The sequence below is a fragment of the Hyperolius riggenbachi genome, chromosome 7, assembly GCF_040937935.1.
Source record: "Hyperolius riggenbachi isolate aHypRig1 chromosome 7, aHypRig1.pri, whole genome shotgun sequence".
NCBI lineage: Eukaryota > Metazoa > Chordata > Amphibia > Anura > Hyperoliidae > Hyperolius > Hyperolius riggenbachi.
The window spans coordinates 32,547,220-32,691,398 of NC_090652.1; the positions used below are offsets into that span (position 1 = coordinate 32,547,220).

Sequence of the window (144,179 nt, forward strand, 5' to 3'; positions counted from 1 at the left end):
ATGTGTGCATCAACCAAGTGAACCTGACAAATCTGGCTTTGCAAATTTGGCCTATTGGCTAATCACGAGACATTGCTCATGCAAATAAGCATTTGCTTTCGCATGCCTAAATATGCAGGGTCAAAACCAAAAACCGCAAAACAATCGCCCTGCGGGAATTAGTTCATGCTATACAGCACTATCCAGGGGCGCCACGAGGAGGCTTCCCATTGACCCTGCATATTTAGGCATGCGAAAGCAAATGCTTATTTGCATGAGCAATGTCTCGTGATTAGCCAATAGGCCAAATTTGCAAAGCCAGATTTGTCAGGTTCACTTGGTTGATGCACACATGCTTTTTCTCTGATTATAGTTAGCATTGCATTTCTTTCTTCTGAGGGCAGGTAGTGAGTGGCTTGTTTTAGGAGGTGAGAGCCCTGGAGCAGGCTATTTGCGCCTGTCCGCCCCTTATGTGTCGCGCCCAGGTTATGCGCATATAGCAGAACGCAATGGACGTTGAGGTAAGTGCCTGTTTTTAATCCTGGGAGGTGTGTGCGGGCGGCTCTTCCCGGCACTGGCCACGCTGGGGAGATCGCCTGCACCCCCTGGCCTCCACCTCCGGGGTGCCGCTGTGTGGGTTCCAGGCGGTGAGAGTGCCTGGGACCCCCGCGGCCCCCCGGTTGTATGGGGGCAATGGGAAGCCTCCTCGTGGCGCCCCTGGATAGTGCTGTATAGCATGAACTAATTCCCGCAGGGCGATTGTTTTGCGGTGTTTGGTTTTGACCCTGCATATTTAGGCATGCGAAAGCAAATGCTTATTTGCATGAGCAATGTCTCGTGATTAGCCAATAGGCCAAATTTGCAAAGCCAGATTTGTCAGGTTCACTTGGTTGATGCACACATGCTTTTTCTCTGATTATAGTTAGCATTGCATTTCTTTCTTCTGAGGGCAGGTAGTGAGTGGCTTGTTTTAGGAGGTGAGAGCCCTGGAGCAGGCTATTTGCGCCTGTCCGCCCCTTATGTGTCGCGCCCAGGTTATGCGCATATAGCAGAACGCAATGGACGTTGAGGTAAGTGCCTGTTTTTAATCCTGGGAGGTGTGTGCGGGCGGCTCTTCCCGGCACTGGCCACGCTGGGGAGATCGCCTGCACCCCCTGGCCTCCACCTCCGGGGTGCCGCTGTGTGGGTTCCAGGCGGTGAGAGTGCCTGGGACCCCCGCGGCCCCCCGGTTGTATGGGGGCAATGGGAAGCCTCCTCGTGGCGCCCCTGGATAGTGCTGTATAGCATGAACTAATTCCCGCAGGGCGATTGTTTTGCGGTGTTTGGTTTTGACCCTGCATATTTAGGCATGCGAAAGCAAATGCTTATTTGCATGAGCAATGTCTCGTGATTAGCCAATAGGCCAAATTTGCAAAGCCAGATTTGTCAGGTTCACTTGGTTGATGCACACATGCTTTTTTTCTGATTATAGTTAGCATTGCATTTCTTTCTTCTGAGGGCAGGTAGTGAGTGGCTTGGTTTAGGAGGTGAGAGCCCTGGAGCAGGCTATTTGCGCCTGTCCGCCCCTTATGTGTCGCGCCCAGGTTATGCGCATATAGCAGAACGCAATGGACGTTGAGGTAAGTGCCTGTTTTTAATCCTGGGAGGTGTGTGCGGGCGGCTCTTCCCGGCACTGGCCACGCTGGGGAGATCGCCTGCACCCCCTGGCCTCCACCTCCGGGGTGCCGCTGTGTGGGTTCCAGGCGGTGAGAGTGCCTGGGACCCCCGCGGCCCCCCGGTTGTATGGGGGCAATGGGAAGCCTCCTCGTGGCACCCCTGGATAGTGCTGTATAGCATGAACTAATTCCCGCAGGGCGATTGTTTTGCGGTGTTTGGTTTTGACCCTGCATATTTAGGCATGCGAAAGCAAATGCTTATTTGCATGAGCAATGTCTCGTGATTAGCCAATAGGCCAAATTTGCAAAGCCAGATTTGTCAGGTTCACTTGGTTGATGCACACATGCTTTTTCTCTGATTATAGTACACATGGTGATACTGCTTACAGGCTTCAATTCAAGACCTCAGAGAGATCATGTGCCCCCCTGGATGATGCTGGTGTAACACACACAACAAAGGACAGCAATTTGAAGTCTGGAAGATTCCAGGGCAAGGGTGGGAAGGATGAAAAGCTAGGTGGCCATGCAACCCTTCCTGCTAACCTAAAGCTTACTTGTGGCTTACAACACATTGGCTTAAGACTTTACCGAATCCAATGCTCCAATATGGGGAAGCTTCTCTGTTTGCTGTGTTTTTTTTTTTTTTTTTAAGTATGGTGTCACAGTTCACTCATCTCTTCAACTACAAGAAAAGCCCAGGAGTAGTCTTAGCTACCGTAATATCTATGTTACAGCAGAGCCCTTATTACACTTTCTCTTACAGGGCTTTGGAAACCGTTTTGCTCATGCGATAAAGCGAGGTGCAAAAATAAAATCATGCCTAGCAGAGGTTGGTTTCGATCCATCAACCTCTGGGTTATGGGCCCAGCACACTTCTGCTGCGCCGCTCTGCAGTCTGCTTGCACTTGCATACAATCTTCAAGTTTAAGAAGGGTACATTAGATACAATAGTTACACTACAATCTGTGTTACAGCAAGGCCCTAATGACACTTTTTTTTAAGGGGCTATGGCTGCCGATTGGTCCATGTGGTAAAGCAAGGTGTAAAAAACAAAGTACACCTAGCAGAGGATGGTTTCAATCCATCAACTTTTGGGTTATGGGCCCAGCACGCTTCCGCTGCAAAACTCTGCTGCCACACAGTGAATGCTTCGATGTAGGAAAAAGTGGCGTTAAACTTCTTGGAGCAGACTTACTTCCTCCCTCCAAAAGACACACATATATCCCCATAAAATCATTTAGCAGCAACTGCATACACAGTCTCTGTGGTGCAATCAGTTAGCATATTCAGCTGATAACTGAAAGGTTGGTGGTTCAAACCCACCCAAAAGGCATTGCCTTTTGTGTTCAACGGTTGTCCGAAGAGAACCCCAGATAGCCATTTAGCAGAAACTGTGTGCACAGTCTCTGTGGCACAATTGGTTAGCACATTTGGCTGTTAACTGAAAGGTTGGTGGTTCAAGACCACCCAGGGACGGCCTCTTCTTTTTGTGTTCAACAGTTGTCAGAAGAGAACCCCAGATAGCAATTTAGCAGAAACTGTGTGCACAGTCTCTGTGGTGCAATTGGTTAGTGCATTTGGCTGTTAACCGAAAGGTTGGTGGTCCATGCCCACCTAGGGATGACCATGCCTTTTGTGTTCAATAGTTGTCCGAAGAGAACCCCAGATAGCCATTTAGCAGCAGCTGTGTGCACAGTCTCTGTGGCGCAATTGGTTAGTGCATTTGGCTGTTAACTGAAAGGTTGGTGGTTCAAACATACCCAGGGATGGCTTTGTGTTTTGTGAAGGGAACTAATGTACCCTTCTTAAACTGGAAGATTGTATACAAATGCAAGCAGACTGCAGAGTGGTGCAGCAGAAGTGTGCTGGGACCATAACACAGAGGTTGATGGATCAAAACCAACCTCTGCTAAGCATGATTTCATTTTTGCACCTCGCTTTATCGCATGGGCAAAACGGTTTCCATAGCCCTGTAAGAGAAAGTGTAATAAGGGCCCTGCCGTAACATAGATATTACGGTAGCTAAGACTACTCCTGGGCCTTTCTTGTAGTTGGAGAGATGAGTGAAATGGCTGGCTTCAGTCTGTAATGTTGGTGGTATAGTGGTGAGCATAGCTGCCTTCCAAGCAGTTGACCCGGGTTCGATTCCTGGCTAATGTATGTGAGTGTGCTTTTGACATCCTACAAATCCCTGGAAGACAAGATCCTTCTCCGGAGGAAGAAGGAAGATGATGATACATGCCTCTTTTACCCTAAGAACCCTTTTTAAAGTTATTTAACCTCCCTAGCGTTCTGGACGACCTAGGCTCGTCCAGAGACGCCGGAGGTGACCGCTCAGGCCCCGCTGGGCCGATTTGAATATTTTTTTTTAAAAACACGCAGCAAGCACTTTGCTTGCTGCGTGCCTTACCCGATCGCCGCCGCCCGCCGCCAATCCGCCGCTACCCGCCGCGATGCAGGGCCCCCCCAGGCGAGACCCCGTGCGCTGCCTGGCCAATCAGTGCCAGGCAGCGCTGAGGGGTGGATCGGGTCTCCCTGTGACGTCACGACGTCGCCGATGACGTCACGATGTGCGTCGCCATGGCGACGGGGGAAGCCCTCCAGGAAATCCCGTTCAGAATGGGATTTCTGGACGGGCCATTGCGCCGGCGGCGATCGGAAGGGTGGGAGGAACGCCTCAGGGAGGGGGGAATCATGTAGCTAGCGCTAAGCTAGCTACATGAAGAAGAAAAAAAATATGTGCAAAAAACGTTCCCGCGGCCGCCAGGCAGGTTAAAGGGCACTTCCGGTTTTCTATCCAGATATCCGAATGCGACCGGATATCCGCGGATAATGCGTCCGGATATCCGCGATCACGTGGATATCTATGCGTTCGGATTCGGATATCCAATCTAGATCCGGATATCTAGGTATCCGGATAAATTCAGATTTCAAAAAGTACTATCCGAGCACCCCTATTAATACCAGTGAACAGTGAGCACAGTACAAGGTAACTGAAGGGTATTACTGGGTAATGAGATGATTAATACCAGTGAGCTGTGAGCACAGTACAACGTAAGTAAAGGGTATCACTGGGTACTAAGATGAATAATACCAGTGAGCAGTGAGCACAGTACACAATGTCACTCACGAAACTTACTGAATGACCAGCACTGGCAGTGGGGGTGTGACCGTCTGTAAGTAGTAGCTGAAGTGTACGACTGGCTAGCTGAATACAAGTGAGCATTCTGAACCTGCCTGCCCGCTAGAGTTGGGCCAAACCTCCGATTTTCGGTTCGCGAACCGGGTTCGCGAACTTTCGCGAAAGGTTCGGTTCGCGTTAAAGTTCGCGAACCGCAATAGACTTCAATGGGGATGCGAACTTTGAAAAAAAAAATAATTATGCTGGCCACAAAAGTGATGGAAAAGATGTTTCAAGGGGTCTAACACCTGGAGGGGGGCATGGCGGAGTGGGATACATGCCAAAAGTCCCCGGGAAAATTCTGGATTTGATGCAAAGCAGCGTTTTAAGGGCAGAAATCACATTGAATGCTAAATGACAGGCCTAAAGTGCTTTCAAACATCTTGCATGTGTATACATCAATCAGGTAGTGTAATTAAGGTACTGCTTCACACTGACACACCAAACTCATCGTGTAACGCACCGCAAACAGCTGTTTGTGTAGTGACGGCCGTGCTTTACTGGTGCGCACCATGGCGAGAGTGCAGGTTTTGGTGGCTTTACAGCCCATATGGTCACCTGGCTGATGTAGCTGAATGACAGAACAGTGACTGTCCAGCTGATCAAATTTGGTCTGACCACAATGAGGCAACGACCTTATTATCGTGGGTGTGCCCCCCGAGACACTCATCTAGGCGCCGGTCATTGCTCCATTGTGATACGCAAGCCCCTTCACCACGGCAAGGTAATGATCACGAAGGGGAATGGGCGCATGTACATGCCTTTTCTTTTGTTGTTGCAGCTGCCCGCAGTGCAGCCAGAAAAATTAGGCAGTCATGTACACGCACCCGAAAAATTATTACAGCGGCCGCTGCTAGCAGCGGCCTAAAAAATTCAGCAATCCGCCTGGAGTCCCGGACCCTGTTGGTGGTGGCGGAGAAGGTAGTCAAGCGGCCTGCAGGCAGACATGCTGTGTGGAGGGACTGGGAGCGACTTAGTCTTCTTGGGGCAGGCCAGGCAGCCAGTCACACGGCGTGCAGGCAGAGATGCTGTATGTGCGGGGACTGACTTAGTCTTGGGGCGGGCAGCAGCCCTCCGGGATCCATGCCTCATTCATTTTGATAAAGGTGAGGTACTTAACACTTTTGTGACTTAGGCGACTTCTCTTCTCTGTGACAATGCCTCCAGCTGCGCTGAAGGTCCTTTCTGAGAGGACGCTTGCGGCAGGGCAGGAGAGAAGTTGGATGGCAAATTGGGACAGCTCTGGCCACAGGTCAAGCCTGCGCACCCAGTAGTTCAAGGGTTCCTCATCGCTGTTCACAGCAGTGTCTACATCCACACTTAAGGCCAGGTAGTCGGCTACCTGCCGTTCCAGGCGTTGGTGGAGGGTGGATCCGGAAGGGCTACGGCGAGGCGTTGGACTAAAGAACTTCCGCATGTCCGACATCACCATGAGATCGCTGGAGCGTCCTGTCTTTGACTGCGTGGACACGGGAGGAGGATTAATGGCAGTGGTACCTTGCTGGCGTTGTGCCGTCACATCACCCTTAAAGGCATTGTAAAGCATAGTTGACAGCTGGTTCTGCATGTGCTGCATCCTTTCCACCTTCCGGTGAGTTGGTAACAGGTCCGCCACTTTGTGCCTGTACCGAGGGTCTAGTAGTGTGGCCACCCAGTACAGCTCATTCCCCTTGAGGTTTTTTATACGGGGGTCCCTCAACAGGCAGGACAGCATAAAAGACGACATCTGCACAAAGTCGGATCCAGTACCCTCCATCTCCTCTTGCTCTTCCTCAGTGACGTCAGGTAAGTCAACCTCCTCCCCCCAGCCGCGAACAATACCACGGGAAGGTTGAGCAGCACAAGCCCCTTGCGATGCCTGCTGAGGTTGTTCTCCTGCCGCTGTCCCCTCCTCCTCCTCCCCCAAAGAAACACCTTGCTCATCATCCTCTGAGTCTGATTCGTCTTCTGCACACGACTTCTCTTCTTCCTCCTCCTCCCCCCTCTGTGCTGCCGCAGGTGTTGAGGAAACAGCTGGGTCTGATGAAAATTGGTCCCATGCCTGTTCCTGCCGTAACGGTTCCTGGTCACGCTCATTCACAGCTTCATCCGCCACTCTACGCACAGCACGCTCCAAGAAGTAAGCGTAGGGAATTAAGTCGCTGATGGTGCCCTCACTGCGGCTCACCAGGTTGGTCACCTCCTCAAACGGCCGCATGAGCCTGCATGCATTCTCCATCAGTGTCCAGTTGTCGGGCCAGAACATCCCCATCTTCCCAGACTGTTTCATTCTACTGTAGTTGTAGAGGTAGTGGGTCACGGCTTTCTTCTGTTCTAGCAGGCGGGAGAACATGAGCAGGGTCGAGTTCCAGCGAGTCGGGCTATCGCAAATGAGGCGTCTCACCGGCATGTTGTTTTTGCGCTGAATTTCCGCAAAGCGTGCCATGGCTGTGTAAGACCGCCTCAAATGCCCACAGAACTTCCTGGCCTGCTTCAGGACATTCGCTAAGCCAGGGTACTTTGCCACAAATCTTTGAACCACTAGATTCATGACATGTGCCATGCAGGGTATGTGTGTCAGCTTCCCCATATGCAAAGCGGCAAGCAGATTGCTGCCGTTGTCGCACACCACGTTGCCTATCTCCAGGTGGTGCGGGGTCAGCCACTCATCCACCTGTTTCTTAAGAGCAGCCAGGAGAGCTGCTCCAGTGTGACTCTCCGCTTTGAGACAAGCCATGTCTAAGATGGCGTGACACCGTCGTACCTGGCATGCAGCATAGGCCCTGCGGAGCTGGGGCTGTGTAGCTGGAGAGGAGAACTGCCACTCAGCCAAGGAGGAGGAGGACAGCGAAGAGCATGTAGCAGGAGGAGAGGAGGTGGCAGGAGGCCTGCCTGCAAGCCGTGGAGGTGTCACAATTTGGTCCGCTGCGCCCTGCTTGCCATCGTTCACCACCAGGTTCACCCAATGGGCTGTGTAGGTAATGTAGCGGCCCTGCCTGTGCTTGGCAGACCAGGCATCCGTGGTCAGGTGTACCCTTGACCCAACGCTCTTCGCAAGAGATGACACCACTTGCCTCTCAACTTCACGGTGCAGTTGGGGTATGGCCTTTCTCGAAAAATAAGTGCGGCCTGGCATCTTCCACTGCGGTGTTCCGATGGCCACAAATTTACGGAAGGCCTCAGAGTCCACCAGCCGGTATGGTAACAGCTGCCGAGCTAACAGTTCCGCCACGCCAGCTGTCAGACGCCGGGCAAGGGGGTGACTGGCTGAAATTGGCTTCTTCCGCTCAAACATTTCCTTCACGGACACCTGACTGCTGCTGTGGGCAGAGGAGCAGGAACCGCTCAAGGGCAGAGGCGGAGTGGAGGAGGGTGCCTGTGAAGGTGGAAGGGAGAAAGCGGCAGAAGCAGATAATGCACCTGATGGAGGAGGAAGAGGAGAAGGAGGGTGGCTTTGCTTTTGTGTGCTGCTGCTGCTTTTGCTCAGGTGGCCATCCCATTGCTGTTTGTGCCTTTTCTCCAGGTGCCTTCGTAAGGCACTTGTCCCTACGTGAGTGTTGGCCTTTCCACGGCTCAATTTTTGTTGGCAGAGCGAACAGATGGCTTTGGTCCGATCTGAGGCACACACATTAAAAAATTTCCACACCGCTGAGCCACCCTGGGATGTGGGCACTATGGGGACCTCAGCAGCTGATGCTGAAGGGCAAGTTGGCTGGCTGTACATAGGTGGCAATACATGGTGCCGGACACTGCCACCAGCTGTTTCTGACGAAGAGCTGCCCCAGCTTCTTTCAGCAACTTCTCTCCTCCTCCTACTCTCTGACTCCCCCTCTGAACTGTCCCCCTCTTCATCTCCTCTATTGGGTACATACAGAGGATCCCTATCATCGTCATCATCGTAATCATCCTGCCCAGCTTCACTTGCCTCAGACAAATCCAAACATGCACCAACATCAGTAGGTCCTTCATCCTCCTTACACGTTACATCCATAATGTTGCCGCGTAACTCAGACATATGAGCTGGTGAAAATTCATCTGGCTGTAACAACAATGGCTGTGCATCAGTGATTTCACCACTAAATAATTCTTGCGAAGTGTCAAATGCAGCGGAAGTGGTGCTAGTAGTAGCACTGGTGGCTGAGCAAGATGAGGTGTTCTGTGTCGCTAAATACTCAACCACGTCCTGACAATCTTGGGAGGTCATGGGACGTGCCTTCTTCCGAGCACTGTACTGTGGGCCAGGTCCACACGAAATTACATTTACACGACCTCGCGCAGACCTGCCGGGTGGCCTTCCTCTGGCTCTGCCACTACCTCTTCCTCTACCTGTTTTGTCCATATCGGGTATGCACGGAGTGGTATATCACACTGCGTGCACTCACATAGGTAGGTGGGTTCACTTAACTGCACAGGTATGCGCACTGATGCGGTGGGTTCACTGAACAGAACAGGTATACAGTGGGGGGTTCACAGAACAGGTATGCAGTGGCGGGTCCACTGAACAGAACAGGTATGCAGTGGCGGGTTCACTAAACAGAACAGGTATACAGTGGCGGTTCACTAAACAGAACAGGTATGCAGTGGCGGGTCCACTGAACAGAACAGGTATGCAGTGGCGGGTTCACTTAACTGCACAGGTATGCGCACTGATGCGGTGGGTTCACTGAACAGAACAGGTATACAGTGGCGGGTTCACAGAACAGGTATGCAGTGGCGGGTCCACTGAACAGAACAGGTATGCAGTGGCGGGTTCACTAAACAGAACAGGTATACAGTGGCGGTTCACTAAACAGAACAGGTATGCAGTGGCGGGTCCACTGAACAGAACAGGTATGCAGTGGCGGGTTCACTTAACTGCACAGGTATGCGCACTGATGCGGTGGGTTCACTGAACAGAACAGGTATGCAGTGGCGGGTTCACTAAACAGAACAGGTATACAGTGGCGGTTCACTAAACAGAACAGGTATGCAGTGGCGGGTCCACTGAACAGAACAGGTATGCAGTGGCGGGTTCACTTAACTGCACAGGTATGCGCACTGATGCGGTGGGTTCACTGAACAGAACAGGTATGCAGTGGCGGGTCCACTGAACAGAACAGGTATGCAGTGGCGGGTTCACTAAACAGAACAGGTATACAGTGGCGGTTCACTGAACAGAACAGGTATGCAGTGGCGGGTCCACTGAACAGAACAGGTATGCAGTGGCGGGTTCACTTAACTGCACAGGTATGCGCACTGATGCGGTGGGTTCACTGAACAGAACAGGTATGCAGTGGCGGGTTCACTAAACAGAACAGGTATGCAGTGGCGGGTCCACTGAACAGAACAGGTATGCAGTGGCGGGTTCACTTAACTGCACAGGTATGCGCACTGATGCGGTGGGTCTACTGAACAGAACAGGTATGCAGTGGCGGGTTCACTTAACTGCACAGGTATACAGTGGCGGTTCACTAAACAGAACAGGTATGCAGTGGCGGGTCCACTGAACAGAACAGGTATGCAGTGGTGGGTTCACAGCACAGGTATGCAGTGGTGGGTTCACAGCACAGGTATGCAGTGGTGGGTTCACAGCACAGGTATGCAGTGGTGGGTTCAATGAACAGGTATACAGTGGCGGGTCCACTGAACAGAACAGGTATGCAGTGGTGGGTTCACTAAACAGAACAGGTATGCAGTGGCGGGTCCACTGAACAGAACAGGTATGCAGTGGCGGGTTCAGTAAACAGAACAGGTATGCAGTGGCGGGTCCACTGAACAGAACAGGTATGCAGTGGCGGGTTCACTTAACTGCACAGGTATGCGCACTGATGCGGTGGGTCCACTGAACAGAACAGGTATGCAGTGGCGGGTTCACTTAACTGCACAGTTATACAGTGGCGGTTCACTAAACAGAACAGGTATGCAGTGGCGGGTCCACTGAACAGAACAGGTATGCAGTGGTGGGTTCACAGCACAGGTATGCAGTGGTGGGTTCACAGCACAGGTATGCAGTGGTGGGTTCACAGCACAGGTATGCAGTGGTGGGTTCAATGAACAGGTATACAGTGGCGGGTCCACTGAACAGAACAGGTATGCAGTGGTGGGTTCACTAAACAGAACAGGTATGCAGTGGCGGGTCCACTGAACAGAACAGGTATGCAGTGGCGGGTTCACTAAACAGAACAGGTATGCAGTGGCGGGTCCACTGAACAGAACAGGTATGCAGTGGCGGGTTCACTAAACAGAACAGGTATACAGTGGCGGTTCACTAAACAGAACAGGTATGCAGTGGCGGGTCCACTGAACAGAACAGGTATGCAGTGGCGGGTTCACTTAACTGCACAGGTATGCGCACTGATGCGGTGGGTTCACTGAACAGAACAGGTATGCAGTGGCAGGTCCACTGAACAGAACAGGTATGCAGTGGCGGGTTCACTAAACAGAACAGGTATACAGTGGCGGTTCACTGAACAGAACAGGTATGCAGTGGCGGGTTCACTTAACTGCACAGGTATGCGCACTGATGCGGTGGGTTCACTGAACAGAACAGGTATGCAGTGGCGGGTTCACTAAACAGAACAGGTATGCAGTGGTGGGTCCACTGAACAGAACAGGTATGCAGTGGCGGGTTCACTTAACTGCACAGGTATGCGCACTGATGCGGTGGGTCCACTGAACAGAACAGGTATGCAGTGGCGGGTTCACTAAACAGAACAGGTATACAGTGGCGGTTCACTAAACAGAACAGGTATGCAGTGGCGGGTCCACTGAACAGAACAGGTATGCAGTGGTGGGTTCACAGCACAGGTATGCAGTGGTGGGTTCACAGCACAGGTATGCAGTGGTGGGTTCACAGCACAGGTATGCAGTGGTGGGTTCAATGAACAGGTATACAGTGGCGGGTCCACTGAACAGAACAGGTATGCAGTGGTGGGTTCACAGCACAGGTATGCAGTGGTGGGTTCACAGCACAGGTATGCAGTGGTGGGTTCACAGAACAGGTATGCAGCCAGACAGGAACAAGCTAAGCCTAACTAATCTTTCCCCGAGAGACAGTCTGCAGCAGCTCGCCCTACTCTGACTAATGCAGGCACACGAGTGGCCGTAATGGCCGCCGCTGCCTGCCTTATATAAGGGGGGGTGGGGCTCCAGGGGCTAGTGTAGCCTAATTGGCTACACTGGGCCTGCTGACTGTGATGTAGAGGGTCAAAGTTGACCCTCCATGTGCATTATGGGGCGAACCGAACTTCCGCAAAGGTTCGCCTGCGGGACGCGAACGCGAACCACTGAAGTTCGCATGGAACCGTTCGCAGGCGAACCGTTCGGCCCAACTCTACTGCCCGCACTAAACACACTAATCAGTAATCACCACTCTGACTACTGTAGCAATGACTCACTGGCTAGCTAACTGAATACAAGTGTAGTATAAGAGCACTGTTAGCAGTAAAAACGCTAGGTTTTTCACACAAAAAAGCACTTGCTGAAGCAACAATGGCCTGGAGATAATCCTATCAGTACCAGAGTCTAACAAGGACGGAGCTTTTCATGATGGCTGCCGCTTTATATACAGGAGGGGAGGGCATAGCCTCCCCTCCTATGATTGGTTGCTAGGGCCTGGCTGGGGACCTCTGATTGGCCAGGAAAGTCACTTCTGCCCATTTCTACGCATTTCCGCTAACCAGGGCTTCTGCGCCGGTGAATGAGTTCGAATGTACACATTCGCAGTCTGTTGAAGCGGATTTTAGTGATTGAAAATTGATCCACAGCGACGAATACCCATGGCGGATAGCGTAAAAATGGTCGTGAAATCACGGCAAGTCGTGATCACGCCCTCTCGGTGAGCACCACTGCGGGTCAGATATCCGAGCTCAAAATTTTCAGATCCGAATCGGATATCCGACCTCAGTATCCGGCGGATTTGGATATCCAGATAGAAAACTGGAAGTGGCCTTTAAATTGCTTCTAAATCGTTTTTTAGGGTAAATGAGACATGTAGCATCATTATTTTTTAAAGAGGAAAACTAATTGATGTGGGGACTTAAAATCCCCCCCCCCCCCCCAAAAAAAAAAAAATTGCTGTCAAAGACTAGGTTCCGGGAAGCGGTCGTACTGCCGCAGTTGGGGCCAGTGCTGCTCGGATACCCCTTTTCAAAATCCGGATCCGACTTGGATCCGGATACCAGATATCCGATCCGAATCGGATATCCGACCCTAGTATCCGGAATATCTGGGCAAATTCGGATATTCGGATAGAAAAACCGGAAGTGGCCTTTAAATTGCTTCAAAAATGTTTTTTTTAGGGTATATGAGGCATGTAGCATCATTATTTTGTAAAGGGGTACACTAATTGATGATGTGGGGACTTAAAATCCCCCTCCCCAAAAAATGGCTGTAAATTAACATTAGGCCTAGATTCCAGACAGCGGTCATGCAGCCCACTTATAGTGTCCAAAGTCCAACCGCACAACTGGGACATGACAGTTTTCAGCCAAGACACCTCCAAAAAATTATGCAGCAATTGTGTTTTGGGTTAAATATAGGTGGTATCAGTGGCCTGTGGCACCCTGGCCTGGCGGTGGGAGCTGCACAGGCAGCAGGAGTAGGGCAATGCAGCAGCAGCAGGTGCAACGTGTGGCAGGAGCATGTCGGACATGGCACATTGCAATTGGCACTTAGCATGTGTCACGTGGCACTTGGCACGTGTCACTTGTCAAGTGTCACGTGGCAAGTGCCTAAGGCTAATAGCTGGCCAGCAGGCAGCAGCTGGCCTGGTCTGTGCACAACACACAGACACATGGCAGCTGCCTGCAGCACACACTCTGACTGTCACACAAATGACATCAAGCTAATTAATGATTTAACAATAGTGTAGTGATAGTGAAGGGGTTAATCACTGAACAGCTTTCGGTTTATCACTGCTAGGCAAGCAGCACTGGAGCACACACTCTGACTGTCATACAATGACATTAATCAAGCTAATAAACGATTTAACAATAGTGTAGTGATAGTAGTAAAGGGGTTAATCACTGAACAGCTTTAGGTTTATAACTGTGTACAGCGCTTGCTATGCCACCAGCACTGGAGCATGTCTCTCAGTGAGCATTCAGCAAGCTAAGACGATATGTCTCATCATGGCAGCCCTCCTGTAACAAATGTTGGAGAGGCAGCCGCGGTGAACAGCGCGACCACCGCAGCTGCCTCCAGCTCCCTGTTTAGCGATGTTACCGTGCCTCAGGCATCTAGCACGCCAAGGAAGGGTCTGTCAGTTGCACATAGGGTTGCTTTGTCGCATGCGCGCGCACACAGACAGGACCTTTATGCGGGGAGGAGGCGCGCCAGCTGACCGGCCGGTCAGCTGACGTCAGAGGAGATGCTCGCCGCTCCTCATTGGCTGATAGGAGGAGGCATGCCAGAAGGGTCTCCTCTGATACTTAAGCCTAGCTGAATCACTGGCAACTTGTCTGCTGTTGCAAATACTCTGTGTTAGCGCTCAGACCCTTAGATAGTTCCGGTGTGCTTTGATCCGGGAGGAAACCGGGGATTTCACACAAGATAGGAATTGTTTGATAGCCTTAAAGATTTACATTACTGAGTTATTATTTGTGCATTGACTCTGGCTCATTCTGACTACTCTTCTGCTCAGTGATTCTGTACTTCTGCCCATCTTATCTTGCTGCCGACTCTGCTTGCTTATACCTTCCTGTCTCTGCCTCCTGATTTTGTACTGCATCTGTCTGTCTGTTGCCGAACCTGATCTGTCTGACCACTCTACTCTCACCAGAGGGCTTAACTCTGGTGAGGGGCACTGTACTGTTAGTACCTACCAGCTCCTCTGGTGAGGTATTGCCAAAACTCAGTATTACTGTTGCACCAGCCCTTGACTCTGGTGTGGGGCAATTTACTGTTAGTGCCCACCAGCTCCTCTGGTGAGGTATTGCTTAATAACTCACTGAGAAACAAGCATGACTGATATAATTTATGGATCTCCTAATGAAACTATAATAGAAAATACATGCAGCTCACAATAAAACAAAAGTTTTGTGTGCAACACTAGACTACAATAATACAATACACGAAGTTGCACAGCATTACTTTAGGGTAAATTTCCATACATTATTTAGCATTGTGTGTGACATGCAGCCCTGCCTTGCCTGTCAGGGCTCTGCATTATGTCTCACACACACAGTAAGCAGAGGAATTCTGTGTCATCTGCTCCTGGCTACAGAGGTCATATACCCCGGAGCAGACAACGCAATCTCACAGAAATTACACTAATTTATACCTGTCTGGCTGGTTGAGAATTAAGGAACACAGCTGTGAGCAGAACGCAGCTCTCTCTCCTGTTATGCTACTGCAATTGCAGACAGAGTTTGTAGGGAGCGAGCTCTGTCGGCTGGCTGCCTCCTGATTGGAGGGCGGAAGAGAAAGGGGGAAAAGAAGCGCCAGTGTAACGATAGGTGTCAGCAACCAGAGAGAGAATCTGATTCTTGGCGATCTGCAGTATCCCCAAGAATACAGATATACCTGATTATTGGGGATCTGCAGAATCGCCAATAATCAAATATGTCTAACCTCTAGACACCTGAGTGTGTAAGTGTTTTGGTGCAACAGTAACCTTTGGACCACCGGGGTAGCAGGTGGTACAATAAGTAGAGAAGACCCTACTGCAGTCAAGGACACCTGGAGAGGGAGTCCCTGACTGATAAGGAGCAGTGTCCCCTCTGTAGAGCAGGGGACCCCTGCGGAAAGGCTGGACACCCTGCGGGGGGTGACAGCCAGAAGGTCAGACAGGCCGGGTCGGCAACAGAGTATCAGATATGCAAAGTACCAAATCAGAGATCAGAAGAATAGTCAGGAAAGCTACGGGTCATAACAGATATCAGAACAAGGCCTAGTCTGAGGTGTGAGGTCCGTGATCTCAACACCCCGGAACAGGGGCGTAACTAAGCCCCACCGGGCCCCCCTGCAAAATTTCAGAGCGGGCCCCCCCCCTGGGGCCCGCTCGTGGCCGGTTTTTGGGGGCTGGAGGGGTGGCAGCATGAGGGGAAAGCCTTGCCCACAGTCGGCGGGGAGAGGGGTAGTTCCCCCCTCTCCCTCACCTCGGGGCTCTCCCCTCTGCACTCCCCTCCAGCTAGTTAACGTGTGTGGGCAGCGGGCAGCAGCGGCGTTAGGATACATACCCTCTTCCTTGCGTTCCATCGCCGACTTCTCGCTCTAGCGGCTGACGTCACTTCCGGAAGCGGAAGTGACGTCAGCCGCTAGAGCGAGAAGGCGGCGATGGAACGCAAGGAAGAAGGTATGTATCCTGACGCCACTGCTGCCCGCTGCCCACACACGTTAACTAGCTGGAGGGGAGCGCAGAGGGGAGAGCCCCGAGGTGAGGGAGAGGGGGGAACTACCCCTCTCCCCGCCGACTGTGGGCAAGGCTTTTCCCTCATGCTGCCACCCCTCCAGCCCCCAAAAAACGGCCCTGAGTGGGCCCCAGCGGGGGGGCCGGGCCCCCCCGCGGGCGCAGCCGCTGCAGGGCCTATTGTTACGCCCCTGCCCCGGAACTATGCTAGAGAATAACACAGATGATATACAGTATTACTAGTCTGGGGTGTGAGGGCCGTGATCTCAACACCCTGGGACTATGCTAGAGAATAACACAGATGATATACAGTATTCCTAGTCTGGGGTGTGAGGGCCGTGATCTCAACACCCTGGAACTATGCTAGAGAATAACACAGATGATATACAGTATTCCTAGTCTGGGGTGTGAGGGCCGTGATCTCAACACCCTGGAACTATGCTAGAGAATAACACAGATAATATACAGTATTCCTAGTCTGGGGTGTGAGGGTCGTGATCTCAACACCCTGGAACTATGCTAGAGAATAACACAGATGATATACAGTAACTGGCTAAGTGTGGATTCCCAGGTCCTCCTGGTTCCACCACACTGAAGGATCTGACTAAGGTCTGAGTGCTAACACATAGGCATTCGCAACGCCAGACAACCAGCAACTGAACAGCAGGAGATATATATAGTAAAGCGCTCCACAGCGCCGCCCAGCTCCCATCAACCAATCACTGACTGAGCAGGAATCAGCTGACCGCTCTGATCAGCTGATCTTCCTCCTATTGGTATAAAGAGCTTGTCTTGCAGCGCGGCGTAGCTCTCCATCTGTGTGCACTACTAGGTCCAAACAGCCCAGACACATGTTGCTGCGGGGAAACCTCCGCACTGGACGCGGAATCCGCCGCCTTACCGTCAGAACACGCGGCGGCCCCCACGCCATTCCTCCCATGTGCACCACCAGTTCCAGACAACCCAGACGCATGCTGACGCGGACAAACCGCCGCATCAGACGCGGAATCAGCCGCTTTACTGTCAGAACATGCGGCGGCTTTTCCGTTATTCATAACAGCCCGATTGGTGGGCGGGAGAGAAGTGGAAGAAGAAGCTCCTGATTGGAGAGCAGGAGAGAAAGGGGGAAAAGAAGCTCCTGATTGGAGAGCAGGAGAGAAAGGGGGGAAAGAAGCTCCTGATTGGTGGGCGGGAGGTAAAGGGGAAAAAAAACACTTCTGCTTCTAACAGTGCAGCCGCAGGTGCAGGGGACCTGGCTACCTATAGCTGTCTGCATAGGAAATAGCGGCAGTGCCAAAGAGTTGTTATTTTAACAGACGCCTGTCCCAAAAGGATGGGCAGTACGGACAGGGAAAATTTCATGTCTTTATTACGGACTGCCCGTCCTTGGACAGACGGACGGTTGGCAACACCGCGGACTTCCCCCCAACAATTACTGTCACCAAGTCAGACTCTTCCACAAAGCTCATTGCGTCCAGAATGTGTTTTGTAGGGCTGGTGGTGGTGGCCTGCTCATCATCCACCATCAGCTGCATCACAGGCGCAGCGTCTTTCTCCTCCAATTTGCACCTCTAACCCTGCTTGAAAATGGCTGCTACACGCAGCTGCGTCTCTGCAGCGTGACTCCCCCTAACAGCTGGACGGCCAGTAGGTAGCGGCGAAATGGAGACTGATGCGGCAGAACTTCTGACGGAGGCCGCGATGCTGCTCCCTCTCCTCTTGGCCTTGCTGCCCCTCCCCCGGCTGCCAGTGCCAGACATAGTACAAGTTATATGTGATGTCACAGATGATGTGTGGGGTACTTGTACTTTATTAATATGGCGGGCTTGGTCTGTGAATCAGTACAGAGTGACAGACAGCAGAGTAGTACAAGACACACTGACACTGCTCACTGCTCAGCACAGCAGCACTGCAATAATCTGTAGTAGCTAACACAGTACTACTCTGACTCTAACAACTATAGCACTGCAGCCAGTAACTACACAATATAACACAGTAATCCTACCTACCTATACTGTAACTACTAGCTAGCTAAGGCTAATAGCAGGCCAGCCAGCAGCAAGAGGCCTGGACTGTGCACAGCACACACAGACACAGGACCTAACTAGCAGCTGCTGCAGCCCAAAGTCTGACTGACTGACACTAAGGCCCAGTGCACACCAAAACCGCTAGCAGATCCGCAATACGCTAGCGGTTTTGGGAGCTGATTTCAGAGCGATTCTAAGTATGTTTAGAGAGGTTTTTTAAACATACCTAGCAGATTTGGGTGCGTTTTTGTGTAGCAGATTACACATATTGTTACAGTAAAAGCTGTTACTGAACAGCTTCTGTAACAAAAATGCCTGGAAAACCGCTCTGAAGTAGCGTTTTTCAGAGCGGTTTGCGTTTTTCCTATACTTTACATTGAGGACGAAACGCTTCCGAAATCCGCAAACGCGCAGCAGGAGGCGCGTTTGCGGCTTGGCAAAAACCTCAAACCGCCAGTGTGCACCATCCCATTGCAATACATTCGCCAAGCGTTTTTCCAGGCGGATGCGGCCGTCGGATCGCTCCAAAAAACGCTCGGTGTGCACTGGGCCTAACAAATTACACAGACTAGCTAATTACAACACAATATAACAGTAGGGTAGTGAAGGTGTTTATGTGTAAAAACACTGGGTTTCACAGTGTGATAGGCCTAGTGCACACCAAAAACCGCTAGCAGATGCGCAAAATGCTAGCAGATTTTGAAACGCTTTTTCTTCTTTTTCTGTAGCGTTTCAGCTAGCGTTTTGCGGTTTTGTGAAACGTTTTTGGTGTAGTAGATTTAATATATTGTTACAGTAAAGCTGTTACTGAACAGCTACTGTAACAAAAAACGCCTGGCAAACCGCTCTGAAGTGCCGTTTTTCAGAGCGGTTTGCGGTTTTCCTATACTTAACATTGAGGCAGAAACGCATCCGCAATCCAAAATCTGCAGCAGCCCGGGAGTATGCGTTTCTGCAAAACACCTCCCGCTCTGGTGTGCACCAGCCCATTGAAATACATTACCCTAGCGGATCCGCACCCGCAAGCAGATTTCAAACTGCAGCGGAAACGCTCCGGTGTGCACTAGGCCTCAATGCACTTGTTTAGCCAAGTACACTAGAGATGTCTTAGTGGCAGTCACAAAGCAAGGACGAGATTCTCATCATGGCCCCCCTCCTTATTTACAGGAGGGACTGGCCAAGGTTCCCCTCTGTGATTGGTTGCTTGGGCTTAGGCTGGAAGCCCTCTGATTGGCTCAATGACGTCATGGACGTCATCTCCATGGTTACAGTACCGCATATATCCGGGTATGCAACCAAATATCCGCGGTTTGCTATACGGATTTGGGCCTAGGTATCTGGAATCAGAATCCGGTCGAATAGCTGAAAAATGTTCGGCTATCCGGGTTACCCGGATATCCGAAACCCTTATGAGCAGCACTGATTGTTAGGCAACTGGCATTGTTTCTAAGAGAATAAAGATGACAGCCTCAATATTCCTCTTACTTCAGGTTCCATTTAAAGTGTATCTGAGAACAAGAGAAAAAAATAATACTCACCTGGGGCTTCCTCCAGCCCCCTTCAGGCCGTGGGCTCCCTCACCATCTCCCCAGGCCACTCCGTTCGTCTGCTAGCTGTGCACAGGCAACCATAGCGCTCCCGTTGCCTGGAGTGTTCTGAGCTTCTGCAGGGCCTATGCTAGCGGATGTGTTGAAAGGCTCAGGGAGACGGCATGGGACCCTGAGGCTGCTTTCACAGCGGGACGTTACAGGCGCACGTTAGAGCAGCCTGTAACGCACCCCAACGCACAGCAATGAAAAATCAATGGGCTGTTCACAGTGCCCACGTTGCATTACATTGTAACGCAGCACATCTACATAACGTACTGCATGCAGTACTTTACACGCGGCTAAGCCGCGTTAGACGGTTTGCACATCCTCAGTAGGTTTTTTTTTTTTCATTTTATGGGCGGAGAGGAGGCGGGGAGGGGCCGCTACGTAGCCAGGCACATGGCTACTTATTATTCACTGCTCTTGCAGTGTTTACATCCTGGAGCGGCCGCGGATTGGCTGGCGGGACCACGTGATGCGGAGAGCTCCGCTCACGTGGTCTCCGCAGTGCCTCCGACAGAGCAGGCGCACCAAGAGCTGCTTGTAACGCGGCTCTTGGTAGCGTCCTGCTCCAACACCACCAGGTGTTGCGTTAGGGGCACGTTATGTGCCCTATAACATCCCCTAAACGCAACGTCCTGGTGTGTAAGTAGCCTCAAGGTGAGTATCAATTCTTTAGCTATCTTGGTCTCAGGTTTCATTTAGGGATCTTTCACACAGGGACGTTGCGTTAGAGGCGACAGTATGGTCCCATAACGTCCGCCTAACGCAACACATGGTGGGGCTAAATTTGGACGTTACCAAGAGACGCATTATGCGTCTCTTGGTGCGCCGTTTTCGTTCGATAGTAATAGAACGAAAATGGCGCATCTGTCAAAAGACTGTGGAGACCATGTGATCGGAACACTTCGCATCACGTGGTCCCGCCAGCCAATAAGCGGCTGCTCCAGGAAGTAAACACTGCAGTGCAGTGAATATTAATTAGCCATGTGGCTAAACACAATAGCAGACTCTCCCCTCCTCCTCTCCTGCATGGAAAAAAACTAAAAAAAAACCTAACATTACTGAGTATGTGCAAACAGTCTAACGCGGCTAAAACCGCGTATAACGCACATCATGCTGCACTTTCATTGAACGTGCAGCGTTACACTGTAACGCAACATGTGCACTGTGAACAGCCCATTGATTTGTCATTACTGTGAGTTGGGGTGCGTTACAGGCTGCTCTAACGTGCGCCTGTAACGTCCCACTGTGAAAGCAAACCTGTTGCACAAAGTACCTAATAAATATACTATAGGAATATTGTTAAAGTGGCCCACGTAAATACATTTTTGTTTTTGACCAGAGAAATCATATCGATTTGTGGGCTTGAACGAATAATTCAAAAAATCTAACCATTGTACCGTACAGATATGATGAATTTTTCCAAACATGTCAAGAAAAGGTTTGAAAAAATATATTACATTCTCGCATTTTTGTATTTGAATTTTTTTCAACACATCCCCCTGCCAAAAAAAATGTAAAACATATATAATTTTCCAACCAGTCAATCATGTTTATTGAAAAATATGTGAAAATCAACCGTTTTGGTTGAATTGTGTATGGCTGCCTTTAGATTTCTTGAAAGCTCGCAGAAGTTCAAACTTTTTATACATGTTGCAGATGTTGTTGCATTTTTATGCATTGCTGGTGTTGTTTCATTGTTACACATTGCAGGTGTTGTTTCATTGTTGCAGGTGTTGTTGCATTGTACGTTGCACTTGTTGTTGCATGGTTAAATATTGCAGGTGTTGCATTGTTACATATTGCAGGTGTTCTTGCATTGCTACACGTTGCAGGTGTTGTTGCATTGTTACACTTTGCAGATGTTGTTGCATTTTTACACTTTGCAGGTGTTGTTACATTGCTATACATTGCAGGTGTTGTTGCATTGTTACATATTGCAGGTGTTGTTACATTGCTATACATTGCAGGTGTTGTTGCATTTTTACACATTGTTGATGTTGTTACAATGTTACAATTTGTGTTGTCCCCTTTATGTTCTTAGTTAACCTGTCACAGTTGAGAGGTCACATTGCAGGTGTTGTTACATTGCTATACATTGCAGGTGTTGTTGCATTTTTACACATTGTTGATGTTGTTACAATGTTACAATTTGTGTTGTCCCCTTTATGTTCTCAGTTAACCTGTCACAGTTGAGAGGTCACATTGCAGGTGTTGTTACATTGCTATACATTGCAGGTGTTGTTGCATTGTTACACTTTGCAGGTGTTGTTGCATTGCTATTCATTGCAGGTGTTGTTGCATTGTTATGCTACGTACACACTTGCGATAACGATCGTTCGCTAGGAACGATAATTGAAAGACGAACGATAATGCAACGATGGGATGCAACGATCATCATACACATTTTAATGATCGTTCTCGCAGAAAAGAACGATCAGAAGGAAATGTTGCGTAGATATTTATATAAAATAAAAAAAAAACACTAACATGGAGTTACAATAGATACAAATATATGATTGTTAACTTGAAAACAAAGTTTAATTGAAATGAGCAGTGTAACAATCTTTACGGCCGCGCTACAAAGGAAGTACGGAAGCTGGGCAGAATTCAACGCAAGCGCATTGGCCCTTGTAACGATCGTTCTCGGCCGATGTCTGTACACACTATAGTTTTGTAACGATTGTCGGTAGATATGATCCGTCAGGTTGGATATTTCCATCTTCCCGATGTCGTTCTTTTGTCGTTCGTGTTAATGATTGTTGGGTAAAGTTTTTTCCCCGATTGTCGGTGGAACGATCGTTAATTAGCTGTTTCAAACGACCATAGTCGCCAGTGTGTACGCAGCATTACACTTTGCAGGTGTTGTTACATTGCTATACATTGCAGGTGTTGTTGCATTGTTACACTTTGCAGGTGTTGTTACATTGCTATACATTGCAGGTGTTGTTGCATTGTTACATATTGCAGGTGTTGTTACATTGCTATACATTGCAGGTGTTGTTGCATTGTTACACTTTGCAGGTGTTGTTACATTGCTATACATTGCTGGTGTTGTTGCATTGTTACACTTTGCAGGTGTTGTTACATTGCTATACATTGCAGGTGTTGTTGCATTGTTACACTTTGCAGGTGTTGTTACATTGCTATACATTGCAGGTGTTGTTGCATTGTTACACTTTGCAAGTATTGTTACATTGCTATACATTGCTGGTGTTGTTACATTGCTATACATTGCTGGTGTTGTTGCAATGTTACATGTTGCAGGTGTTGTTACATTGCTATACATTGCAGGTGTTGTTGCATTGTTACACATTGCAGGTGTTGCTGCATTGTTACACATTGTTGATGTTGTTGCATTGTTACAGGTTGTGTTGTCCCCTTTATGTTCTCAGTTAACCTGTCACAGTTGAGAGGTCACATACCTGTTCACACTGTCACCGTCTGGAGGATTCCCATGCCGTGCTTTCCTGGGAGTTACACAGCTGCCATTGGTCGCTGGACCCTCCCACCTTGCTTGTCTTGTCTGTCACATTGACCCTCAGGTACAGGACAGAGCAGACCAGCTCTCAGCATGTGGATACTTGGACGGTTCCTATCTCTCAGGTCTCCTCTTCTCCCTTCCTCATCATGGACTTCAACATTGGCCTGTAGGAAAGGGTCCTCTCACAGAGCGTCAGCTTCTGGGGCTAGTCCAGGGCTGACGTTCTCGGATGGAAGGGTCTTCAGACTGAAGAGTCGCTGGGAGGTGATGAGGGGGCTTCTGATCTTTCAGATGTGCTCCATCCCCAGCCTGGTGAGGAACTCTGACAAGGTAAGAAGGACTATACACAGGAGCCACTGGCAGAGCAACAACAGCCTTCAGTTGTTGGAGCTGTTATACCATTAGAATATCTGTATCTGACATTATATTTAACCTCTTGAGGACCTCAGTGTTAAACCCCCCTAATGACGGAGCAGTGCTTTTCAGCGCTGCTAGATTTGGGCGCAGCCGGCGCCTCCATAGACTTCAATAGGAATCACTCCTATTGCAGCGCTCAGTGAGTAACGTCGGAGCCGTCAGAAGATGGAGCCGAGGTTGCTTAAAAAACACAATAATTCGGCCTCCAGCAATCGCTGGAAGCTGAATTATTTCATTCCCCCACTATCCATGGCGGTCTGGAGAGGGAATAGTAATTAAAACGTCCCGGACTTGTGCAGAAGCAGGATCAGTCGTATAACAGCTGTATCCTGCGCCCAAGTCTACCGGCGCCGATTTCAAATGTACTCCCTAATGACCAGGCCATTTTATGTTAAATGGGCCACTTTAAGGCCAAGCTGCAGGACTGCACAACTCAGCACACAAGTGATTCCCCCCCTTTTCTCCCCACCAACAGAGCTCTCTATTGGTGGGGTCTGATCGCCCCCCAGATGTTTGTTTGTTTGTGTTTATATGTGTGTGTTTTTAATAAAAAGGTGTGTTTTTGTTTATGCTGCTGTAACCCCCCTCCCTCCCTCCCCCCCACCATCCGATCCCCATGATCAGCTGTCATAGGCTTCAGCCTATGACAGCCGATTACCTCTGTGGCTCAGGAGGGGACAGCCGTATTACACCACTGTCCCCAGTACAGCGCTGCTGCTGATCGCAGAGCTGTACCAGTACTTAGACGGCGATCACGCCGTCTAAGTCTCCCGAGCGGCAATAGCCGCACGCTGATTGAAGGCGGAGCTCAGCTCCGCCCCCCAAGCAGGAGATGCGCGCGCACCCTGCGCGCGATCTCCTGCAAAACAGAGCCCCAGGACTTTACGCCGATAGGCGTTAGGCGGTCCTGGGGCTGCCGCCGCGTCCATGGCCGTCGGCGCGACACGTTAGGAGGAGGTTAAAGGGAACCTGAGACGGGATTAATACCTGTATTTATAGCAGGGATGAGCAGAAACTCCGCCAGTGAGAATTTATGCATCGTAGTTTGCATCTACGCATCGTAGTTCGTAGGTGAAGTTTCAAAACTACGCTTACGAATTTACGTGTAGCTTACGCCCACTACGTGTAGTTAACATGTGTATTGTGTAGTGATCGACAAATGCGCTACTTACGTCTAATTTTCTGCGTGCGATTGTATGCTAACAAATTTACGCATTGGAAAGGGGAATGTACGCATAGAAGAGCTGCCTGTGTAAGCATTTAAAAGGGAATTTATGCATAAAATTTTCTGCATGCGGGCATAAGCATCCACATACACTACGCTTAGCACTACGCGTAATTGTGTATTTTAATGCGTAGTCTACGAAATGCATACAAAGCAAATATTTTATTTCGAAGCTGAAGTTTGGCGAAGCGTAATTGCGTAAAACTACACATATTTCCAGCGTGGCTGACTACGACCAGAGCCGGGACAAGGTTCCTCCAGCACCCAAGGCTGAGACACCATATTCCCCCCCCACACCCCAGCTGCCACACACACACACACACTGATTGCTATGAGACTTAAGGCTCATACACACATCAGACTATGGTCTTTGGAAAATGAAAGATCACAGACCAATCTTACCACCCTTCCTGTAGTATAAGAGCCATACTCTACACAGTCTTTTCTATGGAGCTGAACTCTCCATCAGAAAAAAATCTTTGCAAGATGCTGCACACACAGATGCTGTACAGACACAAAAGATCAGTATCTGCAAAAGATCTGTTCCTGCCAAAAATCCATTCCTGCAAATTGCAATGATAGTCTATGAGATCTGCAGATCATCATACACACATGATTTAACTGACATTCATCTGCAGATCAAGCAATCATCCGCAGATCTGAAAATCCATCCTGGTGGATCTGATCTGCAGATGAATGTCAGTTAAATCCTGTGTGTATGATGATCTGCAGATCTCATAGACTATCATTGCAATTTGCAGGAATGGATTCTTGGCAGGAACAGATCTTTTGCAGATACTGATCTTTTGTGTCTGTACAGATCCATCTTGCAAAGATTTCTGTCTGATGGGGAGTGCAGCTCCATAGAATAGACTGTGTAGGCATGGCTCTCATACTACATGAAGGGTGGTAAGATTGGTCTGTGATCTTTCATTTTCAAAAGACTATGGTCTAATGTGTGTATGTGGCCTAAGAGGTGCCCCAGGGCCCCCAACACCTGAATCTCTAGTGATCTGGCTTGCAGTCACTGCCATGTATCCCCTTGTCTTATCTCTCTCTGCTTCAAACACAATAGGGGAATGATAGCTGAGTGGGTTGTGCCCCCTCCTACACTGCGCCCTGAGGCTGGAGCCTCTCTCGCCTCTGCCTTGGCTCCGCCCTTCGCCCCCTCCTACACTGCGCCCTGAGGCTGGAGCCTCTCTCGCCTCTGCCTCGGCTCCGCCCTGCACCCCCTCCTACACTGCGCCCTGGGGCTGGAGCCTCTCTTGCCTCTGCCTTGGCTCCGCCCTGTGCCTCCTCCTACACTGCGCCCTGAGGCTGGAGCCTCTCTCGCCTCTGCCTCGGCCCGGCCCTGACTACGACCATCCCTAATTTATAGTTACCTGGGGCTTCCCCCAGCCCCATAGGTTTTTTGGGCTCTCTCGCCGTCCTCTCCGGCCACTCCATTCAGTAGATATCCCTGCCGGTATTCAGGCCGCGCTCTATTGCGCATTAGATTTTATTGCTGTCCTGTGTCCCCATCTGTGAGAGTTTCTGTCATGGAGGACTTGGCGGACAGGAAGCGAGCAGACAATAACAAAAGCCCTTTTCCCCGCTACTGTTAACTTAAAGGGACACTTAAGCCAGAAAAAAAAATGAGTTTTACTCACCTGGGGCTTCTACCAGCCCCCTGCAGCAGTGCTGTGCCCTCGCAGCCACTCACTAACCCTCTGGTCCCCCGCTGCCAGCTAGTTTCGTTTTTGCCGACAGGCCCAACAGGACTGGCCACGCGTAGCTTTCTCCGCATTCCCGACTGTAATTAGCGCTATTGCGGGCCGCAGCGCATACAAAGATACGCGTTGCCGCATTACCTACGTATAGATATGCGGCAACTCATATTTTTGTATGCGTTGCGGCCCGCGATAGCGCTAATTACAGTTGAGATGCGATAGCGCTAATTACAGTTGAGATGTTGGGCCTGTCGGCAAAAACGAAACTAGCTGGCAGCGGGGGACCAGAGGGTTAGTGAGTGGCTGCGAGGGCACAGCACTGCTGCAGGGGGCTGGTAGAAGCCCCAGGTGAGTAAAACTCATTTTTTTTTCTGGTTTAAGTGTCCCTTTAAAAAAAAAATGGTTTCCTCAATTTAGTTTGCTTCCAGACCGTGGTGTTGCAGTAGGGGATGCAGAGGTTTGCGATTGCATCGGGGCCCTTGGGCCAGAGGGTTCCTCCCTCAACCACAGTATTAGCTCTTTATTGGTCCTGTGCTGGTAATAATCACTTCTATAGATGCTTTGAATGGTAGTAATCATTAACAAATGCTTCCCTTCCTCTGCTTGCACCTCTGACACTGTGGCAGTCCTTGGAAGGTTTTGGGGTGCCGTATCAGTTGTTACAGTATGTAGACCGCTGGGGCTAAATGTAAAATTTGCACTGGGCCCATATTACCTTAGTACACCACTGCTTCCAGCTACAGTTTTCTAAAATTGCCAGAACTGGGAAGGACTTGCAAATAAAGGGCTTGATTCACCAAACCGTGATAACTCAAATATCACACCTTATCAAAGATCTCACGCCTTATCAAAGGTAACACGCCTTATCAGAGTAGCATAGCAAACGCTACCAACTTATGCCTGCTAATTGGTAATGGCACCGGTCCTGCCCTGAGCCCCTGCGAGTTCGTAGCGCTCGCTATGCTACTCTGATTAAGGCGTGTTAACTTTGATAAGGGGCTTGATTCACTAAACCGTGATAAGACAAATATCACACCTTATCAAAGTTATCACACCTTATCAAAGTTAACACGCCTTGGGCTTGATTCACTTAGGGTCCGTTTCCACTATAGTGAATCTGCATGCGTCTTCTGCATTAAGATTTGCATAGCCAATGATAGTAAAGGGGCCTGTTTCCACTTGTCAGAAATCTGTGCGGTTTGCTGAGCAGGAAAAATCTGCACAGCAGTGCCATCAGAATTCGCACACGGTGTGCGATTTGCATGCAATGTAATTAATAGGAAATTTGCATGCATTTTCGCCATGCGAATTTTCCATGTGAATTTGCGTACGTTTTTACCTAAAATCAATGTAAAAGCACACAGGCACTGACATGGTTAAAGGGACACTTAAAGGGACACTTAAGTCAAACAAAAAAAATGAGTTTTACTCACCTAGGGCTTCCAATAGCCCCCTGCAGCTGTCCGGCACCCTCGCCGTCTCCCTCCGATCCTCCTGGCCCCGCCGGCAGCCACTTCCTGTTTCGGTGACAGGAGCTGACAGGCTAGGGATTCGAGTGATTCTTCGCGTTCCCAGACACATTAGCACCCTCTATGCTGCTATATGGTATATGATATATGCTATAGCAGCATAGATGGCGCTATTGTGGCCAGGAACGCGAAGAATCACTCGCGTCCCCAGCTTATCAGCTCCTGTCACCGAAACAGGAAGTGGCTGCCGGCGGGGCCAGGAGGATCGGAGGGAGACGGCGAGGGCATCGGACAGCTGCAGGGGGCTATTGGAAGCCACAGGTTAGTAAAACTCATTTTTTTTGTTTGACTTAAGTGTCCCTTTAAATTCGCATACTTACAAAAATATGCGAAAACGTACGCAAATTAACGTTGAAATTTGCATACAAAAGCGTAACAATTCGCATTCGTATGCAAATTCGTTTTCACCTTTTCCACAACAAATTTGCACCGCACAAGTGGAAACGGGCCCTAAACCGTGATGATGCATATCACGGCATATTGCGAAAATGGCCGCGTTTGCGCATGCAAACATTCGCGCAAAAACGGCCGTGATATGAGTTATCGCGGTTTAGTGACTCAAGCCCTTATCAGAGTAGCATAGCGAGTGCTACGAACCCGCAGGGGCTCAGGGCAGGACGAGTGCCATTGCCAATTAGCAGGCATAAGTTCATAGCGCTTGCTCTGCTACTCTGATAAGGCGTGTTAACTTTTGATAACGTGTGATATCTTTGATAAGGTGTGATATTTTAGTTATCACGGTTTAGTGAATCAAGCCCAATAGGTGATATGTACGATAACGTTTTCACACAAAAACTTGCGAATAGCGCGTGAAAATTTGCGACCGCGCGCAAATGTGAAAAAGCATGCGAAAGCGGCAGTGATATGAGTTATCACAGTTTAGTGAATCAAGCCCGATAGGTGATAAGTTGCACATGGGAGTGCGATCGGTGGAGGAGAGGATATGACACATAGGGGTCGATTCTCTAAAGCGTGATAACTACTATTTAGCACACATTAGGGAATCGAGCCCATTGGGTGATGTGTAGCACTGGCGCATGGAAGGGGGTGTTCCGGGTGTCTGGAACCTCCCCCTGCGCCGAGACCGTCCGTATAAATGTGTACAATTGTCCCAGCGATGCTGCTGCGCATAGGCTCTTCACTACAGAGAGCCGCGATACTCCGGGCGGCTGAGTAAAGAAGAGTCCTCCTCTGTCCCTCCCTTAGCTCTCTCTCCAATCAGTGGCAGCATTTTGAAACTGGCGCCTCTCTTCCGCCTATAGAAAGAGAGACAGCCGAGCCAGACCACCCCCACACGCCTGTCAGCGCGCACATGGAGCCGAGCCAGGAGGAAAAGCGCACTCCTCCAGTCCAGGTACTGACTGCACTGTCTGCAGGAGGAGCGGCTGTGCTGGGTCACAGATGTACTTCTTTCCCCTAGGGAGGCAGCCAGCCACTCTCCACATCCAGCCCTGCAAACACCATGTCACCACGCAGAGACCAGGGAGAGAGCACTGCAGCAGCGACAGTCACACAGTAAGCTCAGCTAGCCAGGTAATCTAAAACTGTGTGTGTGGCAGTGGCTCAGTCAGACTCCTGCATTCACCAGCCCTCCCTTGCCGCCTCTCAGTCACACAAGCTCCTCTGGCTGTCAGTCGCTGCTCCTATATGTTTATAGGAAGGGTCAAGGAGTCAGGACAGGGCAGATGAATCACCAGGGAAGGGAATGTGTGTGGCTGGCTTTCTCATTCTCAGTTCTTCTCCCCAGGCAGCAGTAAACTGGGGGAGGGGGACAAGAGGTGATTACTGTACTGATAAGCCATCACTGTGTAAGAGGTGAGAAATGTGTGATGTGAACAGGACAGAAGGAAAACAGATATGCACCCTATATGTATTTAGAATTTAGCCTGTCAACCCCCCCTCATTTGTGTATTATTATTTAGCATTTATATAGTGTGACATCTTCTGCAGTACTGTACAGAGTATATTGTCTTGTGACTTAGCCATCCCTCAGAGGGGCTCACAATCTAATCCTACTATATTATTATTATGTACAGTATTTATATAGCGCTGACATCTCCTGCAGCACTTTACAGAGTACATAGTTATGTCACTGACTGTCATCGGAGGAGCTCACATACTAATCCTACCATATTCATTGTCTAATGCCCTCCCATATTATTATTATGTGTTTATATAGCAGTGATATCTTCTGCAGCACTTACACTTAAGCCTCATTCACACTTCGTGCGCTTCTGTCTGCTTTTTTTCAGCACATAATGTTAACAGATACATGTTGCTGAAAAAAAGCGCACAGAAGCGTAGAGAGATATGGAGGCTGCAATATTTAGTACACAGTCATGCCCGTGGCTGTCTTAAAGCCAATGGGTACCGCTATAAAAAAAAAAGTCAGATACTCACCTAAGGAGAGGGAAGGCTCGGTCCTAATGAGCCTTCCCTCTCCTCTCCCGGTGCCCTCGGTGCTGCGCTGGCTCCCCCGTTCGCGTCCGCCGCCGCAGGGACTTCGGAGGTCTTCGGGAGCACTCGGGCTTCCGAAGACGGGCCGCTCCATACTACGTACGCGCGAGCGCGTCATAGAGGGCGCTCGCGCATGCGTAGTATGGAGCGGCCCCATCCTCGGGAGCCCGAGTGCTCCCGAAGGCTTCCGAAAGCTCCCTTCGGCATGCGGAAGTGGCAGTATTTGACCGAACTGGTCGAATACTGCCACGGGGGATCCTGCGCGGGACCGGGCACCGGGAGAGGAGAGGGAAGGCTCATTAGGACCGAGCCTTCCCTCTCCTTAGGTGAGTATCTGACTTTTTCTTTTTTCAAACGGTAAACATTCACTTTAAGGACAACTGAAGCGAGACAGATATGGAGGCTGCAATATTTACTTCCTTTTAAGCAATACCAGTTTCCTGGCTATCCAGCTGATCCTCTGCCTCTAATACTTTTATCCCTAGACACTGAACAAGCATGCAGCAGATCAGGTGTTTCTGACATTATTGTCAGATCTGACGAGATTAGCTGCATGCTTGTTACTGGTGTGATTCAGACACTACTGCAGCAGAATAGATCAGAGGCGCTGCCAGGCAACTGGTATTGCTTAAAAGGAAATAAATATGGCAGCCTCCATATCCCTCTCATGCCCAGCCCCATCTTCTACACCATTCGATTTGTCATGCGATCAATATGCAATCGCTGATCAAATTGATAAAATCCAACATGTCCGATCAGGATTCGATTCGATTTGCGTTGAACGAACGCATATCGAATCGAACCCTGATCGAACATTTCAGGAATCCCCCCCCCCTTAAAAATCCTGGATTTCCCCCTGGGTGGGGTGGGGAGAACTAGCACACGATAGGTGATATGTTGCACATGTGTGTGGGGAGGACTAGCACATGATAGGTGATAAGTTGCACATGTGTGTGGGATGGGGTGGGGGGAAGACTAGCACATGGTAGGTGATATAATGCACATGTGTGTGGGGAGGACTAGCACATGATAGGTGATAAGTTGCACATGTGTGTGGGTTGGGGTGGGGAGGACTAGCACGATGTAGAAATAAAGAGACCTCTCTCCCTCCATTTCCAGCTTATGGCGGTCTCTCGCAGGATCCTGGGTCGTCGCCTTTTTGAACTAGGCATGCGCAGCACCGCATACGGACAGTTTGTTGCCGGGGAGACCCTTCCTGAGATACAGGCCTGTATGGAAAGGCTGAGAAAGTTAGGCATTCGGCCTATGTTGGCAGTGCCCATCGAGGAAGACTTGGGAGAGGCTAAAAGTGGGTGAGTGCCAATTTCTAAGCTATTGCTTGCCAAAAACAAAATATTACACATAGAGAGCAGTCAAGTTATACAACATTTGATGTTAATTTTATGTAACTTCTGTTGACTTTTTCTACTTGGTATTGCTCTAAGGCCCCGTTCACACTTGCGTTTTTGCAAAAAACGGAACGGATGTCCGGATCCATTCCGTGCGCATCCGGACCGGATGCATACGGTTGCACTCAGGATCTGGTCCGGATCCGTTCCGTTTTCATCAGTAGGTGATCAGGTTGATATCCGGATCCGTTTTTAAAGAGATACAGACTATATAAATTCTTGGGGTCTGGGAGGTCTGCAGAAGCCCTGGGGTCATTGTTGGAGACAGCCTGACGTGTGGAGACCATCCTTGGATATAGAGACTGCAGTTTGGACCATGGATCCAGCGTTTTTGTACTCATTTTACCTGGGAATTGTCTCCTTTTTGATTTTTTACCTATACTATGTGGGAAGAAGGCGTGCTCCTCGCAGGAGATGGTGGGTGCACCAGGCAGGTAGCTGCTGCACCTGTACAATCAGGTCCTCAGGTGTGTAGGGCCTCACCTCGTCGTCTGACATGCTGCCAAATATCTCCAGCCACAAGTCACTGCTGCTCCACTCCTCAAACGCTGGGCCAATGAAAACGCATAGGAAGTGGGTAGAACGTCCAGATTTTATAGCCAGTGTGTTGCCTCCTTTCCGTTTCTCATTGGTTCAGCTGTGCGGATGGTGCAGTCAGGATCCGGTCCGGGTTCGGCGACCGGATCCGACGTACGTGAAAAATAGAGCAAGTTGGAAAAGTGTCCGGAGTCCGTATCCGGTCCGCGTGGAACGGACGAGTATGTACGCATCCATAGACTATTACTGGATTGCCAAACGTCCGTTCCGTTTGTACAGTATACGTTCCGGATCTGGTCCGGAAAATCCTGACTGCTAACGCAAATGTGAACCCAGCCTTAGGCCTCTTTCACAGTGGGATGTTAAAGTCGCACCTTAGAAAAATGTTATAACGCAGACTAACGCACAGCAATGCAAAGTCTGTGCGACATTCACAGTGCACACGTTGCGTTGTGTGTAATGTGTAGCAATATTTAGGAAGTGCTGCATGCTGTGCGCTTAGCAATACATTTGCTGCGTTATATGTGTTGCACATGCTCACTAAGGTTTTTTTTTTTTTTAAATGTAACGCATGCGCCGTTTTTGTTCCATCAGTATGCAACGAAAACAGCGCACCAAGAGACACATAACGCAGTGCAAAATAACGTCCAATTTCATAACCTACATGTTAGAGGCACGTTGTGCGACTTTAACGTCTCATCAAACGCAACGACCCACTGTGAAAGGCCTTACTGACAAAAACTTATTGGCAGTACTGCTTGCATAGTTGTAATAGTAGCGCTACCTCTTGGTGATAAGTAGCATTACACTCAAGAATTATCATAGTTGCTATCATGCATTATTTTTCCCCATCAGTATGCTTGAAAATGACTGTAGTTCTGATACAGCCTCTCTTTCCTGCAGGGAACGTTGGTATGAGCAGAATGAAGAGGTCATGCTGAACTGTGTGGACCTGTCCTCTTCGGCTGGTGATCGGCCCATGATGCAGCTGAAGATCACGGCCCTCATGAGCGCTGATCTGTGCGTGAGTGAGGACGGGGGACGCGAGGGATAAACAGGCAGTCTTAGCAAGAGGGACAGGGACTCTGACTGCAAATACAGTATAATCTCATTATAGGAAACTCCGAGGGACCAGGAAAAGTAGTTTACTATATCTTACATTGTCCTAGAAATTGCCCAGCATGCCCTGCTACATTCTGTGCTGAAAAAGAGGAACTCTGTCCTCCCATTGGAGGTACAGTACAAGCACTTGCACATATGGTGGACTACAAGGTTAAGTATACCTTAAAGAGAACCCGAGGTGGGTTCTAAGAACGCTAATTGCACACAGAGGCTGGGTCTGCATATACTGCCCAGCCTCTGTTGCTGTACTGATCCCCCCCACAGGCGCCCCTGAGCTCTGCTGTGCCCCCCATAAATCATACACCGAGCTGTCGACACGCAGCCCTCTGTTTACCTTCTATCTGTCACTCTCGCCGCTCCCCCGCCTGCTCCATAGCTCCGGTCCCCACCCACGTCCCTTCCATCCAATCAGCGGGGAGGGAAGGGAAGTGGGCAGGGAAGGGCGCTATGGAGGAGGCGGGGGAGCGGCGAGAGAGACAGAAGGTAAACAGCCGGCTGCGTGTCGACAGCTCGGCGTATGATTTATGGGGGCACAGCAGAGCGCAGTTGGGCCTGTGCAGGGGAGTAACTAGAAACCACTGGGCCCCCCTGCAAAACTTTGAATGGGGCCTCCTCCCGCCAAACCTCAAACCTGCAGAGAATAGAAAGCTTTTTCTCTCTGTGCCCAGACTCCTCTAGCATCACTACAGTACACAGGGCTTGGGGAGGGGTAGACAGGCTGGGGGTAGAAAAGAGCTGTACATAAGACCCTGCTGAACACTGAATAGGGACTGTCTACAAATCTTTGTCTGTAAAACTTTGTATGATTCCTTATCAGTGGCTGAGCAGATGCAGTCATTAGAACAATTGTGCAGAAAGCTTTTTCTCTCCTTGCCCTTAGTTGTCAGTCTCTCAGGACGGGGCCCCCTGTGGCTTCTGGGCCCCCCTGCGGCTGCATCCCTTGCAGGGTCTATTGTTACGCCCCTAGGCCTGTGGGGGGGATCAGTATAGCAACAGAGGCTGGGCAGTATATGCAGACCCAGCCTCTGTGTGCTAATTCGCATTCTTAGAACCAACCTCGGGTTATCTTTAAGGCTGCATAGCCAGGCTGGAAAAATCACTAGTATAGTATCCAGAGCTCCTTAAAAATTGCAGCCGTCACTGAATAGAGACAGCTGCTTACTTCTTGTGAGTGGCTCCAATACCTCTGTGGTATTGCAGCTTGTGTCCTGCAAAACTTTCTGCTCACACTTGGGCCAGTCATAAAGCCTCTGTTCAAAATGCAGCCAATCGTAATAAGCCACTCGCATCTGTATTGTGAGTGGCTCAGATACTTCAGCGGGTGGGGCTTAGCACTCTACTCTCCGCTCTCCTTAGTTTTGCAGTGAGTAGGCCTGCTCTGATCTGCACTACAAGTGAAAGTAGCCTGTGCTGCACTCCACACGCTACCAGGAGGGTCATCGCTAACAAGGGAAGAGATACCTGGGGGTACGCACAATCCCGTGGGAGTGGCGATACTTCTATCAGTGATTGCAACGTGGAAGTGGTAACGCTGCATCCTCTTTTGTTTATGTTCCATTGTTTCTCCCAGGCTGTTTATTTGAACAGTACTGTATATCCAGCGCCGGGGCCATTCTACTCTGTCTTATAAATGTTATCAGGCATCATTCACGCTGACATATGATGCATGCCCCGCCCACTGTTTACTATATCCAGAGTCAGCGTCACGTAGGGGCCATAAAAACATGTTCACTATAACAGAAGTTTTATTATATCAGCGTTCACTACACCAGGTGTTGCTCCCGTAGGCTTATGGAGTTGACTGGGACCTGGAGTGATAGTTTACTATACCAGAATGTTTTCTATATCAGAGTTTATTATAACGAGATGATTTTGTTTATTCGTCCTTTAACTATGACTGGCAAAACTACTAGCAGGAGGCCCACAAAACTGTAAAAATAATTAAATATATATTTTAAAAAAGTTAGGAATGGCTTACCTTCACAGATGACAACTGCTCAATTTTCACAGTTTTCATTATTAGAAACAGCACAATGGACAACGCGTTTCGCAGTGTGAACACTACTTCTTCAGGTTAGCAAATGTGCCTGTGAGGCAGCTGCAGAAAATTTGGAATGCTCTGAGCTTCATTGACCTGAAGAAGCGGCGTTCACACCACCAAACGCCTTGTCCGTTGTGCTATTTCTAATAATGTAAACTGTGAAAATTGAGCAGTTGTCATCAGCGAGGCTGGAAGCACAAGTTGCAGAATTGCATGCGTTTTTCAGGAGTGCACTGCTGAAAAATGCATGCAATTCTGCAACGTGTGCTCCCAGCCTGAAGGTAAGCCAAGACCTACCTTCTTTTTAAACGTTTTTTTTTAATTATGTTAAAATGATGTTACATTTATGTTTGAGTACTTCCTGCAAGTAGTTTTACGAGTTTTCAACCCTGTTGGGGAGTTATAAGTGTTGGGAGAAGCAACCTTCTACAAATCCAAAGACAGAGTGGGGATGGTATTTCCCCACAAGCGATAATATTGATTGTGATCCCAGCAACCTTAAAGAGACACTGAAGCGAGAATAATTCTCGCTTTAGAGCTCATAGTTAGCAGGGGCACGTGTGCCCCTGCTAAAACGCCACTATCCCACGGCTAAACGGGGGTCCCTTCACCCCCAACCCCCCCCCCTGCAAAATCAACGACAAAATTGGTCGTAAATTTTGCTCTTCCTGGAGGCAGGGCTAACGGCTGCAGCCCTGCCTCTCAGCGCGTCTATCAGACGCGCATCGCCGCCTCTCCCCCGCCCCTCTTAGTGAAGGAAGACTGAGAGGGGCGGGGGAGAGGCGGAGGTACGTGTCTGATAGACGCGCGGGAGGCAGGGCTGCGGCGGTTAGCCCTGCCCCAATGCGGAAGAGATTCCACGATGTACGGAGGGGATTTGGGGGTGAAGGGACCCCCGTTAAGCCGCGGGATAGCGCCGCTTTAGCAGGGGCACACATGCCCCTGCTAACTATGAGGTCTAAAGCGAGCTTTATTCTCGCTTCAGACTCTCTTTAAAGGGGTTCTCTGGTATGTTTAAAAAAGCTAAAACTGACACTTATCTGGGGCTTCTATCGCCCCCCTGCAGCTGTCATGTGCCATCCTCCGGTGCTCATTTCCCCGCCGCCAGTAACCTGCTAATTATTCGTCTAACTACACGAATAGAACTGCGGCTGCGCGGCCGTGGCCGCACGTGTGCTCTCTTTTGCGTGCGTCATCAGGATCTTACTGCGCAGACAGAGTACGAAGTTTTATTGTACTGCGACTGCGCAGTAAGCTCCCAATGATGCGCGCGGAAGCGAGCACACGTGCGGTCACGCAGTCGCAGTTCTATTTGTCTAGTTAGATGAAAAATTAGCAGGTTACTGGCGGTGGGGAACGGAGCATCGGAGGAGGACGGCGCGGGACATGATAGCTGCAGGGGGCTGATAGAAGCCCCAGATAAATGTCAGTTTTAGCTTTTTTAAACATACCAGAGAACCCCTTTAAGGAGCCCGTACATCAGGTGACGATGGGCAGATTCAGCCAAGAGACAAATCCATTCTTTGATCGAATCTGATTGGAGAGAGACCTGTCAGCTGCCCATACACCAAAGGCCGATTCCCGATCGCTTTCTGCATGGAATCTCTCGGGAATGGTCCACGTTCACCGCCTCACCGCTGTTCCCTAATGTATAAATGTGCACACCGGCAGCGTGTACTGATATTGCTCACCGTTACTGTTGCGCACCCGATCAAGCAAGTTGAACCTACATATTGTAACATGTCCGACTGATTCATGTGACCAATTTCAGCATGAAATTGGTCGCATAGTCGCTCAGGCATGCACTTGGCCGTACCAATTTTCATCTGATTTGATTATAATAAACGAATCGGATAGGCGATCAGCCGCAAAGTCGCCTGATGTATGGCTACCTTAACTGTGTGAGTATTCAGTTTCCGTGTGTTGTGTACATCTGATTCATCATAACAGGGCAGTTTCTAGGCTAAAATGCACCCAGGGCGAGGGTGTAAAAATTGCACCCCATGTGGAGCCAGGTATAGGTGCCCCCAGTATAGGTTAGCCAGGTCTAGTTGCACTCAGTATAGGTCCCCCCAGTATAGGTAGCCAGGAATAGGTGCCCCAGTATAGTTGCCCCCAGTATAGGTTAGCCAGGTAGGTGCCTCCAGTATAGGTAGCCAGTATAGTTGCCCCCAGTATAGGTTAGATAGGCAGGCGCCACCGGTATAAGTTAGATAGGTAGGTGCCCCCAGTAAAAGTTAGCTAGGTGAGTGCCTCTAATATAGGTAGCCAGAATAGTTGCCCCCAGCATAGGTTAGATAGGTAGGTGCCCCAGTATAGGTTAGTTAGCTAGGTGCCCCCAGTATAGGTTAGTTTAGGTAGGTGCCCCCCAGTATAGGTTAGATAGGTAGGTGGCCCCAGTATAGGTTAGATAGGTAGGTGGCCCCAGTATAGGTTAGTTAGGTAGGTGCCCCCAGTATAGGTTAGTTATGTAGGTGCCTCAGTATAGGTTAGTTAGGTAGGTGCCCCCCAGTATAGGTTACACTAGGTAGCTGCCCCCCAGTACAGGTTAGATTAGGTAGGTGCCCCCAGTATAGGTTAGATAGGTAACTGCCCCCCAGTATAGGTTAGATAGGTAGCTTCCCCCCAGTATAGGCTAGATTAGGTAGCTGCCCCCCAGTATAGGTTAGATGGGTAACTGTCCCCCAGTATAGGTTAGATAGGTAGCTTCCCCCCAGTATAGGCTAGATTAGGTAGCTGCCCCCCAGTATAGGTTAGATAGGTAACTGTCCCCCAGTATAGGTTAGATAGGTAGCTGCCCCCAGTATAGGTTAGATTAGGTAGGTGCCCCCCAAGTATAGGTTAGATTGGTAGCTGCCCCCAGTATAGGTAGCTGCCCCCCAGTATAGGTTAGATTAGGTAGCTGCCTCCCTTCCTCTCCCCGGGCCGCCCTCCGTGCTCCCCCCTTTGAGCTGTTGAATTAAAGAACACCTAAAGTGAAAATAAACATATGAGATAACTAGTTGTATGTGTACCACTAATGGTAGATAGAGCATAAATCACATAGAAGAGAATCTTGAATGTATACCTATAATCCAGGCCATATTGCTACTGATGATATTTCTTTTTTTTCATGCTGTATTCAGAAAGTTCTGTCCCTGTGCTTGTCTGACCCGTCTCAGAAGGAGGAGCTTAGCCCACAGAGGATGGTGGCCATCATGGAGGGGGAGGTGAGTAGTATACTTACTATAACCCAGAGGAGATATTACATGTATTGCAGACATTAGGCCTGAACCTCTAAGTCTTCTCCAGAGGTCTCCAAGCATCTCCAGTGGGGAAACAAGAAGTTGGGGCGGCGCCATAGACACCCATAGAGATAATGGCTTTAGGGGGAAATTTGGTTGCACACTATTTTATTGGGCAGCTCTGGCAGAAAAGAATTAAAATGCAATGATGCCCTAGGCAAGATGCCAGTTTTTGCCCACTACTGATAGTCACCTGGCTTTTTAAGTAAGATTTGATGGGCCCCTGGACTCCAGGCCCCTAGACTCTCTCCAGGCCTTAGGCAACTACCTAGGTTTGCCTTGTGGAGGAAATTTCCCCCATAGCTGTTATTTTTATGAGCGCCTAGGGTGGTGCACACATTTCTGTGGCCCCTGATAATTTTAGTTTTGATATGGCGCGTATATCAGTAGGTTCGTGGCAGGAGGGGGGTGGTCAAGGTTAGGTGTCAGCAGGAGGGATGGTTAGTATTAGGCATCGGTAGAGGGAGGGCTCTGTGTGAGAGTAAGGTTAGGTTTAGCTGTAGTAAAATACCAGTAACGTTAGTGTTAGGTGTCAGCAGGTGGGATGGTTAGGATTAGGCATCGGTAGAGGGAGGGCTCTGTGTGAGAGTAAGGTTAGGTTTAGCTGTAGTAAAATACCAGTAATGTTAGTGTTAGGCATCAGCAGGGGCATTTGTAGGTTCCTGGGAGATCCGGGGCACCCCTAGGCATGAGGGAATGAGTGTGCAGGATGTGACAAAAAATGGGTGTGATCATGCCATGGTAAGTGGGAATGGTCATAGGTGGGGCCAAATGTACCTGAACATAGCAGTGGAGTAACTTAAATATATTCAATAGGTGTATTTAACATATATAAGCCCCTCACCTGGCTTCTGTCTTGCCTTCAGCTGACTGGCCTGTGCGCTGTACTCAGCTGGTGGTGATGCTGTGCTGGCCTGGCTGGCGGTGATGTTGAGCCGGCCTGGCTTTGCTAGGTGATTTGCTGGGGGCTTTGCTGGGAAATTTGCTGGGCGTATTTTGGGGGGCTTTGCTGGGCTGGGGGCTTTACTAGGCTTTGCTTGTCTGTATGCTTTGCTGGGCTGGGACCAAGAGGCTTTGCTAGGCTGGGGGGTTTGCTTTGCTGAGAGCTCTTTTTTGCTGGGCTGGAGCCCTGGGGCTTTGCTTGGCTGTAGATAGGTAGGTGCCCCCAAAATAGGTTAGATAGGTATGTTCCCCCAGTATAGGTTAGATAGGTAGCTGCCCCCAGCATAGGTTAGATAGGTAGCTACCCCCAGCGTAGTTTAGATAGGTAGCTGCCCCTAGAGTAAGTTAGATAGGTAGCTGCCCCCAGCATAGGTTAGACAGGTAGCTGCCCCCAGCGTAGGTGAGACAGGTAGCTGCCCCCAGCGTAGGTGAGACAGGTAGCTGCCCCCAGCGCAGGTGAGATATGTAGCTGCCCCCAGCGCAGGTGAGATATGTAGCTGCCCCCAGCATAGGTGAGATAGTTAGCTGCCCCCAGCGTAGGTGAGATAGGAAGCTTCCCCTAGGGTAGATTAGATAGGTAGGATAGAGTAAGGAGTTGAAGTGGCAGGGGGGAGTGGGCAGTTAAAAACTCACCTCCAATCACAACCTCCAGCTTCTTCTTACCTCCTCCTCAACGTAGTTCGCATTGGTAACAGCGCCCCCTGTGATGACATCACAGGGGGCGCTGTAACCAAGGCGACGGATGCCGAGGAGGAAGTCGAAAGAAGCTGGTGGCTGCGATCTGAGGTGAGTTTTTAACTGCCCCCCGCTGCTCTGCCCAGTGCCCCCTCCTGTCAATCGATCTGGGGCACCATGGCAACAGTTTCCAGGCCGGTGCTCCGGATCGAAGGCCCTAGCGACGCCTCTGGCAGGAGGGATGGTTAGGGTTGGGCATTGGTAGAGGGAGGGCTCTGTGTGAGAGTAAGGTTAGGTTTAGCTGCAGTAAAATACCAGTAAAGTTAGTGTTAGGCGCCAGCAGGAGGGATGGTTAGGATTAGGCATCGGTAGAGGGAGGGCTCTGTGTGAGAGTAAGGTTAGGTTTAGCTTTAGTAAAATACCAGTAATGTTAGTATTAGGCATCAGCATGGGGATGGTTAGGGTTAGGCATTGGTAGAGGGAGGGCTCTGTGTGAGAGTAAGGTTAGGTTTAGCTGTAGTAAAATACCAGTAACGTTCAGGGCCGGATTTGTACTTTCCAGCGCCCTAGGCCGGCTGTCACCAACCGCCCCCCCCCCCCCCCATTCTGTCCAACTCTGACTAGTGATCACTGGGTTACATGGGCTCCTGTCTGTTTTGCTGTTTTGCCCCCCTGTTCAAAGAAGCAGTGCATGCTCTGTCCACTCCATGTAATTTTGCACTGCAGCCTGGATGCACATGTTCAGGGCTTGCATATTTCAGAAATTATGCTCATATATGAGCAGCACTTGTCAAGTACACATACCCATAACACTCCAAGCCTCGGCTGCTGATCACATCAGTCCAGGAGTGCATAATAACAAGAAGCCCAAGAGGACAGAGTATGCACTGCTTCTTTGTCCTTTGTGCGACTTGCTTCAGTCAGAGACTGAGTCACAAACAAGTGATGGTGCAGCACAAAGGAGAGAAACCCATCCAAAACAGAACAGGTAAGTAGAAGGATCCAACACTACACATGCTGGCATAGATGTAGTTTAATGCTAGGTACACATGATGCAATTCTGACAGATTTACTGTCAGATCGATTATTTCCAATGTCTGATCTGATTTCCGATCAATTTTTCAATTGATTTTCCGTTCATTTCTATGAAAAAAAATCATTCAGAAAATCTATCGGATAGCAGATGGGACATGTTGGAGATAGTCGATCTGACAGTAAATCTGTCAGAAAATTGCATCATGTGTACCTAGCATAAGCTCAGTGACAATTTAGCACTTGGGGCAAGTTAAGACAGATCTTAATCAGTCAGCAGGAAGTTTTTAAGTTTTGTAATAGAATGATAATATTTATTGGCTAACCAAAAGAAAAACAGTGAGCCTTTTGGCTAATGAGCCATCTTCAGACTGTGTTACTGTATACAAGATGTTAGGACATACAGTTATATATACAGTCAGCAGGAGATGCATACATTGTTTTGTAAATATAAATAAATGTAATACAGTTGTCATTCTGTTTCAAAACATCCTGCTTTCACTGATGGCTAACACAGAACAATGCTTTGCTGCTTCTAAAACATGTCAGGAAAGAGTTAAACTGTAGCACAGAGAGAATGTTGCTGTCATTCCTTAGGAAATAAAACCAAACCATAAATTCAACAGGTCTCAGGTCTTTAACAGCTCTGACCAAGTAATAAACATCAGTCAGGGGGAGAGGAGAGCTGATAATTCCTGTCAGTGAATGCATGCATAAGAAACTAATCTGAACTCAAAAGTTCTACTACTTGAGCCCATATATTTTTCTTCTCACAGCAGCTTGTATGTCCCCACTTATTATACTAAGGACAAGATCCTCAGATGACAACAGATGCTGACTGTCATCACACACACTCTGCAGTGAGAGAGATGCAGGGATCTCTGGAATTCAGGCAGAATAGAGCAAAGCAAAAGTGATTTACTTTGACATGTGACCTCTTATCTCTTCAAGTCCTGCGCCCTGCTGAATTTTATCGCCCTAGGCCTTGACCTTTGTGGCCTTTCCAGAAATCCGGCCCTGGTAACGTTAGTGATAGGTGTCAGCTGGAGGGATGGTTAGGGTTAGGCATCGGTAGTCGAGGGCTCTGTGTGAGAGTAAGGTTAGGTTTAGCTGTAGTTAAATACCAGTAACGTTAGTGTTAGGCATCCTGAAGTCAGAAAAAAATACTTACCTTAGCGATGAGAAACCTCTGGATGGTTCAGATGCTTCCTAGATCCTCCTACAAGCTACCGTTCCAGTGCTAGGCCCCTCTAAACCTTATTTAAAGCGGAGCACAGGAGAGAAGGAAAACACAGAGAAATCCATCCTGTGTGTGTTTATAGAGAACAGCCTTTGTAATTCTCCCTTCTCAGCAAATAATGAGCTAGTGTAATTTGAGTTCTCAGATGTCTACCGACTATGCCAAATTGTATTCTGAGCTTATATGTAAACACGGGAGGTTAACCTTTTCTGTGCTCCCAGCAAAGCATAAGTTACCACACTGTAGGATATATGTTAATGTTCTGTATGTTATAATGAAGAAATGTTTTTCTTTAAAGGTTATCATGCTGTTGCTTATATTTTAGAGCAGAGAGGAAGTTCTGAATTCATGTCTGCTTTAATAAAATCTCGCCCCATGCATGCTCATACTTGCTCCATTCATACAAAAGCAGTAGCTTTGTTCTACTTGAAATGTGCGGTCCCTACTTGCTTATGCCCAGTCTGGAGGATTTTGATTGCTCTGATTTCAATCCGTATATAAGTTGAAAAAATCAGCATCTCATTGGTCATCTGTAACCTCTACTAGAAATAGTTGGTGATCCCAGAAGGTAGCCACACATCTGGCGACTTGGCGGCCGATCAACTATCCAATTTGAATATTATAATCGAATCAGATGAAAATCGGTGCCACCAAGTGCATTCGTGACAGACGATGCAACCAATTTCGGGGTGAAATGCTGCACATGCTGCAAGATGTTGGGCCGACTTGCTCGATCGGGTGCACTGTGGTAACTGCGTGCAATTTCAGGACGAGAGTCGAACGCGACAAAACCCCCGGCGCTGTCCCCTTAATGTTAAAGAGGAACTTCAGCCTAAACAAAGATACGGTCATTAAGTTACATTAGTTATGTTAATTACAATAGATAGGTAATATAATCTCTTACCCACCCTGTTTTAAAAGAACAGGCAAATGTTTGTGATTTCATGAGGGCAGCCATCTTTTGGGTTGAAAGGAGGTGACAGGGAGCATGTGATACAGTTCCAACTGTCCTGTGTCCTGATCACCCCTCCCAGTTGCTAGGCAACATGAATAACAACATAGAAAATCCTATCATGCTTTGTGCAGTATCAGGGGAAAAAAGCCCGGGCAGTTTTCTTTGATGGGGCGGAGCTTAGCTTTTGTAAAGCTAAAAATAAGGCTTATGTAATAAAAACAAAGTTCTGATGCTGTGAAACTGTTAAACACCAGGCCTTTTTAGTGCTGCTGAGTAGATTTTTAGTCTGGAGGTTCTCCACGGTGGCCAGTGCAAGTTATACATTACCTGTCTACAGCCTCCACTTGTCCTCTGCTGGCTCCGGGCGCACTTCCGAGTGGTTTCCTAGTAAGGGCGTGCGTCAGACCACGTTACTAGGTTATGTTGCGCGCGTGTATGAAGAATAAAGTGCGCCGGGAGCCAGCGGGTACGAGCGGAGGACGCAGACAGGTAATGTATAACATGCACGGGGCACCGGGGGGGGGGCAGGACACACTTAATATTGGGGGGGGGGGGCGCGCCGGGACAGTGAGGTGGTCAGAATGGGCATCACACTTCCATATAGTGCTTACCTAAATAATCATTGGCCAATCAAAATTCGATGCGTGTACTCAACCTTTGGCAGGTCCATTATTTCCACCTCAACCAATCAAGCTCCTCACTGCATATATGTATATATATATTGTTTTTGTTTTGCAGAGGAAGAAGTAGGTGAGGGAATATCCCTCAAAATTTCCTTTATTCAGGCCAGGTCAGGATACAGTAGTGTACGGTGGGGGTGATAAAGAGGTAGCCTGACAGCTGTTTCGCAGGAACCCTTGCTTCATCAGGGGATTGCCTCTGACGAAGCATGTGTGAGCAGCTGTCAGGCTGACTTTTTTTCAACCCCGCCTTACACCACTGTATCCTGACCTGGCTTGAATAAAACATACACCACCATCAGGAAATGCAGTTAACTTAGAACAGATAGGAATACAGAGTGAATACAGGAAATCATAATACCATAGAGATCATTTACATCATTCTACAGACAGTGACTTCTTGTGGTTGTTTTTCTATACTGCAGTTTAGGTTATTCTGTTGAGACTGCAAACACATCTAGTGCCACAGACTTCAGCATTTTGGATATGTATTTATTTTTTTTGCAGGGCTCAAAATTCTCATTCCTTTCAGAGCAACAGAACCAGCACCTCCAGAACTCTCTGCGTAGGCTCAGCCGAGTTGGGAAGGTAGGAACAATGAGGCCGCAGCCATCAATTTTATGGACATTTGATAAGAATGTGGTGTTTCTAAATCAAAACAAGGGCCCATATTCCATTCACTTTTACTCCTGAGTTTTCTCCTAGGAGATCATTTTTTATCTCCTGTTTAAAATAGCTTTTCATCACTCTGCAATTGAATAAGTACCAAAAAGTGGTAGAAAAGGTACTAATTAAACTAATTTTGAGTGTTTTCTTGCTTGCTGGAGGCTTAAAAGACATCTTATTGATAAGGGGCTTGATTTACTAAGACAGATAGCATGCCTTATCAGAGTTAAAGGGGAACGGAAGAGAGAGGTATATGGAGGCTGCCATGTTTATTTCCTTTTAAGCAATACCAGTTGCATGGCTGTCCTGCTGATCCTCTGCTTCTAATACTATTAGCCATAGCCCCTGAACAAGCATGCAGCAGATCAGGTGTTTCAGACTTTAAAGTCAGATCTGACAAGACTAGCTGCATGCTTGTTTCTGGTGTTATTCAGATACTACTGCAGAGAAATAGACCAGCAGGGCTGCCAGGCAACTGGTATTGATTAAAATGAAATAAACATGGCAGCCTCCATATACCTCTCTCTTCAGTTGTCCTTTAACACACCTTATCAGAGTAGCACAGCGAGAACTACGAACTTATGCCTGCTAATTGGCAATGACGAGAGCTCCACTCGTCCTGCCCTGAGCCCCTGCGGGTCCAATCACTTTACAGGACATTATCCCTGCACTTTGGCCCATTAGGCTGCCTGTCAAGTTTCCTGTCAAGTGACAGGCAGCCTATTCGGCCAATCAAAGTGCGGGGATAATGTCCTTTAAAGTGATTGGACACATAGGGGCTCAGGGCCGAACAAGTGGAGCACTCGTCATTGTCAGTTAGCAGGCATACATTCGTAGCGCTCTCTATGCTACACTGATAAGGCATGTTAACTCTGATAAGGCATGTTAACCCTGTTAAGGAGCGTGTAACTCTGATAAGGCTATTTGTCTTAGTGAATGAAGCCCAAGGTGTGAAAACATCACATGAGAGAAAACTTTCATATAGGCCAAGAACTCTGACTGGCTGATTAAGAGGGTGAGTCTGAGTCTGGTAGCAAACTTGGCTGTGCGATTTTGCAAGTGTCTCTGGCGCTGCACTTTGCGTTCTGCGTTTCTGATTGCTTTTGCACGTGTAATTTTCAATGAGCATTCAGGGTTTTTCAGGTTGTGCCTCAATGTATGTAACCACTTCTGGTCCGTGGCAATTTAAATCTACGCCCTGTTTGTGGCTGCTTATTCCTGCCAAGGCGTAGATTTAAATTACTGTGCGTTGCAGACATGCCTCTCTTGCCATTTCCGCTGATCTCTCCCTCGCCGAAGGCCCCTCGCTCTGTCGTCGCTATGACGGCAGAAATCTGTGAGCCAGTCAGGAGCTGATATCATTGGCTCCTAACCCTGTGATCATTGGGAGCCAATCCCGTTTCTCATCTGAGCACCTGTCTCATGGGGAATACCATGGAGTGGATGCAAAATACAAGCACCAACGTGAGAAATCTGGGGTATAGGTAAACACTAAAGCCTGGTACACACGTTCAATTATGATTGGCCAATCACTGCCAAATTTTACCACATAATAATCCAAAAATAGTATTCAATATCTGTTGACCCTCATTCTACGCGGAGGCGGTAAAATTGGTCAGTGATTAGCAAATCATATCTGAAAGTGTGTACCAGACTTGACAATCATTTTTTCAGTTAAAGGGGCACTATGGCGAAAAACTGTAAAATTTAAAATATGTGCAAACATATACAAATAAGAAGTCCATTTTTCCCAGAGTAAAATGAGCCATAAATTACTTCTCTCCTATGTTGCTGTCACATACAGTAGGTAGTAGAAATCTGACAGAAGTGACAGGTTTTGGACTAGTCCATCTCTTCATAGGGGATTTTCAGCAAGGCTTTTATTCTCTATAAAGCTATTCCCTAAAAAGGAATTAAACAATGATGCTGGCCGGCTTCCCTGCTCGCTACACATGTTTTTTGGCAGTTGGACAGCGCAACTGCCATTCACTAAGTGCTTTTGCAACTACTTACTCTGGAAAAAACGTACTTCTTATTTATATATGTTTGCACATATTTTACATTTTACAGTTTTTTGCTGTAGTGCCCCTTTAACCTTGGTACACACATTCAGTTTTCATTAGCAAATGATTGGCCAATTCTACCACCTCCAAGTAGTGAGAGGGCCAACAAATTTTGAATACTATGAGCAGATTGTGTAGGTAAACCTCATACTACATGGAGGGGATAAAATTGGTTAGTGATTGGCCAATCAAACTTGAATGTGTGTACTAGGCTTGTCTCTCTCTCCCCAGCTGCCACGTCAGATACAATTCTCCTTATAATGACATGAAATCTGTTTGAAAGCCATCTGCTTACTAGTTTAGTGCTCTTTGCCCAGGATGGTTAAAGATACGGTCACATGTTTATGTACAACTGCGAAAGATCAACCAAGAGCAACAGCAGTTTAATTATATACAGAAGTCTTTACCAGGACATGATCTGTAAGGGTCTGTTTCCACTACACGCAGATTGGATGCAGAAAAACTGACTGCCTATGGGCCTGTTTCCAATAAACTAGGGATGGGACGAATCCACAATTTCTTCGAATCCGGATCCGAATCTAAAAAGGTTCTCGAATATCTCGAACCTTTCGAATCCCGAATCTAACGAATCCTGCACATACGAATTGTGCGATCCGTGGTATAGTTGCCCGCAGTATAGGTAGCGAGGTAAAGGTGCCTTCAGTATAGCTAGCTAGGTATGGGTGCCTTCAATATTGGTAGCTTTCAGTATAGGTAGCAAGGTATATGGGCCTTCAGTATAGGTAGCAGGGTATATAGGCCTTCAGTATAGGTAGCAGGGTATATGTGCCTTCAGTATAGGTAGCAGGGTATATGTGCCTTCAGTATAGGTAGCAGGGTATATGTGCCTTCAGTATAGGTAGCAGGGTATATGGGCCTTCAGTATAGGTAGCAGGGTATATGGGTCTTCAGTATAGGTAGCAGGGTATAGGGGCCTTCAGTATAGATAGCAGGGTATATGTGCCTTCAGTATAGGTAGCAGGGTATATAGGCCTTCAGTATAGGTAGCAAGGTATATGTGCCTTCAGTATAGGTAGCAGGGCCGGGCCGAGGCATAGGCTGGAGAGGCTCCAGCCTCAGGGCGCAGTGTAGGAGGGGGCGCACAATTCATTTAGCTGTCATTCCTAATTGTGTTTGAAGCAGAAAGAAATAAGACAAGGGGATACATAGCAGTGACTGCAAGCCAGATAACTAGATATTAAGGTGTTGGGGAGGTTGTGGGCCCTGTGGCACCTCTTAGTCTAATAGCAATCAGTGTGTGATGGCTGGGGGGGAGGGATGGAGGGGCGCACTTTGGTGTCTCAGCCTTGGGTGCTGGAGGACCTTGTCCCGCCTCTGATAGGTAGCAGGGTATATGGGCCTTCAGTATAGGTAGCAGGGTATATGGGCCTTCAGTATAGGTAGCAGGGTATATGGGCCTTCAGTATAGGTAGCAGGGTATATGGGCTTTCAGTATAGGTAGCAGGGTATATAGGCCTTCAGTATAGGTAGCAGGGTATAGGGGCCTTCAGTATAGGTAGCAGGGTATATGGGCCTTCAGTATAGGTAGCAGGGTATATAGAGGCCTTAAGTATAGGTAGGTATGTAGGTAGGTATAGGGGCCTTTAGGTAGGTAAAGGGACCTTCAGTATAGGTAGCAGGGTATAGGGCCTTCAGTATAGTTAACAGGGTATATAGAGGCCTTAAGTATAGGTAGGTATGTAGGTAGGTATAGGGGCCTTTAGGTAGGTAAAGGGACCTTCAGTATAGGTAGCAGGGTATAGGGCCTTAAGTATAGGTAGGTATGTAGGTAGGTAGGTATAGGGGCCTTTAGGTAGGTAGGTATAGGGGCCTTTAGGTAGGTAGGTAGGTACGTATAGGGGGCCTTTAGGTAGGTATAGTGGCCTGTAGGTAGGTAGGTAAGTATAGTGGCCGGTAGGTAGGTAGGTATAGTGTCCTGTAGGTAGGTAGGTAGTTAAAGGGACCTTCAGTATATGTAGCAGGGTATAGGGCCTTAAGTATAGGTAGGTATGTAGGTAGGTAGGTATAGGGGCCTTTAGGTAGGTAGGTATAGGGGCCTTTAGGTAGGTAGGCACGTATAGGGGGCCTTTAAGTAGGTAGGTAGGTATAGAGGCCTGTAGGTAGGTATAGGGGCCTTTAGGTAGGTAGGTAGGTAAGTATAGGGGCCTTTAGGTAGGAAGGTAGGTATAGGGGCCTTTAGGTAGGTAGGTAGGTAGGTAGGTACGTATAGGGGGCCTTTAGGTAGGTATAGTGGCCTGTAGGTAGGTAGGTAGGTATAGTGGCCGGTAGGTAGGTAGGTATAGTGTCCTGTAGGTAGGTAGGTAGTTAAAGGGACCTTCAGTATAGGTAGCAGGGTATAAGGCCTTAAGTATAGGTAGGTAAATAGGTAGGTAGGTATAGGGGCCTTTAGGTAGGTAGGTATAGGGGCCTTTAGGTAGGTAGGCACGTATAGGGGGCCTTTAGGTAGGTAGGTATAGGGGCCTTTAGGTAGGTAGGTACATATAGGGGGCCTTTAGGTAGGTATAGGGGCCTGTAGGTAGGTAGGTATAGTGGTAGGTAGGTAGTATAGGGGGCCTTTAGGTAGGTATAGGGGCCTGTAGGTATAGTGCCCGGTAGGTAGGTAGGTAGGTACGTATAGGGGGCCTTTAGGTAGGTATAGTGGCAGGTAGGTAGGTAAAGTGGTAGGTAGGTAGGTGTCGCTCACCCCCATGGCCTCCTCCGTCCCCTGTGCCTCCTCGCTCACCCCTGCATAAGTATCAACTTACATGTCCAGTGGAGCGCAGACAGAGCGGCAGACCTCTTCCTTCCTTCTCGGTTCCCTCTAGTGGCCGGACCGGCTTTTACTGATGACGTCATTGTAAAAGCCGTCACTAGAGGGAACCAGGAAGTCAGCGAGAGGTCTGCCGCTCTGTCTGCGCTCCACTGGACGGGTGAGTTGATACAAAGTATGCGGGCGGCCGGGCGGAGGAGGCGCGGGGCGGTCGGAGGAGGCGCGGGTCGGAGGAGGACGAGTGCGAGCGGCGGATGCGCGGCGATGCAGCGTCGGGATTCGGCGGATTCGTAAAGTGGAAAATGGCGTCGGGATTCGAATCCACGAATCTCGAATATTTCCCAATATTCGAGGGATTCGTGGATTCGCCGGATTCGTCGTCCCACCTCTACAATAAACGCAATTTTTCTGATGCAGATTTTCCTATAGGCATTCATTGGAGTCAGTTTTTCTGCATCCATTCTGCATCCAATCTGCGTGTAGTGGAAATAGGCCCTTAGGCCACATTCACAGTAGCCATTGTCTTGCATTCCCTGTGACAGCAGTAAAGCAATGCAATGGATCGGGACCAGTGGCGTAGCTAAGGAGCTGCGGACCCCAATGCAAGTTGTACAATGGGGCCCCCCAAGCACTCTATATGTAACAATTGATACGGTGCACCAAAACCTGCCAATGGTAACTACAGTGTCAAAGGTGCAAGAAGCGGATGAGGAGCTGTTTGTTAATGATTACTGCTATTCAAAGTATCTATAGAAGTGATTATTACCAGCACAGGACCAATAGAGAGCTAATACTGTAGTTGAGGGAGGGCCCTTTGGGGCCACTCTGGCCCAAGGGCCCCAATGCAGTCGCAACCTCTGCAACCCCTATTGCTACGGCCCTGATCGGGACTGCTGGGCCGCACGTTATGCGAGTGTTGCGGTGGCTACAGTGAAGCATGCAGTCAATGAAAAGTATACTTCACAAAGGTGGTGCATTGCAGTACGGTACATCGCACCGCAATGCACCACTGTGATTGTGCACTTCTGCAGGAGTCACTGTAGACTGGTGCACAAACAGGTGTAAAGGATGTGAATGCCAAAACTCCCCTCTTCCTTGAAATTTGGTGACTGGCCAGATTTATAGTTTTTGTGCCCCTAGACCAAGTATGTTGTGGCTGCGCTTTCTTGTACAGTAGCCCCTCCCCTTTTATGAGCAGTACCCTCGAGCCAGCCTCTTTCTTTGATGAACTGCTCCCTTGGGCATGAGCTTCCTCTTTCATGTGTTGCTCCCCATTTTCAGCCTCCTCATTCCTATGCAGCATCCTCTCTTTCATTTTCAGGTGCCCCATTGGGCTGTAGCCGCCCAAGGCCCGGGCCTTTGCGGCCTTTCCAGAAATCGGGCCTGGTCTCAGCCCACAACTGCAGCAGATACATTTTGTCACGTTAGAAATGCACAGTTTTGTAGTTTGTGTTCATATTTCTGGGTGTAATATGCCTGCATCTTCTGACTTCTTTTCCCAGCATGCCAAGCAGAAAGGTGTGCGAGTTCTGGTGGACGCCGAGTATACCTACATGAATCCCGCCCTCAGCCTGGTTACCATGGCCATGATGGTGCAGTGCAACCGAGAGGAGCCGTGGATATGGAATACCTACCAGTGTTATCTTAAGGTAGTACCTCCAGAGTTGCATAGCTGCCGTCAGCTGTGTGCATTCCTTTGCATTGCACTAGCCACCATCCTTGATCAATCATTTAGACTGATTTCCAACCAAAATCGGTTAAAAAGGATTAATTGGGCATACAGGTAAATCTCGGTCACAATGTTTGGATCAGACGAGTGGCTGTAGCAGTATTCGATTTCTCGACGACTGATGGATCTAACCCCTGGCTGGTCTCCCCCTAAGTGTATGTGTACCACCTGGGCCCAGAAAAGGACTAAGATGAAAAGGGACCCTGGGCAAAACAGCCGTTTTTGCCCACCACTGATTTTCCACCGTCTTTTTTTTAGTAAGATTTAGTGGGGGCTAGTATCCACCAGGCCCCGAGACTCTTTCCAGACCTCTTTCCAGAATTGCCTTGTGGATGATCCAGCTCTGCCTGGGCCCATGGAGAGGGTTGCTGGATCACCTGTCATCCTGGTTCGAATCCTTGCCTCCTCCTGTGTCCTGGTAACTTTTTGAATTAGACAGCAAGCGATGGGCAGCGCTCACAGGCTGCAAATAAAATGAAACCTACAGAGATGTGCAGAGCCCCCCCCCCCCGCAGCAGAAGGTAATGGCAGAGCTTCCAAACAGATGCTGATCCTGAATTGACTAACTGCACAAGTATGCAGAGCTCGAATAACGGGCAGATTACACACCTTGCATTCAAAAACAGGTACAGTAAAAGGAGGGTGTTAGCTTCAGCATAAGTTGTGCACAAATTATCCCTAATAGACTCTCCCACGACGATGACGTGCCCCCATGGGAGAGACCTAAACACTAGTCTAACAGTGAAGCATACTGAACAGTGAAGCATGATTCTATAGTTAAAAACATAATTCTTACCTGGTGCTGCTAGCCATAAATGGTATACACGTTTGTTCAAAAGACAGCAAGCGATGGGCAGCACTCACAGGCTGTAAATTGAATGAAACCTACAGAGATGTGCAGAGCCCCCCTGGGGCTAAATACAAACCTTGAATACAAATCAGATGCAAAATTATGCACTAATCACTATTCTAAGAATTTGAATGCAAACTGAAGCCCATGGAGGCAGCTAGCCTAAAGTTTATGCTGAAGCTAACTCCGTCCTTTTACTGTATCTTTTTGAATTGTCCCGCGAGCTCCTGATGTTTGACTTTCTTTAGTAGAAACTTTTAACATCAGCAATATTTCTTTCCTTTTGAAGGACTCCTTTAAGAACTTGTCCCAGGACTTGGATGCAGCAGTAAAGCTCGGCCTGTGCTTTGGTGTGAAACTAGTGCGTGGGGCATATATGAACAAAGAACGGAAGCTGGCAAAAGAGAAGGGGTATGAAGACCCCATACAGCCAGACTGGGAAGCCACCAATAAAAGGTAACAGAGCAAAGCGACCCATACTTCAAATAAATGTGACATCATCTGCATCATGAAATAGCAGGAACAGGGACTGATTGTCAAATGTTTCTCATGAACCATCTCCACTCTAAGTATGGATCATTCACAGGGCCGGGCCGAGGCATAGGCTGGAGAGGCTCCAGCCTCAGGGCGTAGTGTAGGAGGGGGCGCACAATTCATTCAGCTGTCATCCCTAATTGTGTATGAAGCAGAAAGAAATAAGAAAAGGGGATACATAGCAGTGACTGCAAGTCAAATAGAGATTAAGGTGTTGAGGAGGTTGTGGGCCCTGTGGCCCTCTTAGTCTAATAGCAATCAGTGTGTGATGGCTGGGGTGGCAGGGATGGAGGGGCGCACTTTGGTGTCTCAGCCTTGGGTGCTGGAGGACCTTGTCCCTGCTCTGATCATTCATTTCACAAGCTTCATTTTTAACATGCATGGGAGCCGCCATTTTCCTTGTGATGTCAGTACTATGCACAGAGCAGGGAGAATTCGCAACATATTTTTAGCATGCTGTGCACAGTCACCTCAGCTTGTTATCTAAAACAGTTAACATTACTTTTACAAAAGTGACTTTTTACCACTTTGCTTGTAGAACGGAGACAATCTTTTAGGGATTACGAGTAAACAGAAATGGCCATATATACTACTTATTCATTTCTGGATCAGATCTTCCTTAATTGTATTACTTAAGTGGCAAACATTGAAGCTGGTTTCACACTGTATATTGGTGTTAGCGATGCAGTGTGTCGCCCCCATCTCACTACCAAAAACAGGTCTTTAGGGAACACTGTGTTAGTACAATTACGTTAGACTGCGCGCTTGCGGTCACTTCCTGCTTCAGGTATGCGGAAACGTATTGTAAAAATACGCTTCTGCGCATTCACGTCGTGACATCACAATGCCAACATCGACCGCAGGTCGCCGCGGGTCACGCACTGCAACGTAGTTCTGTGCTAGCATTGAATTGGTCACCTCCAGTGCAGCGTCCTGCAACGTGGGAAGTATGAACTTCCCCATAGTCTTTCATTTAGCTGCTGTAGCAGTGCGGCAATTTGCCGCAATGCACCACGCCAGTGGGAAAGGGCCCTGGGGCCCCTTTACACTTATCTTGCAAGACACCACAGGGTAACGCAATGACAATGCAAGGCAACGGCACTAGCACACTTACGTAGTCGTGTTGCTCCGAACGTGCACAATCGTCCACTGACACACTGCAAAATTAACAGCGCATTACTGTCGGACTTCTGCAACGATGTGGGGAAAGTCATGTAAGTAAATGGGCAATGTAGGGATTTTAAATATGTTGGTGGTGCAGCAGGCATGCACGGAACGATGGAAATACGACAAAGAACACGGGAATCCCATTGACGTACTTCCTGTCAAGCAGGAAGTACATCACTGGGCGATGGGCGTGTGGGGGGGGGGGGGGGTTTGATTGGCACTCTGCTGTATGGTCCTATGAATTGCGATTTGTGCATTGCGGGGTGATGCGATGGGGCAGAGAATTGCACCGCAAACGCAATGTAATGGCCTCAAAATAGTTCTTTAATGAAAAGTTTTTTTAGGGAGGGGAGGACTGGGGGTTAGGGACACACTTGCCTGTGCGAAAAATCTAGAGTTTTCTGCTGAGTGCATTTCTGTTTTTTGGGGTTTTTTTATGCGTTTTTGTGCTTTTCTGTTTTGCATTTTTATATAATCACATTGAGGGTAGGAATCGCATATGCGATTCTGCCTAGTGTGTTCCTACCCTTGAAGAATGATAAAATACATTTTTGATTCGTTTTTGATTTCCCCTAGGACAGCATTGTGAGTGAAATACATTCCAATGGGATTTTTGTGCGGGCCACGGACTAACAGCATGTGCGATTTTACATGCATTTTCTGCTAAAAGGTGATAGGGAAATGTGTGCACTACTGCCCACAGCAGTAAACATTAAAGTAAAAAAAAAAATGACCATACTAAAAATTAAAAATGATAATAAAAAAAAAGTGCTTTTTTTTTATATTGTACGCATGCTTGCAAGCGGTCCACAAAAATGCTTACAACATAAAGACATGCTTAAAAAAAATTGTACCTCTTTTGGTACAAAAAATCTTGAGAAAATTAAACACTGGGGAGGTATACTACTGCTATTTTTCAAGTGAGTTTTTACCAAGATAATAACTTAAACTTTAGCTTTTGAACTTTCTAGCTACAATCGTTGTTTGGATAAGTTGCTGGATCTGATTGGACGGGAGGGACCACGCTATAACCTCATCGTCGCAAGTCACAACGAGGAATCTGTCCTTCATGCTGTGCGCAGGTGAGTCCTTTATTACAGCACATGTAAAGCCACCCTGAAAGATAGGTAGAGACTCACCCACAAGGCCAGATTTATACTTTTTCCACCCCTAGGCCAAGTACAGTTCTGTCCATAACTATTCGTACCTCTGGCAAATTTTGACTTCAAGTTACTTTTATTTAACCAGCAAGTCATTTTTTGATGGGAAATGACATAGGTGTCTCCCAAAAGATAATAAGACAATGTACAAGAGGCATTATTGTGGGGGGAAAAACCCTTCATTTTTACATTTGAGCAAAAAGTGTCCAGTACAAAATTATTCATACCCTTCACAAACTGCCACAGTCTTTGGGAAAATTTAAAGTGCTATACCATTCCAAATAGTCCAAGCTGTTCTAAAGCATCCTAATAAACCTGATTAATTGGGAACAGCTGTTTTTATCAACTCAACAGGTAAAAAACAGCAGCTCTCTGCAGTTGGTTTGTGGACAGTCATGGCTAAGGCAAAGGAGCTCAGTGAGGACCTGCGGCTGCACATTGTGGCTGCTCACAAGTCAGGAAAGGGCTACAAGGCCATTTCTAAATGTTTTCACGTTCCAGTGGCTACAGTGCAAAGTATTATAAAAAAAAATACAAGATGTTCCTCACAGTGGAAAATCTCACAGGACGTGGTCGGAAGCCAAAAGTGACACCTGTGCTGGCCAGGAGGATAGTGAGAGAGGTGAATAAGAATCCAAGGTTCACCATCAAGGCCATCCTGGTGAATGTGGGCTCTGCTGGTGGCAATGTCTCAAGGCAGACAATCCTACGGACACTGCACACTGATGGGTTCTACGGATGCAGATCAAGAAGGACACGACTTCTCCAGATAATGCACACAAAAGTTTGCTTGGCCTTTGTAAATGCTCATCTGGACAAAGAAGAAGACTTCTGGTCTTCTGTATTATGGTTACATGAAAGAAAAATTGAATTGTTTGGTCACAATGATGTGTCCTTCATTTGGCATAAAAAAGAAGAAGCCTTCAACCCAAAGAACACCACCCTCACTATCAAACATGGTGGTGGGAACCTAATGTTTTGGGGGTGTTTTTCAGCTAATGGACCAGGGAACCTAATCACAGTAAATGGCTACAAAGAAAAATGAGCAATACATGAGGATTCTCAATGACAACATCAGGCAGTCTGCAGAGAAACGTGGCCTTGGGCACCAGTAACATTTCACCATGACAATGACCCAAAACGCACAGCAAAAGTGTTGAAGAAATGGTTAGCAGACAACAACATTAACGTTTTGGAGTGACCCAGTCAGAGTCCTGACTTAAATCCAATTGAGAATCTGTGGAGGGAGCTAAAGATCAGGGTGATGGCGAGAAGACCCTCCAACCTGAAAGATTTGGTGCTCATTGCTAAAGATGAATTGGCAAGAATACCAGTGGAGAAATTCAAAAAGCTGGTCTGCGATTATAGGAAGCGTATGACTGCTGTAATAGCTAATAAATGCTTTTATTAGTATGAATACTTTTGGACTGGAAACTTTTTGCTCAAATGTAAATAAAAACTGAGAAATGTTTTTTTTTCCACAATAATTCCTCTTGTACATCATCTTATCTTTTGGGAGCCAGTTATGTCATTTTCCATAAAAAAATTACTAATTGAATGAAAGTAAATTTAAGTCATAATTTTCCAGGTGTATGAATAATTATGGGCAGCACTGTATGTTGTGACTTCCCTTCCATGAGCAGCAGCGCCCCTCCCATTCCGTGAGCAGCCCTCTCTTCCATGTGTAACATCTATGTACAGCAGCCCCTCTTTCATGAACAGCCCCCTTGGGCATCAGCTTCTGTTTCCATGTGTTGCTCCACATTTGCAGCCTTCTCTCTCATATGTTGACACCCCTCTTTCATGTCCAGGTGCCCCCTTGGGCTGCAGCCGCCCAAGGTCTTGGCCTTTGTGGCCTTTACAGAAATCCAGCCTAGCTCACCCATAAAAAGGAAAGGCTCTGGATCCCATAGTGCCTTCCTGGTCCTCTCTCCATGCCCATGGACCAAGGGCATGGAGAGAGGACCAGGAAGGCACTATGGGATCCAGAGCCATGGTCCCCTCGAGAAAGTCCAGGTCTTCGGGAGTCCTTGGAAGCACTCACACATGCGCAGTATGAACCTGCTCATCTTCAAGGTAATTGGGGACAGGGGGTCCTTCCAAAGCCTTCATGACAACTCCTGAAGGCACATTTGACCAGTTGGTCGATTAACTTTCAGGGTGGGACAGCAGTGGAACCAGAGATTAAGATGTAACAGGGCCCTAGGCAAGGTAGTAGACTTGGGGCCTCCTTGTGTTCTTTTTGGTAAGCTGAAGTGGAGAGAGGTCAGAGAAGGTGGCTAGTGGGCCCCTTGACACCCACTAGGCCCCAGCCGCCTGCCTAGGTTGCCTAGTGGATGATCCTGCTCTGGGTGGAAGGAGGGCACGGAGAGAGGACCGGGAAGGCTCTATGTGATCCAGAGCCTTCCCTCTACATAGGTGAGTATCTTAACTGTTTTTATCAGCTTGCTTTAGCATTGCTTTAATCCTGACATCACATTAGCATGCGGACATAAGCAAGCAGCTGATTGGCTGACTTCCCGACATGCAGTTTACGCAGGTAATTCTTTGGCATTTGAAATGACATAAGATACTGTATTTTTTGGACTATACAATTCCCTTTTTCTCCCCAAAAGTGGGGGAAAAAGTCACTGCGCACATGCAGGGAGTTCCTGACTTGTGAATGCCTGCCAATATGTACCTCCAACCCGCCACAATGTCGAGGATCCCTGTACTTAGCCCATGCAGAGGAGGACACAAGGGGTACAAACACAGGACACTGGGACACAAAGGGGCATAGAAGAGGACACAAGGAGGACAGAGGCGGACACATGGGGACACAAGGAGGTCAGAGGCGGACACATGGGGGACACAGGAGGACACAAGGAGGACAGAGGCGGACACATGGGGGACACAGGAGGACACAAGGAGGACAGAGGCGGACACATGGGGGACACAGGAGGACACAAGGAGGACAGAGGCGGACACATGGGGGACACAGAAGGACACAGAGAGACACAAGAGGTACAACGGGTCATAATCCACAAGATGCCTCTTCACCATGGAAGCTCTGGGTTTAGTATGTAATTTTCCCCTGTTTTTTGTCCTCCAAACCTAGGTGTGTCTTATGGTCAGGAGCGTCTTATAGTCCGAAAAATACAGTAGATAAACCCAACAAACATGTCAACCTTATTTTCCATGATGTTCTAGTCCCTATTGATACTTAATGACTAATATGTCCTCCATGACCTGTTTGCAGGCTGGCGGAACTCGGCATTGACCGGCAGAGCGGGGCGGTGTGTTTCGGGCAGCTGCTGGGCATGTGTGACCACGTCTCCCTCACGCTGGGTATGTTTTCTAATGGCTGCACCCTGGTAGAATGTCTCATTGCACATAAAATTGTGAAGCCACCCTCCTTAAAGAGGAACTCCAGCCTAAACAAACATACTGGCCTCAATTCACGGAGCATTATCAAACGTTTATCAAACACTTTATCAAACGTTTGATAATTTACCTCATGGGTAAAATCTCACTAAGGTGTTATATATTTGTTGAACGTTTTATCGGTAAAACATTTGATAAATATATAACACATTAGTGAATTTAAAATGAGATTTTACCCATGAGGTAAATTATCAAATGTTTGATAAAGTGTTTGATAAACGTTTGATAATGCTCCGTGAATTGAGGCCACTGTCATTAAGTTACAGTAGTTATGTTAATTAAAATAGATAGGTAATATAATTTAGCCAATAAAAAAAAAAATATAAATTAGCCACCCTGTTTTAAAAGAACAGGCACATTTTTGTGATTTTATGGGGGCAGCCATCTTTTTGGTTGAAAGGAGGTGACAGGGAGCACGAGACACAGTTCCAACTGTCCTGTGTGCTGATCACCCCTCCCAGTTGCTAGGCAACGTGAATAACAACATAGGAAATCCCATCATGCTTTTCACAGCATCAGGGGGAAAAAGCCCGGGCAGTTTTCTTTGATGGGGCAGAGCTTAACTAAAAATGCAGCAAAAAATGATGCTTTGGTAAGAAAAACAAAGTTCTGATGCTGTGAATCTGTTAAAGAAACACCAAGCCTTTTCAGTTCTGCTGAGTAGATTTTTAGTCCGGAGGTTTCCCTTAAAGAGGAATCTTACCGATATAACAAAGTGAGATGAAATTTCATATTAGCATGAACAGATAAATAAACCATCCAATAAGTCATTACTTATTTTAACTATCCTGCTGTTTTTGTTTTTAGTGTTCACTGCCAGATTAACCACTTGAGGACCGTAGGCTTACACCTCCCAAGTGATCAGGCTATTTTTTCCAATTTAGGCCACTGCAGCTTTAAGGCCTCGATGCAGGGCTGTACAACTCAGCACACAAGTGAGCTTTCTGTTGGTGGGCTCTGATTGCTCCCCCAATGTTTGTTTATTTGTGTTTTTCTGTTTATTTTTTTAAATAAATATACCTATTTTCCTAATATTATTTTATCTCCCCCCTCCCTCCCCTTGCCTGCCTATGACAGCGATCGTCTGTCGTAGGCATCAGCCTACGAGAGCCAATCGCTCCTGTCTCCTCCGCCAGCACTAGATATGTTGCCGCCTGTGATAATTTTGAGAAAAGTAAATCGGAGTGAGGAAATATTTTACAATGGGCAAACACTGACCAAATAATCTATAAGTGAACATTGTAAAAAAAAAAAAAAAAAAAAGCTCTTGTTATTCTGACTACAGCTCCTCTTTAACATATATTTGTATTCTTCTTTTCTGTCCCTCTATCAGGTCAGGCAGGCTACTTGGTGTATAAATCTATTCCCTATGGATCGGTAGACTCTGTGCTGCCCTACTTGGTCAGGAGAGCCCAGGAGAACCAAAGTGTCCTACAGGGCATCCGGAAGGAAAGAGACCTCCTGCGCCAAGAGTGGAAGAGACGTCTGCTGGGTTAGGACCAAACCAATGAAGACCATTCCAGAATAAGAACGCCAGTTAAAGAGGAACTTTATCGAAAGATAGTAGTAGGGGGGAAAAGAAATCAATACATTGCATAGATCAAGAAATGATTGATATTTGCCATGCCATGTCATTTGTTCATGTTGTTTGATCCATAATGAGCATACAGGTCAGCATCTTTACTGCTGGCACACAAGAAAAAAAGACAGCACCATCTGTCATTATCTATAAAAACACCCACTAAACACATCTGTACAGAGGGAGATACTGCTTGTCGTTATTTCCCACAATACAATGAGGTTCACAGAGAGCGAACTGCATGGCCTTGATGTCACACTGTGGGAGGGGTTTCACCACACTATCAGCCATACAGGTGTCCCTGATGATCTATTTGAGAAAAGGTAAACAATTCTCCAGGAGGTATTGGCAACTGATGATGACGTTCAATCCTGGGTTAAAGTTCCTCTTTAACTACTTGTTGTCCTGCAGGCAGTATAACTTGACCCCGCAGTACTTCATCTGAAGTCCCAGAAGTGTAGATATACGTACCTTGCCACGGTCACCCACTGCACATGCTCCTGCATGCCTTCCCATCGCAGCCCTTAGTGCACTGATCAGTGAATGGGAACACAGTTCCCATTCACCGATCTAAGTGCCTGTTATCAGTGGTCACCGGCATCAATGAGATGGCGGTGATCATTGACAAAATGAAAGTAAAAACACACGCTTCCTGTGTATGGGCAGGAATACAGTGGGTGGGACATCTAGCGGCCAAATAGTGTTCTACATCTGCATACATTAAATACGCCTACTTACATTAAATTAAATCAATAAATCCCCCATTGATTAACCCCTTACCTTCCTTACTTTCCCATAGTTACCAAAATAAAACACTTGCATATACATATATAAAAAAGTGACATTTAAAACAAAAATATAAATAATTACCTTAGGGACTCAACTTTTTGAATATGTATGACATTTTTTTACACATTTTTACAAATAAGGGCTTGTGATTAGTGATAGATGCAGAACTGACAAAAATACACCTTTATTTCCAAATAAAATATTGTCACCATACATTGTACTAGGGACATATTTTACATTTTGTAATAACCAGGATAATATGCACAAATACAATGTGTGGGTTTTATCCACAGTAGCATGTTTAATTTTAAAATTATAATGGCCAAAAACTGAGAAATAATTAATTTTTTCCATTTTTGTATTAATACAGTTAAAATGCATTTAGAGTAAAATAATACTTAGCAAAATGTACCACCAACAGAAAACCTAATTGGTGGGGAAAAAAAACAAACAAGATGTAGATCATTTTGTTGGGATAAATAGTGATAAAGTTATTGGGTAATGAAAGAGAGGAGGGCTGAAATGTGAACATTGCTCTGGTCCATAAGGGGAAAAAACCCTCAGTGGTTAACTAGTTAAATACTAAACTAAACTTTTTTGTTCGGGGGGGGGGGGGGGAGGGGGTTGGTTAACTTTTGATATTCCATGGAGAAGATTTTACATTCAAAGGACAGTGCAGAAAACCAAACGTTCAAACGGAAGCGTTCTGAACATTATTATAATAATATGCCTGTGCCTGTGTACAATATTACCGACGTTCTATTTTCATGTTTTAAAGCTAACCTGAAACTGAAAATAAAATACTTTGTTCTGTACATAGTTGAATGTGCTGACAACAAAATCACACAAAAACTATCAATGGAAATCAAATGTATCCACCCCTCTGGATTTGGAGTCACACTCAAAATTAAAGTTGAAAAAAACACTACAGGCTGATCCAACTTTGATGTAATGTCCTTTAAACCAGACAAAACGAGGCTCAGAAGTGTGTGTGGCCTTCACGTGCCTGTATGTCCTCCCTACAATGCTTGGGCATGCTCTGGATGAGGCTGCAGATGGTCACCTGAGGGATCTCCTCCCAGACCTGGACTAAAGCATCCACCAACTCCTGGGCAGTCTGTGGTGCAACATGGCATTGGGGGATGGAGCGAGACAGGATGTCCTAGATGTGCTCAAATTGGATTCAGGTCTGGGGAACGGGCGGGCCAGTCCATAGCATCAATGCTTTCTTCTTGCAGGAACTGCAGATACACTTCAGCCACATGAGATGTAGCATTGTCTTGCATTAGGAGGAACCCAGGGTCAAATGCACCAGCATATTGTCTCACAAGGGGTCTGAGGATCTCATTTCGGTACCTAATGACAGTCAGGCTACTTCTACCTATTTTCCCCAGTATAGGTAGCTAGTATAGTTGCCCCAGTATAGGTAGCTAGTATAGTTTCCCCCAGTATAGGTAGTATAGTTGCCCCAGTATAGGTAGCTAGTATAGTTGCCCCCAGTATAGGTAGTATAGTTGCCCCAGTATAGGTAGCTAGTATAGTTTCCCCCAGTATAGGTAGTATAGTTGCCCCAGTATAGGTAGTATAGTTGCCCCAGTATAGGTAGCTAGTATAGTTTCCCCCTGTATAGGTAATATAGTTGCCCCCAGTATAGGTAGCATAGTTGTCCCCAGTATAGGTAGTATAGTTGCCCCAGTATAGGTCATATACTTGCCCCAGTATAGGTAGCTAGTATAGTTGCCCCCAGTATAGGTAGTATAGTTGCCCCAGTATAGGTAGCTAGTATAGTTGCCCCCAGTATAGGTAGTATAGTTGCCCCCTGTATAGGTAGTATAGTTGCCCCCAGTATAGGTAGTATAGTTGCCCCCTGTATAGGTAGTATAGTTGCCACCAGTATAGGTAGCCACTAGCCAGCTATAGGTAGTAAGCTATAAGTGTCCCCAGTATAGGTAGCCTGGAAGGGGAAGCAGCAGGCACACAGTGGTGGGAAGGGGGGGGGGGCAGACCCTCCCCCCTCACCTGGGTCTCCTCCTTCTGCTCTCCCCCTCCAGATATTAGATCAGTGGCAGCGGTCGGGGAGTGACTCCCCACTTCCTCGTTCCAGATGTCGGAGCGCTGCGTGCCACAGTTGTTCTCCGCCTTCAATGGCGCTCACTGTGCCTCCGCTAATCATGAAGTACAGTGAGCAGCATTGAAGGCGGAGACCTGTGGCACACATTTGGGACGAGGAAATGGTGAGTCCCTCCCGACCACTGCCGCTGACAAAGCTCGAATATCTGGAGGGGGGAGCGTGGAAGGAGGGGTCCCAGGAGAGGGCGGGTCTGGCTACCTCCCTCCCTGTCACTGTGCCCGCTCTTCCTCCTTCCTGCGCTGCTACCCCCTCCTGCTCACGGCGGCGGGGCCCCCTTCAGTGTGAGGCCTGGGGCAATCGGAATGCCACCCTGGCACATGACGCCACCTGAGGAAGCAGATTCACTGGACCTCCTGTATATGCAGCTTGGAAGTGGACCAATCAAATGAAGTAGATGATGACTTTGATTAGGCTAATTTCATGCATAAACGTGCATAAAATTAACATCAATTTGCATCAACTCAAAATGTTTATTGTTCATGATTCAACTCTTCTGTCAGGCGTAGCCCAACCAATAAACACGTTTTCCATAAGCAATGTGCAATACCAGCTATTACTTGCAGGTGGCATCACAGCTACAACTACAGGTACAACTACAACTACAGCTACAAATACTGTCACACCTTGCTGGTAAGGCTGCTACCTTGGCTGTAGTATTTGAGCCTTTGGCCAGGGATCTAACTAAGGCCAGTATGTAAAACAGTAAGGAGTGTTTGGGCAATGTTCCCTAATGATTATGGTCGCCTGTGGAGTGTGCCCTAAGTGACTGCAGCCCTGAAGCGATTTGAATCTGCCAGGAGAAAGCAAGATATTTGAGTGTTGTTGTTTTGTTTACTATTACCCCATAGAGGAGTAAAGGTGACCATACATTAGTCCACATGTCACCAGATGAACCGTTTGATAGATCCCTCTCTGATTGAATTTGATCACCAAATCGATCTTCTGCTACCCCCAAGTGAAGTGTACAGGTGTCACCCCCCCTTCCCCCATGCAGTGTTATGCTAGATACACACTATGGCCTAGTGCACACCAGATCGGTTTGGCAGCGCTTTGCGTTCCGCTTCCGGATGTGGAAACGCTTGGGTAATGTATCTCAATGGGCTGGTGCACACCAGAGCGGGAAGCGTTTTGCAGAAACGCATACTCCCGGGCTGCTGCAGATTTTGTATTGCGGATGCGTTTCTTCCTCCAATGTAAAGTATAGGAAAAATGCAAACCGCTCTGAAAAACGGCAGTTCAGAGCGGTTTTGCAAGCGTTTTTGTTACAGAAGCTGTTCAGTAACAGCTTTACTGTAACAATATATGTAATCTACTACACCAAAAACGCTTCACAAAAACGCAAAATGCTAGCTGAAACGCTACAGAAAAAGAAGAAAAAGCGTTTCAAAATCTGCTAGCATTTTGCGGATCTGCTAGCGGTTTTTGGTGTGCACCAGGCCTATGAGATTTTCTGGCAGATTTACTGTCAGATCGATTATTACAGCCTGGTTAGTTGGGAGCAGGTTGAGCTACACTGCCGCTGAAATTCCAGGCGACACGTACACTTGGGGGGAAAATGGCAGAGGGTCCATCAGTCGTTACAATATCTAACACAGTGCCCCTGATTGAGCCTTTGGGGTCAATTCATAAAAGGCTGTGCGGGAAGAAAAATCTTGTCGGGAAAATACCGCATTCGGTATTGTAGACTTCTGTGTGCTGATTCATAAAAATCTTTACAGTTGCGATATAAATGCGGGGATTTCCGGAACTAAGGCTGGCGGTAACATGAGAAGCTGCCTGAGTTGATACATTTTCTCCTTCAGAGACAGCGTTACAATAAAGGAGGCATCCCCAACTTCCCTTTAGATGTGCATTTTTTGTTATACTGACTCGGTTTGCCCTGAATCTGCTTTGAATCTGTCCATTAGTCTTTTTAAACAATTTATTTAATTGACGCAGCTTAGAAGTTCCAGAAATGTTACAGATGCAGGCTTTCTGATGTGAAATATATCTGAAAACAGGTACCCAAGAGGTTAAAAAAAACACAGCCTGGGGTATTCTAGAAAGTCTTTTTTGTAGTGCTCTCACTGCTGCTGCCTGGGAGATCTGTCTCCATTAACTTTGCTCTTATTCGCTCCCTTATCACCTCTTCAAAATAGACGGTAATGGCAGGGAGATTACCGCCTGCTCTAATCTTTATGAATTGACATTTACTGACATGTGTTGAGATAATCACCGGATAAGGCGGTAATTTACCTTACTGCTCGGGAATTTCAGCTTTTCATGTGGTAAAAGCTTTTATGAATTGTCATTTTGCTAAGTGCTCGGTAAAGTCAGCTGTTTTCAGCATTACCGCATGCGGGAATGCTTTATGAATCGAGGCCTCCGTGGCTGAAATTTTTCTAGCATTCCCGATCGATCCCTTCGACTGATTTCGGACGACAATGAATCAAGTGGTTGATTGGGCAGCCATGTTGTGGTATAAATACTCCTTGAGGCCTGGAACCCACAACAAATCGCAAATCGCTAGTGCAATCGCTAGCGTTTTTAATTTTGTAAGCGATTTCATGAGCGCTTTTGAGAGTGATTTTAAAAAGTGTAAGCTTTTTGCCAGCGATTGTGTAGCGATTTGAGATTAGCGATTTTAATTCTGATTGTTTCTTTCAATGTACCATAATTTTATTTACAGTTTGCAATTGCACTCAAATCGCTATGTGTAGCTATGCATGAGTGATTTGCCAGTGCTTCAATACTTTACATTGAAACGCAAACGCGCCCAAAATGCTGCATGTCCTCCGATTGCGATTTTGCTAACCGCAATCACTGCTGTGGAATTTGTTACATTTATTTACATTGGCAGAGCGTTTAGAGAAAGCACTAGCGATTTAAGCGTTCCCTAAATGCTCCAAAAAAAAAATCGCTCTAATGGGTTCTAGGCCTCAATCGGATAAAATTATTGGATCGAGGGGTTGATCGGCCTGCAAAATGGGCATTGGTGGGCACCCTAAGAAGTAGTCTGATTAAAATAGAAAGGATGTTTTTTTTTTTAATTTACCGCACTTTAAAACAAGTGTTTTTTGAAGATCCATGGAAACATCAAAGCATTTATTAATATTCTTCTAAATAATTATTCTTTTAAATAAAATGTTTTGTAGTAGCATGGCATTTTCTATGACTGCAGCTGACTCCAGGTAAATTAAACTAGGGGCCTTCATGTCATTTTACGTTCCTTGAAAGTGTAACACAACAAAATATAATTTTCCCCGAAAAAAAAATGTTTTTTTTGAATTTTAAAAACCGCTTTTTTTTTCAAAAACTGCAAGGTATTTTTTTTCTTGTTCCCACTTTTCCCCGTAACATACCCTATAATTTTGGTGACCTAAGCGTATATGGGGGCTATTTAGTGTATGGGGCCTTTTTCAGCGGGGCGATATGACAGAAGTGATGTTTTTGCTGCATCTCCATCGCAAGGGCAAACTTACGTCACCGCGTGTCTCTGCGGTGACCTGCGGCGGACTGGAAGTCATGTAAGTCTATGGCGACGTGTGTTTGTAAACCCGCTGCAAGTTGTATGTGTCACACATGCGTGGAAGCGTATTTTTAGCAATACGCTTCCACGTCCGTGATTGCTTCGGCCACAGGAAGTGAGTGTCACTCCCTGCTTGGCCGACTGCCGGACAAGGAATACCATGTACTACTAACACGGTAATACGCGAAGACCTGTTTTTGGCGGTGCAGTGCGGCCCCTGAGCGCCAATCCGCAATGTGAAACTGGCCTAACGCAAAATGGGCTCTATTCACAATCATTTTCTGCATGCGGAAATGCACTTGCGGTAAATTACCGACTAAAAAAAAGACCATCTTGACATCCACACATTTTTACACATGATAATTTTCAGCATGCGTAAAAAATTGTACGCATTGTTTACCCGCATGCGTAAAAAAATGCGGTAAAAGTCAGCAAAAGTCGGTAATTCCCGCAAAAAAAAATCTAAATTCACAAGAAGAAAAAAAAAAAAGGGGGGGGGGGGGGGGGGCGCCTTATCTCTGACTGCCGATTTTTTTCTCACCTACTAGTACTTGGTGATATTTCAGGGACTTTCAATTTATTTATTTTTTTGAACAAGTTTTTTATGCCACTTTTTTTTACGCATGGTTTCCGCATGTTTACTATGTAATTACACGTTTCCCAATTTTTTTTACGCATTATTCCCCCACGCGGGAAACATGCGGAACATTTTTAGTGAATGTTGAAAAAATGCGGAATTTATCACATTTATCATATAGCGGTAAAAAAATCTCTTACTGCATGTGCGATTGTTAGGGCTTGTTTCCACTGTTGCGGTGCGGAATCGCCTGCATTCCACCGCGGACAAAATCGCATGCGGGTGCGATTCCGCATGCGGTTTTGCCGCGATTTCGCATGCGATTCCGCATAGGTAAGGGTATGTGCGAATTTAACCATGTCGCTGCCTGTGTAAATTAACATTATACCTATGCGAAATCGCATGCGATTTCGCGGCAAAAACCGCATGCTCAACCCGCATGCGGTTTCCCTATTAAAAGCATTAGCGACGATTCCCGTGCATTCCTCTCGCACGCGAAATCTGACGGCTCTGCCGTGCAGATTTCTGCCGCACAAAAAAACGCTCCCGCAGCCGCACAAGTGGAAACAGCCCCATCCACTTGCATTGCCTATGCGAATCCGCATGCGGACACCGCATGCAGATTCGCTATAGTGGAAACGAGCCCTAAATAGAGCCCAATAAAAGCAAAGAAAAGAGGATTTTTTTTCTTCGTTTTCTATCTAGTATGTTATTAGTGCTGTTTTATACTTACATTAGCTAACATAATACTTATATTCTTAAAATAAAATACTGCATATTGCTATTCCAGGATGTGGAAGGACAATACATCAGACAATATACTGGAAATAAAGAGGATGTGTGTTGTTGTGGTTGTTGTGCAGCCCTGGCCGTGTGCTGAGAACTCTGCCCTTTGTACTGGCTGAGCTCCCAGCCTGATATAGAAGCAGAAAGTGCTGTCCTTATACAGAGGCGCAGGCAGGGGGGGAGATCTAGTGGGGTTAGCCCTCCCCCCACCCCGGAACCAGTTCACACAAAAGCTGAACTGTAGACTCAGAGGAAGAGAGGAGACTTCACTGGCTGCGGAAACATCATGGAATAGAGAGAGGACTGGAACTTTCACTCAGGAGACTCCTAACTCCACAGACTGAAGACACGCCATCATGGACAACACGTAAGAGAGGCGCTGTGTGTATACAGCTGTCCACACACCGGTCATTAAAGGGAACCTAAACTGAGAAGGATATGGATTTTTCCTTAAGGCTTCTTGCACACCAAGACGTTGCATTAGGTGGCACGTTAAGGTCGCATAACGTGCACCTAACACAACGTATGGTGCTGCAAGAGCCGACGGTAGAGTGAGCCGCGTTAGGCGGCTCGAGTCCTATAATGTCTCCCAGAGTGGCGCTGATTGGCCAGCGGGACCACGTGATGCGGAGCGAGACACTCCGCATCACGTGGTCCCGCCGGCCAATCAGCGCCCGCCAGTGCAGTGAATATTAAGTAGCCATGTGCGCGGCTACTGAAGCTGGCTCTCCCTGCCTCCTCTCCGCCCCCCACTGCGCATGTGCAAACAGTCTAACGCGGCTATAGCCGCTCCAACGCCGTAGCATGCTGCACTTTGCACAGGACGTGCAGCGTTACATGTAACGCAACGTGGGCTGTGTGAACAGCCCACTTGTGTTACATTGCTGTGCGTTGGGGGAGCGTTACAGGCGCACTAACGTGCGCCTGTAACGTCTTGGTGTGTAAGCAGCCTTAAATAATAAATACCAGTTGCCTGACTCTCCTGCTGATCCTGTGTCTCTAATACTTTTAGCCACAGCCCCTCAACAAGCATGCAGATCAGATGCTCTGACTGAAGTCAGACTGGATTAGCTGCATGCTTGTTTCAGGTGTGTGATTCAGCCACTACTGCAGCCAAAGAGATCAGCAGGACAGCCAGGCAACTGGTATTGCTTAAAAGGAAATAAATGTGGCAGCCTCCATATACCTCTCACTACAGTTCTCCTTTAAAAGGAAACATACATATCCCTCTCAGTTTAGGTTTCCTTTAACAGCCCAATCCAGCAGACGATCAATATATCCCTAGCGTAGTAGAGATGAAAGCACACCTGAAGTGAGAGTCGTATATGGAGGCTGCCATATTTATTAATTGTAAACAATACCTGTTGCCTGGCAGCCCTGCTGATCTTTCTGGCATCAGTATTGTCTGAATCTCCGACCAGAAACAAGCATGTGGATAAACCAATCTGATTTTACTCAGACTCAGAAACGTCTAATCTGCATGCTTGTTCAGGGTCTATGGCTAACAGATAATATTATCACAATGCAATGACATTACTATGGGACTAATATTATTATTTAGTATTTGTATAGCGCTGACATATTCCACAGCGCTGTACAGAGGATAGTGTCTTGTCATTAGCTGTCCCTCCAGAGGGGCTCACAATCTAGTCCCTACCATAGTCATATGTGTGTGCATGTATTATAGTCTAGGGCCATTTTAGGGGGGAGCCAATTAACATATCTGTATGTTTTGGGGATGTGGGAGGAAATTGGAGTGCCTGGAGGAAACCCACGCAGACACAGAGAGAACATACAAACTACATGCAGATAGCGCCCTGGCTGGGATTCGATCTGAGGACCCAGCGCTGCAAGGCAAGAGAGCGCTAACCACTACGCCACAAATGCAAATTGTATATTGCTTGGAATTGGAAAAATCAAATGAACTCCTTGTTAATTCTGATTGGTTGATTACCAAGCTGCATACAATTTCCTTGCAAGCTGGAATTGGTGAAAATTCGCTTGTAAATTTGTACGCGTTTTTATGCAAATTTTCATACGCAAAAATTTTGCATGAGTCCAATATAACATAATTTGCCTAGTAACAGCTTAGTCATGACTGCTGACAACTTCCTGTAACCATGGATTTAATGCAAAATTTCACTTCAATAACAATGCAAATGCAAAGCATTGTACGCAAATCATTGGCGATGTACGAAAAAATGATGCAGGACCTCAGATTTTTTTTCACGCGTATGAACGCGTACGAAAATTCACATTGAAAGGAAACAACCCCATTCACTACCACGAGTTGCCAAATCAATGAGAAAAATCTGACACAAAACACACAAGTGGAAACCAGGCCTAAGATCAACTAGATTTACGGTGCTAGTCTACTTGAGGGCCCTTTCACACTGAGGCGGTGCGGTAAATTTACTGTAGCCTAATTAAAGTCTTTGGGGTAATTCACCCTCCCTACGTTGCGGTGCGCTGCGCCAGAAGTGCCCTAACTCACGTCCAAACTTTTGTTACCGTGCGCCTCCTGCGGCGTCCTGCGGAAATCTGCTTCAGACAGAATGTCATGTAAGTCTATGGTATTGTGCATACATTTTAAAAAAAAAACGCCGCAGTTTTCGGTATCGTGCATGTGCGGAAGCGTATTTTAGCAACACCCTTCTGCGCATGTCATCGATTGCCAAACAGCAGGGGCGTCGCTAGGCCATTTGATCCAGGGCACCGCCCATGAACATGTTGCCATGGTGCCCCGATTTTATTATGGCCCATGTGCCCCGTCCTTTCTGGCTCCCCTTATCAGACCTCAGATCGCGTCATTCGCAGAAACCGAGCATCGGGGAAACAGCAGGAGGAAGAGAGGTCTGCGGCTGTGGTCTCCTGGCTCCACGCTGGAATCCATTGTGCGCACCGCACAATCTTTTCTTTTTGGTGCCCAGGGGTGCCCTGGATCTCCCAGGAACCTAGAAATGCCCCTGCCAAACAGGAAGTGAGCATCACTTCCTGTTTGGCCTGATGCCAGATAGGGATTACCGCTTCCTTTTGTGGTAATTGCCGAAGGCCTGTTTTTGGTGGTGTGGTACAGCTACTGCGCCACCAATCTGCAGTGTGAAGTGTGAGAGGACCCAGCAGGAAACCTCATAAGGAAATTCGGCTAATGTGATTGGGTGGACGGCACCCTCCCTAACTGCTAGATTTCAGACAGGTTGTAGTAAACTACTCCCTCACTATTCGGCCAATCAGAACGCTTTGTGCTGTAGAAGTTGCTGTGATTGGAGAACTGCTCCTTATGAGATTTCCTGCTGAGTCCCCTAAACTAGACTAGTGCCAGATTTACTTTTGAAAGTTCTTATTTGCAGTCCTGCTGTCAGAAAGATGCTCAGTAACCTTCCTATCCCGTATATTTCCAGGGTGCCCTCCAGCGATCTGTACGTGGCGGCCATGTTGCTGAGTGCTGCAGGGGACGCTTTGGGCTACAGGAACCAGCTGTGGGAGTACTGCAAGTCCGGAGCCCAGATTCACAGCGAGCTGAAGGAACTGGGTGGGCTGCAGAATATCACTGCATCCCTTCCTGATTGGCCGGTCAGTGATGACACCGTTCTCCACCTGGCAACCGGAGAAAGCCTGGCAACAGGTGGGCGAGAAAGAGTAGAGTTTGAATTATTTTTGGCATAAAAGACAACTATTGTTAAAAATGTTTAAAATTGCATATAAATGTGCATTTCCCCCAGAGTAAAAATGCACTATAAATCACTTTTATCCTATGCCGCTGTCACTTACAGGAGGTGGTAACAATCTGACAGATTTTGGACTAGTCCTTTTCCTTATGGGGGATATCAGCAGTTACTCAGTCCTACTGCCAAAATAATGTTTATAAGCAATTAGGGAAGCTGGCTGACATCTGATACCCATGATTAGATGGACTAGTCCAAAACCTGTCAGCTCTGTCAGCTTTTTACTGCATACTGTAAGGGCCCATTCACACTTGAGCGTTTTGCCGGCGACTTCGTCAAAACGCTCAAACGCTAGCGCTTTTCAAAACACTAGGGTAATAAGTCTATTGGCCCATTCTCATTTGTGCAAATCTCCCAAAAACGCTAAAAGCAAACGCGTAGCCTGCACCATTTTCAGACGATTTCCTGGCGATCGCGTTTTAGTGCTATAGAAGCGCAAAACGCGATTGCTAAAAAATCGCCAGGTATGAATGGTGATTTTTTTGGGGGGGGGGGGGGGGGGGCGTTAATTGCCAAAAACCCCAGAGCAAAACAATAGCAAAATCGCTAGCGTTTTGCGATCAGCATGTGTGAATGGGCCCTCAGGGTCAGTAACATAGGAAAAAAAACATTTATAGTGCATTTTACTTTGGGCGAAATGTACATTTTTATATGTACAGTATGTACTTTAAATTTGAAAGTTTTCTGCGATAGTGATCCTTTCATCAAAAGGCAGTGCTAAATTTAAAATTATGCAGCAATTATTTTATTATTATCATCATCAAATTAGAGGAGATGAATAATCAAGTATACCTGGATTGGGTTTTTTAAAAAAAATTTTTTTTTTTAAATATTCTTCTGGTAGGAAAAACTTTGCATGCAGCGGGTGGACCCAGGGCCAGTACTGCCATTATGGCAAGTTGGGGCAATTACCTCAGGGCCCCCAACTGCTGCTGGGCCCCCTGCGCCACCAGATGTGGGGGGCATTTCAAGTTGAGAAGGCCACACACAGGCTCCACTCGTCCCCCTGGTCCTCTCTATAACTTTGGGGGGGAAACCAGCTAAATCGGCTGGAGCACCATGCTGGAGGCCGGCTGTTCGCGGGCCGTGCCAACTACTCGAGTCCCCGGCTTCAATGCCTGCACCAGGCCACAACTTCTTTTTTCTACCAGAGACCTCCTGGACCACAGGCTGCCAATCTGGATCCCCTCCTTGCAGAGACAACCTTATTGCAACAAGCCTGGTCTGCACCAGTGGTGGTGAGTCTTTACATAGAGGGGTGCTCTGACCCTCTCCTTACCCAGGATTCTTCACCCTCTTCTCTGCCTGACTGTTCCCGAACCCCCAGGGCTCCTGCACGATGTGTGGCTGGCTGCATTGTATTAACTTGCCTATCCGCACGCTGCTCCATCTCCCTACCTGCTGCTTGTTTCGCCTCCATGATCTGGCGAGAAGAGGCAGGCAGCAAGGCTGAAGACAGAGCATGGATGTAGCAGCATGCCAGGACAGGTGAGATATTAAAATGCAGCCAGCCACACTTCGTGCAGGGGTCCTGGGGACTCAGGAGCAGTTGGGTGGAGACCACCTGGGAAAAGGGGTGGCAGCAGCTCGGTTGGAGGCAGACTTTGCTTGGCTATAGCGTATTAACTGGAGTGCCTTCATCATTGGCGGGGGGACTACCTGGAAGAAGAATTTGGTAACCAGCACCGAAGATGAGAAGATTGGGTGCTGAAAATAAAAGGCGTGTCAAGTAGTGTTCTAGGTTAGAGTTAGGCAACTCTGTGTTTACTGTTTTCCTAGGCTACACCTAGGCTTCATAGCAAAAGGCTCCCTTGCATACCTGCCAGTTGTTACTGAGATGGGAGTGCTTATTCCAACTGCTGTATACGCAGAGCCAGCATCCCCACAAATGTGAGGATTCCTCCTCCCTTCCTGTGTGCATCACTGCTGGAAGCCCAGCAAGTGTCGAGTACTGGAAACCGTATTATGAGTATCTTAATAGAAGACTACGAAAGAGTGGAAATTCAATAAACTTTTCTCCAAAGTTTTCTCACAGGAGTTGTATTCTCATTTTGCATACAAAACACCATGCTTATGTGCATCTCTGTTTATGGCAGGGAAGCTGGATGAAGAGCTGTACCAGGAGCTGGCCAGGAGATATGTGGCTGCCATGTCCGATATGGAGGGGAGGAAGCCTGGGCCCACTAGCATTCTGGGTAAGTTGTTAAAGTGAACCTGAACTCTTACACAAGACAGAAGGAACATACAGAGGAATACACCCTGTGTGTATTTAGAGAGTTTAGCCTAATTCTCCCTCTCTGTGACTAATCACAACTGTAATTTGATCTCTTGGCTGTGCCAGCTGGCTGCCTCATTAGAGCAGCTAATTTGTAAACACAGGATGTTAACAATATGTCTGCTTCCATGAAAGCAGGAAGTAGACACACCACAGATTTAATGCAGGATTTGTATGTATCAGATGTAACAAATAAATACTTTTCTTTAAAGGTTATTATGCTGTTGCTTATCTTTTAGAGCAGACAGGAAGTTCTGAGTTTAGGTCCGCTTTAAACACAAAACACAACTCCAAGCACACCAATAAATATACTCTCTGTAGCTTGGTAATCGGAGCAACAACATTTTTCTCTTTTTATGTAGAACATGAGAGGACTTCAACTGCAACTTCAAAGATAAGCACAGAGAGGAGCCCAAATGGTGTAGTGGCTATGAGTTTCTTGGGGAGACTAAGAGAGGCGAGGTACTCACAATCAGGTTACTGTAAGGCAACCCACTAAGTAGGCAGGTGGAGATTACAAACCCATCTCTGGTGCTGATGTTTGAATTCGGCACCACATGGTTCAGAACTTGAACAGCCACATTTGGCACCATTTCAGCACCAAACAGCAGGAAGGGGTGTGTTCTATTTAGCTCTGATACTTCCTGATTCCAAGCTGGGAGGAGGAAGTATCACAGCTAAATAGAACGCACCCCATGCTGCTGTCTGGTGCTAAATGCAGCTGATCAGGTTCCAAACCACGTGGTCCAGAATTCGAACACCAACACTTCTCGTCTCCACTCGGGTGATCATTGGATTCTTCTTGACTGGTCGCTCTCTTGGAAAAAATAATAGGGACTACAGCCAGAGCAGGCGGGGAGGAACAGACTTCCAACAGGAGTGTAACAACACAAGTGGGGGGGGGGCCAAGCCCACCTAGATGACGATAAAACCAATAAAAATACAGCAGAGTCCCCGTTATCCAGAATTAAAGAGGAACTCCAGTGAAAATAATATAATAAAAAAAGTGCTTCATTTTTACCATAATTATGTATGAATGATTTAGTCAGTGTTTGCTCATTGTAAAATCTTTCCTCTCCCAGATTCACATTCTGACATGTATTACATGGTGACATTGTTACTGTGGGCATGTTATGAGGCTGTTTCTAGCTGTTCTGGCTGTTAGACAGCTGTAAACAGCCATTTCCTGTCTGTGAACATTGTTACATTGTGGCAGTTTGCCAGGAGTACCGCGGTATTTAGAGCCTCTTGTGGGAGGGGTTTCAGCACAAAATCAGTCACACAGCGCCCCCTGATGGTCTGTTTGTGAAAATCATTCTATTTCTCATGTAAAAGGGGGTATCAGCTACTGATTGGGATAAAGTTCAATTCTTGGTTGGAGTTTCTCTTTAAGGCAACCCGTAGTGTCAACTAACTGGCATGCCTGATAGATAACCAGGATCTCTGTCTTGGAGTGTTCTGGGGGGGTTGTGGAGCTGCAAAATTCTCACCGATCCTCCAGCAATGTCCTGCATCACCTCCCGGGTTCCTAGCGGCTTCTGGCGTCCGTGCATGCAAGTCAGCATGTCGCATAATTCGATGTGGGTCAGTTGACACTCTGGCTTCCATGCACGAAAAGCCGCTTGGACCCTGTGAGGCGATGTAGGACATCATTGGAGGATTGGTGGAGGCTCGGTGAGTATTCTGCCTGCACCCGTGGGGAGATAAGTGCTTTTTTTTTTGGCCGGTTGATCAAGCAACCAGCAAGCACATGTATCTGGCATCAGGTGATCTCCACTGGTGCCGGATGCTGGATACTATGCTGCAATAGGAAAGCGATGGCTTACCTCAAAAGATGACACTGAGACTGGTGTAAAAACACAATTATTTATTGGACAATGGCGACACATTTCGTGGCCTCAAGCCTGTAATGATCCGATCTGCTATCTGCACAGACAGACAGCTTTTTGACCATTTTGTAGGTCTGAGTGCTGCAGGTCCCTGGAAAGGAGACCTGTCTTCACACTGCAAGTTTCAGAGTTGCTCTGCTGGTGAGGAATTTGCATTCACTTGTCATGCAAATTGCTTAGTTGCTTCCTTTGATGGCTTGCCGTATAAATACCTTTTTGCTCCCAGAATTCCTTGCTGGTCATAGAGGTTTGTTCCTGCTAACTCACCTGGAGTGTCAGCCATTGCTATCTTAGTGTAGTTAATTCTTGGGGAGTGCTCCTTGCACTCCTATTTAGTGCAGTCAGGTTTGTGTTTAATTTGTACTGCCTATTCTGTCTTGTCTGTTGCGATTGTCTTGTCGCCAGCGGCGGTCGACAGGAATTCGTTCTGTCTGTCTGGATCGCATCCGCCCTAGCGGTAGTGGCGGTGGTTCCTTCTGTACTTTGTCTGGGAGTGTAGGCCAGAGCTGCGGTTGCTACTGGTTACTCCTTCTGTCTGTCTTGTCTGGTACGAACGCTTGCTGTAGGCTCGGTGAGGTAACCGTTTAGCAAGCGTTCGCGTTCCCTATTCATTTTCATGTTACATTGGTTAGTTAGGGTGGCACGCTTGTCACTGGGCGCCTAACGCGCGGTGATCATGTCTTAAACGCGTTCTCTGTTGCGAATGAGTGTGGAGTTCGCGTTTAGCTAGCGGTTGTTATTTTCCTTGGCGTTCTTATCATTGTTTGCTGTGTCTTTCTCGCTACACTTGTGCTCTGTCTCTACTCGGTCTTGTGTCACTGTAAGCAATCGCCATTCTTGCGGTTGCGTTCCCACTTGGTTTCCGCTGTTGTGTGTTTTGGGTGGTGACTAGATTGGTGGACACACATACATTCTGTCTCTGTGCTCACTTTCTCTCTACAGGTGCTCTGCACCACAACTGGGTTCTGTTATTTTATACGCTTGTGGAGGACTTCCGCAGTGTCAGCGCACATCTTGTGCGCTGACCACGGAGGTAATTCCGCAATCGTTCCAAAGCCATTAGGCCAAATATTTGTGACTAAACAATAATGCAGCTGGCTTCCAGTACTTCTTAAAGCTCAGCTGCACTATTGTTTAGGAACAAAAACTTGGCCTGATGAAGTGGGTTGAGCCCACGAAATGCGTTGCCATTGTCTAAATGTGTTATTTCTTCCTTATTATTTTATTGGTTTGAACTCAGTTTTCTCTGAGCAGTTCTGCGCACGCACACACGTACTCTTTTTATGTGTTTGACAGATGAGCATTTTGCAGGTTATATATTAAAAAAATAAAAAATAAAAAATAAAAATTTGATTACCTGATCTTTGTTACAGCTGATAAAAATCCTGCAATAAATATGCAGTGTATCTACTTCCTGCTTTCATGGAAGCAGACATAGGGTTAACATACTGTGTTTACAAATTAGCTGCTCTGCCCTAGGCAGCCAGCTTACACAGCTGAGGGCTCAAATTACACTTGTGATCAGTTAAAAATGAGGAGGGAATTAGACAGGTTAAACTCTCTAAATACATACAGGGTGCATTTCTCTATGTTGTCCTGTGCAAGAGTTCAGGTCCACTTTAAAAGCTGTGCTGCACAGGATTAGGGAACACTTTACGTTTGGCCTTATCTCCTGTATTGTCTATTCAGGAACATCACAGCTGCATCCCGGGAAGCCTGGAGGATATCGGATCCCATTTAATCCCACAGCGACTGGATGCGGGGCAGCAATGAGAGCCATGTGTATAGGCCTAAGGTGAGTCTGCCACTCTTATCTTGGCCATATCAGAGTATAGTGGGGGATGCTAACAGGTTAGAGAACTAATTGAATGACTGCAGTCATGTGCAGCTTTCACAACAAGAACTTTTTTTTTTTTTTTTTATAAATCCAGGCTAACCTGCGATTATTAAATTAAAACAAATTGTGGTTGCTGCACCTTCCTGCAATCTCCACTGTGTTCTGATCTGTCCCAGGTATAGGTGGTAAACGGTTGTCATCTTACACGTTTTTTTTATTTTAGTTGTGAAAAGGACTAAAGGCTGGTACACACAATGCAATTTTTACGTCAGATCGACAGGTCAATCAATTTTCGGCATGTCTGATCTGCTCCCGGTCGAGAACGAGATTGATTTTGTGCAGTACTGATCTAAAAAGCAAACCTGCCAGAAATGATCGCTCGACCCATTGTTCTGACGGAAAAAATTGCATTGTGTATACCAGCCTCGCCACTGTCACATTACACCGATCCTTCACTCACTGCACTGGCTACCAGTAGAATGGAGAATTATCTTCAAGATTGGATGGCTGACATTCAAATCCCTGCACAATCTGGGCCCTGGATACATGAAGGACTTGCTGAAGCTGCACCACACCTCTCACAACCTCGGATCAGCAGGATCCATAAACGTGGTCACCCCCGGAGTGCACCTCAGAATCTTTGGTGCCAGAGCTTTCTGTCATGCTGCCCCTATCGTTTGCAACTCCCTGCCACACCCAGTAAAGACAGCACCATCCCTGGAGCTATTCATATCCAGACTGAAAAGCCACCTGTTTAGCCTGACATTTCCGGACTTCTAGAGTTCTTCCTCTGTACCACAATTTACCAATAAACCAATTACTGGTCTGAGCCACGCTTAGGCGCTTTGAGTCTTGAGGGAGAAAAGCGCTTTACTAATGTTATTTGTTGTTGTTGTAGCCTTCAATCCTTTAGCAGGCAAATAAAGGCCCTCATTTTTCCTGCCGCTGGGGAAGTGTGGCTCCCCCAGCCTGGCAGGGCAGAGCAGGCGGCAGGGAGTTTTCATACATACCAGTCCGGACGGCTGGACCGGCTTCTTCTTCCTCCACCGCGGCGGAGACGTACTCCCGGCAGGTCTTCTCGGTTCTGGAAAGATCGACCGACTAGTCCAATAATTGCCATCGATTGGAAATGATCGCTCATATCCACCAATAGGAAGTGAACATGTATCCGACCTCATTAAAGGGAACCCGAGGTGAGAGGAATATGGAGGCGGCCATATTTATTTCCTTTTATACAATACCAGCCCTATTGATCTTCTGGCATAAGAAGTGTCTGAGTCAAAACCCTGGAACAAGCATATGGCTAATCCAGTAAAACCTGAGTCTGCTGAGTCAAAGTACCTGATCTGCTGCATGCTTATTCCAGGGGCTGTGGCTAAACGTATAAGAAACAGAGGATCAGCAGGAGTGCCAGGTAACTGGTATTGTTTAAAAGGAAATATATATGGCAGCCTCCGTATACCTCTCACTTCATGTTCCCTTTAATGGAATTGATCCATTTTTCAGATCAATTCCATTGTTCGAATCAGATTGGGTACTTATTCCATTTCCATCAGTGGGCTCAATCGATCATTTCCCACTGATCACATTTATCAGATCGTCCAGTTGATTGTTTGGAATATTGGACCATTAGTGGCCATCTTTAGCAATGTGTAATGGTGCCCATACATGGTACAATTTTTTTTTTTTTCATACAATCTTACCATTTCTATGTAATATAAGGGAACTGCCTAAATTATCCTTTCAGTATATTCACTTAATTTACCATTATACTACATAGAAATGGTAAGATTGGATGAAAAGGTACCATGTATGGGCATCATAAGATTTTTATTTTTTTTTTATTTTTTTTATTGCTGCCTGTGCCCCATTGGAGGAATTTTCCCTTGGGAGGAGGAAGAAGAGAAGGAGGAGGAGTTTGAGCCAGTCCTCTTCTCCTCCTGTGTCATAGATAGTAGGTGTGTCCAGGGGAGGAGCTTCACGGGATGAGTTCCAGGGGCAGTGTAACGATTGTGAAACTTTCTCCGTGATCAGCGCACAACGCGTGCGCTGACAGGGCGGAAATCCTCCACAAGCGTGTAATTGCAGGCACCCAGCAAAAGGTGCTACGCACCTGTAGAGGGAAATTCCTGTCGGCAGATGGCGCTAGGGAGTGCAGAGGAACCAATCCTCTGTACCTCCACAAATGCCAGACAGGAATTGTACGAAGCGCAGAACGCAATCGCAAGAGAGGCGATTGCGAATGAGAACGAGCAAAGGGACAGGTTGTATGTGTGTGCGCCAATCCAGTCGCCACCCCTCGACCGCGCACACACAACAGCAGATATGAAATAGGAACGTGATCGCGAGAGGTGCGATCGCCAGACGTGACACAAGGCAGATCAGAATAGAATACGAGGGTAGCAAAGGCACAGCAAATAATACAATAAGGAGATACGGAAAATAACAAACGCTAGCTAACCGCGAACACCGCACTCATTCGCAACAGTGCGCGCGGTTATGCGCGGTCTCCACGTGATAAGCACAATAGAGACAAGCACGCCTAACTAACCATTAACAGACAAACATGAAACAGAGGACGCGAGCGCTTGCTTAACAGTTACCTCACCGAGCCTCCAGCAAGCGTAGCAGACAAGACAGACACACGAAAACAGGGACAAGCGAGAGATAGGATCCACAGCACTAGCGAGAAGCGAGTGCGATCCAGGTACAGAGTAGCAGAACAGAAGGATCCCCAGCGCTAGCGAAAAGTAGCTAGCGCGATCCCAGGAGACAGAACTGAAGGATCCCCAGCGCTAGCGAAAAGTGGCTAGCGCGATCCCAGAAGACAGAACAGAAGGATGCCCAGCTCTAGCGAAAAGTAGCTAGCGCGATCCCAGGAGACAGAACAGAAGAGCTGGTAGCAACCGCTGCACCAGCTATACTCTAAGAACAGAGATCAGAACCATTTCCTGTCGACCACCGTTGGGACAGGACAATGGCAACAGGCAAGACAAGACAGAACAGGCAGTACAGATAATACAACCTGACTGGGCTAGAAGGGAAGCCTAAAGCAACCCCCAGGAATTAACTATACTAGATAGCAATGGCTGACACTCCAGCAGTGTCCATCAGGAACAGACCATGGAAGGGAAATGACCAGCAAAGCCTTCTGGGAAACATAAAGCTCTTATAGTGCCAGTCATCAAAAAAGGCAGGTAGGGGATTTGCATAACGAATGTATGCAAATTCCCCAGCAAGAGAACAGACCAGAAACTTGCAATGGAAAGACAGGTCTCTGTTCCAGAGACCTGCAGCCCACAGACTAGAGGAATGGACAAACAGCTGTCTGCGTGTGCAGCCAGCTGAGCGGATCATCACAGGCAGCAAAGACAAAACAGAAAACACTAGGAGCGCCAATATAGTGTAATATTTACAGCACTTGGATAAATGAGCAAAGGAGGGTCGCTAAAAAGCTGTCTCCGTGGATTCTCCTTTTAGATTGCGGTCGGTCACTCTCCATAAAAACAAAACAAAAAGTGCTGAATATCAGATACCAGGGGGCAGGGCCGGGTCTCTCATCAATCAAGGTGAAACAATTGCATCAGACACAGAGATTACAGGGGCGACATGTTTGTACTGTGTGTTTACACTAATAGCATGCAGTCAGAGTAGGAGAGCGAGGTGAAGAAGTCATCACTGGGGAAAAGTAGCTTGTTGTGCTGTGTGAGGAGTCTGACAGTGAGTGAGGAGGCGGAAGGCAGGAGAGCAGCAGTGTTTCATTTGACTTGCACAGCAGATGGGAAGAGGTGGCACTGCTGTCCTGACTGAGGAGGAAAGGAGTGGCTCTACCCAGCCCAAGCAATCCAACATTAAAACAAAAAAACATATCCAAGGAATAAACCATGTGTGCATTTTATATTCTAGTGCTTGCTCTTTCTAGGTTCCCCAGGCCGTCGGACCTGCAGCAGCTGGTCGCCGTCAGTGTGGAGAGCGGGAAAATGACTCACAACCACCCTACAGGTAAGATCCCATTGCTGGGACACATAGAGCCAATCGGTCACACTCCCATCACTGACTATTGCTTCCTGCTTCACAGACCTCATAGATCTGCCCCCGAGACGGGGGTATTTTAAAAAAAAATTATACATGCCTGGGGCTTCCTCTGGCCCCCTCCAGGCTGATCGCCCCGTCACCGCCGTCCTCCTGTGCCGCTCAGATCCTCCGCAATCCGGCCATAAAGGCCTTCGGTCTTGGGTACACTGCACAGGCGCAAAATGTTTCCAGCTATTCGAGCAAGACAGGGGAACGCGCATGGCGGACTGCGCTTGTGCCGACTGGCCGAATTGCGGAGGGTTTAGGCAGTGCAGGTGTACAGTGAGGGCTTGTTCACATCTAGGGAATTTTCAGCCTTTTTTCAAGCGCAGGTGCTTTTCAAAATCGCCCATAAATGCTTTTGCAATAAATCTCTATGAGAAGGTTCATATCAGCGCGTTTCGTCCGTTTTGCGCTCTGCAAAGCGGTGCCTGTACCATTTTTGGCATTCCATCGACCAACGATTCGTTTCGGGGCCACGCAGGGTCCCCTTTGTCAAGGCAGCAAAACACAGAACTCTGAACTTGGTTCATACAGAGTGTGCGGATTACTGGATTTTACAATTTGATATTTTTAATCCTGCACCTCCATGGTAGGTGTCAGAGCCGGGACAAGGTCCTCCAGCACCCAAGGCTGAGACACCAAAGTGCGCCCCTCCATCCCTGCCACCCGAGCCATCAAACACTGATTGCTATTAGACTAAGAGGCGCCACAGGGCCCACAACCTCCCCAACACCTTAATATCTAGTTATCTGGCTTGCAGTCACTGCCACGTATCCCCTTTTCTTATTTCTTTCTGCTTCAAACACAATTAGGAATGAAAGCTGAATGATTTCTGCGCCCCCTCCTACACTGCGCCCTGAGGCTGGAGCCTCTCCAGCCTATGCCTCGGCCCGGCCCTGGTAGGTGTGCAGTTCCCCCGTGGATCTTGTACCATTTTTGGGGCGATTTTGGTCTAATGGAAGGTATAGGAAGTGCACTAAATCCTCACAAAATAGGCTTTGTGCGGAGATTACGCTCGCAATTTTAAAGTGAACCCGAGGTGAGAGTGATATGGAGGCTGCCAAATTTATATCCTTTTAAGCAATACTAGTTGCCTGGCAGTCCTGCTGATCTATTGGCTGCAGTAGTGAACTGAATTACACCAAAAACAAGCATGCAGCTAATCTTGTCAGATCTGACAATATTGTCAGAAACCCCCGACCTGCTACATGTTTGTTCAGGGTCTATGGTTGAAAGAATTAGAGGCAGAGGACCAGCACGGCAGCCAGGCAACTGGTATTGCTTAAAAGGAGATAAATATGGCAGCCTCAATATTATTCTCACCTCGGGTTCCCTTTAAGAATACATTGTATGTATCCTTTTCCGGGTCAAAGAGTGAAAAAACGGAATCGCTCTGCAAAAGCACTTTGCACAAAATCGTAGCGTGCAGTGGGGCGCCAGCGTGGGAGGGGTAAATAACGCACAAAAAAACCCCAAAAAATTAAAATTGCTGACGTCAGCGATTTCATTTTTAGATGTGAACGACTAAGGGAGTGATCAGCCTAGAGGAAGCACCAGGAATGTATGATTTTTTTTTTTTTTTAAATACCTCCGTCTCATGTGCACTTTAAGTAGAGTGACCAGACGTCCCGGATTGCCCGGGACACGTCCCGGATTCGGGGTCCGCTGTCCCAGGCTTAATGAGGTCCCGGGAAACGTCCCGCTTTCAGCAGTGGGACGTCCCGGCCTCGGGACTCTGGCCACTCTCTCCTCAATGAACTGGCAGCGCCGTGCCAGTTCATTGCCTGCAGCCCCGCTCCAGCCTCCTCTTCCGGTGTCTGTTTCCGACACCGGCAGGCGAGCAGGGCTACGGCAAGATGGCTGCCGAAGCCCTGTACTGGAGACCTATTTGTGTCTCCAGTACAGGGCTTCGGGCGCCATCTTGCCGTAGCCCTGTCAGCACGGGAGACTGCAGGAGAAGTAAGACGGTCCCAGGAGCAGTGCGCCAGAGGCCGGAGACTTCTGCCAGGTGAGTAAATGCTTTCTTTTCTGGTGAAATGTTTGCCCGCAGTGCGTTTCTTTTCTGGTGAAATGTTTGCCCGCATTGCGTTTATTTTGTACCGACATGTTGCCCGCATTGCGTTTATTTTGTACTGACATGTTTGCCCGCATTGCATTTATTTTATACTGACATGTTGCCCGCATTGCGGTTATTTTGTGCTGACATGTTGCCTATTGCGTTTATTTTCTGGTGTCCGGGGTAACTGTTACTGCATTTATTATTTAATGGTCATAGATGGCTATGTTTGCTGCTTTGTGGTTACGGTATACTATTAGCATCACACAGTTTCTGCACACCCATGATGCAAAGTCTCGTTTGTCCACATCATGGCATAAACACTGCTTTCTTATGCCTCGCTGTTACATCATTACGTTAGCTCCGCCCATACAATGTCATGGCCACGCCCATTTTTCCGGCGCTGCACGCGCCCCCCCCCCCCTCCCCGTCCCAGGTTGGATCCACAAAAATCTGGTCACTCTACTTTAAGACAAAGATCTGATCTGCATGCTTGTTCAGAGTCTATGGTTAAAAGTATTAGAGGCAGAGAATCAGCAGGGCAGCCAAGCCATGTGCATTATTTAAAAGGCAATAAATAGAATACAGGAGGATAGGTAGTGGGTATTGTATGCCCTTTGGGACAGGTACAGTACAACGCAAACCTAGAGACACCAACACCAGTGTATACTTTGTGCTTTATACAGACTATCTATAGGATGGCGATCCAAGTGAATGGACCTTCAGATCGCTGCTTTGGCAGAAATGTGATCAACAGATTGCCAATACTGCATAAACATGGCCTTGTGTATCCAAGTCTAGCTTTCCATATTTCTTATTGACAGTCTGGTTCACACACCACATCTGAAGTCATTCCCTGTACTCAGATATTCCTTCCTCACCTCTCTCTCTCTTCTCCTCTTGTAGGGTACCTGGGATCTCTGGCATCTGCTCTATTCACAGCCCTGGCCGTACAGAGGGTCCCTCTGGAGATGTGGGGGCTTCGCTTGCTGGAGGCCTTGCCTCTGGCCCAGGACTACATCCGCTCTACAGGAAGTGATGTGGAATGCCATCTGGAAGTGTGGGAGTATTTCCGGGAAAGCTGGGAGAGGTAAGGGAAGGAGGCAGGTGGGGGCAGCATGGAGAGGTTCTATTCACATTTGTATAGTAGTAGGTTACTCTACACAAGCCAGATATTTCATCATATGCTGAAAGACTAAATCAAGTCAAGTAAAGGTCAATCAATCAAATCAAGGACTGAATCAAGTCACAAAGGACGCAGTCAAGAGTTTCTTCCTAAGGGACTCCATTGGTGAAATATCTGAACTCGAGTACATGAAAAAGCACGAGTTTTTCCAGCTACCTTCTTTGTGATCAACCTCAGCAGAAATAGTAAGATCCTTAAGAAAAATTAGTGAGAATCGAATGAGTGGAAGGGCACATGGAAGGAGGAATCTAACGTGAGGAAACCGAGACACTTAGAACGAGTGAAACTCTAAAGTGGGAAAGAGCGGGACTACCTATAAGATTGAGTGAGACTGCAAGGAGAGGATTGAGCATAGCGGTTCAGCAAAGAAGTGTTGATGCAGTTGCACAGAGCAAATATTTTATTGATTGCACTGGATTGTGGTGGCTTTATAGTTCAGAGGACTTGGTTTAAAGAGAACCCAAACCGAAGCTCAGGTTCAAAACAAGCCCTTACCTTGAACAGAGGAAATCCCCAGGATCCTATTGAGGCTTCCTTCGCTTGTCAGAAGCCATTGCATTTTATTACATAGCTGCTGTATTTATATATTCAAATCTATCTAGTGATCATTTCTCATCTGCACATATACTAGAAGCAGAGAGAGCTCAGTTTCAGCACTTTGCTGATGTTTACTAATTGTAGCAGAAAAAGGAATGCAAATAAAAGATAATGTTATCACCTCTTCGGATGCAACAACAGAGGGAAAATTTCAAATAAAACTGTTTCCTGAAATTGGAAGATGCAGTTGAAATTGACAGATGTGCTGTTTTTCCTTCTTAGGTACCTGTCAGAAAGGGGGTTGTCTCAGGGTTCCGGACATGCCGTGTTTCCATCTCAGTACGGCCCTGCAGAGAGGGACAAGGAATACGCCCGCTGGTGTCTGGATGACTGGGCGGGGAGGAGTGGCCACGATGCTCCAATGATTGCGTATGATGCCCTTTTAGGAGCGGGTGATTCCTGGGAGGAGCTGTGTAGCCGTTCCATGTTCCATGGTGGTAAGTCCTGCCACACCCAATGTCTTCTTGTCATGCCCTCTCCTCTCTCAATATCCTAGACCTAAACGGTTGGTTGATTTGATTGTTTAAGTTTATGGACTGCCCAGAAACACAGAAGAGACAGTTGCTCACCTGAAAGGGCCTTAAGTCAAACTGAAGGTAGCAGGAGTAGGCAAAATTAATAAAAGTACTTTTCCTTCCACGGGGGAGATGTTGGTCCGAAAAGGTTGATGCTGCACTTCATCAGCAAGTTGTCCAATGAGATAAAGAACAGATGACAGCCATAACAAAGATTATAACTTGTTTTGGATGATCCTCACTCAGATAGTTCACCCTCTTAGATCTATCTGGGACAGGTTTACACCCAAACCCAATAGAAACTGCTTGGTGTCCATAGCCCAGGACATCAGCATTTGCCGAGGAGGTCTTTCCACGGCCAACTGAAGAAGATGCAGGTGGCATAGGAGGATGGCGGGGAGCGGTCAATCTGGAGGGGGCGGGAGGAAGCCCCAGGTATGTATATTTTCTTCCTCCCCGTCTCAGGTACCTTTTTAAACGTGTCTTCTCTCTGAATATTATAATCCTGAGGAAGTAAGGTTTTAAAGGTAATCTAAACTGAGAGGGATTTGGATTTTTCCTTTTAAACAATACCAGTTGCTTGGCAGCCCTGCTGATGTCTTTGGCTGCAGTAGTGGCTGAATCGCACACCTGAAACAAGCATGCAGCTAATCCAGTCTGACTTCAGTTAGAGTGCCTGATCTGCAGGCTTGTTCAGGGGCTGTGGCTGAAAGTATTAGTGACACAGGATCAGCAGGGCAGTCAGGCAACTGGTATTATTTGAAAAGGTAAAAATCCACATCCTTCTCAGTTTAGGTTCCCTTTAAAGTGAACCTCCGGACTAAAAATCGACTCAGCAGCACTGAAAAGGCCTGGTGTTTCTTTAACAGTTTCACAGCATCAGAACTTTGTTTCTCTTATACAAGCCTCATTTTTAGCTGCACAGAAGAAAACTGCCCGGGCTTCTTTCCCCTGATGCTGTGCAAAGCATGATGGGATTTCTGAAGTTGTTGCTCTCGTTCTGCTGTTTTGGTGCAATTTTTTTTTTTTTTTTTTTTTTTACATTTTTAATTTGACATTGAAGCCTAGCGTGTGCAGCTAGGAGGGGTAATCAGGACACAGGACAGTTGGAACTGTGTCTCCTGCTCCCTGTCACCTCCTTTCAACCAAAAAGATGGCTGCCCCCATGACAAAGATGGCAGCTCCCATAAATCACAAACATTTGCCTGTTCTTTTAAAACAGGGTGGGTAAAAAATTATATTACCCATCTATTCTAATTAACATAACTAATGTAACTTAATGACAGTATGTTTGTTTAGGCTGAAGTTCCCCTTTAAGGTCCATGAAACAAGTTGACTTGTCATATTCCTGTTAATAAAAATCTTTCGGGTTCCAGTGTAATTGTAGGCTTCCCCCAATGCTGTCCAACATTGGTGAGATCTGTTTTTCCATTGACAGTAAAAAATCTCAAAACCGATCCTTGAACCGTCTAGACCCCGTTGTCCATTTTCATAACTCCACAGCATATGTTAGTGTTGCAGCTATATGGACTGAGAAGTATAGGCCAGGTTTGAACATAAGCCTGCTATAGCTATATCTAAAATGTGAGACCTGGCTAAATATGGATAATCCCGAACAAGTTAGGATCTTCCAGTGAGTGCTGTTTGCCAGGAGTGTAACTACAGGAGATAATGTGTTTTTTGTGGCTACACTTGTTATGGGTGTGGGTCTCCAGTAGGTAGATAAGGAAAAGGGTGTGAACATCATGGGGCTCATCAAAGTTTTGCTGGGGGGCCCTATGATTTGTAGTTACGTCCCTGCGGTTTACTCCTTTTCCCATGAGGAGCACTGAGGAACATGAGAGTAGTCAAATGGGATGTAGGCTCAACAACCTACCCATAGGCACCAACCTATCTCTCACTTAATCCTGTCTTGTTTTGCTTCCCATGTTCAGGTGACAGCGACTCCACGGGCGTCATTGCCGGCTCTTGCTGGGGGGCGCTGCACGGACTGTCGGGGGTACCGGAGGGGAATTACAGCCAGCTGGAGTACAGAGACAGATTGGAGAACGTAGCCAAATCCTTGCACAAGTTGGCTTGGCCGGGGCACTGAGGGCGGAGGAAGGGCAAGTGGTTACCAATCATGGACAATCACACCTTTTATACTCCGTGACCTACAGAGCACTGCATCTTCCCCTTTAGAAGGCGAGTTCTAATCTTACTGCACTTGAAGATTAACAGATGACAAATCAAACTCCACAAATAACAGCATATTTCCTATGGAAAGAACGATGACATAGACACGGTCGTGTGATTTGCTGTCAAAATGTTTTTATTAGCAATGTAATAAAAAACAAACAACGTTATTTTGTTGGTGTTACACGCTGATCAGTGTTGTTACAGTGAAGTGTGGCTTTGGCCTGAGGTGTACTTACAAATATACTGTACATATTTGGTTTCTGAGAGCTTCTTCACAACACGTTAGCATGTGGAATGTGCTTCGGTTTCTGTTCAGGCACCTGAGAACACTTAGGCTTGGCCAATTAGCGGCAGAAGCACATCAGACGGGCAGGATTATTCCACAACAGAAACCATAAACGGACAAGACAAACTCCAGACACGGCAGTCACAAATACAATCAAAACACCGATGTTTGAGTAGCGCGAGTTATGAACCATATAAGGCATTTGTTGAAGGCACTCATGCTTGCTAAACAGACATTGCAGTTAAGGCACCTGTTTTTTCACTGACCTGAGGAAGGGGGCAAACGCCTGCAAAACGCATTGCCAATTTTATGTGCTCAACTAAAAAAAACGTTTTTCAATAGACTGGTCCAAATTCTTAAAGGGAGGTAAGATTACCTCTCTTTTTATAAAATCTACAGCTTTATTAGCCTATTTTTTATGCATTGAGGAGCCTCCATAAAGCATTTGGACAGGACCAATGTTGGTAGATCGCATGGCTAGGCATAGGCACTTTTTCAAACTTAAATGATGGAATCAGTTGACACAAGTGTGATATTTCAGATAGGGGGAATCTGGTGGGTTCAGTCACTCTGGCATCTCCTGGGAACCTTAGTAAAGTGATTTAGTCACTATAAATATGAGTGGTCCTCCACCGCTTTGGAACTCGGGTTGTTTCGGTTTGCCTTGGTATGTTCTCATACATCCAGCTGCATATGCATAACTCATAGTATAGAATATAATTGTAAAGGTTCAAGAAGAAGTCCCTTATATGAAACACGTAAAGCGACTGCAGGATACTGTATTAGGTTTTGGAGAAAAATACACAAAATGGCTTCAATTCACGGAACATTATCAAACGTTTGATAATTTACCTCATGGGTAAAAGCTCACTAAGGTGTTATATATTTGTTGAACGTTTTATCGGTAAAACATTCGATAAATATATAACACATTAGTGAATTTAAAATGAGATTTTACCCATGAGGTAAATTATCAAACGTTTGATAAAGTGTTTGATAATGCTCCGTGAATTGAGGCCAATGACCAACATGTTGCCACCACCCATCCCTAGCCCGACACTAACCTGCCCTTCATGGATCTCCTTTTCCCGCTTAACGCTAACCTTAAACCCCCAACCAAACTTTATTATTATGCCACCAAGCACACCAGGACAGCCTCAACCTAAAATTTGCACTTAAATTTTGTCTTCCATAATCCCTAATACTTTTCCTGACTTTTCACATAATCCTGACTTCACCAATTGAAGCTCTTCTTCAGGAATTTATTTTATCTTCTCTCTAACAGAAAGGGCTGGTGCACACCGAGCGGCTTTTTGGGCGTTTTCAGATCCGCTTGCGGCTGCGGATCTGCTTGGTCAATGTATCTCAATGGGGTGGTGCACACCAGAGCGGCAGGCGTTTTGCAGAAACGAAAAATGCCTGGGTGAGGCATTTTTTGGATTTCGGATGCGTTTCTGCCTCAATGTTAAGTATAGGAAAAACGCAAACCGCTCTGAAAAACGGCACTTCAGAGCGGTTTGCCGGCGTTTTTGTTACAGAAGCTGTTCAGTAACAGCTTTACTGTAACAATATATGAAATCTACTATACTGAAAACCGCAGCAGCAATCCGCAAAACGCCTCATAAAAATAAAAAAAAGCGTTTAAAAATCTGCTAGCATTTTGCGGATCTGCTAGCGGGTTTTGGTGTGAACCAGCCCAAAGATGGGATTTCCATCCTTTCAACCCCCGTTACACGCACCTATGGGGATTCCCGGCCCTAAACCAAAAACTATTGTAGGACTCTTGAAGACCCAGAGAACTAAGAATTGTGTGTGGCATCACATTTGGATAATTGATGGCAATGAAGTAACTTATTTTTGATCCTTGGCTGAAGGGGGTGGAGTTAGCATGGATTTTTTATTTTTTTTTTACAGGAAAAGGGTCCCAGAGGAGAAACCATCCCTAACCACATGTTGTCTTTTGTTAACCCTAACCTAACTGGATATATGCACCTAAAATTATTGAAGTTCACTTCATGACCATTAACAGAATGAGGCAGGTGGGCAAACAAACTAAGGCTGCGTACTCGCATCCAGTTTTGATTGGCTAATTTTACCACTTTCATGTAGTTTGAAGGCCAACACATTTTGAATAGTATCAACATATTGTGTAGGTAAGTTCTCAAACAAACTGCAAAAACACAAAGTCCAAAAATTGGTGCTCAATTTTTCTCCTGCTTGATCGTCTTCTTATTTTTAAGTGTACCTGAGGCTGAGGCCTAAAAATTAAACACAAACCTAAGAGGAGGGAAGCCTCTGAGTCCTGAGGAGGCTTCTAAACACCGTCCTCTGGCCCACCATTGAAGAGCGCGGACCCTTTTAAAGGAATCAATAGCGGATGGCAGGAGGACCATATCCTATCACCATAAAAATAAAGTTATCAAACTACATGGAACGAAGCAGGTGATTTCATAGTGCACTACGCTCAGCGTCAAGCACCAAAACCACTACTGTTATAGTTCGCAGGGCATGTAAGGATAATTTAGGGTTCCAGCAATCGCCGGATCCCAAATTACATCTCCTTCTGAGTTGCTACAACTCAGAGGGGGAATTGCACTTAATGCCGCTGGGGATTTGATGGCTCACGCTGTGCTCAACTCACCGGCGGCATACTAAAATTTATGCACATGAATGTGGTAAAACTGGGCAATCAAAATTGGATGTGCGCACCCTAAAGCACAGCAGAGTTCCCCAACATAAACTGGGAACTGTCAGGTGACTCAACTTTCCAACATCTACCAGACTACGAGATATTGGTGGGAATAGGACTGACTCTTCATGCATAGGTCAAGATTGAGGCGAAAAGTAAGCACCAGTTTGACAAGTCCAGCCTGTTGGCTTGTAGCAGCAGAATGTCAGCGTGTTGGTTCCATCAATGAAGGAAGAGTTATGAAAATGCAGTCCCCGTAGGACGGACCAGGAAGAGTTTGTGGCTGGAGGTTATGGCAATGAGTGGCGCTGGAGAAGAACTGGAAGTGGCCACATCAAGACAATAGACTCCTCCTGGAAGATCAATCAGGCTTCCCCGAGTCTAATTGGGAGAGAAGGAGAGGAGCACAGGTGAGTGGAAAGTACTGAGGGAACAGGGAAACCTAGCTACATGTGGAATATTTTCAGTGTTACATTAACCAGATGCACCTCATTTTTTATGATGTTAAATGACCGATTCACATTTTTAAAAACAATAAGTTTAAAACAAACCTGAACTTAAAATAAACCGATAAGATGAACGATTGTAGCTACAGCTGGACTCCTCTTTCCTGGTATACCAGAGTTTTATTTTGTGTTTAAAAGTTAAAAACATGCCATATTTTTCGGCATATGATGCTCCGAATTATAAGACGCACCTAGGTTTAGAGGGCAAAAACCAGGGGAAAAAATATACTAAAAATGGTGCGTCCATAGTCCAAGAGTGTCTTGTAGATGTTCTCCCCCAATTATTGTGTACCCCTTGTACCTCATGTGTCCCCTTCTGTCCCCCATGTCTCCTCCGCTCCTTCATGTTCTCCTCCTTCTTAACCTTCAGGTCAGTGGTTATCTCCCCACCTGCAATAACAGTGGTTGCCTAAGTGGCAGCCCACACTTGTGAGTATTTCAGCTATGGAAGTTTTGTCTCCTGCAACAAACCTGTACTTACTACACCATAATGGGCTCTCAGTTTTCTCCCCTTTTTGTATTCAAGTCATTATGTTGTCCTGTGTCACTTCAAGTACCCTTTAAGTTTAACCATTTATGCCTCCTGGACGTAGTACCTACGTCCAGGAGGCCACGTGCGCATCCGCGCGCTACCGCGGCCGATCGTGCACGCGCACTCCCGGCCGCGGATTCGGTAGCCCAGGAATCAATGTATCGGGCTATGGTGCCCGATCACTGATTCCTCTCCCCCGCTGAAAAAGCGACAGCTTCTCTCGGAAGCTACGCTTTTTCTGAAGCTCTGTCCCTCTAAGCGTACATTGTACGCTTGGAGTGACGTCATGTAAACAAACTCAAGATTGCCATCTGGCCAAAAAGTAAAACTACAAGTAACAGTAAAAAAACATTGGAATACACAAATATTTCCCCAAATAAAACACTATTTATATCCCACCCTCCCAAAAATGCCCACATAAAATGTTTAATAAAAAAAAAAAAAAAAAAAACTATTAAAAAAAAAAAACCAACACATAAATATTTACCAAAGGGTCTAAACTTGTTAAATATCTATGTAAAGATGAAATATTTCTCTCTATTTTTTTTTATAAGCTTGTAAATAGTGATGGATGCAAAACAGAAAAAATGCTCTTTTATTTCCAAATAAAATATTGTCGCAATACATTGTGATAGGGACATAATTTAAACGGTGAAATAACCGTGACATATGGGCAAATACAATACGTGGGTTTTAATTATGGAGGCATGTTTTATTTTAAAACTATAATGGCCGAAAACTGACAAATAATGAATTTTTTCATTTTTTTTCTTATTCTTACTGTTAAAATGCATTTACAGTAAGGTAGCTCTTAGCAAAACCAAGATATAGATCAGTTCATTGTGATAAGTAGTGATAAAGTTATAGGCTAATGAATGGGAGGTAAACATTGCTCGGATGCATAAAGTGAAAACGACTGAAGGCTGAACTGGTTAAAGTGGTATAAAACTCTGACATAATATTCAATAAAAACATGTTTTCCTACTTTTTATATCCCATACAGTTATCATATTTGCTTTTATGCATAAGTATTATTATTAATTTAGAAATTACAAGTTCCCAAAGTACTTTTTTTTTGATCTGAGAGCTGCAATTGCATTTTATTCATAACTGGTGTATTTCTATTGTATTGTACCTAGGAATGATTTCTGAGTATCTGTCTTTGTTCTGGAGTGTCTGCTCAGTCAGAGAAGTGTTTACGTTCCTCACTTGATACAATTAAGTAAACACAAGATAATGTTATCTCAAGTTCGGATGCGTCAAGCTTTCTCTGCAGGGAGCTTGTAAGTCCTGTGTTTAACTAGTTGAATGCTGTTCTAGGAAAAAAAAATGTGGTAGTATAAAATATGCTGTAAATAATATTTTAGAGCAAAGAAGAAATGCTGGGTTTCATTCCGCTTTAAAGCTGATAAACACAATATTTTTCCTTCAAGTGAACTGTACTAAAAATAACGCAATTAGTAAAATAGCTTTTTTTTTTTTTTTTTTACAATAATACTAATGATTTAGTCAGCATTTTCCCATTGTAAAATCTTTCTGTCAGGTGCAGCTCTGCGGAATGTTCGTATGCTCAGTGTTCCGAAGCCAGTAGAAAAAATGTCTGATCTCCCAGAATGCTCTGGGATATAATTTCGCATAGCTAAACAGCCTAGGCTGTGACATCACTGGGACGTAACAGACGCACTGTAATGTGGAATGGTGCACTGCAATGAAAAAGCTATGTGACGTTCACAGTGTGGCCGGTGCAATATGAGGGCGTGTGGAAACAACCCGCTACATGCAGTGTGTTACAGCATAAAGGCCTTGATTCATCAAATGGTGTGACTATTACCACGCGGTAATATTTCTGTAGTGTACGCGCATAAGTATCGCGCAATATGCTCGAAGCGTGGCCGCTACTATGGTAAGGAGCGCGATTGCCATGGTTATTTTGGCTGTTAAATATGACTGGCTGCCAGAATAACTCACAAGATGAACTTTTTCATACTGGCTTTTTTTTTTTTCATGTGTAACAGTACACATATGGTAAAAGAATGCAGAACTGACAAAGACACCTATTACAGTAAAAAACGGCCTCAATTCCGAGTTTAGTACGATCTGCACGCAAGCCAGAGTCCACCTCCAGCAAGGACTTACCATGAGTGAATTGCGATCAATGATCCGACACATGTTGAGGTCACTTCCTGCTGCTATCATGTGACCTGTGCCCAGCCAGCGGCAGCAGTAAATCTGTGAGTTGGCAAAAGCGTTAGGTTATTATTTGTAAGGAACAGGCAGTGCAGAAAGGTGCGGCAACCTACAGCACCCATTGCAATTACAGCCAGAGCAAGCTAGCTATACTCACCCGAGACGGTCCCCTGAAATCATCAGACACGGTGTGGATTTTCTGTCCGTTCAGAGAGTCCCAGACCTGATCAACACAAGAAATAGCAGTAACAGGGTGAAACACAGTGAGCCAATACAGAGCGAGGTTAAAGGGCATCTGAAGTGAGAGGGATATATTAGAGGCTGACATGTTCATTTCCTTTTAAACAATGCACATTGCCTGGCTGTACTGCTGATCCTCTGCGTGAAATACTCTTAGCTATAAAGGTGAAACTCCAAAAATGAGACTATTGTGCAACAGTCCATTTATTTCAGTTATTCAACTTAGAAGGTGAAGCTAATATATGAAATAGGAACCTTTTGCAGGTGATTTGGATGAATTAGCTGATGAGAGTCGTTGGGCTTAGAATATTGAACATTTTCACAATAATCTAATGAGCTGAAATTCTGATTTTGGGGTTCTCATAAGCAGTGAGCCATAATCCTCAACATTCAAAGGCTTGTTTCCCCTTTTAAGTTGAATTACTGAAACAGACTTTTGCACGATACTCTAGTTTTTAGAGTTTCACCTGTAAGACTCTGGGACTGGTTCCACGCTGTAAACTGGCGGTTCGGTAGCCATACCGCCAAAAACAGGCCATCTGGCCAAGCAGGAAGTGATGCGCGCTTGTGGTCACTTCCTGCATTGGGGTATGCAAAAGTGCACGGAAGCATATTGTAAAAATACCATTCCGCGCATGTGCGCTGTGTCAGAAAATGTTTAAAAAATCCCTGCGTTGCCATAGAGTAACACGACTTAGTCAGCTGACCTGGGCCAAAGCAATTCGCCACAATTCACCACAGAAGCCACGCAGTAACATAGCTTTGGACCAGCGTCAGATCGAGGACTTCTGACGGACTGCACCACGAAACAGGTAATATGAACTACCCCAGAGATTTGCACTGGAGTACGGTAGCAGTGCGGCAATTTGACACATCGCCCCAGTGTGAAAGGGCCCTGAACAAGCATGCAGATCAAGTGCAAGTGCAGATCTACTGCAGCCAAAGAGATCAGCAGCACTGCCAGGCAGCTGGTATTGTTTAAAATTTATTTATTTTTTATTCATTGTACTTATAAAGAGCCAACATATTACACAGCGCTGGACATTAGTTTAGGTTACAGACAATATTTAGGTGTGACCTACAGCAATACGACAATACAGGAATACAAGAAAGACCAGATCACACAGCACAGTATGAGTACAAGGTAATGCTTAGTCACTGGATGGGAGCATGGAGATTAGGCAAGTTAGGTTCACTCAGATGTATAGCATGGGTTCACAGTAATGGAGGTGCATGATCAGGTAGGACACACAAGGAAGAGGACCCTGCCAGAAGGCTTACAATCTAGAGGGAGAGGTAAGGACGCGAAAGGTAGGGGCACCAGAGTTCAGCTGCGGGTTTAGATAGATTGACCAGGTTTTATTGGTCCAACCTGAGACGGGGAGGGGGCGGGGGGGGGGCGTGGCGAAAAGTGGGGGGACTGAGGAGCACGCCGTGACGAAGACTGGGGTGGGGGGTTGCGGCGCGCGCAGCGGCGGAAAATGGGCATGGCCATGACATTGTATGGGCGGAGCTAACAAAATGATGTAACAGCGAGGCATAAGAAAGCAGTATTTATGCCATGATGTGGTCAAACGAGACTTTGCATCATGGGTGTGCAGAAACTGTGTGATGCTAATACTATACCGTAACCACAAAGCAGCAAACATAGCCAACTGTGACCATTAGATAATAAATGCAGTAACAGTTACCCCGGACACCAGAAAATAAATGCAATGGGCAACATGTCAGCACAAAATAAACGCAATGCGGGCATGTCAGTACAAAATAAACGCAATGCAGGCAACATGTCAGTACAAAATAAACGCAATGTGGTCAAACATTTCACCAGAAAATAAACGCAATGTGGGCAAACATTTCACCAGACAAGAAACGCAATACGGGCAAAGTTCACCTGGAAAAGAAAGCATTTACTCACCTGGCAGAAGTCTCCGGCCTCTGGCACGCTGCTCCCGGGACCACCTTCCCCCTGCATATCTCCCGCGCTGACAGGGCTATGGCAAGATGGCGCCCGAAGCCCTGTACTGGAGACACAACTAGTCTCCAGTACAGGGCTTCGGCAGCCATCTTGCCGTATACCTGCTCGCCTGCCGGTGTCGGAACAGACACCAGAAGAGGAGGCTGGAGCGGGGCTGCAGGCAATGAACTGGCACAGCGTCTATAGACGCTGCTGCCAGTTCATGAGGATAGAGTGGCCAGAGTCCCGAGGCCAGGACGTCCCGCTGCTGAAAGCGGGACGTTTCCCGGGACCTCATGCAGCCTGGGACAGCGGACCCCGAATCCGGGACGTCTGGTCACTCTAGTTTAGAGCACTTGTGAGGGGTGGTAGGCCAGAGTGAAAAGGTGAGTTTTGAGGGCCTTCTTGAAGATGTTGAAGGAGGGGGCTGCCTCCATATTCTTCTCACTTCAGGTGTGCTTTAAAGCAACATTTCAGTCCTCTCTCCCACTTAACGTGAGCCTAAGGTAGGAGTTATATGGAGACTGCCATATTTATTTCTTTTTAACCTGCTGGGCGGTCTGGACGAGCTCAGCTCGTCCAGTACCGCCGGAGCCTGCCGCTCAGGCCCTGCTGGGCCGATTTGGCTCAAATAAAGTGCAGCACACGCAGCCGGCACTTTGCCAGCCGCGTGTGCTGCCTGATCGCCGCCGCTCTGCGGCGATCCGCCGCGAGCAGCGGCGAAAGAGGGTCCCCCCAGCCGCCTGAGCCCAGCGTAGCCGGAACAAAAAGTTCCGGCCAGCGCTAAGGGCTGGATCGGAGGCGGCTGACGTCAGGACGTCGGCTGACGTCGATGACGTCACTCCGCTCGTCGCTATGGCGACGATATAAGCAAAACAAGGAAGGCCGCTCATTGCGGCCTTCCTTGTTTATTCTGGGCGCCGGAGGCGATCGGAAGAACGCCTCCGGAGCGCCCTCTAGTGGGCTTTCATGCAGCCAACTTTCAGTTGGCTGCATGAAATAGTTTTTTTTTTATTAAAAAAAAACCCTCCCGCAGCCTGCCTGGCGATCTTAATAGAACGCCAGGCAGGTTAAACAATACCAGTTGCCTGGCTGTCCTGTTGAATTTTCTGGCATTGGTAGTCTCTTAAAGGGAACCTAAAACGAGAGGGATATGGATGTTTCCTTTTAAACAATACCAGTTGCCTGACAACCCTACTGATCTCTTTGATTGCAGTAATGGTTGATTCACACACCTGAAACAAGCATGCAGCTAATCCAGTCTGACTTCAGTCAGAGCACCTGATCTGCATGCTTGTTCAGGGGCTGTGGCTAAAAGTATTAGAGACACAGGATCAGCAGGAGAGTCAGGCAACTGGTATTATTTTAAAAGGAAAAAATACTTATCCTTCTCAGTTTAGGTTCCCTTTAAAGGATACATCCAAGCTTTTTAAAAAAATTAGTCTAGTCTACTTACCCGGGGGCCAGGGCTTTCTCCAGCCCCTGGCAGCCGATATGTCTCTTGCCACAGCTCCGGTGTCCTGGGGTCTCCTGTTGCAGATGCCGACCTCTCCAGACTGGGTGAGTGCCATTCTTGATCCCGCTCACGTGGTCTGGAGTGTACTGTGCAGGTGCAGAACTACTGTGCCTGCGCACAGTACACTCCAGACTGCGGGATCGAAACGGTGCTTGCACAAGCTTGGTACATGCCAGCATCTGCAACAGAGGGACCCCGGGAGCTGCGGCAAGAGACATATCGGCTGCCAGGGGCTGAAGGAAGTCCTGGCCCCCGGGTAAGTAGACTCATTTTTTTAAAAAAGCTTGGATGTATCCTTTAAGGTACTTACACACCAAACTACTGATGTCGCCGTTGGGGATCAGAACCCGATCCCGTTGGGCGACATCGCTGGGCTCAGCTGTACAGCTGACGACACACTGTATTGGTATGCTGGGGTACGGAGGGACAATGGAGTGGCTCATGTGTGATGTCACGCGGTGGGCGGGGGAGTGGGCTAATCGTTTGCATGTCGCGAGTCAGGGCTCCGACGCCTCTGTAGACATGCATGATTATCGGCTGGGACGGTCGCTATCGGCTGCCTCAGCTAACTTTAATTGCACACCTGAAACAAGCATGTGCCTAACCAGTCAGATGTCTATTTTACAGTACGGCCCACAGACATATCCTATGTCATTAGTAGGATCTGTTCACACAGCATTTTGCAGCAGATCTGACCACCAGAAAACTGCATTGTGCTTGGCCACCATAAGGCTGTGTTCCCACTTGACAGTAAAACAACATTTTTTGACAGTGAACGGGTCCAAATTATGAATAGGAGCCATGCACACCTGTCATGCTGCAGCAGATCTGTGGGATCCATTGTGGTAAGCGGGCCGCACTTCTGTGCAGTCTGTGATAATCGGGAAACGAGCTTAAAACTGCTAGGTCTACGGCCACCATAAAACTGCTAAGTGTACAACCAGGGCCGGATTTGGGGAAAGGCTACCAAGGCCCAGGCCATGGGCGGCTGCAGCCCGAGGGGGCACCTGTACGATAAATAGGGGTTGCTATAGATGAAAGAAAAGGCTGCAAATGGGGAGCAACACATGAAAAGGGAAGCTGATGTCCAAGAGAGCTGTGCATAAAAGAGGGGCTGTTGTACATGGATGATACACATGGAAGTGTGGGCTGCACATAGAATGGGAGGGGAACTACTGCACTAGGAAAGAGAGCTTGACTTGGGGGTAAAAAATGTATAAATCTGGCCTTGTGTACAATCTTCATAAAACTGCTAAATGTATGGAAACCATAACATTACTATCCTTGAAGAAGGCACCCAGAACCCTCAAAGATTGACGTTATCAAGGAATATGGAGATCTATGCTGACAACGGTCCATCCGCCTCTGAGTGCTCCGAGCATCACTGGCTACACAATTGAAATCTTTTCTGCACAATCCTAGTACAGAACTGATGAGCAGTGATCTCTACAGGTTTCTGAGATCTGTAGTCCATTCTATACTATCCTTCTTGATCCCGCCTCCCTCTGCATCTTCTTCCATCTCACCTGCAGGCTCTCCTCCTTCCTCCATGACCCAATCAGGATCTGCTCTGTGTTCGGATCGATGTCCAGAGCATCTCCGCAGACGTGGGGGCCGGAGATCCTCCTGGTAAAGAGGAAATCCAGTGTTTAATAAACAAGGATGATACTGAGGAAGATATACACAGTCATTACTACAACAAACACAGACTGTTACCTCAGAGAATGCCTCTGCCTCATGTCCCAGAACTGCGGGGAAACACACAGAAGATAACTGACCACAAGTACACACAGGCTGCAGAGAAAGCAATGGTGAGGTTATGTCATAGGCAGTGACCCACACTAGCCATTTAGAGATCATTTCTTACAGTGATCCTGTCATGCATCACTGATAACCTATGTGGCTGTAAACCTACTGTCAAACATTGGAACTTTCCAAGTGTCTCATAGTCTTGTTTTGACTTTCAGGAGTTAAACATGATATCTGCACAGCAGTCATGACATTGTTTGGTTCATGCAGCTGCCAACAAAAGATATAATTAGCTTTGAGCTTTTCAGCACCCCGGTATGATCAGGATTGTTTGTTTAGCTGGATAAAAGTGTTGTGTTTCTATTTATTTGACTTCCCACGGGTCATTGTCAGGTGTGCACTTAGTGATTTGCTGTATTCACTTGGCAGAATAAGCCCCCTGTGAACAGATGATTGCTAAATGTAAGCTTCAAACTGTAAGACTGAAGAGTATATTGCGTTACCTGCACAGTGTCATCCCATCCTCCAGATAGGAAGCTCTCCTCGCTGTACGGGTGAAACTTCAAGCCGAAGATCCTGGAGCGGTGACCGTCCATCAGGGCGAGAGAAGGGCTGAGGGAGGTAGATGAGGTTATTCCACCCAAAACACATTCAGCCATCAGCTTTGAGTGAATGCTTTCAAGGGGATCATCCTGTGGCTTCTATGTATCTATGGACACCATGCGTGCCTCAGTCAGGTCACCTTTAAAGTAAACCTGAGACGGGTGGAAAGAAAGAATTTTACTTACCTGGGGCTTCCGCCAACCCCTTGTAGTCCATCTATACCTTTGATGTCCTTCTGGTCCCCTTCATTGTGCTGCTGTGAAGTCCAGAATCCAGCTGGGTTGTGGACTACTGCGCCTGTGCGCTCTCGGCCACCCACACCATCCGATCGAGCTTCCATTGCTGGAAGCGTTCTACAGTCTTATTGAACTACGCATGCGTAGAACGCCCCCTGCGCATGAGCGCACAATCAGGTGTTGCACGAGGCCGGGACCGTGCATGTGCAGTAATCTGCCAGTCAGCTGAGCCATGGACTTCACGGGGCTTACAGCAGCACAATGGAGCGGAAAGGTAGGGCATAAAAGGAGCAGATGGACTATATGGTTCTGGAGAATGCCCCAGGTAAGTATAAATACTTTTGACTCATTTGTCTCAGGTATACTTTAAAGGACCACTGTCGCAAACTATTGTAAAACTTAAAATACATGTAAACACATACAGATAAGAAGTATGTTTCTTCCAGAATAAAAAGAGATATAAATTACTTTTCTCCTATGTTGCTGTCACTTACAGTAGGTAGTGCAAATCTGATGAAACCGACAGGTTTTTGACTAGTCCATCTCTTCATGTGAGATTTCACTTATTCTTTCCAAAAGCAATACCTGGAAAGGATCTATACAAAGATGCAAGCCCACCTACCTGTTTGCACACTATTCTATCAGTTGGACTGAGCAACTGACGTTCATTAAGTGCTTTCGAAAATAAAGAAAACCATGAGAATCCCCCATGAGGAGATAGACTAGTTAAAAACCTGTCAGTTCTGTCAGATTTCTACTACCTACTGTAAGTGGCAGCAACAAAGGAAAAAATAATTTATATCACATTTTACTTTGGATGAAATGTACACTTTATTTATGCGTTTTTATGTATTTTCAATTTTACAATTTTTTGCGATAGTGGTCCTATAATATATAATTTTGCCACACACATACACTCTCTCATTCTATCTCTCTAGTGGACAGGAATCATTATTTTGATGAAGGGATGGTGGTTCGCAGTATACACACCTCCATGTAGAACTGTACAAGGAAGCAATGTCACTCCTTGCCGCTATAGGTAATCAGTCGTCCTTGTCAAATTGCTACCAAAACAAAATTCATGCAGCAGCACATGGCAAACTGATCCAATAATTGATTTGCACTTCTCTGTTTGACTGGTCATGATCACGTGATCACGCCTCTCTTCTTCCTGTTTTGCCTAACACATGATTGTGAGGAGCAACTCAGAGAAGTCAGTCATCTTGTGAAATAGATCAGGCGCATGCATTCTCGCTCAGTGGAAATTTTCATACAACTGATGATCTCATCTTGCTAGTAAGTCTAAGAAGGAGCTTTCAGGTGATCCCTGCTGCACAGGAAGTGACATCACCAATCATATGACAGCTGCAGGGAGCACATGGGCATTACTCTCCTGTGTTTGGTACATGGCCTACCGCCGTCAAATACCGAAAACATTTCCTTGCATAGTTCTGAATGAAAGGTTCTAGAGGTAGAAACGTAATCAAAATGTAGCTGTAAGCCACCTTAAAGTACACCTGCAACAAAAAAAATCAGCTCCTGGGGGGTACTAACCTCGGAAGGGGGAAGCCTCTGGACACTAATGAGGCTTCCACTGTCTTCTTTAGCCTTGGGGATCCAGCACTGGCTCGGCCCAAAATATCTCCGACAAGCACCAACAAGCACTATGCAGGCGCCGGAGCGCATGACAATATTTACCTTTTTGGCTCCAGCGCAGGGGCAGTAGGAGTTGTACACTCGGTCTCCGGTGGAATTAGCAGACCCGATTGGGTCTGCTCTACTGCGCAGTCACCTTTTGCTTGTGGAGTAAAGCAGACACGATGGGACTTGGCTATTTACCCCGGTGCCCGATTGGAATGTTTCTACTGCGTCTGTACTAGAGCCCAAGTTAAATATTGCCGCACGTGGAGTTCAGAGGCTTTTTGCGTTGGATCTAGGAGGCAGAAGAGGATGGAAGAAGCCTCATTCGGATCCAGAGGCTTCCCCCTCCCGAGGTAAGTAGGGCTGTTTGTTTGTTTTTTCATTACACAGTACTCCCCTGCCTGCTGAGTTGAGGTTAGGCAAAAGAATCGGTGAGGGATGAGATGACGGACCTGGGTTGGCAGATGTTCACACAAGTCATGCTCTCCACGTCATACACGAGGATCTCATCGCTGGATCCCACGGTTACAAAATGGCTGCCGGAAGGGTTGAAGGTGGCGGACAGGGTCTGTCTGTCCTCCTGCAGGGAACGAACGCAGCTCTGAGTGGAGATGTGCCAAAACTTCACCTGACCACCGGCATCTGAGACAAAAACACAAAACCAGGATGAAAGTTACTCAAGGAGGATCAGACATTAATCCTGGGAACACACTATACGTGTTTGCTGTTCAATTCTCCACTTGATCGTTTTACTCCTGCTTGATTCTCCACTCGATTCTCTTATTTTCCGCTAATTTTTCTTACTTTTTCCATTCACTTCTATAAGGAATCGAGCGGTAAAACTATCGAGAGGAATATCGGACGGAACGTATCAATCGAACGCATCTATCAAGCGGGAAAACAAAACGTGTGTTCCCAGCATCAGGGAACAGATAAACTGATTATGGAAAGCTGGAAACCGCCAGGGACAGTGATCAGGACTATCAGCATACTAAACTCTTCATTCATCTCTAGAGCGCAGACAAATATTGAATTGAATTTACACAGTGCATAGACTACTGATATCATTTCGTTCTGCGGGGACTGTTTGGCAATATGCTCGGCGGTAGCCATTCATAGGCACTGGCTGCATGCTTACTTCCAAGCCCTATACCGCGCTAGACTGCTGCTTATGAGCTATTGCTCTTTTAAAGTTTTTATCAATAAACGTGGGACTTATCCCCTTTTACGGCGTACGTTAAAAAAGGGCGTCGGGAAAAAAGGGCGCAAGGTTTTAAACGATAAGCATGAATAACGTTTAAAAAAAATTGTGCTATATTTCGTTTAAAAATAATGTTTTATAAAGTTATAAATCATTAAACAATGTGTATGAAATCGGGAATTGTAAAAAACGTTAATCTTCCCTGTTTAAAAAGTGAAATTATAATAACGTTTTATAAAACATTAATAAGAATGTTACTAAAGCTATACCTAACCCTACTCTCATACAGAACCCTCCCTGTACCTTCCCCTAACCCCTAGATCCCCCTGGTGGGGCCTAAACCTAAGACCCCCCTGGTGGTGCCTAAACCTAAGACCCCCCTGGTGGTGCCTAAACCTAAGACCCCCCTGGTGGTGCCTAACCCTAAGACCCCCCAGGTGGTGCCTAACCCTAAGACCCCCCAGGTGGTGCCTAGCTCTAAGACCCCCCTGGTGGTGCCTAAACCTAAGACCCCCCTGGTGGTGCCTAAACCTAAGACCCCCCTGGTGGTGCCTAAACCTAAGACCCCCCTGGTGGTGCCTAAACCTAACACCCCCCCTGGTGGCGCCTAAACCTAAGACCCCCCTGGTGGTGCCTAAACCTAAGACCCCCCTGGTGGTGCCTAAACCTAAGACCCCCCTGGTGGTGCCTAACCCTAAGACCCCCCCCCCCCCCCCTGGTGGTGCCTAACCCTAACCACCCCCCTGTTGATGCCTAAACCTAAGACCCCCTGGTGGTGCCTAAACCTAAGACCCCCCTGTGATAAGCATTAATAACGTTTTAAAAAAATATTGTGCGGTTTTTCGTTTAAAAATAATGTTTTAAAAAATGATGCACTGTTTTTCGTTTAAAAATAATGTTTAAAAAATGATAAATCATTAAATAATGTGTAATCATGAGAAGCAGTTATAAAACATTAAAAGTCTCCGGGCGCCGCTTTTAAAACGTTATTTTTCTCCGGCGCCCTTTTTTCCTGTTGGGCGCCCATTAAACGATATTTATTATGGGAGTGAATGGCGGCGCCCTTTTTGTCCACTTGCCTCATGCGCCCAAATTTCCTGCTTTCCCTTTTACACTATGTGAAGCGCCTCTCTTTTTTTCCTTGGAGGTCCTCATCTATCCCTGTGGAGACTAGCTGTGGAGATTTGCCGGAGAGGCTGAGGGGTGGCCAATACCCCTAATGCACAGACGGGCCCTGTCAGGCCGCATCATCTGGTGAGTCGTTTCACATTGGGGGGGGACACTGGTGTGTCACTCATTCCTGGATGAACTTTATGCATAATCTCTGTGAGATCAATTGAGGCGATAAGAAGTGTATCTACTTCCCATATTTGCAGGACTGGGCTTTTGAGTGCTTATCTGCTTTTTTGACTGTGATATCATTTAGTGTTAATGGAAAAAAATATCATATGGTTTGATTTAATAATCTTTCCGGGCCAAATTGCAGAGGATCCAGGTGAGGCAGGACGACAGGGAGGGAGAGACCAGCTTGGAGGGGGCTGGAGGAAGCTCCAGGTATGTATAATTTTTTAAATGTAGAGCCCAAAACTATACTGTACAGTACTATAATGTAGAGTCCAAAGCTGTATTCCATACTCCAGATGTGGTCCACAAGTGATTTATACAGAGGGAGTAGCACACTAGCATCCCGTGACTTTATTTCCTGTTTTATGCATCCCAGGATGTCCTCAGCTACTTACATGTGGCCAGGAGGAGGTCGCCCTTGGAGCTGGGCCTATTGGGGTGGAATCTCAGCGCTGTGACTGGAAGATGAACCGATATCGATTGATCGTCCTTAAGGGTGTGCACACACCTTCCATCTGACACCGTGTACACCTGCAGAGATACCGCCACATGTCACAATGGGTATATCTACCATGGTAATCAATAATCATCATCATCATATATGATTTTCATCTGACATCCTGTGTAATCAGAATCATCTTCAGAATCAGAATACTCTTTATTTTACCAAGTATGCTGGATGACGAACCCGGAATCGTATGTGGTACACATGGCAATGGCAGTGCATGGAAAGACAAGGCATAGCCAACGTGAGAATTGTACATGGTATAGAGGCTAGACCAGGCGTGGGCAAACTTGGCCCTCCAGCTGTTAAGGAACTACAAGTCCCACAATGCATTGCAGGAGTCTGACAGACACAGTCATGACTAATAAAGGCAAATGCATTGTGGGACTTGTAGTTCCGTAACAGCTGGAGGGCCGAGTTTGCCCACGCCTGCTCTAGACAGCAGTGCATGCATGTGTTTTATGCTGAGGTTTTCAACATTATATGCATGTTTTTTAGTACTCAGCATTCATTTGGTTACTACATTTTTGAGAAGTTTCGTATATGAGCGAGCCCTACAACAACATTAACAAAATATACTTTACAGTGGACCTTAACTCAGAATGCCCATTGTGCTCTAATAGATAAGCAACAGCATAATAACCTTTACAGAAAACCATTTCTTTGTTACAGCTGATACAAATCTTGCAATAAATCTGCAGTGTTTCTACTTTCTGCTTTCATGGAAGCAGACATATTGTTAACACCCTGTGCTTTCAAATGAGCTTATCTGCCATGGCAGTCGGCAGGGCCGGATTTAGGCCAAGGCCCCCTAGGCCATGGCCTAGGGCACCACAAGAGGAAGGGCACCAAAGCAGCAAGCCAAACTGGTGCAGCATTTGCAAGCTTACAAATGCTGCAATGCAGGGAGATCAGGCGAGTGTCTGACTGCGGTACTCTGCTGCCAGCCACCTTGCTCTCTGTGCACGTTTGCATTGTGGTCGGTGAATATGCATTTGGGAGGCATTGGAGACGGAAAGGAATAGGAAGCTTCTGCACTGGAGACGAGCTGAGAAATGAGTGATACTGATGGCTGCTGCAGTATGTGAGCTGGCTACCTATACTGAAAGGTGGGGGGGAGGAGGGATTAAGGGAGTCATCTGGCTACCTATACTGGAGGGAAAGGGGGGAGGGGTCATCTGGCTACCTATACTGGAGGGAAAGGGGGAGGAGTCATCTGGCTACCTATACTGGAGAGAAAGGGGGAGGGGTCATCTGGCTACCTATACTGGAGGGAAATGGGGGAGGAGTCATTTGACTGCCTATACTGGGGGGTCATCCGGCTACCTATACTAGAAGGAAGGGGTCATCTCGCAACCCATACTGAAGGGGGGCGGCTGGTGACATTGGCCTAGGGCGGTAAAGAGTACAAATCTGGCCCTGGCAGTCGGTTGACACGGGGAGAGATCAAATTACAACAACTAGTGATTAGGCACAAATGAGGGGGAATTAGCTAAACTCTCTAAATACATACAGGGTGCATTTCTCTATGTTTTTCTTCTGTCCTGTGCAAGAGTTTAGGTCCACTTATAAAAAAAATACAATGATTTAACATTAGTAACTGTAAAGTTGCCCCTCCTCCTCCTTTAAAAGGTTTTAAACGTTTTTATCGTACTTTGGCGCCTCTGTTCCAATCCTTGTCTAATTGTGAAGGCCTCCCTCGGTGGAGGGGTGCTGCCCCCCTTGTTTCCAGTCTACAAAGAGTGACTTCTTACATCCAATTGGGGTCGGGTTCTATTTCTCCCCACCTGAACATTGGTTACCTTTGTGGTGACCCTTACTTGTGAGTATGACCATATACAGTGGTGTGAAAAACTATTTGCCCCCTTCCTGATTTCTTATTCTTTTGCATGTTTGTCACACTTAAATGTTTCTGCTCATCAAAAACCGTTAACCATTAGTTAAAGATAACATAATTGAACACAAAATGCAGTTTTAAATGATGGTTTTTATTATTTAGTGAGAAAAAAACCTCAAAACCTACATGGCCCTGTGTGAAAAAGAAATTGCCCCCTGAACCTAATAACTGGTTGGGCCACCCTTAGCAGCAATAACTGCAATCAAGCGTTTGCGATAACTTGCAACAAGTCTTTTACAGCGATCTGGAGGAATTTTGGCCCACTCATCTTTGCAGAATTGTTGTAATTCAGCTTTATTTGAGGGTTTTCTAGCATGAACTGCCTTTTTAAGGTCATGCCACAACATCTTAATAGGATTCAGGTCAGGGCTTTGACTAGGCCACTCCAAAGTCTTCATTTTGTTTTTCTTCAGCCATTCAGAGGTGGATTTGCTGGCGGATTTTGGGTCATTGTCCTGCTGCAGCACCCAAGATCGCTTCAGCTTGAGTTGACGAACAGATGGCCGGACATTCTCCTTCAGGATTTTTTGGTAGACAGTAGAATTCATGGTTCCATCTATCACAGCAAGCCTTCCAGGTCCTGAAGCAGCAAAACAACCCCAGACCATCACACTACCACCACCATATTTTACTGTTGGTATGATGTTCTTTTGCTGAAATGCTGTGTTACTTCTACGACAGATTTAACAGGACACGCACCTTCCAAAAAGTTAAACTTTTGTCTCGGCGGTCCACAAGGTATTTTCCCACAAGTCTTGGCAATCATTGAGATGTTTTTTAGCAAAATTGAGACAAGCCTTAATGTTCTTTTTGCTTAAAAGTGGTTTGCGCCTTGTATATCTGCCATGCAGGCCATTTTTGCCCAGTCTCTTTCTTATGGTGGAGCTGTAAACACTGACCTTAATTGAGGCAAGTGAGGCCTGCAGTTCTTTAGATGTTGTCCTGGGGTCTTTTGTGGCCTCTCGGATGAGTTTTCTCTGCGCTCTTGGGGTAATTTTGGTCGGCCAGCCACTCCTGGGAAGGTTCATCACTGTTCCATGTTTTTGCCATTTGTGGATAATGGCTCTCACTGTGGTTCGCTGGAGTCCCAAAGCTATAGAAATGGCTTTATAACCTTTACCAGACTGATAGATCTCAATTACAGTACTTTTGTTCTTATTTGTTCCTGAATTTCTTTGGATCTTAGCATGATGTCTAGCTTTTGAGGTGCTTTTGGTCTACTTCTCTGTGTCAGATAGCTCCTATTTAAGTGATTTCTTGATTGAAACAGGTGTGGCAGTAATCAGGCCTGGGGGTGACTACAGAAATTGAACTCAGGTGTGATAAACCACAGTTAAGTTATTTTTTAACAAGGGGGGGGGCAATCACTTTTTCACACAGGGACATGTAGGTTTTGAGTTTTTTTTCCTCACTAAATAATAAAAACCATTATTTAAAACTGCATTTTGTGTTCAAGTATGTTATCTTTGACTAATAGTTAATGGTTTTTAATGAGCAGAAACATTTAAGTGTCACAAACATGCAAAAGAATAGGAAATCAGGAAGGGGGCAAATAGTTTTTCACACCACTGTATGTTTTTCACGCTGAACTGCTGTGCAACCTAACTTACTACACTATATTGGGCTCTCGGTGTCCCTTTTTTGTTTCCTTGAACAGGATTAAAAGTAGGTTAAAAAATATCCGGCTCAGGGGTACTTTAAAAAATATACAGAGGCAAAAAACAAACAAACAGGTGGTATCAGAAGCCATAAATAGGTGTCTGCTCTCTCCTGAGAGGCTAAGTTTGCTTGCAAACCAGTCCAGTATAGGCCATGACTAGAAAAAGCTGGTGACCCTTGAACCAGATCTCGTTGTGCTGCACACGCAAAGTACCGTCACATGATGTGCCCACATGTGGTGAGAGTGCAGAGTGCTCAGTGGCACTGAGAGACTCCGCATGAACGCACAACTAGATATGGTTACTCTAGTCGCGGCCTATACCGGACTGATTTGCAGACAGACGGAGCCTCTCGGGAGAGAACCAACAGCTTTGTGTTTGCCAACACCTATGTATGGCCTCTGTATGACCCCCACCCCCCCCCAATTTTTTCACCTCAGTATTCCTTTAATGCTGGGTACACACGGTGCATTCCCGCACTCGATGCCCCGCTCGATTCCCGGCCGCTCGATTATTTCCGACATGTCCGATTCGCGTTTCGATGGATCGTTAGGTCGATTTGGCATATTTTACATGAGAATCGACCTAACAATCATCGAAACGGGATCGGAAATGCTCGGAAATAATCGAGCAGCTGGGAATCGAGCGGGGCATCGAGTGCGGGAACGCACCGTGTGTACACAGCATAAGAATTATTAACACTTACATTTTCTCTCTGAACTGCCTTTGCAGATCATTCTATCCTTAAGTTAAGGAAGAAATCATCATGCTAAAGTTACGGACTGCAAGAATAAAGTCATTAAAATACGGTCTAGAAAGGATGGTAAATACCAAAACAAATAGCACGAAAAATGACTTAGATGCATTAATAATAAATAGGAGAAAAGTTTTTTGCATTAATACAATTGTCACATTTACTGGGAGTATCTATGAAGATATAGTTCCTCTAAGTACCTTGATGGTACCGTTGATGAGTCCAGCCGCTAACAGGATCCCTGACGGGTTAAACTGGCAGCTCATGACCTCCTCTCCGCAGTCACTGTACAGAAAGAGGAGATGGATTACGGCACAGAACAAATTCCTATGGTGTCCCGTGATGTGAACAGAACATTACAACAGATAATCTTATGCCTGGTGCACACCATGCAATGTCCCGTTAGATAGACGGGTCAAATCGATTATATCTGTCAGGTCCGATCTGATTTCTGATCCATTTTTCTAATCGATTTGCAAATCACTTCTATACAAAATCAATCAGAAAAACTATGGGAAATCAGATCGGACCTGTCGGGGATAATCAATTTGACCCGTCTGTCTTACAGGAAATTGCATGGTGTGTACCAGGCGTAACTGACAATGGGATACTACTAATCCCAGCTTGCATTTAAATTGTATGCAAAAGTACCAGTAAAAGGGATCCTTAAGTTTAAAAAACAAAAAAACAAAACAATTTACTTTACCCGTGGCCTCTTGCAGCCCCCTGCAGTCATTCTGTGCCGACCCGTCCTCCTGCGACCCTGTAGTCAGCAGCAACGACCCCCTCAAAGCGCATATTGGCTCTAGTCCGGCACAGCATCACTCTATGCGGATCTGTCCGACATTGTGATTCCTTCTGGCACCACACCGTGCCGCGTGCAATAAGGGTGGAGCTGCAGCGCATGAGGTGGTTCCGACCCTGCCTCTTCTCCCCCCTGTCAATGTCAGACCGCCTCCTTACTCTAGTACGAGGAGTTAGAGACCCCTCCGGCTCTTCTCTCTTCATCGATCCAGCACTCACACCCCCCCCCCCCCCGCACAGCAGAAAAAGGAAGTGCTGGGGGAGGGATGTGAGTGATCGCAAAATTGTAGCGAATAGGGTTATTAGAAGAAAAGTTACCTTGGTAAAGGGAAGCCTCTGGATATTCTGGATGTTCATGAGCATATCCAAATAGAGCATGTTGGATATGCAGGACCATACGCAAGTACAGTCCTCACATACCCAGTAGCAGGAAGTCGCTAGTGCATGGCTGTTTCCTCCATGCATGTGCAGCTTTGTACCACTGCGCAGGCACAGACCGTATTCACCCAATGCGGTTGCGCTCGTACGCAGATGGGAGTTTGGTTGTGAAGACCAAGAGGGCCCCTTCCAGCAGCTCTGGGGTTAAGGAGTATCTGGAAACCCTCGGGAGCATCCACAGGCTTCCCACTTCTTAGGTAAGTATTGAACTTCCATTTACTTTCCCTTACAGGTTTGCATACCTCCCAACTTTTTGAGATAAGAAAGAGGAACACTTTTAAATATACCCATGCCACACTCCTAGCCACGCCTCCCATACCCCTCACCATGCATATCACATAGAATTCAGAATCAAAAGATGTAGTTTTATCATTCAAACCACACTGGTCCTCTTTATCATCAATAGTTTTTCTTAATTTTAACATTTGAAAATAAGAACTATGTCAATTTAATTGATAGGAATAAAGTTTAGAGTCAGTCAAACACATTTTTCAGTAGAAAAAACATATTTACATAGCTCTGTACATCAGTCCTGAAAGAGGGACAAATGAGGAAGAAAGAGGGACAGAGGGATTGGGTTCTCAAAGAGTGACTGTCCCTCCGAAAGGCCAGTCGGGAGCTATGGGTTTGCATTAAGTCAAAATAAACATACACAGGACATACTTACCTCCCGCATAGTCTGTTTATCAATCTCTTTCTCCTCTTCTGCTCCAGTCTGTCCGCTGTGATGAATGGAATTCTCAGTTTTCCATTTTAAAAATGGCAATGACCTTGTAACAGCTTCCTGGTCACCACACTGTTAAAGAGGAGCTGTCAGCCATACTATCACAGAAAAAAAAAACGCACATATATAAGTAGATACATACTTGCTCTACTTACATATGTATTGCACTGTCCACATTTTGATTTTAGTGATTTTGTCTACAGTAAAAAAAAAAAGAGAAAATCCTTCTTAGGATTCTCCATTTTAACTGTATCTATCTTGAAGCCAATCCTGATGTCATTTCCTCCCTTACTCTCCTCTGCCTGGTTGTGTATGCATTCCCCGCCCTCCTCCCAGTCTTCAAGCACTCCCACCCAGCTCTGCTATAGAAAGTGCCTTGTCTCAGCATGAGGTGTTGGAGGGGAAAACAGGAGGGAAAGAGACTTCAGCCAATCAGGCTGCATTAGTTAAAGCAGGGGTAGGGAACCTTGGCTCTCCAGCTGTGATAAAACTACAAATCCCAGCATGCATTTGCCTTTACTAATCATGGCTGTGGCTGTCAAAATCCTGCAATGCATTGTGGGACTTGGAGTTTCTTAACAGCTGGAGAGCCAAGGTTCCCTACCCCTGAGTTAAAGAGACACTGAAGCGAGAATAATTCTCGCTTCAGAACTCATAGCTAGCAGGGCGCAAGTGTGCCCCTGCTAACACGCCGCTATCCCGCGGCTAAACGGGGGCCTCTTCACCCCCAACCCCCCCCTGCAAAATCAACGACCAAATTGGTCGTAAATTTTGCTCCTCCTGGAGGCAGGGCTAATGGCTGCAGCCCTGCCTCTCAGCGCATCTATCAGACGCGCATCGCCGCCTCTCCCCCGCCCCTCTCAGTGAAGGAAGACTGAGAGGGGCGGGGGAGAGGCGGAGGTACGTGTCTGATAGACGCGCGGGAGGCAGGGCTGCAGCGGTTAGCCCTGCCCCAATGCGGAAGAGATTCCGCGATGTTCGGAGTGGCTTTGGGGGTGAAGGGACCCCCCTTAAGCCGCGGGATAGCGGCGTTTTAGCAGGGGCACACATGCCCCTGCTAACTATGAGGTCTGAAGCGAGATTTATTCTCGCTTCAGACTCTCTTTACAGGGAAGGTTCAGGGACGCCTTGAAAAAAATAAAAATCCATATCCACTTACCTGGGGCTTCCTCCAGCCCGTGGCAGGCAGGAGGTGCCCTCACCGGGCAGTACAGCCCGGAGGACGTCCGATGACGTCAGCGCGCCCGCGTGGGACGCAGAAGAGCCCGTCCTTGGAGCGCAGAAGAGCCCGACCTGGCAGCCGGCCTGGCCAGGTCGGGTCGGCCACCGAAGACGACCGGGAGCCTCTGGAGCGGCGGCGAGGGCACCTCCTGCCTGCCACGGGCTGGGGGAAGCCCCAGGTAAGTGGATATGGATTTTTATTTTTTTCAAGGTGTCCCTGAACCTTCCCTTTAAGTCTGAGGGGGAAGTAGTGAAGCAAAAAAAGACAACCCTGAATGCCCTGCAACTTTGTTTGTGCGGCAATGTACCAAATAAGAGTCAGGTAAACTGGGAATAATCATTTATCAACAAGAAAAGTAATAGTGATTTTAACTTTTGGATTGCCTGGTTAGCATCCTTATTACTTGTTTACCAGATAAAAATAAAGAATTGTTTTTTTATTTTATGCCCGACAGTTACACTTAAACTGTGATATCGCCCACTTGAGCCATAGAGAAACATGAACATTACAGTGCTCATCAGGTGCTCTTTCAGTTATAACTCACAGCAACTGAAATATAACTGACAGCAACTGATATTTCAGTCCTGACAAAATCTTGTCAGAACTGGAAGGAATCATTGTTGGAAGCAAATGATGAGCTTCTGAGAGGAACTGAGGCCTGGTGCACACCAGAGGAGTTTTTCTGAGCGTTTTGAGTTTTTAAATCTGCTGCTAATGTTATCCTATGTGTCTGTGCACACTGGAGCAATGAGGTTTTGTAAAAAAAAACAAAAAACATAGCATTACATTGGGAAGAGCTTTTGAAACCTCTAGCGTTTGGACGCTAGAGGTTTCAAAAGCTCTTCCCAATGTAATGCTATGGGGGATTTAAAAAACTCAAAACGCTCAGAAAAACTCCTCTGGTGTGCACCAGGCCTGACTGTGAGGTAAGTATGTAATATTCATTTGCAGATACATCATGTGTTCATTGTAAATAATTTTTCTCAGTTCAGGTTCACTGTAAAGAGGAACTCCAGTGAAAATAATGTAATAAAAAGTGCTTCATTTTTACAATAATTACATATAAATGATTTAGGCAGTGTTTGCACATTGTTAAATCTTTTCTCTCCCTGATTTGTATTCTGACATTTATCGCATGGTGACATTTTTACTGCTGGCAGGTGATGTCAGTGGAAGTAGCTGCTGCTTGCTTTTTTTGGCAGTTGGAAACAGCTGTAAACAGCTATTACCCACAATGCAATGAGGTTCACAGACAGGAAACTGCCAGGACTATGGTTCTCACAGTTTCCTGTGGAAGGGGTTTCACCACAATATCAGCCTCACAGAGCCCCCTGATGATCCGTTTGTGAAAAGGAAAAGATTTCTCATGGGAAAGGGGGTATCAGCTACTGATTGGGGTGAAGTTCAATTTTTGGTTACAGTTTCTCTTTAAAGAGACTCTGTAACAATTTTTTCAGCCTTAGTTCTTCTATCCTATAAGTTCCTATGCCTGTTCTAATCTGCTCTGGCTTACTGCAGTCTTTCCTAACTGCACTGTCTCTGTAATAAATCAATGTATCTTTCCTCTGTCCTGTTTGTCGGGCTAAGGGTGGAATGTGTGGAATGTGCAGGGCTGCTTGTGATTGGATAGAAGCGATACACACCCTCTGCAGGCCCCCTGCATACTCTGAATGACTCACACACTATGCTTAGCTGAGCCTATTAGAAGCTGGTTAGTTTGTTTGTAAACACTGCCTAAAACTGTTAGGCCCGGTTCACACTTGCGGTGGCCCTCCGGAATCGCCGTGCCGGAGCCGCACCGCTTGCAGAACGGACGGAACGGACGCACGGCATAGCAATGAAAGCCTATGCGTCCGTTCACATGCGTCCGTTCTGCCGAACCGGAGCCGGACCGGATCCGGGCCGGATCCGGACTCCGGCCTCCGTTCCAACATGCGCTATTTTTTCATCCGGCTCCTCCGGCAGCCGTATCCGGGGTGGAGCCGGACTGCACCATCCGGCCAATACAAACCAATGGGAACCGGAGAGCGCACAACACACAGGCTGAGAAATCCGGATGTTCTACCCCACTTCCTATGGGGATTGTTGCGGCGATATTGGATGGGGACACATGGGCAAGCATTTTGGAGTGGAGCAGCACAGCTGGATCCGGATCCGGAGATGTTGGCAGCATGTCGGAGGTGGAGGTGAGTGCTAAACAGCAGAGGGCCTGATTCCACAGGTCCCCCTTCTGCTGACCTCCCAGACCCCCAACTTTTTTTTTGTTTTTAACGTTTTTTTGCCAAACGGATCCGGATCGCATCCTGATGGACACCTGATGCAACCTGACCGGATCCGGATCGGATCCGGATCAGAACCGTACGGTTCCGATCCGGATCCGGTCCGGATCCGGTCAGGTCATCCGGTCCGTTTGGCAAACAACCGCAAGTGTGAACCGGGCCTTAATTACAAGCCAGGATTGCAGCAGAGAGTGGCAGAAACAGCACAGAGGGGCACAGGAGAAAATAATGAATAGAATGGTATGCTTTTTATTGTAAGAATATTAGAGTACAGATTCTCTTTAAGCTATTCGCCACTTACATCTCCCTCTCCAGCCGTAGGTCCCCCTCAGTGCTGGGCTCGGGGACTGGCTCCTGGGATATGTCACTACTGCTTGGACTCAGGAGCTGGGTAGAGAGCCGGCTAGGACTCACCCTCGGACGCGGGGTCACCAGTAGCCCAGACATCTCTTAAAGTCCTGAATTTTCTGCGTCTGCAAGAACCTGCAAAATTGAACTTATGAGCTTAGTAGAAGGTATAACTATTTTTACACAATGAATTACACAATAAATTAAGATATAACTGTTCTGTCCATTTTCTGAAAATAATAATATATATATTTATTTCTCAGAACTTAAACCCATTTCATTGCTAGTTCAATACAGAAAACAGCTGTCCAAAACTCCTTTATAACTCGCCAGGCACCTGCCTAGGTTGCCTTGTAGAACAGGCTGTTTCATTTAAATCATTGAAAAATACAGGTGTGGCTAATGAAACTATTTAATGCTGCAATATGCATGCGTCAAAATGCAATGGATTACACAAATGATTTAGGAGGAGCACACTACCAGTACTGTACCTGCATCAACTGTTGAGACCTATGCTTTCTGTGTAACCTGCTGCCTGATTACTAGGGGAATTGCCTGTCAATTGTGACTTGCTTGTGCATGGCTGCAATGTTACAGCATCATCCAAGCTGCACAGACATGTGGACAGAGGAGCACACTACCAGTCTTGTATCTGCATTATCTGGTGAGACCTATGCTTCCTGTGTAAGGTGTTGCCTGATTACTGAGGGAATTACCTGTCATCTGTGACTTGCTTGTGCATGGCTGCAACGCTACAGCATCCTCCAGGTGGCACAGAAATGTTGACAGAGGAGCACACTATCAGTACTGTGCCTGCATTAACTGGTGAGACCTATGCTTCCTGTGCAAGCTGTTGCCTGATTACTGAGGGAATTGCCTGTCATCTGTGACTTGCTTGTGCATGGCTGCAATGCTACAGCATCATTCAAGCTGCATAGAAATGTGGACAGAGGAGCACACTACTAGTGCTGTATCTGCATTACCTGGTGGTACCTATGCTTCCTGTGCAAGCTGCTGCCTGATTACTGAGGGAATTGCCTGTCATCTGTGACTTGCCTGTGCATGGCTGCAATGCTACAGCATCCTCCAGGAGGCACAGAAATGTGGACAGAGGAGCACACTATGAGTAATGTACCTGCATTAACTGGTGAGACCTATGCTTCCTGTGCAAGCTGCTGTCTGATTACTGAGGGCATTGCCTGTCATCTGTGACTTGCCTGTGCATGGCTGCAACGCTGCAGCATCCTCCAGGCTGCACAGAAATGTGGACAGAGGAGCACACTATAAGTATCTCTATTACCTGGTGAGGTCTACAGTATGCTTCCTGTGCAAGCTGTTGCATAATTACTGCATGCAAATCCCTGCATAGTTTAACACAGTGCAATTTGATCTAGCTTACACACTCTCTGCTCGCTTGCTGAAGCATTAAAAAGAAAAAAAAAAAAACAACAGTTCCCAATTATTAGCTGAATTTAGATCCAGTACTATAATACATTATGTGCTTGAGTATAACCAGTTCTGATATAGTAACCTACTTTGCCTGTTCCTTTGGAGTTTACTATAAAGGAATTCTGCTGCACAATAACCTGTAGATACAATGGCACAGATAGTGGATCCAGCAGTAGCCTGTGACTGCCCCATACACAATACATAAGCTGTAATATGAATGGCAGGACTCAGGCTGTGGCTGCAGGGAGCACAGTAAAGCCATTACAATGACATATAACACGCTGCATGCCTGCAGATGGGCAGACCGCTCCTCTCTATACACAGCAGAAGCAGGCAGAGGACGGTCACCTGTGTGCTGAATATAAGATTATAATAATAAAGATGATCTATGAGGCTCGTGGTTCCCTTCTCTGGCTTCTTCAGCGTCCTTCTGTCTCCTAGCAACCAGCAGGATGTGACGTCAGGTGCGGGCAGGATAGGGGAAGGAGAGTGGGGCGAGGAGGGAGGAGAGAGGCACATGCTGGAGGGGAAGAGAGGGAGGAAGTGTATCACTTGTTGTGTCTGCTGCTGTTGGGATATCATGATCACTGTTATACAGAGGAACAGTGTTACAATTATTGCACATAAAGGTATCTTACACAGCTGATTCTACCCCATGCTGTACAATCTCTCTGTGCATAAATGCATATACCACCTATTTGCAGATGGGGTTCTATATAACATAATAATAAGGATAGATAGCTATAGATAGATAGTTAGATAGATACACTGTTGCTTAAAAATGCCATGCCAGTTGTGATCATAGTAGGCAGGGGCTCCCATGCAGCATTGCACAAGGACGTTTTTTTTCCAGCGCAGGCGGATTCAAAATCGCCCACAAAACGCTTGTGCAATGAATCTCTATGAGAAGGTTCATATCAGCACTTTGCAGTTCGCAAACGCTGCTTGTACCATTTTTGGGACGTTTTTGCTAAAATAGAAGGTATAGGAAGAACTATAAATGCGTAAAACCACTTTATGCGGCGATTGTGTTCGCATTTGTTAGAATAAATACATTGTATTTAATTATTTTCCGGGTCAAAGAGTTCCCTTCCTGACTTGCGTCCGGGAGTAAATGGGAGTGAATAACAAAACCGCTCTGGAAAAGCGATTTTACCAAAAACTCAGCGCGCAGTGGGGCACCCGGAGGGTAAAAAAAACTGAACCACAAAATCGCAAAACGCTTGCGATTACGATTTTTAGATATGAACGAAGCCTTACTGCTATACATACATGCTACCATACCTCCCAACATTTTGAGTTTTTTCGGGGGAAAAGGTAGGCAGTTAAAATCTGACAGAACTGACAGGTTTTGGGCCAGTCCATCTTCTAATGGGGGATTCTCAGGGCTTTCTTTGTTTTCAACAGCATTTCCTGAACAGCAGTTGCAAAGTCTAAGGGCCTGTTTCCACTACACGCAGATTAGATGCAGAATGGATGCAGAAAAACTGACTCCAATGAATGCCTATGGGCCTGTCTCCACTAAACACGATTTTTCTGATGCAGATTTTCCCCTAGGCATTCATTGGAGTCAGTTTTTCTGCATCCATTCTGCATCCGATCTGCGTGTAGTGGAAACAGGCCCTAACGGACAAAATAGTGTGCAAGTGAGTAGGGAGGCTGGCTGGTATCTTACTATGTTGGCAGTTAAATTGCTGTTCAGGAAATTCTGTTGAAAACAAAGAAAACCCTGAGAATCCCCATGAGAAGATGGACTAGTCTAAAACCTGTCGGTTCTCTCAGATTCTAACTGCCTACTTTTTTTTGCGATAGTGGTCCTTTCAGTAGGAGACCTTTGGCAAGTCTCCCTTACACTGCTACTGCCAATAGAGCGCGCCCTAGTGGCTGCTGCTCTGCTCTGGCGCTTTGAGTCCGCAAGGAGAAAAGCGCAATATAAATGTTATTTGTCTTGTCTAAAGAGGAACTCCAGTGAAAATAATGTAATAAAAAAAGTGCTTCATTTTTACAATAATTATGTATAAATGATTTAGTCAATGTTTGCCCATTGTAAAATCTTTTAAATCCCTGATTTACTTTCTGACATTTATCACATGGTGACATTTCTACTGTTGGCAGGTGATGTAGCTGCTGCTTGCTGTTTTGGCAGTTGGAAACAGCTGTGAACAGCTATTTCCCACAATGCAGCAAGGTTCACAGACAGGAAACTGCCAGGAGTACCACAGTCCTCAGAGTTTCTTGTGGGAGGGGTTTCACCACAATATCGGCCATACAGAGCCCCCTGATGGTCGGTTTGTGAAAAGGAAAAGATTTCTCATGGGAAAGAGAGTATCAGCTATTGATTGGGATAAAGTTCAATTCTTGGTCGGAGTTTCTCTGTAAGCCTGGAAAAAAGCAGTTAAACTTATCTGGGACTTCTTGCAGCCCCCTTGCGGTCATCCTGTGCCTGGGCCGTCCTTCCGGGACCCTCTAGTCAGCAGCGGCGACCCCTTTAAAGCTGGCCGATCGTGGCCAGTTGCAAGCTACTGTACATGTATGCATTTTTTTTTTCCAGGCTTAAAGAGAACCCGGGGTGGGGTCAAAAAATGCATAAAAAACTCCTATGCTACCGCGGGCTGAGTGGATCAGGTAGCCGCAAAAACCGTAGCTCTGTGCCGCTCCAGTGGGCTTCAATGGCCCACTTTCACTTTGGTGACCTCTGGGTCACGTAGCTGCGCTGAGAGACTGTGTTGTCTCTCACAGTGTGCAGGGAGGCAGGGGGCGCGGCAAGGGGGAGAGAGCTGCCCAATGGCAGCTCAGGAAACCCTGCAGGAACGCCCCTCAGACAAATGAGAGATACAGAGGGACGGGGTTCTCAAAGAGGGACTGTCCCTCTGAAAACGGACAAGTGGGAGCTAAGAGGCTGCACATACAGCAGGATGTAAAATCACTGTGGTGTACGACTATTATGGTGCGGCTGTAGAAATGGCAGCGTTGGGCAGGTAATTTGGGGGCTGGATAAATTGTGGCTATGGTGGGTAGAGTGGGGCCGAACCTCCGATTTTAGGTTTGCGAACCGGGTTCGCAAACTTCCGCGTAAGGTTCAGTTCGCGTAAAAGTTCGCGAACCGCAATAGACTTCAATGGGGATGCGAACTTTGAAAAAAAAAAATTATGCTGGCCACAAAAGTGATGGAAAAGATGTTTCAAGGGGTCTAACACCTGAAGGGGGGCATGGCGAAGTGGGATACATGCCAAAAGTCCCCGGGAAAAATCTGGATTGGACGCAAAGCAGCGTTTTAAGGGCAGAAATCACATTGAATGCTAAATGACAGGCCTAAAGTGCTTTAAAACATCTTGCATGTGTATACATCAATCAGGTAGTGTAATTAAGGTACTGCTTCACACTGACACACCAAACTCACCGTGTAACGCACCGCAAACAGCTGTTTGTGTAGTGACGGCCGTGCTGGACTGGTGCACACCATGGAGTGGTGGGTTCACAGAACAGGTATGCAGTGGCAGGTTCACTGAACAGAACAGGTATACAGTGGCGGGTTCACTGAACACAACATGTATGCAGTGGCGGGTTCACTGAACAGTACAGGTATGCAGTGGCAGGTTCACTGAACAGGTATGCAGTTGTGGGTTCACTGAACAGGTATGCAGTGGTGGGTTCACTGAACAGGTATGCAGTGGTGGGTTCACAGAACAGGTATGCAGTGGTGGGTTCACAGAACAGGTATGCAGTGGCAGGTTCACTGAACAGGTATGCAGTGGTGGGTTCACTAAACAGAACAGGTATACAGTGGCAGGTTCACTGAACAGAACCGGTATGCAGTGGTGGGTTAACTGAACAGGTATACAGTGGCGGGTTCACTGAACAGAACAGGTATGCAGTGGCGGGTTCACTGAACAGAACAGGTATGCAGTGGCGGGTTCACTGAACAGAACAGGTATACAGTGGCGGGTTCACAGAACAGGTATGCAGTGGCAGGTTCACTGAACAGGTATACAGTGGCGGGTTCACTGAACACAACCGGTATGCAGTGGCGGGTTCACTGAACAGGAATACAGTGGCGGGTTCACTGAACAGAACAGGTATGCAGTGGCGGGTTCACTGAACAGTACAGGTATGCAGTGGCAGGTTCACTGAACAGGTATGCAGTGGTGGGTTCACTGAACAGGTATGCAGTGGTGGGTTCACTGAACAGGTATGCAGTGGTGGGTTCACTGAACAGGTATGCAGTGGTGGGTTCACAGAACAGGTATGCAGTGGTGGGTTCACAGAACATGTATGCAGTGGCAGGTTCACTGAACAGGTATGCAGGTATCCAGTGGGCTCACTGAACAGAACAGGTATGCAGCCAGGAACAAGCTAAGCCTAACTAATCTTTCCCTATGAGAGACAGTCTGCAGCAGCTCGCCCTACTCTCACTAACGCAGGCACACGAGTGAGCGTAATGGCCGCCGCTGCCTGCCTTTTATTAGGGGGGGAGTGGCTCCAGGGGCTAGTGTAGCCTAATTGGCTACACTGGGCCTGCTGACTGTGATGTAGAGGGTCAAAGTTGACCCTCATGGTGCATTATGGGGCGAACCGAACTTCCGCAAAAGTTCGCCTGCGGGACGCGAACGCGAACCACTGAAGTTCGCATGGAACCGTTCGCAGGCGAACCGTTCGGCCCAACTCTAATGGTGGGCACTGGAGTTCTGCTATACTACAGCGGCTATAGTAGATCCTGTGACACTGTATGCATGTCACAGGATCTACTATAGCGGCTGTATCATTTGGATTCAAAGAGACTGGATGCCTCCAGTTTTTTGACAGGTGACTGTATTAATAGTTGCGGAAAGCTCGTTTTTTTTTTTGCTGTTGATATAATAATTTTTAATTTTGTATAATTTTTAAGTTTTGAACTAGCGCATGTCTTTGTTTTGGGCCCAACATTTTCTCTTTCCATTTGATATTCATTCACTGCAGTGAATTGTATGTGTGTGGGTAACGCATGCATGTCAATTGTAGATGGTTTAAAAAGGGTTAAGGACCCAGGAGACACAGGTTGCTTGTTGTTTTAACAATAAAGAAGATTTAATACTTTGCAAATAGCGCTGTGGATTACATTTTACTATGATCAAAGATATGCAAATTCTTCCAAGTTGATGCAAAACCTGGGTTTAAATTGATTGGTCCATTTTCAAACTGCCTACATTTGCATAAAATTAAAGCGGATCCGAGATGAAAAATGAACTATAACAAGTAACTTGTCAATATATCTTATCTAAAGTTTAGATAGTTTACACAGCAAATCTAGCTGCAAACAGTTTTAATAGAATAGGATTATTTATTCCTGTGATACAATGACAGCAGCCATGTTGTTTGTAAACATTATACAGAGGCAGGCTTATCTGTATCTTGAGCCATCAGCCTAATCCCCTCTCCTCCTCCCTCCTCCCCTCTGCCTCTGAAATCAATGGCTAGTAACACCTCCCCCTCCTCCTGCCCAGACTGAGCTCCCATGAGCCCTTGCTACTGCCAAGGCTCTCTGAAACCCTGTGGGTGTGGCTTTTTTAGTTTATATGGAATTAGAGTATTAAAACAAAAACAAAAAAGTATTTGGCTTGAGGAATGCCCTATAAACAATAGGAAAGGAACACAATTATGCAATGTGTAAAAGTTCACCTCGGATCCACTTTAACATAATTTCAGAAGAATTTGCATCTCATTGATCGGGATTTTACTAATGGTAAAAGGACTTAGTAGAATATCAGTAAAATTACCAATATTCTATTATCAAGTAAATCCGTACTCATTTTAACTCAAAGCACCTTTGCTGTAGATAAAAAACACTAAGGTAAGCTAGTACTTTAAAGTTATAATCAACTGAGAAGCCTTCTGCGTAATATTCTACGGAGTCCGAAAGCCGGGGTCCAACGCGCAGTTCTCCCCCTTGCTCAGAAGGTCCTTATATTTCTATTAATCACAACAGAGAAAGGTTGCTGCCATATTGGGCAATGGGAAGGAGCTTTGCACCAGAACCTGGATGATCTGGGACTCCGTAGAATCTTATTACACAAATGGATTATTAAACTATGGCTAGGAGCTGCTTCTCTTTCATACACCACCATCTGGAGAGCAGTTTACTACTCAGTTAAAGAATAGAATGCTGATCTCTCTTTTCATCTATCTGGCCTAGAACTGTGCCTACGCCAAGGCATTGGTTTGGACTAGGAACCAAGGACTGAGGTCTGGGGTTCAGAGGCCAAGAGTCCTTAACACCTTGGGGTCCACATGACAACCATTGGTTGTGTCTTGCTTGTTAGGTCGGTTAATAGCTAGGGCAAAAAAATAAACTTGCGCACATATTTGGTGCTATCCATAGAAATGACAGGCCTTGGGTCTTCAATTTACAGGAAGGCCACCCCATTATGCCATCGATCATGGTCCCGGATCTAAGGAGGTACCTCCTAACTGTTGTCTTAGATATTGGACCTGCCCCAGCTTCTAGCTTATCTTATACATGAGGTAATAAAGACAACCGAGATTAATAAGGGGAATAACTTCCATGTAAAGCTCTTGTATGCATATACAAGATGGCACCACTGATAGCTGCCACGGGACATGGCTCTACACTTTTTTGCTGCTTTTCTTTGATTTGAGCCTTCCTTTCTGCTTCTGATTTCTGATTCTTTTGCATTATTGTTTTGCTTTTTATGCTTCTGCAATTTATGCCTCTGCAATTTTAGCCTGTGTTCTACTGCAAACCTCCGTACAGCAATCCTGGGTAGCAGCGGCCCCCGGTCTGCTCGGCTACCCACGTGGAGGCCTTCCATTGCCGACTTTTCTGACAGCTCTCTGAGCCAGCTCTACCTCCAGGACCTGGTCGCCGCTTTGCTGCTACGCTTGACAGGCTCACAGGACTCCAGCCACCGAGCAGACCCAGCCATCACTACCTGAATGTGAGGCAACCCACATGGAGTCCACCACTGAGCCGGCACCCACATAGAGGCCCTCCATTGCCGAGCCGACTCTTCTGTTGGGTCTCTGTGCCAGCTCTTACACCAAGACCTGATCACCATTCTGCTGCCATGCTGAGCCCGCTTACAGGGCTCCAGTTGCTAAACCAGCCCTGTCCGACCCACCTGTCCTGTCCAACCCACCTGTCCCACCTTAAGCACTCCACTTTGCCTCTACTGGACTCATTCCAGTTTGCACACAGAGCAAACGGGTCCACTGACAGCACTATCAATATCTGCTTGGAGCTCATCAGTGTCCACCTAGATAAATCAGACTCCTACACTAGGATCCTCCTTCTGGACTATAGCTCTATCTGCAATGCCATCTGCCCCCGTGTTCTGCAGAACAATCTTGCAGCACTCTATCCCACCCTACACCTTTGGATCACAGACTTCCTGACCAAGGTCACAAGTTCTCAAGCTAGCTGACCTCTCCTCTAAAACCAAGAAGTCACCAACACGGGCACGCCACAAGGCTGTGTTCTGCCACTGATCCTGTTATCCCTCTACACAAATAGCTGCAGGTCCACGGCTTTACTGGAGCGTGTGCAGTATGGCCACACTCGCACGCAGAACGGAGCAAGGCCTTGAACAAGAAGAGGGCCAGTGATGGAGGGGATGAGGAGGACATAAGCTTCTCACGAAGAGAGGAACGGACAATGCACGGAGGTATGTGGATTCAGCATGAACACATAAACACACCTCTGTACCTACTTTAGGTAGCTTTGTCTCATGTGGTGACATGTGACATGATGAGATAGACATGGGTATGCACAGTGCCTAGCACACAAATAACTAGGCTGTGTTCCTTTTTTCTTTCTCTGCCTGAAAGAGTTGAACATCAGGTATGTAAGTGGCAGTTCCTGTCTGAGTCAGGACTGGGAGAGACTACAGTGTGACCCTCACTGATAAGAAATTACAACTATAGAACACTTTCCTAGCAAAAAATGGCTTCAGAGAGCAGGAAAGAGATAAAAAGGGCCAATAGTTCATAGATTTTAGCTCTGGCATACTTCAATGAATGTGTCATTGAGCAAAAACAATAAAACAGTAAAAACTTAAAAAGTAGATTTAAATATAAAATAAAACTGTGGAATATCTTAAAAAAGTAATTTTTAGTCATTTTTAGGAGAAGGAGGATAGATACAATTGTTTATTTCATTAGTTTATTTTCACCTCGGGTGCCCATTAACTTGTTGTTGGGGGCCCATGATTTTTAGTTAGGCCCCGGGTGAGGATCTGTTCATTTGTGTAGCAGGTGTTTATTTTGCTTTCCGTTTATTCTTATTTTGAGCTACATTTTTTCAGTTTTTTTAAAGAGAAACTCCGACCAAGAATTGAACTTTATCCCAATCAGTAGCCGATACCCCCTTTTACATGAGAAATCTTTTCCTTTTTACAAACAGACCATCAGGGGGCGCTGTATGGCTGATATTGTGGTGAAACCCCTCCCACAAAGAAATTAAGTACTTACTCTTGGCAATTTCCTGTCTGTGAACCTTGTTGCATTATGGTAAATAGCTGTTTACAACTGCCAAAAAAACATGCAGCAGCTATGCAGTTGGCTGATGGTGTAATGGTTAAGGGCTCTGCCTCTGACACAGGAGACCAGGGTTCGAATCTCGGCTCTGCCTGTTCAGTAAGCCAGCACTAATTCAGTAGGAGACCTTTGGCAAGTCTCCCTTACACTGCTACTGCCAATAGAGCGCGCCCTAGTGGCTGCTGCTCTGCTCTGGCGCTTTGAGTCCGCAAGGAGAAAAGCGCAATGTAAATGTTATTTGTCTTGTCTTGTCTTGTCTACATCATCTGCCAACAGTAAAAATGTCACCATGTAATAAATGTCAGAATGTACCGGTAAATCAGGGATTTAAAGAGAACCCGAGGTGTGTTTAAAGAATGTTATCTGCATACAGAGGCTGGATCTGCCTATACAGCCCAGCCTCTGTTGCTATCCCAAACCCCACTAAGGTCCCCCTGCACTCTGCAATCCCTCATAAATCACAGTCGTGCTGTGAGGCTGTATTTACATCTGTAGTGTCAGTCTCAGCTGCTCCCCCGCCTCCTGCATAGCTCCGGTCCCTGCCCCCGTCCCTTCCCTCCAATCAGCAGGGAGGGAAGGGATGCAGGCGGGGACTGGAGTTCTGCAGGAGGCGGGGAGAGCAGCAGACTGACACTATAGAGATAAACACAGCCAGCTCTGACAAGCTGTTTGTCAGCAGCTTGGCTGTGATTTATGAGGGATTGCAGAGTGCAGGGGGACCTTAGGGGGGTTTGGGATAGCAACAGAGGCTGGGCTGTATAGGCAGATCCAGCCTCTATATGCAGATAATATTCTTCAAACCCACCTCGGGTTCTCTTTAATAGATTTTACAATGGACAAACACTGACAATCATTTATATATGATTACATAATTATTGTAAAAATGAAGCACTTTTTTTTATTACATTTTCACTGGAGTTCCTCTTTAAATGTATAATTAACCACTTCAGCCTACAGGGTTGAGATTTTTTTTACATCTGAGCAACTTTCACCTCCCATTCATTTGCCAATAACTTTATCACTACTCATCACAATGAATTGATCTATATCTTGTTTTTTCCACCACCAATTAGGCTTTCTGTGGGTGGTACATTTTGCTAAGAGCCACTTTACTGTAAATGCATTTTAACAAGAAGAATAAGAAAAAAACTTCATTAATTCTCAGTTTTCAGCCATTATAGTTTTAAAATAATACATGCCTCCATAATTAAAACTCACGTATTGTATTTGCCAATATGTCCCGGTTATTACACCGTTAAAATTATGTCCCTATCACAATGTATGGCGACAATATTTTATTTGGAAGTAAAGGTGTAATTTTTCAATTTGTGTCCATCACTATTTACAAGCCCATAATTTTTTAAAAATATATTAATATACTCCTTTGACATGCATATTTATAAAGTTCAGACCCTTAGGTAACTATTTATGTTTGTTTTTGTTTTTTTATTATTGTACATTTTTTTTTTTTATTAAAAATTGTATGTGGGTAATTTTTGGTGTGGGAGGTAAACAGGTAATTTTTAATGTAGAAAGTGTGTATGTGTAATGTAAAATGTATGTGGGTGTAGTTTTACTATTTGGCCACAAGATGGCCGCAGTCAAAAAGTCCTGGGAGCGATCGAGCTCGTTCCCAGGAAGAAGTTTGTAGCAGGTTAACTTTTTGAGCTCAGAAAAGCCGCAGCGTCTGAAGAGACGCTGTCGGCTTTTCTCCGGGGGGGCTCGATCAGCGAAAGGGATTTATAATCCCTTTCATTGATTGCTGGGCTAACGGCCCCCAGCGGGGGCGCGCACGGGCGGGCCCGCGGGAGCGCGCACAGCCTAACTGGACGAAAATTTTCGTCCACTTAGGCTGAAGTGGTTAAAAAGGACCTGTAGTGAAAATAACAATGAATAAAATTGCTTATTTTTTTCATTATTGATTATAAATTATTTAGTTAATGTTTGCCCATTGCAAAGTCTTTTCTCACCGATTTATAATCTGAGATTGTACCTGGTACACATGATGTAATTTTCCGTCAGATTGATGGTCGAATCGATTATTGCCAACAGGTCCGATCTGATCTCCGATCGTTTTTCTGATTGCTTTTCCACTCACTACTATACAAGATCAATCAGAAAAACAATCAGTAATCAGATCGGATTGAAAATAATCAATGTGACCGTCAATCTGACAGAAAATTGCATCGTGTGTACCAGGCATAACACAGGTGGCGACATCTTTAGTCCTGTCAGGTGATCTCTGCGGAATGTTTGTTTACTGAGAGTTCTGAAACCAGTACAAAATATACACGGTATCCCAGATTGCTTAGTGGGATGGTTGGAATTCATGCATTCTACTATATGTCACCAGAGATGGCTCAAACTGCAGATTTTAGGTTCACGAACTTCGAATGCGAACTTCCTCAAAAGTTCGACTTCACGCGAACTAAGCAAACCGCCATAGACATCAGTGGGCGGGCAAATTTGAAAACATACAGGGACTATTTCTGGCCACAAAAGTGATGGAAAAGTTGTTTCAACACCTGGAGGGGGGCGTGGCATAGTGGGATACATGCCAAAATTCCCTGGGAAAATTACATATTTGATATAGAGTAGGGTTACAATCTCTAAAGTGCAGAAATCACATTGCATTGCTAAATTGGAGGCCCTACAAAGCCCAGCAACTCACTGTGGCCTGTATGCAGTGTAAGTGTAAGCCACACAGATATCAATAACAGATACAGTAGCAAACTAAGCACAGCTTATGATAGACAGTGTGCTGTCTTGCTTGCAATATAGATAGTGTAGAAGAACTACAAAGCCCAGCAACTGACTGTGGCCTGTATGCAGTGTGTGTCACCCACACAGACAGATATCAATAACAGATACAGTAGCAGGCTAAGCACAGCTTATGATAGGGTGCTGGCTGGCTTGCAATATAGATAGAAGTGTATAGTAGAACTACAAAGCCCAGCAACTAACTGTGGCCTGTATGCAGTGTAAGTGTAACCCACACAGACAGATATCAATTACAGATACAGTTGGAAGCTAAGCACAGCTTATGATGGACAGTGTGCTGGCTTGCTTGCAATATAGATAGAAGAGTATAGTAGAACTACACAGCCCAGCAATTAGTGTGGCTGGCTGTATGCAGTGTGACCAGTGTCTCACACACACACACACACAAAAAACAAATAGAACAATATGAGCCCTCAAAAGGGCTTTTGATTTGGGGTGCTTTCAGCAATCAGCAATACACAGAAGCACCTAGCTAACTATCCCTGTCTCTGCAGCAATGTCTCTCCCTTCCACTCACTACAGTAGCAGCACCAGACTGAAAACATGGCCGGAGCTGGTGCGTTTTTTTTTTGGGTGAGTGCAGCCTGATTGGCTGCCATGTGTCTGCTGACTGTGATGTAGGGGGTCAAAGTTTAGCCAAATGACAAGGTATAGGGGATGATCAAACCGCCCTATTAGTTCGCTACCCGCCGCAAACACGAACAGCTGATGTTTGCCAGGAACTGTTCGTCAGCAAACTGTTCAAGCCATCTCTATATGTCACTACAGGCCATCTAAAACAGCCTATCAGCAAGCTTTGTTCATTTTTTTAACTTGTCTAAAATATTAAAGGTATTACAAATAAAATCAAAGGAAACAAAACATACACTTCTGTTCCCTTAAAGCTGGCCACTAACGGTCCAATTGCTGGCGAAAAAAATCGTTCGAGCGATCAGAAATTCTGATCGGACAAAAAATCGTTCACTACACCATCAACTAACCAATCATTGCTTCCTATCTATCACGACCACCAAGAAAATCCAAATTTTCGTTCGACGAAAATTCATTCGGGCGACATTTTATTCACTCGTTCATAATCGATTGTGTCCACCAATGGAGATTATTTACAACCAATCCGATCAGAATTTCTGATCGCTCAAACGATTTCTCGCTAGAAATTGGACCGTTAGTGGCCAGCTTAAGGCTACTTACACACCAGGACATTGCGTTTAGGGGACGTTATAGGGCACATAACGTGCCCCTAATGCAACACCTGGTGCTCTCTGATATGGACGTCAGAGTGAGCCGCGTTGTGCAGTTCACTCTGGCGTCCGTGATGCCGCTATGCGTACTGTTGGACTCATGTGGCATCAAGTGGTCCCGCCCGGCCAATCGCCGCACAGAGCGGCCGCACCAGGAAGTAAACACTGCACGTCACACCGTGCAGTGAATATTAATTAGCCATGTGGCTGGCCGCTCTCCACTCCTTCCCAACACTACTGAGCATGTGCGCACAGTCTAACGCGCATAACGCACAGCATGCTGCACTCTCAACGGATGTGCTGCGTTACAATGTAACGCAACGTGGGCACTGTGAACAGCCCATTGATTTTTCATTGCTGTGCGGTGGGCTGCGTTACAGGCTGCTCTAACCTGCGCCTGTAACGTCTTACTGTGAAAGCAGCCTTAAAGTGGACCTGATCTCAGAACTTCCTTTCTGCTCTAAAAGATACGCAACAGCATAATAACCTTTAAACAAAAACTTTTCTTTGTTACAGCTGATACAAATCCTGCAATAAATCTGCACTGTGTCTACTTCTTACATATTGTTAACATTCTGTGCTTTCAAATGAGCTTATCTGCCGCGGCAGTCAGGTGACAGAGGGGAGAGATCAAATTACAACTTGTGATTAGTGAGGGCCGAATTGCAGGCTAAACTCTCTAAATACATACAGGCTGCATTTCTCTACGTTTTCCTTCTGTCCTGTGCAAGAGTTCAGGTCACTTTAAGGCCCTTTTTCCATAGACTGTTGATAGGCAGTGAAATGCCTCTCAAACTCTCACAGCAGCTCACTGCAGCCTGGTAACTGCTCACTGCTGCTGCCTGGTAACTGCTTGCTGAGCACACAGCTCAGCAGTCTGTGGAAAAGAGGCCTAAGAGCAGATACAACACTCGTAGAACTTCAGTAGAGGGAGCTACATACTTGTGTATCAAAATAAAAGTGAAACTAGCTTTGTTGAACACGTCCAGCATTGTGCTGACAAGGAGTTACCTTCAGGCAGCATATCTAGTACAGGAGCTACACCCTGCCAAAGTGAAAGTATCAGATTTAGCTTATTAGCTTTAGACAAACAAAATCCGGATGGAATCACTAAGGGAATTCACCAGTTCTGAAGGGAATTACCGCGCGGTGGAACTGGACTGGCCTCCGCGGACATAAAGGTAACTGCAAAACTTGCCGACAGTTCATCCCGTTTCTGTTTTAGAATAACTTGTTTAAGAAAGTAGTAAAGTCTAATTCTCTGTCCACGTTTCCTGTCTTTTGAGCTGTGAACATATTTGAGATGCCTGGTACACACCCTGCTTTTCTTACTCAGTAGCATCACGAGGGGGGTGCAAGGGGGGTGCGGGACGCATCAGGCATAGCCCCCAACTGTCCCTCTTTTTGAGGGACAGTCCCTCTTTGGAAACCCTGTCCTTCTTTCTTCCTCATTTGTCCCTCTTTCAGGACCGATGTACAGATATATGTAAATAGATGTTTTTTTCTCTTGAAAAATGTGTTTGATTGACTGTAAACTTTATTCACATCCTATAACCCCGTCCCCACCGCCTAATGCCGATCGGCGTTGGGAGGGTGGCAGCCCAAGGACCGCCTAATGCCGAAAGGCGTCACGTCCTGGGGCGGGGTTTTGCAGGAGATCATGCGCGCCGATGCTCCGCTCTGTCATCAGTCTCCCAGTGGCGGTTGCCGCTAGGAGACTGTTAGACGACAAAACCGCCATCTATTTACATTGTACAGTGCTGCGATCTACGGCAGTGCTGTACTGGAGACAGCCGTGTCACTCGGCTGTCCGCTAGAGAGGCTCAAGAGCAATCCCCTCTCATAGGCCGATGCCTAAGACAGCCGATCGCTGTCATTGGCTGGCGGGGGATGGGAGGGAGGGGGGGAGGAGTAAACAAAGAAAAAGTAGGGAAATGTTTTTTAAAAAAATATATAAATAAAAAACAAACAAACATTGCACAAGCGATCAGAGCCCACCAAAAGAAAGCTCTGTTGGTGGGCAGAAAAGGGGGGGAGGGATTCATTTGTGTGCTGTGTGGTATGGCTCTGCAGCAAGCTTCTGAAGCTGCAGAGCACATCATTGTAAAAAATAGCCTGGTCACTGAAGGGGGGGGTTTAAGCCTATTGTCCTGAAGTGGTTAAATTGATAAATTTCTTGTTTTTAAACGTTAATATGAAGGCAAATAAACCAGGATAGAAAGCACCCGTGTGGTTTGAATTATAAAACAACATATTTTTCTTATGAAATCTTTATGGTATGTGTGTGTGTGCTGGGGGTGTGGTTAGGGGAGTGGCAGGGGCGTGGCTTAAGTGTCCCTCTTTCTTATCTCAAAGAGTTGTGAGTCATGCATCAGGTGTCACTGCAAAAGAAGTGACATCCAGGCAGAAGTGATTGAGGCTCATTCCTCTGGTCCCAGGTAAAGCGGGATATTTTTTAGAACTAAGGAATCCTTTAGATGAACACAAGCTACTCTCATTTATATGTTGTTGTTTGCCCAGCAGTGTCTGATTGTTCCCGAGCCATGGCTGCGGTCTCCCCGGCTGTACAGGCCGTCTGCCGCCTACAGCGGAGATTAACCAGCGTATTCGCAGAGGATGCAGACGGATTGCTGGATGAGCTGACCTCTCTGGGCCTTATACCGCTGGAGGACTACATGAACCAGTACTACGATAAGAGTCCGGGAGATAAAGCCCGCCAATTATTACATGCAGTTCTCAAGGGAGGAGACCAGGCCTGTGCCAAATTCCTCAGCCACCTAAATAATATGATAATGAGATTCCCAAAATTGTCCTGCCTTGAGAGTAAGTCACCGGTATTCATGGTAAAACATGTCATCTATTGATGTTTTCATGTGATTGATGTGTACTGTCCTGCGCTTAAAGGATACCCGAGGTGACATGATGAGATAGACATGGGTATGTACAGTGCCTAGCGCACAAATAACTGTGCTGTGTTCCTTTTTTTCTTTCTCTGTCTGAAAGAGTTAAATATCAGGTATGTAAGTGGCTGACTCAGTCCTGACTCAGACAGGAAGTGACTACAGTGTGACCCTCACTGATAAGAAATTCCAACTATAAAACACTTTCCTAGCAGAAGATGGCTTCTGAGAGCAAGAAAGATATAAAAAGGTGAATTTATTATCAGTGAGGGTCACACTGTAGTCACTTCCTGTCTGAGTCAGGACTGAGTCAGCCACTTACATACCTGATATTTAACTCTTTCAGGCAGAGAAAGAAAAAAAGGAACACAGCACAGTTATTTGTGTGCTAGGCACGGTACATACACATGTCTGTCTCATCATGTCACATGTCACCTCGGGTATCCTTTAATAAACCATTTTTGCATTTTTTTTTGTTTGTTAAAGTGGACCTGAACTCTTGTAATGGACAGAAGGAAAACACAGAGAAATGCACCCTGTGTGTATTTAGAGAGATCAGCCTGTCTAATTCCTCCTCATCTGTGACTAATCACCACCATGAATTGATCTCTCAGCTGTGTCAGCTCAGGAATCGCCTCTGCCATGGCAGAGCAGCTAATTTGTAACAAGGGATGTTAACCCTATGTCTGCATCCATGAAAGCAGGAAGTAGACACCCTACAGATTTGTTGCAGGATTTATTTCAGCTGTAACAAAGAAATGTTTATAATGCTGTTGCTTATCCTTTACAGCAGAGAGGAAGTTCTGAGTTCAGGTGTGCTTTAACTGCCTGCCAGCAAAACTGTTTTCCTGTGCCAAGACAGATGCTGATTGGCTGAGAGTACATCATCCTGTCTGCTATGCAGTCTACTTCACTATTCCAGCATTACCCTCCTGAGGCAGTCGGGAATGAGCTGTGAAGAGACTAAAGCTTTGCTGTGAGCTCAGAAGCGTTAACCCCACCCACTCTCTCTGCTATCGCTCATATACTATGTAGGCTTGTTGCATACTACAGTAAATACATTCTTTGACAGTAGTAAATATCTAGCTTCCGCTCACAGTGGTTACACAATCAGGCCTGGTCCACCCATGATGCCAAGTGAGGAGACTTCCTCAGGCGACAGAAGTCTGGGGGCAGCACCAGGCAGAAACAGGAAGTGAAGAGAGTGCCTGGCCAACCTATACTGGGGGCAACTGTACCTGGCTACCTATACTGGGGGCAACTGTACCTGGCTACCAATACTGAGGGCAACTGTACCTGGCTACCAATACTGAGGGCAACTGTACCTGGCTACCTATATGGGGGGCACCTATACCTGGCTAACCTATACTGCGGGCACCTATACCTGGCTAACCTATACTGGGGGCAACTGTACCTGGCTAACCTATACTGGGGCAACTGTACCTGGCTAACCTATACTGGGGGCAACTGTACCTGGCTACCTATACTGGGGGCAACTGTACCTGGCTACCTATACTGGGGGCAACTGTACCTGGCTAACCTATACTGGGGGCAACTGTACCTGGATAACCTATACTGGGGGCAACTGTACCTGGCTAACCTACACTGGGGGCACCTATACCTGGCTACCTACCTATACTGAGAATGTTTTTGGGGAGACTCACCGCAACTATAACGTGCGGATTAAATTGTCAGTGCGGATCATTCCAAATGGGGGGGTAGTGGCGCGTCCTCAGGCAGCTAAAAGTCTAGAACCAGCCCTGTACACAATGATTGGGCAGCAAGAAGTAAGAAGTAAAACTGAGTTTCTGTACACAGTGCACTGTAGTCTATAGTGATCAGCGCAATATGGATTCCCAATCTGTTCAAATAGCTTGCTATCTTCTTAATCCACCACCACACCGCTTGTGAGATCACTCACCAGCTCCTTAGATCATAATAAATGATCATATGCGTGCAGTCAAAAAACACCAGCCCGTCTGGTCGCAAGTGGGCTCTTCGCAGCCTTCTCCTCAGATCCTCATAAGTAAAAACATATAAACACGCTCCACATAGCGTAATCCAGTTCACTTTAAAATTTATTGCTTTTAAAACACAATCTATTACACTCACGTGTCATATATGTATGTCCATAACAGGCATACAAGTAAGCGCAGGGTTGGTTTAGACGGCGGTGTTGCGTGGAGTAAACGGCCGGACGCTGCCCGCTATCTAAACCAACCCTGCGCTTACTTGTATGCCTGTTATGGACATACATATATGACACGTGAGTGTAATAGATTGTGTTTTAAAAGCAATACATTTTAAAGTGAACTGGATTACGCTATGTGGAGCGTGTTTATATGTTTTTACTTATGAGGATCTGAGGAGAAGGCTGCGAAGAGCCCACTTGCGACCAGACGGGCTGGTGTTTTTTGACTGCACGCATATGATCATTTATTATGATCTAAGGAGCTGGTGAGTGATCTCACAAGCGGTGTGGTGGTGGATTAAGAAGATAGCAAGCTATTTGAACAGATTGGGAATCCATATTGCGCTGATCACTATAGACTACATTTGAGATTTATGAATTGACATTGAGCATCAATTTGGATCGGCAGCATTTGATAAGATTGGGTTGTGTATGAGGAGTTTCGCACGGAAATCATTGTTTATTGTACACAGTGCACTGTTGGAAATTTGCCTGTCACCCTGGACTCGGCCCTCTCCTTCACCTCCCACATCCAAACTGTAGCTAGGTCCTGCTATTTCCACTTACGCAACATCTCCAAGATCCGGCCTTTCCTGACCCCAGACACTACCAAACTCCTTGTCCATGCCCTCATCATCTCCCGCCTGGACTACTGCAACTCCCTCTTGTCAGGCCTTCCTCAAAACCGCATCGCCCCCCCTAAAATCCATCATGAACGCAGCAGCCAGACTCATCTACTCCTCCCACCGCTCTGTCTCCACAACTCCCCTACGCAAATCCCTTCATTGGCTTCCAATTCACTTCAGAATCAGCTTCAAGATCCTATGTTTGGCATACAAATCCATACACAAGTCCTGCCCAACCTACATCTCTGACCTGGTCAGCAGATATACACCTGGCCGCCCACTTCGCTCCTCCAACGACCTCCTCTTAACCACCCCACGCATCTCGCACTCCCATGCCAGACTGCAGGACTTCACTAGAGCTGCCCCTATCCTGTGGAACTCTCTCCCACTGCCCATCAGGCTTGCTCCCACCTTCAACACCTTCAAAAAAGCACTCAAAACTCACTTCTTCAAGGAGGCCTACATAAACTCAACACTACCCTAATCCTTTCTGCCAATAAATTCTTGATGCACCCCCTCCTTTTGTGTCACCAGCCCCTCCCTCTAGATTGTAAGCCTTTGGTAGGGCCCTCTCCCCTTGTGTATCTTACTTGATTGTGTGCACTTTACCCAGAATTTGGAACTGGTAATTTTTTACCACTACCATTCCAGTTTATGATCTGGCATTGTACTACTATCTGCATTGTGTTGTGTATCTTATTGCTATTACCTGTATTGTTGTATCTATGATTTGTTACCTGTATTGTTCTGTCACCCCTGTTATCATTGTCTGTAATCCTATTTATTGTACAGCGCTGCGTAATATGTTGGCGCTATATAAATCTAATTAATAATAATAATTTCAAGTATAAGGATGTAAAAACAGCGGTCAGTTAACAAAATAACTCAACTTCAAATGAACAAGCCTTAAAATGAACCTGAACTTAGAACTCCCTCTCTGCTCTAGAAGATAAGCAACAGCATTATAACCTTTAACCCTTTAGCACCCACATATAGGAAGAGTTTATGCGAGTGTAGTGCTGAATTTTTCTTTGGCTTTGGGAAAGTGTGCTTTCCCCAGCTGGTCAGGCCATGCAGAGCAGCGCAGGGAGCATTCTTATGTTTTTCATGTCCTGACAGCTGTATCGGCTTCTTCTCTTCCTCCACCCGCATCAACGCAATCCCGACATCGTCTTTTGGCTTCTTTGGGGTTCAGAAGGTAGTGTTTGCATTGCAGTGCCACCCAGTGGTGGGAATCCTTCACATGATAGGACGTGGGATTATAACTCAGGGGATGGTGTCAGTGTTGCAGCGCCACCTGGTGGTGAAAGAAGGGTGATGAAGGAGACTCATCAATCACCCCTCTTCCCACAGTGCAGCCCTACAACGCCATCCCCTGGGTTATGATCCCATGTCCTATTATATGATAGGGACTCAGAAGAGGATGCCAGGAGTGCAGCACGGTGGGTGGAGGAAGAGGAGAAGCTGATCCAGCTATTTTTTGTATAACTATGTCATGAAGGTATATTATTAATATTTTTGCAAATAAGGGCTTGTCATTATGGATTGGGTACAAAAAAAATAATATATCATTGCCATACATTGTACTAGGGACATAATTTAAAGGATGTGATGGCCACGGCAAATAAGCAAATAAAATGTGTGGGTTTTATCCACAGTAGCTTTGTTTATTTAAAACTATAGGGGATAGAGAAATCGTAGAGGAAGGCTGCTACACATACACTCACCCAGCAAAGGGAGCAGGAGAATCCTGGCTAACTTCAGTAGTGGACAAAAGGAAAAGCTCGCTGCACCAATGGTTATAGTGAAAGTAGAAAATCTTTATTCCTTAATCCAACATCACAGCATACAGCAAATAGCTCACGCATATCGGAGCGAAGATAGCTATGATTAAAGGGAAGGTTCACGCTGCTAAAAAAAAAAAAAAACTGCACTCACCTGGGACTTCTTCCAGCTCCTGGCAGTCGATCGGTGCCCTCGGAGCAGCTCCTCTCCCTCCGGGCATCCAGCGGTGAAGAAGCAGACCTCGCCAGGTTGGCTTCCAGGTTGGCTTCCGTGCGCTCCACGGCGGGAAGTCACGTGGTGTAGAGACGTCAGCGGGTCTCTACTGCGCAGGCACAGTAGAGACCCGATGACGTCACGTACACCACGTGACCCGCGCCGTGGAACGCACATGACGCCGACCGGAAGCCGACCTGGCGAGGTTGGCTTCTTCACTGCTGGATTCCCGGAGGGAGAGGAGCTGCTCCGAGGGCACCGATCGACTGCCAGGAGCTGGAAGAAGTCCCAGGTGAGTGCAGGTTTTTTTTTTTTTTTTTTTTTTTTTAGCAGCGCAGATCTTCCCTTTAAGGAGCCATCTTCGCTCCGATATGCGTGAGCTATTTGCTGTATGCTGTGATGTTGGATTAAGGAATAAAGATTTTCTACTTTCACCGTAACCGTTGGTGCAGCGAGATTTTCCTTTTGTCCATTATAGGGGATAGAATTGAAAAAATTATGTATTTTTTCATTTTATTCCTTGTTTTCTCATGCATAGAAAATAAAGTAATTATTGAAAACAAGTAACACCCACAAAAAGCCTAACTTATGGTGAAAAAAACAAGATATAGATCTTTTAGATGTGATAAGCAGTGATAAAGTTATGGCCAAATGAATGGGAGGAGCGCTGACAGGTGAAAATGGCTTTTGGCGTTAAAGAGACACTGAAGTCTCCTAAAAATCATGTTTTTATTTATAAAATGTGTTTAACATTTCTGCCCCACCTAAACCGCCGCATCCCCGCCGCTGAAATCTAACTAAATCCCCCCTTCGACTTTCTTGGTCGTGGATTTTGCTGCTAGACGAAGCAGAGCTATGAGCCACAGCTCTGCCTCCTTACGTGTCAATCAGCCGCGTATCTCTGCCTCTCCCCCGCCCCTCTCAGTGAAGGAAGACTGAGAGGGGCGGGGAGAGGTGGGGAGAGGCAGAGATACGGGCTGATAGACGCGTTTAGAGGCAGAGCTGCAGCTGAAAGCTCTGCCTCTACAGGAAGCGCTGCCCAGATTGCCCCCCGGGAAGTTAGGGGGGATTTAGTTCTATTACAGCGGCGCGGATGCGGCGGTTTAGGTAGGGCAGACATGTTCAACACATTTTTTAAATAAAAACAGGATTTTTACAAGACTTCAGAGTCTCTTTAAGGGTAAAATACGGTAGCCTGTAGGGTGAAGTGGTTAAAGCAGGCCTGAACTCAGAACTTCCTTCCTGCTCTAAGAGATAAGCAACAGCATAATAACCTTTGAGGGCCCTATTACACTTGTAGGGTAAACCTGCTTGTGTTCCCCAATCTGCCCGCATGGTGCAGTATAGCAATGACGGCAATGGAGCCTTTCACACTTAGGGCCATATCCTATTTAAGGTGATAAGTAGCTTACAGATGCGAGCTACTTATCACCTTGCCATTGCAATCCTATTGCCCATATCCTTCGCGCGATGGCCGATCGTTAGGGAGCATTACTCAGGCGAAGCCTGAGCGATGCTCCCTTTTACCGAGCGATGGGGAGTGAGGTTTACGCTGTGGTCCTGTCCATCAGCACCACGGCCTCACTCAGCACACATGCGCACTCGCCCGCTGAACATCGGCGCCATCTTCTGCCGCAGCATCTGGGGGTCTCCTTTAATAAGGAGACCCCCAGAGCTCCCCGTCGGGTCGCCGCACACTTTAGAAGCCCCCGCGCAGCTCTGCAAAGGCTCCCCTGTCATTATATGTACCGCCGCCGATCACCCGACACCTCTCGCCGCAAAATCTGTCACGTAATTACAGTGTATCTAACACTGTAATTACTGTCCGCATAGGAGCCCGGGAAAAGCATCTTTGAATCTGCAGCCGGGCTTCCCATTGGTCCGCTGTCTGAACCAATAAAATGGCTCATACAGCGGACCAATGGGGAGCCCGGATGCAGATTCAAAGATGCTTTTCCCGGGCTCCTATGCGGACAGTAATTACATTGTTAGATACACTGTAATTACGTGACAGATTTTGCGGTGAGAGGTGTCGGGTGATCGGCGGCGGTACGTATAATGTACTAAACACAAAAATAGAGCTGTATATTAAACACTACGGACATTCATGTCCAATTGGGCTAAGCAACATAATACTCAAAGGCAAGAAAAGGAGCCCAGTGCTAATGAAAGGTTATATAAGATACCAGAAACCGTCTCAATGTATAAACAATGTTTATTTAGGACTTATCCTTGACATCACAAAACAATTAAAAACAATGTTTAAAACCCCTGTCCTAATCCAATGGTCTTTGGAAATCAACGCAGCAGCAAAGTGACTAGTGCTATATATGCAATGTGCAATAGATGGGACTAAATATGATCCTGAATATAAGTGCAAACTGCCAATAGAAAAATACAAAAACACACATTAAAAATTAATGTCATACCAAATTAGTGACTCCAATCATATAAAAATCAATCATATAAATCGTGCAAAACAACAACCTTGAGTATCTGTGATTCTAAATATTGCACAAACAAGTCATAACATTTATTAACCCCAATACACTAATGCTTAGTGAAATACGAAAGTGCAAGTGCTTACCATAAATTGTAAAATTGCTGCATGCGGAGAGACTGGGGGACTGTGCCTTGCGCGTTCGCAGCGGGCGGCTGCTTCTAGGGAGGCTACGCTCAGCAATGCCTGGAGCCATATTATATTTGCTGCACTTCTCGCGGTATTACGTGGCCACGTTGGGCGGGGCGGAGTCGCGTCATTTGACGCGACCCCGCTCCATCCCAGATCGGACTTCCGTGCGTTCCATATGACGCACCATAGCCGACCTATTAGTTCTATGTGCAGCGAGCAAACCTGTGTTAAGTAATTCTACCATATATACATTGGGACAATAGTACAAAATAACAAATATACAAATAAACTTTCTATTACATAATATTTAAATATAATTCTTGAATATATGAATAACAATCTATAACATTAAAAAGAGGGTTTTTACTATAATATATGACATCTTGTGGTCAATTGATGAATAACAACCAATAATCTCAAAAACACTGTAGAGGAACATCAGACAGGAGCCAGTTGAAGACCCCGATCGTTCTCAAAAGATCCATGTTTCTTGCAGATAAGATAATTCAAAACCGGCTTCAGATCAAAACATGAGCAAACAAGAGAACCTAAAGAATATGTTAAGAAACACGTCCATTAGTCTCTACATTTCATCAGATCACATCAGAAGTCCCTCAAAAACCATACATATGTGGATCCCTGCCTGCTTACCTACAGGCATCACCATAACATCAAACTGTCAATCAAGAAATTGGAGTGATCACCTGGAGTAGTGTAATCTCTGCCTGCTTACCTTCAGGCACAGAAAAAAGGAGGACAGTCAAAACTGTACGCAGCAATAAAAAATTCCCAGAATGACAAAGGAGGCATGCCACATCAACAACACAACATATATGGTAAGATATCACACAGCCAAACAGGAGGAAATAACTCACCAGTCTTCCAGATGCTCATGTTAAATAACAGTAAACTCTGTTGATACAAAACTACAAAACAGGAGACAAAAATTTAATACATATGATATTTCACAGAAAACAACTAAAACTTGCCTCCTCATTAAGGCCCCGAGGTTGTCTGGTTTTTAGTATGTGTATCCACCTAAGCTCCCTCCTTAGCAACTGAACAGTTATGTCACCTCCTCTTTCTCCCTGTATGACCCTCTCTATGCCTACAAATGTCCAATCTCGAATAGAACCCCCATGAAAAAACAATGCGTGTTCTGCAATAGTGGTGAGGACCTTATTTTCTCTGTAATCACGTTCAGCCAATCGAATCGTGGAAATATGTTTCTGGAGCCTTGCCTTAAGTTGATTCTTGGTCTGACCAATGTATACTTTGCCACACGGGCACTCTATCTTGTAAATCACACCCGTCGTCTGACAGTTGATAAATTGTCTTATTGTGTATTCTTTACCTGTGGTCTGATTCATAAATGTTTTAGTAATCTGCATGTTAGGGCACAGATTACTAAGACAATTTATCAACTGTCAGACGACGGGTGTGATTTACAAGATAGAGTGCCCGTGTGGCAAAGTATACATTGGTCAGACCAAGAATCAACTTAAGGCAAGGCTCCAGAAACATATTTCCACGATTCGATTGGCTGAACGTGATTACAGAGAAAATAAGGTCCTCACCACTATTGCAGAACACGCATTGTTTTTTCATGGGGGTTCTATTCGAGATTGGACATTTGTAGGCATAGAGAGGGTCATACAGGGAGAAAGAGGAGGTGACATAACTGTTCAGTTGCTAAGGAGGGAGCTTAGGTGGATACACATACTAAAAACCAGACAACCTCGGGGCCTTAATGAGGAGGCAAGTTTTAGTTGTTTTCTGTGAAATATCATATGTATTAAATTTTTGTCTCCTGTTTTGTAGTTTTGTATCAACAGAGTTTACTGTTATTTAACATGAGCATCTGGAAGACTGGTGAGTTATTTCCTCCTGTTTGGCTGTGTGATATCTTACCATATATGTTGTGTTGTTGATGTGGCATGCCTCCTTTGTCATTCTGGGAATTTTTTATTGCTGCGTACAGTTTTGACTGTCCTCCTTTTTTCTGTGCCTGAAGGTAAGCAGGCAGAGATTACACTACTCCAGGTGATCACTCCAATTTCTTGATTGACAGTTTGATGTTATGGTGATGCCTGTAGGTAAGCAGGCAGGGATCCACATATGTATGGTTTTTGAGGGACTTCTGATGTGATCTGATGAAATGTAGAGACTAATGGACGTGTTTCTTAACATATTCTTTAGGTTCTCTTGTTTGCTCATGTTTTGATCTGAAGCCGGTTTTGAATTATCTTATCTGCAAGAAACATGGATCTTTTGAGAACGATCGGGGTCCTCAACTGGCTCCTGTCTGATGTTCCTCTACAGTGTTTTTGAGATTATTGGTTGTTATTCATCAATTGACCACAAGATGTCATATATTATAGTAAAAACCCTCTTTGTAATGTTATAGATTGTTATTCATATATTCAAGAATTATATTTAAATATTATGTAATAGAAAGTTTATTTGTATATTTGTTATTTTGTACTATTGTCCCAATGTATATATGGTAGAATTACTTAACACAGGTTTGCTCGCTGCACATAGAACTAATAGGTCGGCTATGGTGCGTCATATGGAACGTACGGAAGTCCGATCTGGGATGGAGCGGGGTCGCGTCAAATGACGTGACTCCGCCCCGCCCAACGTGGCCACGTAATACCGCGAGAAGTGCAGCAAATATAATATGGCTCCAGGCATTGCTGAGCGTAGCCTCCCTAGAAGCAGCCGCCCGCTGCGAACGCGCAAGGCACAGTCCCCCAGTCTCTCCGCATGCAGCAATTTTACAATTTATGGTAAGCACTTGCACTTTCGTATTTCACTAAGCATTAGTGTATTGGGGTTAATAAATGTTATGACTTGTTTGTGCAATATTTAGAATCACAGATACTCAAGGTTGTTGTTTTGCACGATTTATATGATTGATTTTTATATGATTGGAGTCACTAATTTGGTATGACATTAATTTTTAATGTGTGTTTTTGTATTTTTTGTATTTTTCTATTGGCAGTTTGCACTTATATTCAGGATCATATTTAGTCCCATCTATTGCACATTGCATATATAGCACTAGTCACTTTGCTGCTGCGTTGATTTCCAAAGACCATTGGATTAGGACAGGGGTTTTAAACATTGTTTTTAATTGTTTTGTGATGTCAAGGATAAGTCCTAAATAAACATTGTTTATACATTGAGACGGTTTCTGGTATCTTATATAACCTTTCATTAGCACTGGGCTCCTTTTCTTGCCTTTGGGCGGTACGTATAATGACAGGGGAGCCTTTGCAGAGCTGCCCCCCAGATGCTGCGGCGACGACGTGCGTTAGCTGGTTTAGACCTGCTTTTTGCAGGTCTAAGCTAACGCTCATGTCTGTCGGAGGCATGAACAGGGTAATTGGATACCGTGTTAAGAACTCGCTGGGCGATTATATCGCCCAAGCAAGTTCTTTTCCACCTGGGGGGTCTAAAGTTTAGTAAGATTAGGCGATACCCCCATCGCCTAAGTTAAGAACTCGCCAGTGCTTAGCGCTGGCAAGTTCAGCAATAGAGTATGGCCCTTAATGCTGTATGATGGGATGCACCGGAAGCTGCTGAGGCGACACAAGGGCAATAGGCACCGTGTTTACTGCACAGAGCCTGCTGTAGTTCTCTATGGGCTTAATTTACTAAGACAAATTGCATGCCTTATCAGAGTTAACATGTCTTATCAGAGTTAACACATCTTATCAGAGTTAACACGCATAATAGAGCATAGCACGCAAGTAGCATAGGGAGCGCTACGAACTTATGCCTGCTAATTGGCAATGACGAGAGCTCCTCTCATCCTGCCCTGAGCCCCTGTGGGTCCAATCATTTTAAAGTACATAGTATATTCCCGCACTTTGATTGGCCCATTAGGCTGCCTGTCAAGTTTTCTGTCACATGACAGGCAGCCTATTGGGCCAATCAAAGTGCAGGGATAATGTCCTTTAA

At 46.5% G+C, this 144,179-nt stretch overlaps 4 protein-coding genes across 5 annotated transcripts in view; 3 read left to right on the forward strand and 1 right to left on the reverse strand.

Moving 5' to 3' along the window:
* The first annotated feature begins 23,295 nt into the window (after nucleotides 1–23,295).
* PRODH2 (proline dehydrogenase 2) lies at nucleotides 23,296–62,025 on the forward strand. Its single transcript, XM_068243866.1, has 10 exons — nucleotides 23,296–23,556; nucleotides 31,683–31,876; nucleotides 33,413–33,533; nucleotides 38,798–38,881; nucleotides 44,988–45,068; nucleotides 51,482–51,628; nucleotides 52,848–53,014; nucleotides 55,231–55,341; nucleotides 58,658–58,746; nucleotides 60,176–62,025. The coding sequence occupies exons 1-10, from the start codon at nucleotides 23,317–23,319 to the stop codon at nucleotides 60,337–60,339; spliced, it is 1,398 nt and encodes a 465-aa protein (XP_068099967.1). The 5' UTR covers nucleotides 23,296–23,316; the 3' UTR covers nucleotides 60,340–62,025.
* A 6,406-nt stretch (nucleotides 62,026–68,431) lies between these two features.
* Nucleotides 68,432–88,714, forward strand: LOC137524241 (ADP-ribosylhydrolase ARH1-like). The gene is made up of 8 exons (XM_068243870.1): nucleotides 68,432–68,579; nucleotides 71,614–71,837; nucleotides 74,034–74,132; nucleotides 77,791–77,896; nucleotides 81,861–81,940; nucleotides 84,978–85,161; nucleotides 86,077–86,291; nucleotides 88,304–88,714. The coding sequence occupies exons 1-8, from the start codon at nucleotides 68,569–68,571 to the stop codon at nucleotides 88,459–88,461; spliced, it is 1,077 nt and encodes a 358-aa protein (XP_068099971.1). The 5' UTR covers nucleotides 68,432–68,568; the 3' UTR covers nucleotides 88,462–88,714.
* On the reverse strand, nucleotides 88,658–117,768 carry LOC137524240 (WD repeat-containing protein 5B-like). Of its 2 annotated transcripts, none has more exons than XM_068243868.1 (11): nucleotides 117,661–117,768; nucleotides 115,817–115,998; nucleotides 110,249–110,333; nucleotides 105,630–105,765; nucleotides 103,142–103,331; nucleotides 100,713–100,821; nucleotides 100,177–100,208; nucleotides 99,987–100,086; nucleotides 94,905–94,970; nucleotides 94,697–94,789; nucleotides 88,658–91,903 (listed from the first exon to the last, which is right to left on the reverse strand). In XM_068243868.1, exons 2-11 carry the CDS (start codon nucleotides 115,960–115,962, stop codon nucleotides 91,760–91,762), a joined length of 1,101 nt encoding a protein of 366 aa, XP_068099969.1. In that variant the 5' UTR covers nucleotides 115,963–115,998; nucleotides 117,661–117,768; the 3' UTR covers nucleotides 88,658–91,759. The 2 variants fall into 2 exon arrangements, with proteins under 2 accessions (XP_068099969.1, XP_068099970.1); XM_068243869.1 differs by lacking the exon at nucleotides 117,661–117,768 and adding an exon at nucleotides 117,399–117,607.
* A 13,125-nt stretch (nucleotides 117,769–130,893) lies between these two features.
* LOC137524239 (interferon-induced very large GTPase 1-like) overlaps nucleotides 130,894–144,179 on the forward strand; it is a 28,522-nt gene continuing 15,236 nt past the window's right edge. Inside the window, exons 1-2 of the mRNA XM_068243867.1 lie at nucleotides 130,894–131,044; nucleotides 132,387–132,686. Coding sequence (XP_068099968.1) covers nucleotides 132,407–132,686 — 280 coding nt within the window. The 5' untranslated portion in view covers nucleotides 130,894–131,044; nucleotides 132,387–132,406. The remainder of the gene's footprint in view (nucleotides 131,045–132,386; nucleotides 132,687–144,179) is intronic.

What these genes read in the sequence shown, in the direction of transcription:
- PRODH2 (XM_068243866.1), top strand. Translation starts at nt 23,317, where the DNA reads ATGTGGATACTTGGACGGTTCCTATCTCTCAGGTCTCCTCTTCTCCCT. An exon ending in GTCCTTCATGCTGTGCGCAG is followed by an intron (nt 55,342 to 58,657) that starts GTGAGTCCTTTA and finishes ACCTGTTTGCAG; the next exon opens with GCTGGCGGAACTCGGCATTG. An exon ending in CCACGTCTCCCTCACGCTGG is followed by an intron (nt 58,747 to 60,175) that starts GTATGTTTTCTA and finishes TCCCTCTATCAG; the next exon opens with GTCAGGCAGGCTACTTGGTG.
- LOC137524241 (XM_068243870.1), top strand. An exon ending in CGGAGAAAGCCTGGCAACAG is followed by an intron (nt 71,838 to 74,033) that starts GTGGGCGAGAAA and finishes TGTTTATGGCAG; the next exon opens with GGAAGCTGGATGAAGAGCTG. An exon ending in CCGTTCCATGTTCCATGGTG is followed by an intron (nt 86,292 to 88,303) that starts GTAAGTCCTGCC and finishes TCCCATGTTCAG; the next exon opens with GTGACAGCGACTCCACGGGC.
- LOC137524240 (XM_068243868.1), bottom strand. Translation starts at nt 115,962, where the DNA reads ATGTCTGGGCTACTGGTGACCCCGCGTCCGAGGGTGAGTCCTAGCCGG. An exon ending in CTACGGCTGGAGAGGGAGAT is followed by an intron (nt 110,334 to 115,816) that starts GTAAGTGGCGAA and finishes CTTTCTGTACAG; the next exon opens with TGACTGCGGAGAGGAGGTCA. An exon ending in GATGGGATGACACTGTGCAG is followed by an intron (nt 100,209 to 100,712) that starts GTAACGCAATAT and finishes GTTTCCCCGCAG; the next exon opens with TTCTGGGACATGAGGCAGAG.